The sequence below is a fragment of the Amblyomma americanum genome, chromosome 3 (genome assembly GCF_052857255.1).
Source record: "Amblyomma americanum isolate KBUSLIRL-KWMA chromosome 3, ASM5285725v1, whole genome shotgun sequence".
Lineage (NCBI taxonomy): Eukaryota > Metazoa > Arthropoda > Arachnida > Ixodida > Ixodidae > Amblyomma > Amblyomma americanum.
Genome location: NC_135499.1, coordinates 159,644,101 through 159,788,279, shown reverse-complemented (window position 1 = coordinate 159,788,279; position 144,179 = coordinate 159,644,101). Strand labels below are relative to the sequence as shown.

Below are 144,179 nucleotides of genomic sequence, written 5' to 3'. Positions count from 1 at the left end.
AATTCGAACACTTAGGCTTCTTTAATATTCTCTGGCATCGCAAAGCATACGAGTGGCTTTGCATTTTGCCTTCATTTAAATGCGGCTGACTCCGCCGAGATTCGATCCCGCGACCTTCGGATCGCCAACCTAACGCCACAGTCATTGAGTCACCGAAGGAGAAGTAGGCAAATGGAGGCTTGCCATGCTGAGAGGATCACGCCCTTCCAGGAAACGACCGAAACAGTATAAATAAGTAGAGTGGAGTTGAGTACTTGGTTACTTAATATTTTTCGCTTATTATCGCATCCCAGACAAGACGAGGTAATAAAGAAGAAAATATGCATTCAGCACCATGTGTGTGTTTCCTATGTCGTTGTCTTTTCCGTGCACTGCGCAAATAATCTTCATTGTGGTATAAAACAACCCATTTTCTTATTCTCTCTCCCTGTCCTGATACCGGGCATATTTCTGCCGATTCCTCCTTTATAATATTTTCATTAATTCTCTGCGTACGATTGATTATTGCTTTTATCTATACCCATGTTTTGGGCCTCATGTGCTTAGCTTTAAGATTGGGACAAGGAAGTGGAAAAAGACATAAGTAACGGCGTAGTAAACGCTTGGCGTAGTTTTCTAGAAAGCAGAATAGATTAAAAAGATTGCTATTCGCACACTCAGCTTTATGACGTCCTCAGTTTCAGAAATACATGGACCAAATTAACCAGCACTAAGGTAGTTTTCAACAGCGCCTTTATATAATTCTAAGTAAAATGGCACTTGGAACTTTTGCTATTTTGTGGACAGTTCAAGAGAAATATGAAGCGTAACTTTTGTTGTGAAGAAAAGTTTAGTTTCTTCAGAAATTAAAATATGGTTGGCCGACGCCGTCTAGATTTGTACGAAGAAATGCTAGTCTTTCTTGAGAATTTTAATATACCCACTTTGGAGGCTACACCTGTAGGGGCTTCTTTGTTTGCTTTTGTCCTAGCTTGAAAGTACAGAAAAAGATATAAAAAAATTATGTGAATTCTCAGATAATGTGACTGCATTTTTGCACTGAACCACAATGATTGCAATCAACAAGATATACCGACTGTTTTCTTGTGAACACGCATTAGGATATAAGCGTTGACCTAATATTTCATGGAGCAACTAATAATCTCTTTTTGTTTTCCTGTGGTGTTCATCTAGAGCTGTGAAATATTCAATTTTAGATTCTAGGCACCAGCAGAGACAGCTCATGCAGTAGTAAGAACAGCGGAATGACAGCCTAACGCTGACTACGTGAATATCAAGCAAACCAAACAGAAAAAACGGACGGCAGAGCACGACACCTTAAGGAGCCAAAACAGAACAAAAAAAGGAGGCTGACAAGGTTGAAATTCCTGATGAGTCTTCCGCTGTAACTGCACTTTCACTGAAAAGGTTGGAACAAAGCTCAAGCAGCCAGTGTGGGTGATTGTCATTGTTATTCCCACGTGGCGACATCGTTTATCAAGTGACCCGTTGGAAAGGTGAGGCAGACCGACCCGCTAATGCCGTGGCGACAGACGCAACCCTGGCTACAATCACTTTATATAATGTTTATTTCGTCCATTCTGCGCTCTTTTAGAAGCGACGAGGTTTCTCTTTTCTTCCGACGGCTCAGGAGCCGTGAGGATACGCCTCCTCCTCATCGGGCAAGTGAGACGCATCGCTAATGTCCTCTCCTCTTGATTGGCTTTGTGTCGAACGGTGAGTGTGCTTGCTGAGAGTGTTTGCGCTCCGTTGCTAACGACCTAAAGCTGCCTTTGGCTTAAAACCTGCTGGTGATCAAGTGAATATTGTTGCTGTAAGTATATCGCTCGCCTTTTGAAATTGTCTGATGCTGTCGAGAGATTTATTGAAGTGAGCCTTTCGAGCACAAGGGCCTGACACCCTCCAAAAGAAAGCACTGCTATGGTAGCACACGCCACCTTTTCGCCGAATGACATCATGCTAGGAAAGGAGAAATAAATCTAGGGCTTTGTTCGCTTCCAGCCTCGGGACTAACGCTCTAAGCAGGCAAGCTATAATTGCCTTATTGTCAGGATAACGAGGAAAGTGCAGCCTTCCGCTGCTTAAATACATTGTTAGCCTCTTAGCGTGGATGAAATGCAAATACCCCTTACGGCGCGCTGGGTGAAACAGGGGATTTTCTCACCAATGTCATTTGTTCATTCAGTTTTTTTTATTCCGCTGACGAAATTCTTAGCCCATGTTTAGGTTTTGGGGCAGTATTGCATTATCCTAAGAGTGCCAAAGACTGGCTGATAGATTTTCAACGGGAAGGGTTGAACTAAAAGGCTCGCAGACGCAGAGGGTTTCGTGCGTAAAGAAGAGCATGGTCAAGCGACGCCCTCGAGCCTTAGTATGAGCTTTTAGACATGTGCTGCACTTAGTGCATTCGATACTTTATTTTTAGCTTTTATTCTTGCATTATGTGTAAAAAAAAGCGCACTGAGGTCCATAGGCATCATTATCACGGACCATGTGTCATTTAAAGTTTTATTCGCTGCCTCGGAACATACTTCTGCTTCCTGTGCCTGGTTAAAGCCCACAGTCTGGAAGTATTCGAATTTCTGATTTTATTTCTGAATCATATCTAAGGATCACTGCTAAGTTTTTTTATAGAATGGCTATAAATTGCATGCATTATATAGAGTGAAGCTTTTGCGTGTTCATGGCGCCCACATGTCATCAAACGCGATGCCATAGTTTTAAAAAATTAAATGAATCCATTCGCGCACCTCGAGGCGACGCCCGGCGCCTGTCTGTGGCAAAAAGTGTTGCTTCGAGCGCTATAAGGCTCGGGTGACATACGTCACGACAGGCTCTTTTTGTCTAGCCAAAAAGTGCTTCGACATTCGTAGACAAAGTAGGCAAAGGTGGCGGGGTCGTGTTGTGCACCGCGGGCTGGAGAATGCAACGCGTGGCTCCCTTCCACTCCACCATGCATTGATGAGCGAGCGGCAAAAAAAAAAATCATGCTGAAACCACCGGCTTCCATGTCCCGATTAATTATCCGTGAATGGCCACGGGTCACTGAAATCGGCGGCGTTCTTTCAGTTCAGTGAAAACAGGCTTTGGTGGCATTTTCCAGAGCTTTTCATCTACTACGGCGGACGGCAACGCAACACTCCTTCGTACCGCTGCTGCAACCGCACTCGACAAGTTACAAAATCATCCCCTCTCACTCGCCGTCCAACCACGGGATATCGGGCACTCCTTCGACTCGTTCCCCATCGAGATGCTTCCCTGCCAGACGCTCTTTCTTACCTCTGGTTACCTCATTCGGTCAGATAAAGAAGAATGTTAGGGTAGAAAAAAGAAAGCTATTTGCTTAAGACAAAAAAAAATGGAAACAACTGAGTCGGGTGACGCATTCGTGGGCGGAGCATAGTCGCAGCCTATAATCCTTTTTTTTAATCCTAGTTGACGCCGGTGCATGAGTTGACAGGCAAAAGGCGAAGGTAGGAATAAATGGAGCTGGGTCGAGATAAGCTAAACGGAATAATTTTCTCGGGGGATGACAGGTGGTTCAGTTTCTAAAAATCTTTGGCTTTCTTTTCCTTCCATGCACAGCGTAGCAGCGACAATTTACACTGTGGATGTGTGATTATGCACGACCTAGAACGAAAAGCTTGTTCGAATTTTATGCCCTTTTTTAAGCTGCAACCAAGAGTAGGAGAAGAACTCCTCCTGAAAAGTTAAAGCCGGAAAAAAATCTACCCCCGCCCCCCCCCCCCCTTCCACTGTGCCCTCTTCAATCTTTTCAAAGCACAGGAAAAAAAAGTTAGAAGAGAGCTGGGAAAGACTGGGCTGCGGCGACCACTCGCGCCGATGGCTGCGTCATTGTGCAGGCTTACTATCGCTGCGCGAAGTCATCCAGCTTAGACCAGGTAGTGTTATACGCATAATGCTCACCAGGCGTTCTCTCTATGAATGGTGAAGTGGTGCCGCAATTCTAAGCTGAGGAAGTGAAATGTTGCCTCGCGCCATTTGCACCGAAAGAGCGTCCTTGCACTGATCGCATGGAGGACGGCCACAGTGGAAACAATGTTCGGTGCTTCTCATTATTAAGCTGCAGGTCTAACGGCAAGCGTCACGCGGTCACGCAAATTTTTTTCCGAGGAAAAAAAAACCACTAAAGCAGCTCAGCGCCCTTGACCAACTCTAGACTGTGCCTTGTTTTCACCTCAACGTATACGCGCTACACATCCTTCGAAACGTCTGGACAAACACCCTCAGGGCTTCTATAGGTATCTACCAGTGTCACTTCCATTCATACACCTCATAGCCCTAAGGTCACCCTTTCGGCTAATAAGGAACATTTTATCTTATCCTGGCCCTCGCTATTCACCCTGCCTTTTTCCAGGCACCTGTCCAGTGGGACGATCAACTAAACGGCAGTTTCTGCAACTGTCATCTATCTTATCCTTCCTGAAAACTTTTTCCACTATACCACTAATTCTACTAATCCAACTCTGCTTTCAATAAAGTGTCCTCCTATTCACAGTAACGGGGGGGATAATAGGTGAGTGTGAGATATAGTATCCAATTGCATGCAACACCCCATAAGTACCCGCATTGCATCTGTATATAATGCGCAAGGAGAGGGAAGCTGAAGAAAGCACCGAGTTACGTAAAACTTTCGAGCATATGCCATGTATGAAGCCCTGTTATGACGACGTCTAACCTTTTAAACTGGGCATCAAAATTGAGACACCTACTTGGCACTAAATGTTGCTGTCACCTTTGCCAGTGCGATCGTGAAGAGCTTTGGGAAAGTTGCAGTTCCAGGTAAAACAAACGTAATTTACTTAGCAGCTATCGCCAGGCGTAACCCCTCCATATCTAAACTAAAGAGCGATGGCTGACACTTTCTTTCAGATGGTTTTCAATGGTCATTGTCCTTCTGGCGGATGAACAACGAATGGTCTTAGTTTGATCACAAATAAAGTCTTCCTTCTCCTTCTTTTTCTACTTATTTTCTGACTTATTATATCTACTGGTAACCAGTACTAAACAGAAACTCTGCACTTTTTCGCTGAACCTTCCTCTTATCGAGTGACTCTTGGCTTCATGTTTGTGGCGGTATATTGTTTTCGTATTTATTCGTCAGCGTATTCAACGTGGCAGGTCGGAGTGCCAGCACAAAATGATGGTTGATTTACGTAGTTAGGCCAAATGCTTAATACGTGCGCTAGCGTAGTATGGACATTGTTTTGCATTGTTTATCGTCCATCTGCCACCTAGGTCACATTGCCGTGTGACATTATCTCAACCTTCCAGGTTTATATGCATATATGTATGTATACTTCTGCAGGTTGCCCACAACCCAGTGGGCAGGTGGGCAGCCTGCCACAAAGCGGGCTTAAGACAAAAAAAAAAACAAGCAAGCACACAACAGCTGAATGCGGGGAATGATCACGATAGGGGCTAGCGTACTAAACAGGCACTAAATTTCGAATTGAAAAGGTAATCTATCTTGTAGGTAGTCATGTGTCATCGTGTAATCATGAGCTAGGTCTGTCGGACAGACTAATGCGTCTCGAAGTGAAGGCTTCTTTTCAGGCGCAGTGATAGTTTTAAGTGATGCAGTTTCGACCTTAACTTGCTTCTTTAGCATTAGCTACTGTGTATCAACAGAAATGCTCGTATTATATGCCGAAGTGAATCGGAGAGGCCTCTGGCGTGATGTATCGCTGATCTTGTTACTTGCTGTTCTGTTTTGAGAACTGACCTGAAGTAGGCAGCATGCCTTGTTCAGCCGTGCCTTTTGCTTGAAACACATCAGGCTGCAAAAAGGAAAGTAAAAAGAAGATAGAATAAAATGCCGTTTCAAATCCTCTGAGCCTGTTCCTTGTCTCCTGCCTTATTGAGATAAATCGCGGCACTGCCCCGACATCAGCATGAACCTACCTCTGTTCATGTAAGTTCGATGTTTGTTTTTTTTGTTTGCACTTGTTCGAGGCAGCCACGTTCGGTCCATGCCCTGGTCATTTGTTTTGTTTTATTTTCACATGAGCGAAGTTCACTCCTTGTGCTTTCTACTGCATTTTTTTAATGAACCAGTGCTTTCGTCATATGGCTGTGAAGGTGAATGCCCCCCTCTTCTCTCCCCCCACGTTTCGTTAGCCAGGTTCCTTTTCCCTAGGTCTAATAACGACTTTAATAGAGAACAGACAGCCATCTGGCGCAATTCCGCGTCTGGTGAAATCCGCAGATTGCTCTTGGGCTAGGGAATTGCGTAGCGGCATTGTCAATGCGAACCAAGGGTCAGTGCTTCGACTGAATGCAGTACGGGGCCATTAAAATAATGTAAAGTAAACGTTCACTTGTGATCGGCGGTAAAAGAATGAGACGTGCCTAATATAAATTTACAAAACACGGAACTAGAACGACCTCTTTAAGTATGATTACTGAAAGCTCGCAGATAACGCTGTTTGAGTGCCTGTTGCCGCTGAATCACTGCGTTGCGAAACGATGCTAATCATCTTGATTAACCTCAACGTACAAACTGAAAATGTTCTCTTGACTTTTGCTGCGTCTAATGGAAGGTTTTTGAAGTTCGCGGCCATATTTCACGTCATAAGACGGGTGAAGGAGTCTGTTTCCAAAGACCCACGTCAAACCAAAAACGTTCGTTTTCCGTGTACAACTGTCATAGTCGCGATACTACTAACACCCTGTTCGTTCTCCTCCACTAATTTTTCTTACGATTCTGTTTCATGTGTTTCGCAAGAAAATGATAAATTTGAATCACACAGTCGAGTGAATTTGTTATGTTGGCCACAACTTAGCCAAGAATACCTCCAAGAGTTTTAAGAAAGTTTTAGGTTGAATTTGATAGTGCAGGCCAGAATTTAACGACGAATACCCCCAAGAGGTTTAAGAACAGTTTAAGGCTATACCCATGCTAACCTGAAAGTGTAGGAACACCATAACGTCAGTGCGGAACTATAAATGTCCGATATTTGTACAGGCAGGTGTAGAGACAACTGACCGGTATCGTGGTGCTCTCAGTGCATACGCAGTCCTTCCGCCATGGCTTTGATGCCTTCTGTCGTCACCGGTCTTCCGGTCACCTTAAGCTTAAGGAAACCCTGAGATTAGAACTTAGCCACATTATGTTGGTAAGAGTTCTGCCTGTTGGTGGCTACCTTAGCCCAATCAGTCAAAAAAAATGAAAACTACAGATTTTAAATATACCGCTTTTCTCCTCTGAGTCATGGCAAATGACGCCAGATGTAGTGCTTTAAAATTTCAGGCGTCTTCAGATATGCATTTGTCATTCCAAACAAACTGACTTTGAGACAATTCGGACCGCACAAATCTCCATTTCGGAGCCTGTTTGTGTGCATTGCCAAATATTATTCAATATGCATAAGCGCCTCCCAAAAGTTCGTAGCGGCCGCCACGGTGGCTCAATGGTTATGGCGCTCGGCTGCTGACCCGAAAGACGCGGGTTCGATCCCGGCTGCAGCTATCGGGGCGAAATTCTACAGATTCTTATACTGTGTGATGTCAGCGCACGTTAAAGAACCCCAGGAGGTCGAAAATTTCAGACCCCTTCACTACGGCGTCCCTCATAGCCTTAGTTGCTTAAACTATACACCATCAAAGTTCGTAGCTGCCATGGATCATGTGCTAAGAGCCACCGCTATAACCAATCTTCGAGTTATTGGTGACCTGAAAAAACTTTCGGTGATATCGGCCTCTTGTCGAACCAAGTAAACAGTTCGAAGTAAAGCAACATAAACAGTGCGAAATCAGCTCAAAAATGCAAGGTACACTAAGAAATTCACTATGCCGTGTTTTCGGTCAAAATATTTCTGATGCGCCACTGCATATCTGTGCGCAAAGTGTAACCTTTGTCCGTAAAGTTTCGAGACTGATTTATTCTCTTCTCTAGAAATAATTCCCCAAAATAAATGTTGGCGCGTATGTGTTGCGCCTTCTTTTGGGCTAACCTGAACTATTTAAGCTATTTGCTGTGGCAGCCGTTAGATGGCTCTACATGTAGAAAAATATACGTTCTCACTAGTCGCCTGCGCATTCTACGGTTAGTGAATGTGGAGAGATGAACGTCCACCTCGAACAGCGTGTAAACATAAAATTCTGTGCGAAGCTTGACAAGACAGCCACACAGACGTATGAGCTCCTTGATGACACTTACTGCAATGAGACATTATCACGGGCACGAGTTTTCGAGTGGCATAAGAGGTTCGTTTCGGGGAGAACGTCGATGGAAGGCGACACAAGGCAGGGGCACCCTTCAACCTCACGTAATCAAAACAACGTGGCTCGGATCAGGGAAATCGTATAGTAAGACCGCACCATTACAGTCCGCATGCTGTAAGGTGCTCTCGATATTAGTAAGGCAACATGCCACCAAATTTTGCCAGAGAACTTGGGGAAACGCAAGCTGAAGGCCAGACTTCTGCCGCACTCCCTCACACAGGACCAGAAGGACACGCGGGCATCATTGAGCGGTGATTTACTCTCCGAGGCAGAGAAGGATGCTGCATTCGTCGACAGCATCATTGCTGAAAACGAAACACAAGTTTCGTCTTCAGCAATGATGCTGATTCACAAAAGCGGTGCATGTTTCCTGCAAGTAGGCGACGCCAGCCTTAACCATTTTTTTTCTCCACTTCAGGTGGGAAGGTACGATTGATATTTTTGGGAGGGAAAGTCCGTTGAAAACGAAAGCGTATGTTCTAAGAACCATTTGGAAGTCAATGATTTTAGTCAATAGCGGCAGGGAAAATTTTCGGCATTACGTGCTTTTTATTTACGACGAGGAGACGTGGCAAATTACGTGTTCTAATTGAAGTAAATCCTGTAATTTTCACAACGGTTCTGCTCGTTACCGCAGACGTTGCGCTAGACACTTTGATGTGTCGACAGTGTCGTCAAGAACATACAAAGTATTGCGCTGTCTTTTGCCTGTTGGCTGCTATTTATAGATATAGAAGTAGCATGTTCGCCTTAACCCTTTCGCTTTTACCCCGAGCGCCGTTGCGCAACCTTTTATTTCAAAGCGATAGCTGTTATCCGCCCATTCCTTGGTTTCGCGTTGTCGTAGTTGTAGCAGCGGTAGTAGTAGTAATATGGGTCGTAGTCGTCAGCTGAACCGATGGGTGCATTGCCACAGCAATTACCTAGAGGGTAGTTACTCCGGAAGCAGGAGGAGGGCTGCCTTGGCACTAAGAGATTATGGTGAAAACATAGGTAGACGTAAATGGAGGGCGGTTATGACGAGAACCTTCCGGAAGGTGGTTACTATGGTAGGAGGAGGATGTGGCGAGAGCAGAGGAATCGCCGAAGGGTGGAAGGTTACCTTGGAAGAAGGAGGGTACAGCGAGAGCCGAAGAAAGCTAAACGGGAGTGGCTACCGCGGAAGGAGGAATGTATGGCAAGAGCGTAAGGCGCAAGCGGATGGTGGTTGCCACAAGAACCACCTGTAGGGTTAGCCTGAAAGGAGGTGGACGATTACCGTTGAAGGAGTAGGCTATGGGGAGACTATAGGGATGCTTAAGCGAAGGGTGGTTGCCACAGGAACCATCTAGAGGCTGGTTAATACAGAAGGCGGAGGAAGAGTGTGCCGTGAGCGGAAGTATATAGCACTGTCCACCTGCGGTGGCTGCTGGGAAATGTACCGCCCGAGGAGAAGGCCAGCGGTGGCGCCGCGCGGCTAGAATGAAGGACTGGTGGGTGGGTTAGTCCTAACGCGTATATGTGTGAAAAACAAAGAACATGTTAGAACTATAGTAATGTAAAGTCTCTCTCATACTTCAGCATACCTCAACATATCGTGAAATGGCAATACCAGTGGCCACACACAGTGGCCACCGTCCTGTCAACTTTTTCTTCCCTTCCATCGCAGTGTTTATATATATGAATTCATGTGCAACGACAAACGCTGTCTGCGTTAGTCGAAGATCGGCCCCAGAGCGTGACGGCTTGCTTTTCCTCGCGCAAGACATGGTCCTGCCAGCTCAGACAGCTGCTTTCGTCCTCGTTAAATCTTCCAGCGTGCGATTGGGGCCTTGCCACTTAATAATTAAACCGAAGATACCCACTGTGTTGAATAAAAGCGTATTGGTCCCACTTGCGGTCATGGACGCAGCGGACGGCGGCACGCAAGTGAAGATCTTGAACCCTTCAGCACAACCAGTGCGTCTTCTGTATGGCTTTAAATCGCGAGATATGATGACTACGTTACCCACATTGTCTCGAATGTTTCCGATTGGCTCCGAACAGCGTCCGAGGCACCGGAATTTTCTGCTCATTTGCGAGAGATGATCAAAAAATTGCTCCCCTGTCCCGAGGGACGTGCATTGCATAACTGTCTCTCTGGTCCAGTGGAGTCCTCAACCGCGCTTTCAGGTACGTGGTCGTAGTGTCCACCTACAAAAACTGTTTTTGGACAATATTTAGTGCTAAGCAATGCGAAACCGACTAAAGTTTTTAAGACGTTCTTAGCACAGCCGACGCCCTCGGCTCCACAAGCAGAGCAATGAAAGGACAAGTTGCGATTGCACTCCCCGCCACGAAAACCTCCAAGGGACCACTTTCAGTCCTTGAACAGTCACGTTGACAACAAGCGTGATGTACACTGAAATTAAGAAAAAATAACGCCTCTCCATGTTCAATCATCATGGCCCAGGCGAGTCTGGTTGCAGCCCCAGTTCGTCGCTTTGAAGACTGCCTGCAGCTGTGAGCACGTGCGTGTGCGTTCCTCTGTGCCTGGGTGGTGCCCATCACCCCTTCCTAAGTGCGCCCTCTGGTGTAGGTGCCGCAGGGCTCGCAAACGCAGTTTCATGCTTTTTCGGGAGCAAACAGACAAACGCGGTAGCGTTCTCTTTCAAACTGCACTAAACTCGATTAGCCCGCCGATGAGCCGTCATTTAGCCAAAGGAGGCATTGAAGAGGTTCAGTTGTAATTAGGTTAGGGCCCCGTCATTGACATAGCCATTGTGGAAGTAATTGAGTTTCGTACTGCTGGAAGCGTTTCACACATGAAAATGTCTAATCATTTCGTTTGACAGCAACGTTCCTAGTGTGAATTTTTCGGCCCCCCTCCCCCCCCCCCTTCTGCAATCTTCCGCAAGGACAGAAGCTGTGTTTCTGTCCTTTTTTCAACAATACGGGCGAATAGTACACAAGTAACTTGCGCCTGCGCTCAATCAGCAACGTGCTTAAATATTGTACATTAACATGTGGCTTGACGAACGTAGTCTTGTTCTTGCAAAATACTAGCTTCACCCAACTTTGAAGGTACTTTCCGTATCAAAAGCACGGGGTTGGCATATTTATATCGTGCTATGAGAAAAAAAAAGATACAACTCATGCACTCCGCTACTCTTCGTAGACGTCAATGAATGCAGGTTGCACAGCAGCGTTTCCTCGTCAGAACAAACGTGCGAGTGTCTCGATAGGCTCACCAAAGGCGTGGGTAGTTTGTATGTCGGCACTTTTGTTTCCGGTGCACTTACACAGACTCATTGAAGCGGATGCTTGAAAATGCACGCATCCTATATTGAGCCTGTACTTAGAGAGGTAATATAAACACACTCGCGACTTTTTTCTGCATGCAAGTCAGCCGGAAGCCTCTCGTACAAGGCACTTTGAAACCATGACTTATCCTAAGATTCTGCTTTCGCTGGCGGCTAAAAATCATTCTTCAGAACCATATTGATGGCAAATGCGAAATCCTTTAACGAGGCAACTGCAACACCAGTTCAAATGGAAATTTTTTGTGGGTAACATCATCACACAGTAGTTGGTTTATCTCGCGTGGAAACGCTTGTCCTGCTTGTTGGGAACAGCCAGTCAATTCGTAATGCATTTTTACTAGTTTCAATTAATGAATCGACATTACTCTACCTTAACTTTTCTAAAATATAGCCCGATGCTCTGCAAATGATCTAAGAGAATATAGTTGAGCCCTCCTCGTTACGCGCCTCTAGTTTCTTTCCAGAGACGACGGTTCTAAGCTTTTCACTAGCATAAGCTGTTTCTCACAGAAAGCACGACCCAGACTCTCTTTGTTTATCTTCTCCACTGCTTCTTTGTACTCAATTCAGCACTTTCTGTGATGTGCACGACAAACAGATGCCTCTTAGAAGGCTTGGGACATGACAATCATTTTATTGGTTTCAGCTACTGAGTGGTAGGCCAATCACCCACGCGTCAGGGGCGGCTTGTAAAATTACTTCTTTTTTTTTACAAAATTTGCGCTTTGCTTACGGGCGCAATTATCTCTCCTTGGCTCTTCAGTGGTCTTTAATCTTTTGCGTTGATGCCCGCACACGAGAGAAATGACGCACGAGGTGTACGTTTGTTTAAGTCAAAGAATGTGACCTCCCTTGAGGCACACCCAACCGTCTCGCTTATGCAGAATTTAAGGCTCGCCTTTTACCCGCAGATTTCATGGAAAATATTCCAGGGACATTTCTGGTTGCTATACGAGGAAATGGAGCAGCTAATCGTGTTTCTGCCAACCACGGCTGCACAGAGCACGTCAGTTTCAGAGTTGGGAACGAAACGCGCGCACACTCACGTACACAGAGCAGCTCTAGACGGCCCTAGTCGATAAACCAGGGTTCGCGACCGTACATCCAAGCAAGCAAGTGTCGTGCTGACGGTAGAACGGCGCAGCGCGAACCCACCATCATTAATCATGGCCTCTTAGTTTGCTTTTGAAGAGGCCAACGTCCGCTTCGGTGCGTGCGACGCCTAAACACTAAACCAGGTGCAGCGATCACTGGTGTGCATGTTCGGTGCTAGCGTAGGTGACACAGCTTATGCATTAGGCAGGCGTACTTTAATGCCGCACCGTTAATTGCTACCCGTTTTAAAGGAACACTGGACAAATTCAATGGTGGCGCTTCCGCTGCAAGAACTGTGAACGAAAATCCTCACCGTGTGGGGCAGGGTGTGGTAAGACCGTAGGAGGAAACGTGTGAGCACGTTTCCTGCTATGGTATCCATGCATTCATGCCAGACATGAGGCGAGTCAGACAAGTGTCAGGTTCCTTTATCGAATTTTGTGCTTTTTTACAGAACATATGACATCAACGGTTCATTTCTGACCACTCAAGCAGTGACGAACGGCTTTAACTGCTTTAAAGTGGCATTCTTAACGGACTTTTCTTCTTTCCAGCTGTGACATTCCTTGTGTGTGCTACGAGGTACATTCCTTCTGTGTGCTACGAGGTTCCACGTTCGACGGCGCGGCGTAGAGTGAGACCCAGATGACAGGCATCATCAATTACCCAGCCATGCTCGTTGAGAGTGACAACCAGAACGAAGGGGTTTAAGCACAACCGGACCCAACCGGACCCGCCGCCGCCGCCGCGGGGAAACAGGCTTTATCCTCCCCAATTTGCGTGGCCGTTCCAGGTGCGGCCCTCCCGGGCACATTCCAGGACAAGGGAACTGTCAGCGATCCAGAGCGCGCCGTACCACAGCCGACGCTATGCGCTACCGCGAAGACAACATTCTTTCCCTCGGACTCAACACGTGAGGGGGGCGAGACAATAAGTGCGGTGGTATGTTTGTGCGCCCAAGTGAAAGCCCTAGCCCCCCCTCCTTCCCCTCCGGCGTGGGCGTCCTCACCCTAGGGAGTGTGGAGAAGAGGATATAAAAATCGAGAGGCAGTACGGAAGAGAAGAGGATATAAAAATCGAGAGGCAGTACGGAAGAGGCACGCTCAGGACGACATCGTTCGCCAAGAGGGCCTTCAGCGCCGAAGCCCGACGGCGTGCAGCTTCTGCCAGCAACCGCTCGAGCCCCACTCCGGAGCCACTCCATCGCCCCCATGAAGTCGGCGGCACGTAAGCTCGGACGCCCCAGCCTCTGATGTATAATCTTAATCATGTGTAATTATTGAATATACCTGTTTGTTTAAACTGAGCCATACGGTGTCTCTTTGCCTCTCCGTCCCGTGTGGACCTGCGCATAATGGGGGTCATCACACTGGTGTCAGAAGTGGGGTCTCAAAAGCAAATGTCCTCTGAATGCTGCGACATTCATGACTTCAAAATTGTAATCAAAAGGGAATCACGGGACTGATTGTGGGACTTTTACCCCCATTTGAGAGGCTTGAGGCACCGGAGGGCTTGAAAAAAAAATGTCTTTATCTGAGGGAGCTCCCACTCCACAGCCGTCGCTCGGAGCAAGCATGCTGGCATTAGGAAGCGTCATTCCGACGTTTACGGGAGATAAGACAGGGGTTCCAATCTGCGATTTCTTTTCCATGCTAGAAGAGATTGGGAAAATGGGGGGATGGTCCGATGCTCAAATGCTGGGAATGGCGAGGTGTAAGATGGCAGGAGCTGCTCATGATTTTGCATGGCGAGACGGAAAAGTAAAATCCACAAAATCATTTGCGGAATTTAAGAAGCTCGCGTTTGAGCATTTCGACACTGAACCACGTCACGTGCGGGTACAGAGGTTCCGTGACGCCGGACAGATGGTAGGGGAGGACGTGCGAACGTTTGCGTCGCAGCTTCAGCGCTTAGCGCGCGATACGTTAAGCAGGGAGGAGGAAGGAGGCCAGCTAAAGAAGAAATACGCGGAGGATATACTTAAAGAGGAAATGACCGCTTTGTTCGTGGCTGGTCTGCAAGACCCCGTGCGCCGGTTCGTGCTCTCGCGCAAGCCGAGCAATTTCGACCAAGCCGTGGAGGCCGCATTGGATGAGGAACGAAATGAGGCGTTAACGACAGCCGCAGCGAGAGTACGCGTCATAGAGAGAGAGCGGTGCTCAACCCTGAGGTTGCTCTCTTGACAGAGCGGTTAGATCGCTTAGAAAAGCTGCTATCTTAGCAGGTGGAACGCCAGGTTGAAGCGCGCGCTCAACAGCGCCCATTCGCTGGAAACCGGAGACCGCCACAAAGCTACAGGCGCGGTATGCGAGATTTTGAAGAAATCGTATGCTTCGCTTGCCAGGGTCGCGGACACATCGCCAGGTTCTGCCAAAACGTGCGCCGTGGGGAGCCACAAAGAGAAGCAGGCGAGACACGCCCTAAGCAAGCCTACAGCGGGGCTCCAGATACCGAGACAAAAAACTAGATAGTCCTCCCCAGCCTGAGGAGCGTGGGGAGGGAGCAGTAGATGATGAGGTGGTGGTAGTTTGTGTGGCCGACGAGGCATGCCCTGTTGTGCGTTGCAAGTTAAATGGTTGTTGTATGGAATTGTTGATAGATACGGGGTCAAAGGTGACATTGCTTAAGGAGAGCAGTTTTAACACGCTTCAAAGGAAGGGGGGCCGCGAGGTGTTGGAAGCGTCTGGTGGTATGACAACCAAATTTGTAGGCATAACGGGGGATCCTCTTGGCATAAGTGGACTCTACCGGTTACACTTCTCGCTCGGCGGAATTGCATTGGAGCACCCCTGCTACGTATGCCCGGACACGGTGTCTCTGCCAAACGGAGTGTCAGGTATATTAGGGCAGGATTTTTTGAGAAAAGGGAAGGTAGTAGTCTCATTCTCTGACGAAGAGGTTAATGCGGGCGGATCAAAAGTTCTGTTTTTGAACAGGAGAGGGGCTGAGATTCGCATTACCGATATTGACACCCGTCAAACAGTGGGATCATTGGAGAAGGTATATTCGCGGGTTGCCGTCAGGCTGGTCGATGAGGCGGTCGTCCTTCCTTGGTCGGAGCACATTTTGTACGCGTTTGTGCCTTCAGATGTAGAGAGCGGCGCCGTGGGAGTGCTTGAGCCGGTCGACTCTCTCAGCAATGGCCTGAAGGCAGCCGCGTGCCTCGTGACAGTTAATGACGCCCACAGAGTGCCCCTACGGGTGGTTAACTGTAGCCAGCAGCCACTGAGCCTTCCCAAGAACAAAACATTGGCTTTCTTCACCTCTGCGATAGAGAAACGTGAGCCCACCGATACGGTACTCGCAACTGTAGAGCATGCTAGTCCTTCGGCTGCTCCAAAGGTGTCGTTCGATCTTTCTCACGTAAAATCCAGGGAGAGGGAGGCTCTGGCTGGTTTGCTGAACGACTACTCGGAGGTATTCGCCGCGTCCAACCTGGATTTGGGCTGCTGTGGCGTTGTAAAGCACAGGATAGAAACCGGCACTTCATCGCCCGTTTACCAGCGTGCGTACAGGATTCCTTACTCCCAACGTGAGGAGATGGAGCGGCAGGTGCAGGACCTGATTGATCGCGGCATTGTCGAACACTCAAAGTCACCCTGGGGAGCACCAGCACTATTGGTGGAAAAGCCAGATGGCTCGTATCGATTGGTAGTGGACTACCGCAAACTAAATGCCGTAACTCGCATCGATCCATACCCCATCCCCAATATACAGGAGACGCTTTCTCAGCTGGGCTCTGCCAGGTACTTCACGGTAGTGGACATGGCGGCGGGATTCTGGCAGATAGCAATGGATCCGGCAGATGCCGAGAAAACGGCATTCAACACGCCCTCAGGGCACTATGAATGGAAAAGAATGCCGATGGGTCTGGCCAACAGCCCTGCTGTCTGGCAGAGAACCGCTGATGTTATCCTGGCAGGTCTTCTGGGGAGGCTGTGCTTCGTGTATATGGATGACATTATCATATACAGTGACAGTTTTGAGAACCATTTGCGCGATATTGAGCAGGTTTTGGTGCGACTAAGAGGAGCGGGTCTCAAGCTGAAGCCCTCTAAGTGCCAATTCCTCAAAAACGAGGTGAAATACCTCGGGCACGTTGTTTCAGCTGACGGCGTGCGACCGGACCCTGAGAAACTAAGGTGTGTCTCGGATTTTTCATCCCCGACTAGCGTCCGCCAGGTCCGGCAGTTTCTCGGCCTGATCGGTTACTACCGAAGGCACATAGAGGAGTTCGCCAAGCTCGCTAAGCCGCTCACCGCCTTAACAGCAAAAAATGTCGCCTTTCGCTGGGACGAAAACGCGGAGAATGCTTTTGGGGCCCTGAAAAGGAAGCTAATGAGTGCACCGCTGTTGCGCCACCCGGATTTTAATTTGCCCTTCGTTATGGCCACAGATGCGTCAAAGTTCGCAGTTGGTGCCGTGCTCTCTCAGGTTATCGAGGGCAAAGAACATCCCGTTGCTTTTGCTAGCCGACAGCTGAGCCCCACAGAGCAAAAGTACGGAGCTACGGAAAGGGAGTGCCTCGCCGTTGTCTGGGCAGTAAAGCACTTCAGATGCTACCTTTACGGCCGCAAATTCAAGCTAGTCACAGACTGCCATCCTCTGAAATGGGTGATGAGTGTCAGGGACCCTAGCTCGCGACTCGCTAGATGGAATCTACACCTGCAGGAATACTGCTTTGAAGTTCAGCACAAGTCAGGAAAGACGCATCTGAATGCTGATGCACTCAGCCGCACAGCTGCCGTGGCAGCTATAGATGAGTTTGTCCCCGTAGTCGACCCCGCCGAATTACGCACATAGCAGTGCAAAGATCCTGACCTGAAGCGAATAATCGAAAGCTTAGAGGGCGCACCGTCTCACCCCGAACAGCTAGGTTATTTCATTGGCAAAGACGGCACCCTGTGTCGGCGCACGAGGCCAACCAGGAAAGGGAGACCAGAGAAAACCGCTTGGGAGAGAGTCGTCATACCTCGGTCGTGGACAGAAAGGGTTCTTCGCGCGTTTCACGATGCGCCATGCGCCGGTCATTTTGGCGTAGCGAAGACACGCAGGCGTGTGGAGCGTTTGTACTTTTGGAGTGGCATGCGACAGGATGTTAGAGACTACTGTGCGAAGTGTCATTCCTGTCTCGAAAGAAAAACACCCAAGGGACGAAGACCAGCTCCAATTCAGCCGTTCCCTGAGGTTTCGGCTCCCTTCGAGCGGACAGGTATGGACATAATGGGCCCATTGCCCACGACCACTTCCGGAAACAAGTACATTTTAGTATTTGTCGATCACCTTTCAAAATACGCGGAAGCGGTAGCACTCCCAGATCAGAAGGCAGACACGGTTGCAAGAGCATTTGTCGAACAGATCGTGCTCCGACATGGACCCCCGAGGCAACTCTTGACAGATCGGGGAACGAACTTCGTGTCGCAGCTAATGAGGAGAGTTTGCGAGCTGCTTAAGATCGCTAAGAAGCAGACAACACCGTACCATCCGGCTTGCAACGGCGCGGTGGAGCGACTGAACCAAACCGTGGCCGGGTTCCTGTCGCATTTTGTTTCGCGCGACCAGCGGGACTGGGACTTGTGGCTCCCGTATGCAATGTTTGCCTACAATTCCGCAGCACACGAGAGCACGGGCGAATCGCCATTCTTTCTTCTCTACGGCCGAGACCCGGAACAGCCTAGTGAAGTGCCAGAGGGCCCCCGTCGTGTCCCATACGCTTCACTGGACGACTATAAGGTGGAGCTAGAATCGCGCTTGCAAGTGGCGAGGGACATCGCAAAGGAGGCCTTAAAGAAAGCGGCGAAGCGCAGGAAGGAGGTGCACGATCGCAGTGCTAGAGACGCGCCGTTTAATGTGGGGGACAGCGTGTACATTGAAAACTGCCAAAGGCAGATTGGGCTAGCTCGTAAGTTCCAGACGAAGTGGAGAGGACCGTGCGAGGTTGTCGAGAAGCTTTCTCCGGTAAACTTCAGAGTCCGAGACGTGAACCGGCGCTTGATAAGGATACACGCAAATCGCCTCAAGTCGGCACCGGTTCAGTATTCACGAAATGAGGAAAGGGAAAGCGCGGATTTTGATGGGGACAGAAGTGAAGCGGAGCGCGCAGATAGTTCGCAAGAAACGCCCTCTCCTGCATTTGTTCGGCAGGCGCCAGAGGTGACGGCCGGAATGCCACCGGATTTACTTCATGCATTGCTAGAAGAAGAAGCGCGCGAGGTTGCCGCGCAGATAACGCCAGGAGAGGCTCCTGCCACGAGCCCTCGCGAGTCCCAAAGCAGACAAAGGGTCACAGACTTACTTAGTATGACTCATGAAGGCCGATATCCGCTGCGAAATCGGAAAGCTAAGTCGGACTAATGGTGTAAACAGAGCTGAGTTGTGAACTGGTCAGATTTGTGTAATGCCGCAGCTCATAACATTTCTATATGCGTATGTGTTAAGTTATCGGAGTTAGTAGTTAAACCTTTCTGTCATTAAGTAACACCTTCACAGGAGAGCATGCGGAGCGCATGCAGAACCTGCCCTACTTCCTTTCGTTATCTATATTTTTGTCTGTGCCGTGATCGTGCTAGAAGTGGGAGCTCCTTTGTAACTGTGGTAAATTTACTTCGTCCAGTTTGGACTAGAAAGGAGAGGCTTGGGTGCTGAGTTTCATGTTTATCTGTAAAAGAAGATCAGTGCTGCCCCTGGAGACGCCAGTTATGACAGCGGAGGCATATGGTGTTGTGCAGTGGTGTTGAGTGCAGCGAAAAGTGTTTTGTCGGACGCACTGTGCGAGGCGATTCAGAAAGACAAGGGGAGCTGCAGGGACTCAAATGTTCGGAGAACATTCTTCTGGAGGGTGAGCGAGTGTGACATTCCTTGTGTGTGCTACGAGGTACATTCCTTGTGTGTGCTACGAGGTTCCACGTTCGACGGCGCGGCGTAGACGGAGACCCAGATGACAGGCATCATCAATTACCCAGCCATGCTCGTTGAGAGTGACAACCAGAACGAAGGGGTTTAAGCCCAACCGGACCCAACCGGACCCGCCGCCGCCGCCGCGGGGAAACAGGCTTTATCCTCCCCAATTTGCGTGGCCGTTCCAGGTGCGGCCCTCCCGGGAACATTCCAGGACAAGGGAACTGTCAGCGATCCAGAGCGCGCCGTACCACAGCCGACGCTATGCGCTACCGCGAAGACAACATTCTTTCCCTCGGACTCAACACGTGAGGGGGGCGAGACAATAAGTGCGGTGGTATGTTTGTGCGCCCAAGTGAAAGCCCTAGCCCCCCCTCCTTCCCCTCCGGCGTGGGCGTCCTCACCCTAGGGAGTGTGGAGAAGAGGATATAAAAATCGAGAGGCAGTACGGAAGAGGCACGCTCAGGACGACATCGTTCGCCAAGAGGGCCTTCAGCGCCGAAGCCCGACGGCGTGCAGCTTCTGCCAGCAACCGCTCGAGCCCCACTCCGGAGCCACTCCATCGCCCCCATGAAGTCGTCGGCACGTAAGCTCGGACGCCCCAGCCTCTGATGTATAATCTTAATCATGTGTAATTATTGAATATACCTGTTTGTTTAAACTGAGCCATACGGTGTCTCTTTGCCTCTCCGTCCCGTGTGGACCTGCGCATTATGGGGGTCATCACACAGCCAAACCAAAATAAAGGTTGATTAATCATCAAAAATTTCATGAATAACAGTTTTATAAGAAATGATTAAATTCAATAGCCATGCTGCATGTTTCATTGTTTCCGTTTTCTCAATGAAAATTGCCTTCTGGTTAGACCACATAGGGAGACCAAGGGATGTTCCATTCGGGCAGGCCACAGCGATGTGGGTACTTTGTTCGACTCAGGCATGAATCCATCGCACGTGGGCACTCCTTGTACATGCAGTGCAATACAAAGAAGCCTAAATATCGTTCCTTGATGAACCGGACAAATGGGCCCCTTCCAAGAACGTCTGTTGTCCGCCGGATTCGAGTGGGATCCATTTCTTGATGGTTTGGTCGACCTCATCCACTGAAGCTCACCATGTTTCGACTGATTGCGCGTAGAGTGCCTTGCACTTGTATTTGTCAAAGCATGCGTAATCCCCAGGGCGTAAAGACAAACGCGTATATACAGACACAGAAGAGTAACGGGCTTGCTAAGTTCCACCAGAAAGGTAACATATATTTGCGAAACATTCATTCTATGACTAAGGTTTCATTCAAGTTATTTATTAGTCCAATTCACTGGGACATTCTCCAAGGGTTTGTTTGTCGAATGAAGCAATAATACAGTTGCAACTTGCAGTCCTGCTCACAGAAGGTGGATACGCAAGATCAGTTGAAACTCAACCGCGAACATTGCTGAAAGCGTTAGAACATTCCTTTCAAGGCACAAGGCTGCGCTGAAGAGGAGGTTAATTGTAACTATTTCTTCGCGGCGATACATTATTGAGGAAGACGGAAATGTGCGTACACGAAACTTACCAAGAAAAAAAAGTCAATTTACGCAGTTAGGCCGAATTTGAATCAGGTAGGCACGTTAGCACGGTGTGGCCATTTTTTTGCATTGTTTATCTTGGTTTATGGAACGTGCAAAAAATGCTTTTGAGATCTCATCAGGCTGGCTACCACACGTTGCATATTGATTAAATTTGCGTTCCTTGATTCAAACGCAGACGCAGTTAACTCCTTTGGGACATAGATGATGTTTACGTGACTCCCGTGACGATAACACATGCAGCGACGTCATTATATTAGCAACTAAAGCGGAAAAGCCGACTTGACGAGCTGCCAAGCACGTATATTCTGCGCTCAGTATTTTGAAGCACGGTTCTGACTCATAAACTTTATAAACTTTGTTACCCTTCAATGTCGAAGGCCTTCAATTCTTCAATATAATCTTGTGTGCTAGACTAAAAAGTAAAAAGTTTATCGGTTAATTTTATTTATTCACTCGTCTTTTCGTTAAACTGTTTACGTAAATAATGCCCACTATTCTGTATAATCAACCTTAACCGACCAAAGAGCCGTATCTTTCACGGATTTTCAAAGAAAAAACGGTACTGAATAGTTTGAACCACCCTGTATAAATACCCGGCCTCGGGTAGACCACCTGCGAGAAGGATCAGAAGGACAAACGGGTTTTTCCGTGAACGTGCGCTCGAGTATTAGCGCAAAGAAAGGATGGGGGAACTAAGTGAAAGTGCCTTCGAAAAGGTGGCTGGTCATTCCACGAGTAGAGCACTTCTCGTGAATCAATATTAATTGATCTGAGCGGGATTGTGATCTAAAGAAACCTCCGATGATGCCCCACCACCCTCCCCATGTCAGCATGTGAGTTGGGGACATGCGAGAAAAAGTGGAGCGAGAGGGACGGCACTTGTGAGGTCGACTTCTCAAAGTTAGGTCTGGCCTATATATTGCAGGTCACCCTCAGAGATATTCGTATCTGTAAGCTAGATATCCGCGAGATATCTGTCTCAGGTCAGCCTGCGAGATTTTGCCATCCCACGTGTGCATATCAGCAGCTTGCCAAATTCACGCTATTGCGAGCGACAGGATATAGGTCTCCGCAACGCGAGAAACGGCAATCTTTAATGTGCGGAACCGTGCAGGGTAAGCCGAAGTAACAGGAGGGTAATACCGGTCCGCATCGCTAGCACGCTTCCACTTGGTTTGAACAATATTTTGGGCACCTTCCGGATTCCATTAGCTTGTCCTTCTAGCGTGATGTTAAACCTGACAAGAGAAGCATACAAGCAAGAGCACTATTACATTTTGATTTATGTCAGCGATGCAACAACACTTGGAAGTAAAGTAAGTCAGGAGTGAGTGCACGCATGTGCATTACCTTTATGAGGTCTATGGGACATTCATAAGTTGCGACCACTCCTGCACTAGCCGGAATTTTCAGTACGGCTGCTTCCTCACATATTTCCAAGGTAGTTATTTCCTTCTAGTTTCTCCGTGCCCTTTATGATAGTATTTTTATTACTGCGCTCTACGTGGATTTGTGGTGTTATCCTGATCTTTCTAGTGATCGTATATTCCGCAGTGCGTATTTTTACGTTTTCAATGTGCCACACATTCATTTGTTTTTACTTCAGAATGTACTAACTAGCCATGCTTAATTCTTTTTATTCTCATGGCTTCATATTGTTATGATCACGCTTTACAGCACTGCAGTCAGGCGTTCTTATACATGTACGTTATGAAATCTAGGGGCTAAGATTGTTGTAGTTGCTTTAGGAGTCTGAGGAATATTCGATCTGAGTAGACAGAAAGACTAAGTACCAGGAAAGCAAGAATAGATGGGCGAACGGTTCCTTAAAACGTAATAACGAAGCTCTTAGCGTGTGCTGCAATGCCCTTCGTAAGGCAGGAACGACTAGTGTCCCGGGAGGCCATAAATCTAATCGCCAAAGACTCCATTGTGCTTCTCCTAAGCCAGGGTGGAAGCTTACAGCCCACCAACAGCGCGCTCGCCGAAAAGCTCGAAAGTCGTGATGGGAGGCAATATATATTCCTGAAACATTAGCAGGCTCTGCTTGAGCGCCAAAGTAGGCATGCCGCTGTTTCTTTAAAGTCCTTTTCCGGCCCGTTCAATTTTCACTGTTTTTGCGCTTCCTGCAACGGCGGGGGAGTGTATAGCGGATCCGACCGTAATGTTAGTTGAAGTGAGACGGCAGAAGAGGGGGTGGGGATGCCTTTCTCAGATTGTTTTTCAAGGAGTGCGTCAATCGCTTTTGTCTCCCTTTCAGTGCAGCAGCTCTAAGTACCAAGTTCACGTTTCACAAAGGCAGTTTCGACGTGCTCCCAGTCGGGTCCCCGTCTAGACGCTTTCAATTTCGCTCTATCGTTCTCAAAAGATTTTGGTTATATGCACTCACTTCTTGGTGCCTCCGTCTTGCTTCGAGTATCAAGTTCGCGCTTCTTTGGACAACGACCCCTCATTGCTTAGTTTGCTTTGTTGCGAGAGGTTTGAAGCAGTCTGAAGTTTTATTTCTTTCCTCTAGACCGTGAATATGAAGAACGGAAGGCTTTCATTGTGACAGCGGTTGACTTTCCTTATATTCCCGGACCGCCATTTTGTTATTTGCATAGCAAAGCGGAGCTGCTGCAGCGGCTTCTCCCGTTATTATGTAAAGTTCACCGACTACTCTGAGTTAAGCCTCGTTATTAACTCGCAGCCCTTCAAATCAGCTATCTATTAGGACTTTGAAGTTTGTATTTTACTGCAATAGCAGTAGCAGGGCCATGCCGAAAAATGCCAGCATCGGCGTGTAACGGCAAGCGTGTAAAACGCGTCGGCATGTGGATAGAAGCTGAACTACTGGGCTCGCAATAAGCTTTATAGTCATAGCCGTCCACTGTTAAATTAACTTTTGTTTTGAGATAGGTCGAAAAATTTAACGTCTCAGGCATGTAAAGAAAGCTGCGTTAATGGCTGTCCTAGTAAGCAATATGTCAAACTACATCAAATTTCATGCCCTAATCTGCAAAATGTATGTCTGTACTTTTTACCGAAAGAAAACAGATACCATCAAAGGTTGAACTTCTTAACTTATCCAAAGAGCTTCCGTTAATGTCAAGACTAATGAAGCAACACTAAGGCAAGTTGTTGAAATATTCAATCAAGTGCTGGAATTAAAAAAAAAATACGGAAACTTTGCAAGGTTCTTACCTATTTAGCTTCTGTTTTCTGTTGTGTAATCTTTGAGTTTTAGCGAACCCTGGTTTATATCATCGAGCCCTAACCCATTTTCTTGCCGCAGAAAATAAGCCCAAAAGGATGCAACAGCATTGACAGGAGAAAAAAGGCAGTAATTGCTGACGTTCTCTCTGCTGACTGACCACGTCGCGTGAGTATGAAGCGCCCATTGCTTAATAGGCTGCCTCAAAGGAATGCAATGTCCTCCATACGATTTCGACTTACAGAGAAACGGTAACTAACGAAGAAATCTAATACTTCTGGTTAAATAGAAAGAGCAGGCTAAGGAGAAAAGCCGCTGTTGGAAAATCTTTTTTTTTTTTCACGTCAGCGCTACAGAAAGTGAAGGAAGGAAAAACAAACATGAGCGGTCCATCCATGATCCCTTTGTGCCAGGGAAGAAACAAGATAGCCACTCTGGGTTCAGAAGCTTGACTACCGTACCGAACAACGGAAAGAAAAGGCGGACATAAAAGGCGCTTTCGCCAAAGAACGACAGGGTAACATGAATCCACTGAAAGGCCTGGAAAAAATACGTTTATGCTCGAGGCAATCTTTCGTAAACTTGTTGTAATGTATGTAAATACATTTTGCGCAGGGCGATTTTTCTTTTCACGTGTTCTCCCCTGTCTATTCAGATCTACGAGCCTGCTTGGTGCATATACAAGCCTTTTCTGGCATTCGCTTACGTTAGGCAATCATAGAATTCTCTTAACGATTAAATCTTCTTTTGGAGAAGAGAAGTTTCTGATGCCTATCGATGCCTCAGTTAATTTCTTGCCTTGAAAACCAGACTGGCAGTGAAATAGGGATATTTTTCTAAGATGATGATAATCAGCAAATAATAGCACACTCCGAAATTCTACGTATACTAAGTGGTGCGAACATCAATTAGCAGTTAGCAGTGCTCACCTGTGCTTGCTAATTAGGGAGCACTAATTCATACTACATTTTAGTGATCAGATAAAATAACTATTAAACACTGCATTAAACTTTTATCATAAAATATAATGCCGCGAATATTTGCAGTGTTTATTCGTTTTTCAAATCTGCCGCGACACCACCTTATCACTTTGTTTGCGACGCAAGACGCGACTAGATTTATCTCGATTGATCACAGCCAGGCAAAGCTGATTCTACGTTGTTCCGGAATGTTCTAGTAACTTTGCGCCCTTTATCTCGAATGTTCGCTATCAGCTTTAAATTGAGCACGGCCGACAGCGGCGGGCATTCTGTTCGACGACCGCCGAGCACGCTTGTCGCTTCGCCGCCGCCGAGTGATTCAGTCCATTTTGGGTGCAAGTCAGCCCAATAAACAGTTCTTTTAGAAGATCCTTTCGTCCGTATTCATCGCTGCTTCGACTGCCGTCACCACTACGTGACATCTGGTGGAGGTGCGGGGTAGCCTTCCATGTTCCGGACGCCCCCTTCAAGTCGTGAAGCCAGCCCTGAGCGCTTCGCACCCGAGGACGAGCCAGCAGCTCAGCGAGCCAGCCGACGTCTCCAGGGAGAGGAGCCTGAGTTCGGGAAACTGCCGGACCGCACAAGACAGCGAAAAGACGCGGCTACGAGCACCGCAATCTCGCCGAAGATGTCGACACCGATTATACTGCAGCAGCCGCGGGTGCCGCCAACTTTCAATGGATCCCTAGGCGAAGACCCTGAAGAATGGTTGGATCAATTTGAGCGCGTGGCGTCATTCAACAAGTGGGATGATGCGGCAAAGATTGGACACGTTTTTTTCTCATTGGATGGCTCCGCACGCACGTGGTACGAAAACTACGAGTCGTCCCTTACGACATGGGAGCTATTCAAGAGAGAACTATTGAAGGTATTTACCAGTGTCGTGAGGAAAGAAAGAGCCGAACGACTCCTCGAGTCCAGGATCCAGCTTCCGAATGAGCCCGTCCGCAGCTACGTCGAGGAGATGAAGCGCCTATTTCGCCGCGCCGATCCCGGGATGACCGAGGAAAAGAAAGTTCAGTTCTTAATGCGCGGCGTAAAAGAACAACTCTTTGGCAGCCTCGTCCGTCAGCCGCCAAAAACGGTCGAGGAATTCATGCAGGAAGCCTGCACGATTGAGAAGACCCTCGACGTCCGAGCTCGGCAGTACAACCGCCCTTCCTCTGCCTATGCAATTTGTTCGGACACGCCGGCCACCAACAGCGACAGCTTGCGGGACGTTACCCGTGAAATCGTCCGAGAGGAGCTACGCCGATTACTGCCATCCTCCCCCCATCCTCCCCCCGATTACTGCCAACGACAACCCCCACGTCCTCCTCGAAATGAGCCACTCGGTCCACAACGCCGCCTCCCAGCCCCCGCCCGCCCAGCCTATGACCGACCCTCAAGCCCCAGGAAATGCGACGCCTGGAGGACTTCCGACAACCGGCCGTTGTGCTTCCATTGCGGTGAGGCCGGCCATATTCTTCGTCACTGCCCGTACCGACGTATCGGTCTTCGAGGATTTGCCGTTAACGCCCCACGACCACGCTTCGGACAACGTCCGCACGAAATCGACGAGTACCTGCGTCGAGAAGAGTACACGCCGAACCGCTTTTCGCGCTCACCATCGCCGTCAACCTCGCGCTTTGCGTCGCCACGCCGCAGCTACGCAGCCGCGGTACGAGGAAGGTCGCCCAGCCCCCGTAGGGGAAACTAAAGGCAGCAACCTCTGGAGGTGAGGTTGCTCACGAGCTAAACGCCGAAGATCCTCCACCGACCACGCCCCATGAAGACGCTGCACCCGCGACGCCACATGAAGAACCGACACTCGCTGCACCGACGCCGCACACAATGAGAACCTCGACCACGACGCAAGCTACCTTGAAATCGACGCCGCCACCCAGAGGAGCTTCGACCACACGCCCAACCCGTGACTCGCATACGCGACGAAGCCGTGACCCGACGCCGAGAGCGACATGCAATGCAAGAGCCAGGACCTCCGACCTAGAAGTGACTATCGACGGCCGGAAAGTTACCGCTCTAGTCGACACAGGAGCCGATTACTCGGTGATGAATGGAACATTCGCTGCGCAGCTCAGAAAAGTTACAACGGCTTGGGACGGCCCACAAATTCGCACCGCTGGGGGCCACCTCATTACGCCATCAGGACAATGCACAGCGCGAGTGACTGTCAAAGGACATACCTATCCTGCGACCTTTGTTGTGCTACCGCAATGCTCCCGCGAAGTGATCTTGGGTATGGATTTCCTTAATGAGCATCAGGCGATCATCGACCTGCGATCCAAGCTGATCACGCTTTCGACGGACGAAGCCATCGCTTCGATGAAAACTCGGGAAAATCACGTTGCCCTAAGTGTCCTGGAAGAAGTGAGCGTCCCACCCCGTTCAAGCGTTATCGTGACCGTAGGCGCCACGAAAGCCATAAACACTGAAGCCATCATCGAGGGGAACATGCAGTTGCTACTAGACCGAGGAATAAGCATCGCAAGAGGCATCGCACATTTCCGCAATGGCCAGGCCGAAGTACTGCTGACTAACTTCAGCGAAGAATACCGGCATATTAACAGAGGAACGACGATTGCATTCTACGACGAAATATCTGACGTACGTGATTCTTTCGCCCTCTCCGACCCCTCCGCAGAAGATCCGCCTGACCAAGAGAACTCGCCCACTTTCGACATCAACCCAGCCCTGCACCGGAACAGACAAGACCAGATCCGCAATCTGCTTCAAAGCTACAGTGAGTGCTTTTCGACATCGCCGAAGGTGCGACAGACGCCAATTGCCAAGCATCGCATTATAACGGATCAACACGTCCGACCTCTCCGTCAAAGCCCCTACCGTGTGTCTCCGCGAGAACGACAAGCCATCCGGGACCAAGTCGAAGAAATGCTTCGCGACGACGTCATCCAGCCTTCAAACAGCCCATGGGCGGCACCGGTTGTTCTAGTGAGAAAGAAAGACGGCGCACTTCGATTCTGCGTGGATTACCGCCGCTTGAACAACATAACAAAGAAGGACGTCTACCCCCTCCCCCGCATCGACGACACACTGGACCGCATCTGCAACGCCAAATATTTCTCATCGATGGACCTCAAGAGCGGCTACTGGCAAATTGAGGTCGACGAAAGAGATCGCGAGAAGACAGCATTCATAACTCCGGATGGGCTGTTTGAGTTCAAGGTGATGCCATTTGGTCTCTGTTCCGCACCAGCGACGTTTCAGCGAGTAATGGATACAGTGCTGGCAGGCCTGAAGTGGCAGATTTGTCTGGTATATTTAGATGACGTCGTTGTCTTCGCCTCGAACTTTGAAGAGCACCTCAAAAGACTTCGAACAGTACTAGACGCAATCAAGTCGTCTGGCCTAACCTTGAAAGCAGAGAAATGCCACTTTGCCTACGAAGAGCTGCTGTTTCTAGGCCACATCGTTAGCAAGGAAGGAGTACGCCCAGACCCGCAGAAAACAGCCGCTATTGAACAGTTTCAACCGCCGGCCGATAAGAAAGCAGTGCGCAGATTTCTCGGACTATGCGCATATTACCGACGATTTGTGAAAACCTTTTCGCGCATCGCCGAGCCCCTGACCCAACTGACGAAGGCAGACGTGCCGTTTAAATGGGAAGCGCCGCAAGCAGAAGCCTTCAAGGAACTTCAGCGTCGTTTACAGTCCCCACCGATTCTTGCGCATTTTGATGAAAACGCCGATACTGAAGTTCATACCGACGCAAGCAGCGTGGGACTAGGCGCCGTTCTCGTTCAAAAAAGTGACGGGCTGGAGAAGGTCATCGCATACGCTAGCCGTTCCCTTTCCAAGGCCGAGGCTAACTATTCGACCACTGAGAAGGAGTGCCTTGCCATCATCTGGGCTACGTCGAAATTCCGCCCCTACCTCTACGGACGGCCGTTCAAGGTGGTCAGCGACCACCACGCGCTCTGCTGGCTTGCCAATTTGAAGGATCCCTCTGGCCGACTCGCTCGATGGAGTCTGCGTCTCCAGGAGTTTGACGTCACCGTCGTTTACAAGTCCGGACGCAAGCACACTGACGCCGATTGCCTCTCACGAGCCCCTGTAGATGCACCGCCGCTGGACGACGATGAGGACGCCTTCCTGGGACCCATCAGCGCAAGCTCTTTTGCTCAGCAGCAACGCTCGGACCCCAACCTAAAAGGCCTCATCCAGTACCTGGAAGGCAAGGTTTCTTCACCCCCCGCTTCATTCAAGCGAGGACTGTCTTCTTTCTGTGTGCAGAATGAGGTCCTTGTGAAGAAGAACTTTACAGCGAACAAAACAGCCTACCTCCTTGTTGTACCTACTTGTCTCCGCGAAGAAGTTCTACAGGCTTCACACGACGAGCCGACAGCTGGACATCTCGGGTTTACTCGCACCCTCCGCCGCATTCAAGACAAGTATTACTGGCCCCGACTGTCTGCCGATGTCACACACTATGTGAAAACATGCCGAGATTGTCAGCGACGAAAGACTCCTCCCACACGACCAGCAGGATTTCTGAACCCCATTGAACCTCCCTCAAGACCCTTTCAGCAGATTGGCATGGACTTGCTTGGCCCTTTTCCAACGTCAACATCTGGAAATAAGTGGATCATCATAGCGACCGACTACCTGACCCGCTACGCCGAGGCGAAAGCCCTACCGAACGGAACAGCAGCAGAAGTGGCCAAATTTTTCGTGGAGTGCATTCTTCTTCGACACGGCGCCCCCGATGTGCTCATCACGGACAGAGGAACAGCATTTACGGCGGAACTCACGCAAGCCATCCTGCGCTACAGCCAAACCAGCCACCGGAGGACAACTGCATACCATCCGCAGACCAACGGACTGACTGAGCGCCTGAACAAAACCATCGCCGATATGCTCGCTATGTATGTCGATGCCGAACATAAAACCTGGGATGTCATCCTGCCTTACGTCGTCTTCGCCTACAACACCGCAGTGCAGGAGACCACCCAGATGACGCCTTTTAGGCTCGTCTATGGCAGGGATGCCACGACCACGCTAGACGCCATGCTGCCCAACGTTACAGAAGAAGAGAACGTCGACGTTGCCGCCTACCTTCAACGCGCAGAAGAAGCTCGAAGGCTTGCCTGATTACGGATCAAAGATCAGCAGCGGTCCGACGCTAGACGCTACAACCTACGAAGACGCAACGCGGAATACAAGCCAGGAGACCAAGTCTGGGTGTGGACGCCCATTCGCCGCCGTGGATTGAGTGAAAAGCTTTTGCGCCGCTATTTCGGCCCGTACAAGGTTCTTCGTCGGCTGGGTGAACTGGATTATGAAGTCATCCCTGACGCAATGACTGCATGCCAGCGACGCCGCGTACGACCAGAAGTTGTCCATGTAGTCCGTCTGAAGCCGTATTATGCGCGCTAAAGGCCGCTGCATTTCCATGCTCTATTTTCGCAAGATCCGTTTTTTTTCCCTTACTAGTCGCATTATTTGTTGTAATGCATCGGGTCGATGCTTCTTTGAGAGGGGAGTAATGCAGCGAATATTTGCAGTGTTTATTCGTTTTTCAAATCTGCCGCGACACCACCTTATCACTTTGTTTGCGACGCAAGACGCGACTAGATTTATCTCGATTGATCGCAGCCAGGCAAAGCTGATTCTACGTTGTTCCGGAATGTTCTAGTAACTTTGCGCCCTTTATCTCGAATGTTCGCTATCAGCTTTAAATTGAGCACGGCCGACAGCGGCGGGCATTCTGTTCGACGACCGCCGAGCACGCTTGTCGCTTCGCCGCCGCCGAGTGATTCAGTCCATTTTGGGTGCAAGTCAGCCCAATAAACAGTTCTTTTAGAAGATCCTTTCGTCCGTATTCATCGCTGCTTCGACTGCCGTCACCACTACGTGACAATATGCATCTATCCCTGTCATATACCTAAATGGCTTATTTTAATTTATTTTGTTCGTTTATTTTCATGTCATACTGTAAATCCAAATTAATAAACTCCACGTGAGATGATACGGTTTGCTCGAGATATCTTGAAAACGTGGTCATTTTATCCTCTTTCCCTGATTATAAGAAGTGTTCTTTGCCGGCCTACGCCAGGAGCCGTTGCCATGTAAAGCCTCCAAATTGGGTCTTGTATTTCCTTTACCTGTAATACCGTTTACTGATTCCCACATCTCATTTCTATTAATGAGAATGGCATATATAGACTTTTATGTAATAGAAGGACACCCACTTTGTTTTGCATTCACAGCGACATTTCAGAATGTTTCGGAGTTGCACAGAGTATATATGCCAGCTTGTTTTGTGCATGGCAATAATGACATGGCCTTGAACAGAACTCCCCATACTTGTTTACGACGCTACATTCTGACCTGTGCAACTGCAACATGAGCTCAAGAAAAAATGCTAAAGGACAACCTGATGGCCCGCTGTCACTGTGCAGGACAAAGCCACGCACTTTAGGCGAGTGATGCACGTGTAAGCCCGTTTGCAGCCGCACATTGCTATTTCAATTTTGCCTATTTTCAGGCAAAAATGCCTGAAAAACCCATCAAAAAAGAAATCAGTATTTCTGCGTTGTCACTGTTCTGGGAAATTTAAAACGGCTTTACAACTGATTTTACGTTTTGATTGGAGGCACCCTTCTATTATATTGAGGCAGAAATAACGGACGGTTTTCAGAACAGTTCTATATAAGCTTGAGTACCGGTAGCGATCGAACGCGGGGGTGTACGCGATCGCGATGTGACTCGTATTTCAGTTTCATGGGGCTGTATGCCGTGTTTGTGCCATAATAAAAAGCGTCGTAATCTGCCGCACCGGCCACACCTGATTGGTCAAACACCGGAAGCGGATGTTGGTTCGGTTGCGGCTTTGACCGGCGGCAGGATGTCACTGCGTGTCGGTTGCCGCAGGGAAACGTCCAGCGGCGCTTTTGCTCTTTGCCGAGAAAAGGAAAGCAACCAATGCGACAGAAGAAACATTCAGCCACAAGTTTGGTTGCGCCTCGGATTCCTCTGTAAAGGTAATAAAGCTGCTTTATTTACCCAAAAGACTTCAGCAAATATAAACAATAGTTCAGATACTCTTTTCCGCACTGTAAAGGTCGGAGGTGTACTGTGTACATAAAGAAGAAAATATTGTACACAACTACGCATGGCTTTGAAGTGGCAAAAGGCGGCCCCTACAGCCGTCGATCGCCGATGGTAAAAAAAGGGCAACTAGCTTGTTCGCACAATGTGGCATTTTACATTTATCTTTTTGCGGAACGTTATGGTTTATGTTACATCATTCAATGTACGCAGAAGAAATAACTCCGGTGAAAGCGGCGCCATCCGGTTTGAATGAAGAGAACAATTTCTGCAACACGCGGGTTCTCGTTAGGCCTAGGAGCTACTGAATCATCGAACGAAATAAAAAAAACAAGCCAAATTTATTGTCCATCGAATTTGTTATAGGCAAGACAAGACGAAGTGAAAGTACCTTACACAGTTTATAGCCAGTTCACGGGACAAAAAACGCAGTAACATCGACGAGTTCACTTCGAAGCGAGAGGCTTCACTTCAGAGCGCGCCGCCATGTTGGCTGTTGAGCATCTGCTGCGTACGCTATGTGTTTGACGTCACCATCCGGTTTCTTCGGCCCTTTTCGCTGCATCCGAACCACCACATCCGCTTCCGGCGTTTCGACAAATCAGGTGTGTCTGCTACGGCAGATTATGACGCTTTTTATTGTGACACAAACTCGGAATACGGACCTTGAATAGAAATGGCCCAAGTAAACATCGTTTCCCATGACATTGCTCCAAATTATCGGCCTCCTCTGCGATGTAGCAAAATTTTGTCGTGAATTGGCTCGCGGCCCCTGGGGTCGGCCGCACCGTGATTCATGTCCATCACAGCCGACTACGATTTTACCATCGACGAAAAATCCCGCAGCTGTAAAAGGCGTGCGCAACGGATGTGTCGAGTATGCCACAATTAATACGCGTAATTTCTACCACGCGATATCCACGTGTTCTGCTACACACGCGTGCCAGTTCCGCCGTGCAGGAGGCACTGCCAGGTGTCATTCGGAACGTTGGAACTGTCCGGATCGCCGCCAAGCTGTAAATTCTTCGTACAACACAGTTTCCGCCCAACGCCCGCTTGCGCACGTAAACATGCGGACCGCACGAGCGTGAATCCGGTCGAAAAACGGTCGCACGTCATCATTTACTGCTTCTTTCTTCCTGATTCGGTCTCTTCCCGCCTCTTCCCCTCCCAACGGCGCTGACTTTCTTCATTCTTGCCTTCCTTCCTTCCTTCCTTCCTTCCTTCCTTCCTTCCTTCCTTCCTTCCTTCCTTCCTTCCTTCCTTCCTTCCTTCCTTCCTTCCTTCCTTCCTTCCTCAATTTCTCTGTTTCATCTTTCGCACTTTTCCTTCCCTCGATTTTTTTCTTGCCCTATCGCTTACCAGTGGTTTGGTGCTAAATTCACTGCTGCCGTTTTGTCCTTGCAAGTCTGCGCTTATCTTGGCTCGTCACATATAAAACGCAGAGAGCGCATACCCGGAACGCTCCTCTGGATTCCTTGGGTGCCCAGATCAGACTGCGCTATCCGAGAAAGGTTGGAAACGTGACCACGGCACGAGCACCAATGCGTCACCTAAGCCACCAATTCTCATGCGGGTCACACCGCCTTCTGACTCTCTTTCTGGCGCTTCACCTCCCTAAGGCGCTCTGCTCTTTGTTACTGCCCTGATTTTTATTCCTTTTTCGACTCTAATTTTTCGGCTTTTATGCCTATTCATCCCATTCCTCCCTTGTATAGTTATCAATAGCTCCACGTTTTGGCGCAGAAAGCCGTAGTTTTCGCTAGCTGTTTTCCTCCTGCCCGAGCAACCTTCCCATGATCCACTCGGAATTGAGCTTTTCACACGAAACCCTTTACTGCGCGAATTCCAGCTGTGTCCGACGTCAAAGCTGACGTTTCTGACCAGCGTCAGCGTTGCTTCTCTAAGCTTCGGCTCTGTGCCCTTGATTTGCTGATTACATTACTGTATATTGAAAGAGAAACTGTTTGTTTTGTTGAACAACAAAATGGCAGAAGGTATAAGCGAATAAAGTGGTACACATTGTTTAGTTTACCTTAAGCATAGTCACATCATCGTTAGTGTTTTAGCAGCTATGGTGAATGTAGACCATATTTGCAATAACGTTACGGAGAATTCAGGACAGCGGTCCAGTCCGTTTGTTTAGTTGCCACCAGGTAGCGCATGCCAAGAAACTAACGGCTGTATTTTTTTCCCGACAAATAAAACGCTCAGCTATAGCTTAGCCTTAACATGCACGTGGACGCATTGACTCAAAGTCCTACGTGAGATGGGGTCGCTATGTGTTGTGAAATTGTCAGTTTTGGACAGTATTTTTTTTTTCAACAAACACGCCACTAAAAAAATACATAAATCACAGCCTCTGCTGTCTTCAAAGCGATTGGAACAAGCGATGTTAGCATTAGATTCTTTAAAATGCTCTTTGTCGCGCCAAAGACATCTAATTTTTGTGGTTTCTATAGATGACTTTTGTTTGAATATTGAATGTTTTTTAAGACACTGGCAAGGAATCAATATGCTGCAGCATGTTCCATTTGCAGGAGATCACCTAGGACACAATCCTGTGAAAATACTCAGTCTGCTATCTTTATTTATATTTACACTAGAAAACGAGACTTCCACCTTTGATTGGGCATAAAAACGCTAAGGCGCTCGTGTACTGTGCGATGTAAGTGCACGTTAAAGATCCCCAGGTGGTCGAAATTATTCCGGAGCCTTCCACTATGGCACCGCTTTCTTCCTTTCTTCTTTCACTCCCTCTTTTATCCCTTCTCTTACGGCGCGGTTCAGGTGTCCAACGATATACGGGACAGATACTGCGCCATTTCCTTTCCCCCAAAACCAATTATTATTACTATTATTGGGCATAGTCTTCAAAGCCTAGCGGTACTAGCTAGCAGCTGACCCAAATTCCCGATATTGTCTGCGTCCATTTCTTCTGATGAATAAACCTATGATAATGTGGGCCAGGTTCCATCTTGTGGGCCAGGTTTCATCTGGTCCATCACACGCACGGCATCATACGAGAACTCACGCGCGTGCGTGTGTGTGCCCCTAAATTTGAACATATGCAAACAAAAAACTTTGCCGTTTTATAGCACGAGCTAAGCTGCATAAATTTATTTCCTCCAATTACAGCTGATATAAAAGAAAGATAAATATTCGCTTCGTCTTAACAAGAAACATTTATTCATTCTCGCACTGCGAGTTAATTGGGAAGAAGACCCTGAATATTTAGAGACCCAAAACAGAATGGCAAAAAAGCTTGAGTGAATTTCACAATGAAAAAATTAAACCGGCCTGCCAAAAGGTACAGTAATATAGAAAAAAAACTTCCACAGGCCGTTGAATGTCTGTCTATCATGCTGAAATCATTTAAATGCTACATTGCATGTCTCCTGTCTGCTTTGTGAATGTATTGTGCATAATTCACGGTATGTCTACTTTCCATCATGTTTCGTAGATTGCTCCCTACTGTAATGCCCAGAAGGGCGTTGTGGAACCGGAATAAAAGTAAGTAATTGATTGAATAAATAAGTAAATCGATTAACAAAAATAAGAAAACAAACTCATTAAAACCAATAATAATGTAGTACAGCGTTCGTCTACTGTACTTAAACAGGATCGTCATTGCTACGTCCCTTATTTCAGCATCACACGAAATGACGATCATAAAGGCAACAAGTATTTTTTTTATTTTGGGCTGTTTAAAGGCTTTACAGAGCACACCAAAAGCTTAGCTTTTTTGGGGCTTTTTTGACATTTTTAGAGCCAGCAACTGAAGAGCATATTTTTTGTCATTTGTCCAAGACGTGTCTTTTTATTGTACTCTAATCTATGGAGAGTTTGAAGTTCCAAAGCCACATGTGGGTCTGAGCGATGTCTCTGTACAGGGATCCGGGTCATACTAATTAGAATGCTCTCCGCGTCCGGGTCGGTGTACGCGACCTTGTCATCGACGGCCGAACGTCAAATTTACTAAGCCACCGCGGCGGGTAAAGGCATCCTGTTTGTTCGATACGTGAGCGTCAACTAACTGCTTAAGGTCGATATCACGCATTTTTTTCAAAGTTCTGGACCCATATTACCATCGAAAAAGATGAAGATCGAGTGTCTGAGCATCCTTCCCATTTTGTGAAATACTGCTTTTATTCCACACCATTTTACCTGGGTATTCAGTGTACAAAATAGGCGAAAGGACTTATTCATACCAGCGCGTTCTCCAGCGGGTGTCAACGCGTCAATGAAAAAAAGGTGACCGGATAATGGAAGTGCAGCACGCCGATAGAGTCCAGGACTAGTGATGCCACTCGAAAAAGTCTCTCAAACACCACTCGTAGTGCCTTCAGTTCGCGGTGAACTCCTTTCGAAACGAGACCACCGCTGCGTGCATGCAGGCAGGTGTCTGTCATGGGTGCGATATTTCAGTGGTCAGCCTTCTTCTCGCATTATCTCTGATCAGTTTTTTATCCGCCGCCTGAGAGACAACTGTTTTGCGAATTCGCCGCCTGTCTTATTCTGCCTCATGAATTGTATGTCCCTTACGTTCGTGAGATCAGTCTGAAGAAGCTGTCTGTTCCCGTCTCTTCTTCAACATCCAGGTTGTTTGCTCATCGTCATTTCTGCTATGCAGCATTCCACTTTTTTTATCTTCTTGTCTTCAGGCACAATAATGGTGGTGACATGCGTGTATTTCAGCCTAGCCGACTGCATTCTGAGTGGAACCGTAGGTAATGAAGAGCATTAAAATCATTTGAAGCGTTGTACTCATGTCCTTTTTACGACTGCCATTTGATTGCATAAGGATAAGTCGCTTTGAAACCATCTCTAACTCAATGTGCAAGTACCAGACGAGCGTTGACTGCATATCATTGCGTCAGAACAGACCTCGCTGGGCACTTCTTGCGTTCTATTTGCAGTTCTGTGCTTTCTCTATTAAGAATAATGTAAGATCCTGCAGCAACTCGGTCTGCTTTGTCTTCACTACGCACTGCGTTTCGCGACTGGCTCGCAGAGGGAAGAAAGCTACGCCTACGAGCCAACATCGACAAGTGTGCTCATCTGAACCATAGGCGAGACGACCACACAGGCCTGGCAACCGTCGTCTTGTGCTCACAGGTTCAGCTCTGTTGCTAAGAAGTTGTGAACAGGAGTGTAGGCACGAGAGTATTAAATTTAAAAGCCGCATTATTGTGGATTTTTTTTGCCTAGAAGGAACAAGCATTGGAACACAGAAGTGGCGACTGTTGCAAACTCTGCCTCGCGGCCGTCGGCCTCTGTTAGAAAACAGCACAGCTATGCCATAACCTTGAAGAATCAAATGAAAGGAAAGCAATAGGAAAGTAATGCGCTTATGTCGTGGAGGCGGTTCATATTTTTCTAAAACAAACCAAAACGGGAGGAGGCCAACGATGGTTGCATCGAGAACGCTTTGAAATTCTGGAGTTTCTCCTGTACGCTGTGCCTTGTCTTGTACTCTCTGCACAACTACAATATGTTAACATGTCTTACTTTATCACGACACAGAGACGATCCATTCGCTGTCCGTTATTTGTACAGTGAGAAAGCGGCCACCTACAAACAGCAACTCAACGCGATATTGCCGAAATCTGAAGTGCGGCAGGTTGCAAAACCCTGGGCCCCAAAAAAAATTTTCAGGCAAAACTTTTCGCAAAATTGTCGTAAATCTTCGTAGAGCGTCTGAGAGCTGCGTTGCAGAGCAAAGAACGAGAAATTAGACTGAAGCTATTGGCTTCAGAGTGAAATTATTGCGTCTGTGTGGACACTATTGACCACAAGCATTGAATTTAAAACTCAACAGCTGCTGAAAAAGAGAGAGTAACTATGAGAGAGTCCAGTGTAGATCTATATTTGTACATTAGCTTATGCCATCAGGCACACTGTCGCAATAAAAGAAAACTATGTTGCAACGTAGACCGAGACACCTAGCTCATCTTGCGTGATGCCATTTGCTTTGCAACAAACGACTATAGCTCTTTACCCATCGTTTACGAGAATTCTACACAATGTAAAGGAATGTAAACATGAAAACTTGAAGTTTTTTTTAATTTCATAAAGTATTTCGTTTGCTAGCCCAGGAGGGCGAAAATATTCAGACTACACTACACCACGCTTTCGGAACATTATGTCCACAATGTACACAGTTTTAATCGCAAAGACTTCGGCTTCTGTTTTGCTGCTCGCCATACCTTTCTTTTATTTTCGCATACTGTACTCAGTTTGTAGTATTGCGCATAAAGTTCATCACTTGTGACTGGAGAGAAAAAAGTGAGCAGTGTTTTCGAAAATGGTTGATACATCCCCCGCAATTTTTTTTCCTCAAATAGAAAGAAAGGGAGAACAAGTATTGGTACACGGGAGCTTAGCGGCAACGCATTAATAAGAGAGAACTGACATGGCATTAGCGGCCGTGTAGGCTGGAATAGTCTTTCTATCACAACCACAATGAACGCAGCCGGATTTTCTCCACAAAGGGACCCTTAAAGCGAACGCTTGAAAAGAAAACTTCCCTGTATCGATGCTTAAAAGGCCATCTATGTAACCACAGAAAGAAACAACCGAAGTAAATAAGTAATAAAAGGAATGCAAAATGAGTGAAGGAAGGTGGCAAGAAGAAAAACAGTAAATATAGTGAGAATGGGAGATACAGCGGAAGTAAAAGGACTGAGAAGTCGCAAGAAAGAATGAACGAAAGGAAGAATGAAATAAACGAAGAAGCACAGGAAGAAAGAAGCGGGCAGCTATCGGCTTGCAAGTCGCGCTGCAACCTGACTATCGCCCGCTTCGCAAACAATCCCGTATCTAGTGGTGTACATGTGCCCTCTGTGGCGCCCATAGCATCACTTTTGGCAATGAAAGGCCCGGCGCTGCAAGCACACCCAGAATGAAGAATCAACACCGGAAACGGAAGCAAAGGGTATTCATAAGGCAAAAATACTGCACGGGTGCTTCTTAAAAGCAAGCTACAGAGCGTTGTCGAGCATGACAACATTGACATCACAGTCAAACTGAAAGGTCATTGTTGTTAATACGAAAGGCACCCTCGTGCCTCATGCGATGAGAAAAACACTCAAGCAAGACCTTAAAACAAGGATGAAAGAAGCTCTTCCCTTGCCATCTTACAGTTGCGTTCTCGTCCAGAGCACATCAGTTGTTACTTATTTGGTCTTCCTCGCACCCGCACTTTTTTGTCGTCCCTCGGATGTTTCCCCTGGGCTCCTCTGACACCCGTGTGCTTGTGCAATCTGCTTGTTCTCCAGAAAAAAGAGGGGCGCATCGCTAGTAGCGTCTGTCGACGTCGCACGCGCGTGTTAATTGCGTCCGGTGCCCGGAGCCGACCATGTATTCTTTTATGAGGCGCCACAGTTGCTGCAGGAACGTTGTTGTTCATATGTTTCCCCTTAGGTTTTGCTCTTCGCTACGTTTGTACATTCCCTGCTTCCTATAGCTGGCGTTTGTCTTGCCCAAAGCACCGACCAAAGAAGGCAGGCAAAATTGCTGCTCCTCAGGCGAGTGCAACCGACATTTCACAGCAGCAACTTGCATAGAGTGCCAAGGTTACTCGATGCCACGTCACAGGGCATTCTCATAGAAGCCGCTTCAGGGGCTTTTCGAGTTGTTAATAAATAACATTTGTTCCACCAGATGCTGGAGTTTATGTCACGTGAAAACTCAGGAAAAGCTTCAGCCGGTGTTAGTGAAGACAATTCGATCCATTCGACCCGCACGCTTCCGTCAACCCTTCGTCACCAGATTTTATAAGGTTCGGCAGCCATAACATTCACTAAAACTCAAGAGAATTTGCTGTTAGGAGATTTGTCGGGCCAAGATTGGCCACCAAAACTCTCGAATATGTGGGAGGAGTGTAAACAAGGCACATTCAGACTACATAATGTGTGCTTCCCCTTCTGGATTCATCATGTTTTTCTACCATATTACTATGCCGTTGTGCGCAGTAATTATTTAATACAATTATAAATTAGAAGAAGGACTTAGTCTTAGACTTACACTTAGACGTAGACTTGGTCACTTCACAGATTATAACAGGACATGTATTTGCCAAACAAAACGCGTTTGCAGGCACATGAGAAGGAAAATAATAGCAAGGAGCAGGATGTGATAGCAGCATTAGGATATCATAGTCCAAAAGAACAGGAACGCTTAAAACGCGATATTCGTTGCTGCAGCTGGGAGTGAAAAACTGGCTCAGTTGGAGCATCACGCAGTCGTCCTAGCTGGACCCTCATGTTTAAAGAAACCATCAATAACAGTTGCGCAAGTATTTGCTGTCGGTTCTGGTCTAGCGTAGGCTTTTATGCTCGTCCGTCCTTAGTCTGCCAACGCTATCTTATATATCACGGTGCGTTTTGGAAATGAGATTCCTCCCACACACCTCCTTACATGGCTCAGCCTTATGCCCAAGTTTTTTCATTCGTCTATCCTCGGACAGATAGCGAATAATTCTCAAGTTCCTTTCTTTATTAGCACCTAAACTTATTGCTGCTGGAGAAGCATTAAGATCAAGGATAAAAATTCATGCTTGAGAACATTCTCTCTACTGCCTTCCGGCGTCATTCCTGAGAAACATTTTGCATAAACACAGCCACCAATACGAGGGCCGCCATAAAACCTTCTCACGAAGCAACGCTTTCAGCTTCTCCCCTCTCAATAAGTGTTGGATACAAAGAAAACGAAGTACTCATCTTTAAGAATAGATGACGGCACGTGGAATGGACAGAAAAATTTGAGAGGTTACAGCTACGCATTGCTGTAACCAAGGAAGCCCCGGGGCAGATTTGTTTTCTTTGACCAAGAAAAGACTCACCATCATTCAATACCAAACTATCACCATCCCTCGCATGGCATACATCTGCTACTTCTCCTTCTTACCTGTTTCAGAGCTCATTTTGATGTTTTATTACCTTTCAGTGGTATCAGCTGCTCGGTTAGCATCGGTTTCTGTGCAGCGGATTTCATTGGTCGCCTCCATGTGGCACGCATAAGTCATTTGTTGGCCTCCCACTTCTAAATAGTACCAATGGCAGTGGCGCAGAGTTATGGTAACTGTGGCAAAGGAAAATTAAAATAAATATGAAAAGTTTTAAGTGTCGCTATTTGCTGATATTCCTGCTTCGTGCGCGATCATAAACTGTACCTTCTTAGAAAATTTCGAAATATTATGCTTTCTCCAATAATGCAGCGATCCGCGGCGGCTCTTGTTTGAGATGTACCTCAGCTCCGTGCTGCCGACAAGTAGAAGATTAAAGAGACTTTACTACTTACGTACATGGCGCACATGAGTTGTAATTAGAACTACGTACTCTACGTACTCACTCATACTTTCCTGCAGTACCCACTCCCTTCCTCAGATAACTATAAATAAGTTCTGATAACATGCTAAAATCTACATAACTTCTATATCACAAGTAATACTGTCGTAACAAAATTTTAAGGCAATGCTATTCACTTTCGAGTAAAATTCATTGTTTATTGGCCTTCCTACAATCCTCCGGTTAAGGGAAGCTCAAATAAAGCACAATAAACTTTTCTCTCTTGCTAGCTGAATGATCAAATGATTGCAGTAGTGTTGAAATCTGGGTCACTTGGTACATGTTCAGGAGTAAAACCAGTCAAAAAACGGGACACAGCGAAGAGACGAGGCACACACACGACGACTGGACTAGCAAGTGTGCTTGTTAGAAGAAAACAGACTCCCAGGAAAAGTGGAAAAGTTTGCGCAGCTCAGTTAACAGCAACCTACATCAAAAGATAAGCTGTAATCTAACACCGTTGCGAAAGGAAGCTAAGTTCCTTCTGCATGAGGTGGATAGAAGGACTGCTGATACAATCATCTCCTTGAATACTAATGAAGAACGCTTCGAGGATTTCGCGCTCAACTTTTCCCTTGCCTCTGCCGACAATACTAACATTGAAAAATAGCGGGTTCACCCTGAGGCAATGGGACAGAGTCCGCGCTCGGCAAGTGATGATGGCAATCGCGCTATTTTCCAATGTTAGTATTGTCGGCAGAGGCAAGGGAAAAGTTGAGCGCGAAATTCTCGAAGCGTTCTTCATTAGTATTCAAGGAGATGATTGTATCAGCAGTCCTTCTATCCACCTCATGCAGAAGGAACTTAGCTTCCTTTCGCAACGGTGTTAGATTACAGCTTATCTTTTGATGTAGGTTGCTGTTAACTGAGCTGCGCAAACTTTGCCATTTCTCCTGGGAGTCTGTTTTCTTCTAACAAGCACAGTTGCTAGTCCAGTCGTCGTGTGTGTGCCTCGTCTCTTCGCTGTGTCCCGTTTTTTGACTGGTTTTACTCCGGATCAAATGGTGCAGCTTAGAAACTCGCAGCTCAACGCACTGCTGCGATGTTCTAAGTCTTCAAGTTTCATCAGCGAAATTGGCGTCACTCAAGGTAGCCGGCAACCACCAAAAATAACCGCTGCTCTAGTTTTTCCTAAGTGCGTACATTAGTTAAGAAGGTTCCAACAAAGCATTACTCTCTTGAAATTTTATCTGAGCAGTCACGCTTACTAGCATCGGGCTTGAAATTTATTCCTCAATTTCATCTTCCTCTCTAAAGCTACGAATAGTACGGGAATGGGCGGGGTTTTTTTCAGTCTTTTATCGAAATAGAATATGAAACAGACAATAAAATCAGATTGCACCGTGAACGGTCGGGCAGGCAGGTTCTTACTGCATCGCGGGCTCTGCTTTCGCCGACACGATCAGTCTACAATGAAGAGCGAGGTTTGATTGACGTTTCGGCAACCATAAACCGGCGGATTAAGTACAGCGAAGGAAAAAAAGAAGAAAAGAAAACCCAACGCGAATTTCCGGAGGAGAAGAGTAGTGAAATTATGCACATGTCAAAAAAGCCCAGAAAAACGCTCTTTCTCTGATTTTTATTGGTGTCTTTTTTTTCTTTGTGATGCGATTAGCAACCGGCTTGCAGCGCGCATGACGTGGCTCTGAGGTGCAGTCTGGGCCGTCGAATTCTCTTGGCGAACTGCAGCTGTCTTGCGAAGATGCGTGCTGCTTGGCTGCATACATTGCGAGAGTTTGCGCAAGCGCGCTTAGCGTAAAAGACGCGCGAAAGGCTTCTTATTTAGACGCCCTCAATTTACGATGGCGTGCATCTTGGTCACGCTCCTTTCAGCCTTGACGCAAGAAGCGGCTTTAGAGTCTTAAACAATGTCTGTTTGGGTGGTTCTTCCCCTCTACACATTGCTGCCCGAAGCGGTCGTTGTATTTGGACCTAAACTCTCTGAACACGCTAATGCCGTCGAAACCTGAGCACAAATCCAAGTTACCTATTTCTGCAACGCTACTTCCTTAGTGCTTGCTATCCGCTATCCTCGTTTGTGCTTAACGAATGTTCATTGCTAACTTCAATTAAGATCGTTCACAGACGAGACCCTTACATTCCTGTACAAACTACAATCACTTTCACATTCTGCACCACCGGACTTTTGGCATTCGTTGGTCTTAGTACGTAGGGCATATTCTGCTTCTGGCTTTTCCTCGCAACAAACAGTAGAGTGGCCCCACTTCCTGTATTGTTTCTATAAAACAGTTCCTGGCACTTTTGAAAAAATTACATAAGAAATGGTAAGAAAAATTTATCACCCGAAGCTGCTAGTTAGCCTCTCTAAGGAAGGTGATTGAAATGTCTGCTTTCAGTGTATACGTGACGTCAAAGAGGGAACAAAAGCCTGATGACTACTACTACGAAGAGACGCTGAGCAGCTTTCAAAAATCACAAAGGTCTGGCCAGTAGCATTCGTTAGGTTGCGTAACGTTGCTTGATGACAAAACATCAAAGCACCTTCTCAATATTGCGTTTCGCTGCGGCATTACCGTATGTACCACCGTATTTCTCAGAATTCGCTGTCGACTGCGAGACCCGGCGTAAACCGACACTTCAGGTCGCTTCTTTTCTCGACAGCGGATGCACGCACACCCAAACACGCACGCACAGAGACACACACGTGAGCGCCCAGTTTCACACACATAAACGTACATATGTGTGCATATTATTTTTAGGGAGCTCAATTTTTCTCGTTTTCCAACCTTCTTCGTCTTTTAATTAAAGAAAAGCAGCTGCGGTACGATCCTGGAAAGCGGCTTACGTTGCAGAGCCGGACATTATTTCACCGTCGGTGGTTCGGAAACATTTTGTGAAGTATGTGTAAGTTATGAAAGCTTACTGTTTGCAGTCTACGCCAACCGACTGCCTCATATTGCGTTAGTAGCTGGTGTGGTGGAGGATACCACCACACCAGTACCACCGCGAACCAATACGCGGACACATGCAAGTGATGTGAAGCCACCCTCACTTTATACCATATTACATGGGAGTGTCAAAACAATTTTTCATTCCATAAACTAAAAGAGCCCAATGCGGAACAGTGGGAGAGCCTGCTCACCAGCAGCGTGCTGGTGGTCCAAAAAGGACTGGTCCAGCATGCGTATGAGGTAGCAAGGCTCAGTGGGGCCCTGGAATAAGGGCACCACCCCTGGAAGACTCGGAACTTCAACATGAAGACACCCGGATCCCACTGAATCTACCAATTTTTGGCGCCAATAAAGTTTCTCTCTCTCTCTCTCTCTCTCTCTCACCGTCGCTGCTTTGTGGCATGCTTGAACGGCCCTCGAGTAGCAAGGGCTCGAAGTGCTGCATTCCATCTCCCTGAGATCGCAGTTTACTCGAGGAAAGACGGGTGTCGACAGTAGAAATAAGAAGCTGTCGCCACAATACGACAACGCTTAGTAGGCGATCCCTGCCTTTTATACCCTGTCCGCAAACAAGAACACATAACTGACACAGCTGCGACTGCCATGGAATGTGGGCTTAGGAAGAGACGGATTCGCCGGGGTCCTAGCAACAACTCCTTGACTCTGACCGCGATACAGAGCGACAGAGAAATCTTTAAGGGCACAGGGTAAGCCCTATACTTCCCATGCATTTTAGGCCATGTTGAGGTACATGTTTCTCACTAACTAATAACAGTAGCCTAATAATACATATATCATTGTTTGCCAAATTTTGTGCTCTTTTTACTGAACTATAATATTTGAAATGTGTTGAAAATTCGATTTTTAATAAAAATTTTTCCGGTAGTACACAAATCTGGCCTTTCTTTGCGCATTTCAAAATTCATAACAGAATAACTGCTCAGTGAAATTGTTTAATTCTAGTTCAGTGGTTGGCAACACTTATGTAGATGATTGCAAAAAAAAAAATCAGCCGTCTGTCTTGAAAGGCATTGGAAATAATGGTACCTTTGTAAGAAAAAACACTGTATTGAGATAATAGAGCGTAAAGAGAAAAAAGATGTGAAAAACCATTTTTTATTCGCAGAAACGCCTCCATTGTAATTGGTTTAATAGCCCCCTGCTTCGTAGTCACTATCGTCGTCATTTTTTCGCTTTTCGGCTTGTCGTTTTGACTGTCGGGCCTCTTTTGTAAGCTGTCGTGTTGCTCGGTCCGCAAAGTACATGCGCTTATGGTCAGCTTCGCTCAGCCACTTGATGGCGTTGCTCCCTGGGTTCAATCCACACGCCTTCAAAACGTTGGCCCGTGCGATGCTACCATCATTAAATGAAAGAACAGCATCCAGTGTTGCCATCCGTAGGGTTCGAAGCCTAACAAACACATTCTTTGGCGCGCGTTCCCAAACAACATGGTTGAACGACTCATTTGCATTTTGAGTTCGCCCATGCAGGCACTTCTCTAGGAGCTCAGCCTTCGATAGCTCCCTATAAATGGGTTTGATAGCCTCCAAGACAGATGCAGGCAAACTCTCCTTGTGGAAAAATGGCTTGCCCTCTGACTGACTTCTGTTGAAGGCACACCACGTATCAGGTCCCTTTGGGCAAAGTCCATGGCATGGGTCATCGTCTGTGGCCGATAAGTGGAAGAAGGTTGCCCAAACGGCCTTTCGCATTTCATCCAGGTTTCCTACATTTCTTCTGATGGCCAAACCATAGTACGTCTGGAGCTTGTCTATTACTGCATCAGTCAGTCGGCCTCGGCCCGAGAGGCTCTTTCCATCAGAGAGTTTTCCTGCTTTGTTTCCTTTTTTTAGCCTTCGTAACCTTGTGCCCATCCTTTTTTGCACGTGCCCTATGCACTCAACCTTGGATATTTCAACGGAATCACCATATGGCATTTGTGCCTTCACAGCCATAAAAGCCTTGCTGTCACCATCCCCAAGGTATTTGACGTATCGAACGCCGTGAAGCTCCTCACTCCTGCCGAAAATTTTCAGTGCTCCTGCGACTTCCATTCCACCGCTGGTGCCTTGGTAGTTGCTTTTGCACACCTCTCTATGAAGGGGGTCACTGTTTGTACCCTTGATGCTGCACTTTGGACAACGTTTAGACAAAACCTCCACATCCAGCACTTTCCCAGAGTCTACATTGGTCGCAGAGCCTATGCCGTTACTGGAAGTATGGCCTCGCTTCTGCCAGCTTCCATCAAGAGCAACTGCGATATCTTTATCCCCCTCATTCAGCTGCACAGCTTCGTCAGCTGCCCTTTTCATCGACTCCTGAGCAGCAGCTTCGATGTGACCTAGAAGCTCTTGATTGTATTTCGCAAACTTTGTCGGCTGCTTAGGAAGGTTTAGCATAGCACAGAGTATATTTCCTGCAGCCATTCCCTTACCAATGGACCTCAAGGCATACACTAACCTGAGGTTGGCTTCATAGAGGCCAGAAGTAGTTTTCTTCGACGTCTCAAATCGTTGTGCGGCACTACACACTTCACAGTTCAAACTGTAAACGCTTGCAACACCTACCCGTTTTGTCACAATTTCGATGAGCTCAACACTTCCACCGCACTCTCTGCACACACAAATCTGTGTAATTGCGGCACAAATGCCGTCCATGTCCATTAAGGCATATTGGCTGCTGCTCTGTAGCACATCCTCTTTCTGGAAGCACAGAGAAAATCTTGAAAGCTTCGATGTCGAGGAGCTGGCGCGTTCGGCGTTCGGGATCTCATTCGGTCGTAGACATCCTTTTGCTTTTTCACGATGAGCGTAGCGGTTGCCGTGAAATTCACGCCTGACGAAGGCCTTCTTTGCCCTGGGCATCTCAACTTATCAGCAGCAACCAACACCGGCACAATTTACAATACTGATCGAAAGGGATAGCACTCGGACGCAGCTGCATGAAGGTTGCAGAAACGTGGAAAAAACGTGCAAAGCGTCTCAGGATTGTCTTGGCTAAAAAAGAGCAGCTGTACAATAGTTGCCAGACAATTTTTTATATGTAGCTGATTTTAGACAAGTTTTGAAATCAGGTGGTGGACTTTTTGGTTGAAAAAATTGACGTTAATCCTGAAAGGGGGCCTGGCCGCTCACTACTTGGTTTCGGAAAAAGCGTTTTTCAGCCGTAAATATGGCTTTCTGAGGAAAGTGCGATCATGGAACATGTGTAGAAAGAATTGAACTTCTAAAATTCCAAAAGAAAAAAAAACTATTTTTTTCTAATTTTACCTTACCCTGTGCCCTTAACACCCATCTCCTGTCCTCGGAATGCACCCATTTTCTCTAGGCCAAGATGCAATTCCCTGCAGTGGAGTAATATCCATGCGCAAGCACGTTTATCGTTGCTTAAGTACTTCCCAAGAAATAGTGGAGACTCCTGTATACAGTGTGCATGAAAACGCTCCCAGTGCATGTAGAAAGTCTCGCAGCATCGTCAGCGCTGCACTAAGCGATGCAGTAAAAGTATGCCGGTTCAGTCTTCGCTGTTCTGTCTTTTTTTTTTTGGGGGGGGGGGGGGGGGGAGGGGGGGAGTGACCAGGTGGCAGGGATGGATTCTGGACACGTCTCTGGTCATCATTTCTCCTATTTCAAGGGATTGGTCTGGATTTAGAACCGAGTGCTGCTGGAACGCTGAGCCCTCTAGCGAAATGTATCGAACGTGCCAATGCGGAAGCGCAGTGCCCTGAAGAAAACTGAGCTGGTAGGTTTTCGTACGCCTATCATTCGCCAATAGACGTGATGACTACAGTGCAGTCTACACTTCAGCCAATGATTTAAATCGACGCTATATGCTTTGTATCTACCTTCAAGCGGCTGCTTTGCTGCTAAACAGGTGTTGGTGTATTTGAAGATCCCAGTCGATTGCTGCTTCTACACCGAGGGCTACTTATATCAGTGATACATAAATTATTAGAATTTGAAACGACCTAGCTAAAGTATTATCAAACCAAGGTGGCGGCAGGTGTAGGATAGAGGTGTGCGGCTCATCTTGTCCAGGGATCACACAGACTAATAACAAAATTGTCTACAAGTCTACCTTTAAGAAAAAAGGGTGCGAGGGGAATGTTTGCGGGACTGCGGGAGCCATAAGAGGAGAGTAGCTAACAAGCTGCTACCGAGTTCTTAATTATAAAACGTAGCTGAAGAAACGGTAGTTGCAAAACAAAATTATATATTTAATGACATCATCAAACACTAATATGGTTATTCATTAAAGTAATATGCATTAGGCTGGTGCTTGGACGGTACCAGCCGCCAGTGGTGCGACGGTGCCAAACAGCGAACGGCACTTTAATTTATTGATAGCCTATCAGGAGGTCTCTAACTTTGCTACCAGTGCACTGTAAGTAGAATAACCTTATTTAAATTAAGTTACAATAAAGTTTCCACAACGAATTAGGCTGCGAAGCATGCGAGGCACGTCAAGTGAAAGCCGCCGTACGCTTGAATAGGCTGGCTTCACCACACTACAGCCATGTGGCGTGAAAAATGAGTATATACTAAGGCCACTTCAAACACACTCCAAGTTCACCCCGTTATGTGGTTTCACAGCGCTAGCGTTGCCATCAAATGCTCAGGGCCGCGTAACCGACCAGTCTCAGAGCGGAAAGTCATCGTGCACAGCCATTAAGAGAAGCCTCCCTAGCAGAGTCGTGGCGTGTTTTTCGATATATCCGATTTTCGGCTGAACGCGAGTTCGATAAATGCGAACAAAAGTACCATACTTTTGCTTAGTATTTTCAAGGAAGTGTTCTGAGTTCTTGATATAAACAATGATTCGCTGCATCCCGGTTCGATATATCCCAGCTCGACAGTATAAATACCATAGTAAATTTAAAGGGTTCCCTCCCTCACCTTTCTTTTCGGAACCCATACTTATATTTTAGTGCACTAGCACTCAACACCGCATTCAGGAGATTCGTAGCTGTCATTCCGATCCTTCTGAAAGGCGGCGAAATGCCCACCGGGTTGTGGGCAGCCATTTCTCCTTCTCGTCCTTTTGCCAGGTGGCATTTCACAGCTTGGCAGCTTGCCACCTGCCCACCGTGATATATATATATATATATATATATATATATATATATATATATATATATATATATATATATATATATATATATATATATATATATATATATGCCAAGTTGAGACACGCTTCATTTAGCCATATTTTTATTTTGAGTCGACGTTTCGGACCGAGCCTGTCCTTTCTTAAGACACAAGATTTTCACAAGTCTTGAGAGAGGACAGGCTCTGTCCTAACGTCGACTCAAATGAAACTATGGTTAAATGAAGCGTTTCTGAACTTTGCATTTTACCTCTAGCAACCAAATACGTTTATCTTTCTATATATATATATATATATATATATATATATATATATATATATATATATATATATATATATATATATATATATATATATATATGTGTGTGTGTGTGTGTGTGTGTGTGTGTGTGTGTGTGTGTGTGTGTGTGTGTGTGTGTGTGTGTGTGTGTGTGTGCGTGTGCGTGTGCGTGTGCGTGTGCGTGTGCGTGTGCGTGTGTGTGTGTGTGTGTGTGTGTGTGTGTGTGTGTGTGTGTGTGTGTGTGTGTGTGTGTGTGTGTGTGTGTGTGTGTGTGTGTGTGTGTGTGTGTGGTGTGCGCGCGCGCGCCGGCGGCATGGTTGTTTTTTCTGCTGCTTGATAAGTAATTTTCTTTAAGCGACAGATTAATCGAAGTATTATGCTCCCATTGGGGGAAAGGGGGGGGGGGGGGGGCTTGGCACTACAAATTAGAAAATAAATAAATAGAAACATTCCCCTATGCACCTTGGTATCGTTGACTGTTGGCTTCCTACATATGTTTGTCAAACGAGCCCTTCATTTCATCTTCCTTGTCTGCTTTGATGCCATAGGTAGCATAAGAGGCTTCTCGCACTGTTTCCGCCCTCGCCGTTAGATGACGTTCCACGTCGCACTAGCGTCATTACAGGACGTGCTACGTCCTCCGCTATGGAGGAGGGTGGCGCTGGGGAACACTCTCAAGGTTCTCTTACACGCCAAAACATAAATACCCACGAAAGCACCAAAGTGGACAGCCCTCACCGTAGCTCAGTGGGTAGAGCACCGGACGCGGTATTCGGAGGTTATGGGTTCGAATCCCACCGGCGGCATGGTTATTTTTTTTGCTGCTTCATAAGTAGTTTTCTTTAAGCGACTGATTAATCGAATATTGTTCTCCCATTGAATGGCACTACAAATTAAAAACTAATAAACAGGAACATTCCCCTATGCACCTTGGTTTCGGTGACTGTTGGCTTCCTTCAAATGTTTGTCAAACAAGCTCTTCATTTCATTTGCCTTGTCTCCTTATATATATATATATATATAGATATATATATATATATATATATATATATATATATATATATATATATATATATATATATATATATATATATATATATATATATATATATATATATATATATATAATGTGTGATTGTGTTAGCGTGTGTGTGTGTGCGTGTGCGTGCGTGCGTGTAATTTGAATCTCGTCACAAAAGAGAGTATGGTCCCCTACGAAGTGGAAAATGGCGTGGATTTAGTGTTTCACACAGAATTTGGGATTTAATGTTTTATGTATCTAAATATGGATCAGAAGTCTTTTTAACCTTTAAGTGCGACAGTGGCTTATATGCATGCATACAACGACTGTGATAAACATTGCGTCATGTATATGCTTTGCTTCATTTACGGCATGCAAACACCCACAACACAGAATACACCTGATATACCGCTTGAATCACAAAGCAATATCATGCATAACAAAGCATAACCACTGTAAAAAATGCAAAACCCAAGCAAACAAAGCAAAACAATGGTCACACAGTACTAGCGCATCTAATGCGCATTTGGCCTTACTGCGCAAATCGACCTTCGTTTTTTTTTAATGACTGTGCAGTTTGAACCCACATTTCAAAATGCAACACGAACAATCTGAACTCTATCACTTTGCTTTGAAAGGCTGTCATATATACCAACTTTCAGCAGCACGCTGTGACCCTTTACCGCATGCGTGTTATGAACTCGGACACAAGCTAAGGATTTGAGTTCCACACCAAGATTCCTGGTTGTATAGCGTGGTGAAATGTGTCTCGTCTTGAGCGAACAGTGCGGAAATCCTGCTGACCGCGCAGTGAAAAATGTTCAGCGCATTAATGCTGCTCGTAATATCTCCAACACCAAAAACCACGCGCACAGTTGCTGCTGTTTTTACATTACAAAACGTTTACAAACGTTATCATTTCCAAGTTGCAAAGAAAAGTTATACATGCACTTCCATAATGCCGTTAAGGTATCCCAATAAAATATCACTTCATGTGAGCTTTCATCTGATAAAGCATCGAATCGCCCTCAGTTTAGAACTGCGTTGCAATCCTCGTGTGTGCAGAGTGCATCGGCGCAAACTGAGTTCAGTCGGACAAACCCAGCGTACTTTGTTAGACTTTTATGTTTAGGTGTCGTAATAAACTTCCTCATGTTACTTAATATCGCACATTGCACCGGTTTGTAATCATTGATACTAAAGGAACTTCGAAGATATGAAGTTCGTTAAATGACAAAGCGGGTCTCTCTGCGAATACCTGTTTTATGCACATATCTGCAAGCCATGTAGTACTAGCATGTTCACTTAGTGTTTTAAGGACGATAGAGGAATGACAACCTAAGGTGTAGAGAGTAGTGACCGGTGGTGATGACGCATGCACATACATTTACTAGTTGGTTCGGTTCTCCTGGCAGTTGGATCGACATGTTCACGTCTCTATGAGCGTGTTCTCATTATGGTCTCACTACAAATCTCGGACGTCCCGAAACACTGAGAACCATACCCGACTATCTGCTGCCTGACAAAGAAGTGCTCACTACGTATTGGAACCACCTCACATGGATGTCTGGAACCAACCGCCCATGTTTATGTTTCTACAAGTAGAGGCACGGGGGAGAGAAAAGGCGCTTGTTCAAAGTGAACATGAATTGCTTCGAGATGCCTTCGCCAAGTGCTCCTTGCTCGTGCATTATTCAGCGAAGCGTGTCTGTAATCGATGAGGCGGCGCGATTTCGCAGCTGCTCCGGCTGCCTGCTTCCGGTTGTCTCAATTCAATTAGCAGCATAAGGCGACGGCAGCATCTCCCGGGGCTTCCTCGACTGGGTTAAACGGCGAGAAACATAATTAGCCCTCTGTCCGTGTTTACGCATGCGTGTAAATGACGCAAACTTTTTCTACTTTCTTTTTCTTTCACAATCGCGTGTCAATTAGATGTCAACGCGAGTCTTCGATGGGACAATTTCTGCAAGGTGCCATCAGGACGTAATTCTTACAATCATCAGCATCCCCAAAACCTGCCTGAACAGCACCCCGCTGTTTCAGCCGCCTCTACGCATAAACTTAAACGGCAAACGATGTCGTCTTCAATGTTCTTCCTTTCCCTGCGGCCCAGGAGCACTTTGGAATTATGCAGGTGTTGCGGGTTGACGCTTGTGACGACATGAAGCTCACTGCAAGGCTCGAGAGTTTGGGCAGCTCTTCCATCAGGAACCAGCTTCTTTGCTTCCTCAAATTTCGACCACCTGGGGTTCTTTAACGTGCACTGACATCGCACATTACACGGGCCTCTAGAATTTTGCCTCCATCGAAATCCAACCGAAGCGGCCGGGATCGAACCCGCGTCTTTCGGGTCAGCAGCCGAGCGCCATTACCAATGAACCACCATGGAGGCTCCCATGCATTATGTATGTGTGAGGTGCACAAAAGATCCTCGCAGGAGGAAAAACGCTAAGGCGCCCGTGTGCTGTGCGATGTCAGTGCATGTTAAAGATCCCCAGGTGGTCGAAATTATTCCGGAGCCCTCCACTACGGCACCTCTCTTCCTTTCTTCTTTCACTCCCTCCTTTACCCATCCCTTACGGCGCGGTTCAGGTGTCCAACGATATATGAGACAGATACTGCGCCATTTCCTTTCCCCCAAAAAAACCAATTATTATTATTAGTGAACGCGGTCCGTCGACAGTGGTGCGTCAGACAGCGGAGCGCTGTGCGTGCCAGACCAGCGTTGCGCGTGTGCGCGTGCGAAGGGTGTGTGCGAGGCGACGGCGATAAAGAGCGTGTCGAGCACGAGGAGCGGTGAGCTGACGTGTCAGGAAGCCGAGGTCTAAAGGAAGACAGCGCAGCGGAGATCGGGTCATTCAAGCGTGGAGGTGGCAGCCGTCGGACTGAGGGGTCCGTGCTGCCGTGACCTCCCTTGGATCACTGACGCAAGCCTCCTGCGTTCCTTGCAAGCGTGGAGGTGGCAGCCGATGGACTGAGGGTCCGTGCGGCCGAAAGGCACTCATCGATAGCCCGCTTGAAGCCTCCGGCGTTTCGTGACGCCGTCGACGAGACCTGACTACGTTTTTCCTGCTGCTGCCAAGTTCTTCGGGCTGTCGACGGGAGACCAGCGGTGTCTCCCTGTGTTCCTCTCCGCTCCTACTACCACCTGGCTCCCTTCCGCCGCTTCCTTCGACGCATCGCCAGCGACGCGTCGCACTACATCGACCCGCGTTCGCCTTGTCTGCAAGACACCCCGCTTCACCTGGGACGCTCAGTACCTGCTGAACTCTTTCCTTTTATTCTGTAGTGTTGTACGCGTGTTGAGTGTGTTTTTCTTGTTTGCGTGTGCGTTTGTTATTGGCTCTTTTCCTTTAAATTATAAATACGGCTTCGTTTTGTTCAGTTTGATCTCTTTGTTCTCTTCTTTTGTTCGAACCTGCACGCGATAGCGTTCCCCTTCGGAAAGTCGGGGACGCGCTACCAATTCGCGACAGCATGAAAGCTTTTTGAAGCGAAAGCTTCACTATACTAGGTTTTCAAGAAGGCAGCGTCAGTGCAGTCACTTGACAGATGTCACATGGTGTCGCCTGGCAGGCAATATGACCTACTGACGTCATCACAATCTGCCCACCGTGGCAGGTGGCAACTGCCCCATCGGGCATTTCATCGACGCTTTGCAGACAATCCGTTCGGCAGTGTGTGTGTGGCGTTAGTGAACGTAGCCATGCAAATGAAGCTTTCGCTTCTCACTAGGGTTAACCAAAGTTTAAACCACAGCTAATATTTCTTTGAAAATGACTAATGTAATCGGTACGTTAAGTGCCCACTTGAAACTGCGACCCATTTACATTGAATTTCTTTTTATAGTCAAATAATATTACTGATTCGGGGGCACGCCTATTCTTTTTCTACAGCATACCACCCAGTTGTCGGCATTTGAGTGGGCTCTGAAAATTGACCACCAATGAGAGTATACTCCGCAGGAAATTATGGATTTGGGGAAGTACGCCTTGAAGAATGGGCTTCAGAACGACAACTACTGAAGGCAAGGCGAGCTGTTCTTACTTAGGACAACAACCGCTAGAAACGCTTTGAACCTCCACTGATAATTATCATTAAACTGCTAACGCGCATCAGTGCGTCAACTTGAAGATGCGTGAATTCTTTATGACACTACAGAGGAGCCAATTTGATGTACTGGCGAACTCGGGACATGTACCATCACCTCCTTTCTTCAGTTTTCCTGAATCCAAAATTACGCACCCAGCCGTAGTCTTTCTGGTCTCAGAGAGTGAATTATTTGTGCCAATTCGTCTATCCGCTCAAGTGCAGCCTTGGACTACACGAACAATTCCCGGTTAGCAGTCTGCTATTCAGCGTAGCTCTCTTTGCAATAAACTACCTTAAACAACAGTTTAAGCTGCACGATGTCGATTCGTGAAGTTAGGGTAAGATGTGATTTCCGGAATCAAGAATTCTGTGTTCTTCGAAATGATATCAAGCTGGAAGGAAACCACGCGAAATGCCCGATATAAAAAAAAAAATCTCTGTGCGCTGGACTCCCAACAATTTGGCTTAGTAGTGTGCGTCATTTCAGGGTGGGGCATTCGAATAAAAAATCAGCGGTTATAAAGTACCGCTGTATGCACATATTTATTCAGTTCGATTTCAACTGTAAAGTTATCGTGATTCAATGATAGTTGTCGCTTCTTTCTTCAGTCTTGCGGAGGTCTGCTAATAAATTTAGTGACTACACTACCCCTGCATGTGATCACAAATCGCAGCTGAACGAAGTACACTCATTCGAGGCTACGGTGGCTACTCACTGAGGACCGATATCAACGCTGGTTTCCGCAGCAGGAGTGTTTCGTTTATTCTGGCACAGTTGTGAAGAAAGTTGTGCACTATATCACGTGGTTCTGCCTTTAAACGGAGGTGAACCGCATAGGCTTTCGCTGCTGAGCACCAGGGTGCACCAGGGTTTGAACTTGACCGTGGGGTAACAGTTATATCTAGGTGAAATATAACAACTAAGTGCTTGTGCACTGAGCTTTTGGTTACGGTAAAGCGCGCAATGAAGTCGAAATTAATGTGGCCTCCACCACGGCGTGCCTCATTATTGCTTTCTCCGCTTTGGCACGAACAATCCTAATAGCTGTAGGACGCCGACAGAAGGTATCTTAGCCACCGCGTATTAGAAGGATGTATGGCGTCGTCCCCGAATAGTTTAGTCAGCAGTCTTTTTCCTATTTGCGTCCCAGCGTGCTTTCCCCAGCGTAGCACAGCCAACTAAATCGTCTTCTGTTTTACCTCCTTTCTTTTTCTTTCACTTTCTTCTTCACTCACTTTCTGCCAAAAAGATATTTTCTCTGGAACGAAGCCGCCTCTCGGCTAGGGAATGCAGCCCTTCATCATTTGCCTTCTTCACCGTATGTTTGCGTCATCAGTAATACTTTGAGCAGGCTGTTTAATGCAAAAGTTATTAGGTATACTGTTGGTTACCAGAGCGGATGAATAGAAGCTTTCAAGACGTGTGGCTCATCAGCGGCAGTGTATCAACGGAAGAGGGACTTGACAAATATACGAGCAGTTGACTGAAAGTTTTATTCAATAGGGAAGTTTTGTCACAGGCAGTAGCCAAACAAACACAAATTTCGTAAGGTACCAAATACTGACCTCTTGTTCCGAACGTAGCAATTGAGATTGATTCTCGGCGACCATTCAGTGTTGCGGGCGGTTAGGTGTGCCTGTGGAAGTCATGATCACAGCAAATTTTTTTCTTTATCACCTTCATTGTACTTACTTCAGTTGAGAACTATTAGTGTAAACTTCACAAGGAGACGTGTCATCTTAATCACTAAGATTGAGGCTTCTGTGCATCAGAAAACGCTTATCATGGCTTTCCAAATTCTGCGCCATGTCAAATATGACGCCTTTCACCTCGCGATTTTCTCAGTTGATTTTTGTAGATATCTGGAACGTATGAACAGCCTACAAAAAAAAAGTAAGCCAGCCTAGGAAAAAAAGACGTGCAATACAATGTTCCCCGTTCGTTACAAGTCAAGTCCCATTACTATATACCTCCAGGCTTCATTTGCTATAGCATTTCCGGCAGCAACTCTTAATGCTTGTGGGGATCTCCGAGATTCGCAGCTTCCTTTCGCGGCGCCGCCAGCAGGCCGCACAAAGACGTCTTAGAAAGCTTAGTGGGCGATGGAAGGTGGTGGTGCTCGGGAGATACGGTATGAGAAATTGCACAGAAGCAGCGCAGCGATGCCAGAACTGGAGATCACTGGACCAGAATTCTCTGGCAATACTCAAGGTGGCTAGCTTTTATACTGGCTCCGAAGATGGCTTCAGTCACACGAAAAACAATGAGCTTCGTCACTCCCTTGCTTCCGCATAGAACAGGTTCTCTGTTTGGAGAAGGAGCGCTTTTCCTGGCTTGTTTTATCCAACACTTTTCCGTAGTAAGTAGAGCCGAGTGTCGATCCAGACAGATAAAAGAGCATTATGCGCTGGCGCCTGTTACTCTTAAGGAAAGGCTTGTCGAGGAGAGCTAGCAAGGCGATAGGCTTAGCTCGGACCAGTCGAGGAATTGCAAAGGGCAGGCTTAGCATGTATGATTGGGTGAGTTGTTGCGACATTATTTCAAAAAAGGCGCCGAAACTAAGCAATAGACAGCGAACACCACACGAGACATACGTATGCGTCAAGTGCGGTTGTCGTTCACATTAACTGTCTGCATGTTACAGCCTTTTTCTCGCGTCAATTCTTTACTTTTTATTTCTTTTCTATGACGCTTCTTTGCACAAAGTAGTTGGTAAAGCCCTTTGATCCAACACATGCTGCGGTCTTTTTCCGCGATGGGCGTAAAAAATAACGTCTCCTCTGGCATGCATGCCTATACACTGTAGACGCCACCATATTCGCAGTGCACCCTTCCGCTAACTACTTCCTACCGCTACGCGTCGCATAAATGCACAAACTAACCACTATAACGCTGGAAACAGCGTTTTCGAAACTTTTTACAGTCTCGATTTACTGAATTATGCTTAATTTGTTCGGAAACAAGAGATCATTTACGGATTCATTTTTTTGCATATATTAGGAACGATTCGCTACTCCACAATGCTAGGTGCGCCTCGGAAGGCTCCGATGAAACCGTTTCTGCTACACACTTAATTCGCAACGTAGACGCCCGATAGAGAAGTACGCTCCTGCGACCAATCAGGAACCCTTAAATAATGGACTCAGGTAGCTAAAGCGTCGCCCACACACTACAAGCAATACCTTTAATAAACTTCAGGCAGTTTTACCGAACCGAGGCTTCGCATGCAACCATTAGCCGAACTCACTGACCCGTTGCCACGTAAGAACGGTCTTCAAACTTGCAGTCGCTTTGACTCTTCCACTGCCGTTGTTGCGAGGAAGCTACACACAACAGCTTCGAATACCAGCGCCGACTGACCCCTTGAGTCGACTACCACAAAACCCCAAGAAAGGCAGCGATATAGAAGCCAGCTCTCGAGTGGTCGCCTTTGTTCAAAGTCTCCTCATGAGGTAGCTAAATGATGCTTTTATGCAATGCGAATCCTTCTTTTCGAAACGTTTCACTTTCGTGTAATACTTCTATTTTTAAGGAGGATGACTACGTAGAGGGCTTCCAGAGCTATCAGCAACCACATTACGAAATTACTTCAAACCTTGAAGGGTGAAAAGTTGTACGAGCTAGCATAAGCAACAGCGTGGACAAGTGGTGAAGCCACAGTGAGGGCTGCAGCTGATACTCCTAGATTGTATTATTTTACTGAACGCTAAAATGCAGCTATTTCTCAACCATTAGAGCACTGTGCAAGGCTCTTGAAGCAGCGGTAACTTTCGGCTTCATGGGCAAGCGTGTTTGTTCACCATAGGAGTTGTTGATTGGGTGATTCTCGCAATCAAAGAGCCAGTGCGCCGACCAGTCGAAGGCCGTTCTTACGTGTCAGCGCTTCTGAATTCAGCTTACAGTTGAATGGGAAGTGCAGGTTCGACAAGGCTGCGTTGAGTACAGTTGCTGCAAAGTGGGAACACACTTGGCTTTGTTCCGGGGCTTATTTATGGGCATTCTTAATAATGAGTTCATATTTTTTCTGTGCAAGACATAAGCGTACGTACCTCGCTCTCAACCAGGATGACCTTAGTTTGTTATGGCCTTTCTTTCACACACGAATTACACTCCCAGTCATTCTCGCTGTCTGCGTACGATGGCATAACCAGCATAAAATGTTGAGACAACGACGCTCTATGGAAGCTTTTAGTGCAAAGGGTGCAAGACTATTTTCTTCCAGGCGGACAGCTCTAAATCGGATTGTTTAAAAAATATATCTAAGCGTTATTCGGCAAGTGTTAGCACTCCGTATTGAGAGCTCTTTTGTGGCCCCAAAAGGTATTTCGCTCCCAACCTTGAACTGCATGAATGCGACAATTCTGCGGCTACTGCTGAAGTTGGGCAAAATGCAATCGTGAGTGCTTGCCTGTCTGGCGCTAATCACTTTTGAGGGCGCTAGTCGTGTTTCGACACAACAATGCTTGTGCGCAGGCCCAGCTGGTGTTGTGTAGTCTTTGTGATGTATGATATAGCACATTTAGCGCGAGTGTGTTTCGCAATCCTATGCACTTATTCCCGGGCAGTAATGAGCGCGAGAATCTCTGAGAAGCGCGGTCGATTCCGCCCGCTACCTTGTCCTTAGGCGCAGTTATCATGCAGCAATGGAGCTCATTAACCCAGGTCACTGTACACTCGCGTTAAATTATTACACTGCGTTTCGAAGAATTAGGGGCTTTGCTTCGCCCTCTTTCTTTAGTAGAGAGAAATCCTTAATGCGTAGAGAGAAGCCTTCCATGAAATAGTTTAATCGGGTTAGTTCTTTCTGTGTAGACGCTTGCCCACTCCCTGTAAGACTCCGAGCACAAACAACCTACTTGTGGGTAAACAAGAATCAACAAGGAGCGTTGGCGAATCGTGACGATTGCGAGCATTTATTTCTGCCGCTGTGTTAAATAATGAATGCACGGTCTTACCACACACGAACGAAGTGTACCCTTTGCTCTTCTTTCTTTGATCGTATTCGGGTATGACAAACTGAGCGCAAACACTTCGTCGCAGACCCTCTTTCTAAGCCAAATTAATAAGTAGTAATATTTCATCCATCGATGCGCATTTTTCATCCTGCTCGCAACTGCTTAGATGTTTGAACTGCTGAGAATTTTCAGTTTTCCTGCTCTTTTTGTTTTTTGGGAGGTTATTCGAAAAATATCTTCCACACCGATTCATGGAATGCAACACATCTGAAAAGGGGCCTAAGTTTGGCCTTGTGATTAAGTTTTTTGGTTCGGAATAACAGCGGCTTTGTCTTCATTCTCCTGCGAGCTCAAATAATTCCATACATCTTATCGAACATTTCCTTGTACTCGAGGTTGGATTGCATGCATTGTATGGCATTAAAGAAGCTTGGCCCATAACAAAAAGAAGCTTACACACTCGTTAATTTCAACAGCGTTAGCATGCACTGGTACACTCGGCAGATTCGGAATGCATTGTGCCTAAGTATTCTGCGCCTTCCTTTTGGTGTTACCATTACAATTTACGACTGGTGGCACCAAACTCTTAGACAAATTAAACTCACCTGCGAAAAAGTTTCCCCAATTCACTGCCTTATTTTTTTCGGCTAACCCGCTTCTCCGCTGAAATTCGTGTATTTTCCTGTTTGGGACTTACCGGTTCTTGTGTAACCAGTAAGGAACCAGTAACGATGAGTTAACCCCGAATCCCTAACGATAGATGCTTTTATGTCGGCCGTCGCGAATAAATCAATCGCTTTCGAAAGGCCACTGGATGATGTGTGCCTGTGTTCATTGCAATCGAGAGAAAAATAAAGAAAATGGCAGCGACGAAAAAACTACGTGTTCCAGAGTCTCCGCTCGCCTCCATTACACAGGATAGTCCGGAGCGCTGTGGCTAAATGAGCAGGATGACCATGGGTTCACTAGTTTGAATGGTACTGCCACATCGTGAAGTTAGCTTCACCACCTGAGCAAGAATTCAGGCTCAACCGAATTTGAATTTCTGACCTCCAGGTTATATTGCTGTGGGTAAGGAGGCTGGTGAAGGATGATTAAAAGAACATACGTTCCGTGGTGGTAGCCTAGTGGTTAGAACATACGCATCACATGCTGATTCGGAGCTCCAACCACAGTGCCGCTAAGTACCCACCAGCTTTCATATGGGTCAATAATGGCTGCATTTGGGCGAGTTGGTTTTCCATTCTGAACGTAAAAGCGCAAAAAACACAAGGACACAGACAAGGACTTGCCTTAGTCTGTGTCCTTGTGTTTTTTGCGCTTTTACGTTCAGAATTTCATATGGGTACAAATATTCACCCGGCCTGATACTTGGCGCCGCGTGGGCGGAACACTCTGCTCAGGTGTAGGTTTTCCTCCAAGCAGTCAAGGAATAAAGGAACGAGAAGAGGAGGAAGGAAAGGAAAGATGCGATGTGGATGAGGAGGGCGAAAGGAGGAGAGAATGAAGAGAAACAAGCGTTAAGAAATACAAAAGGAATGAAAGAAAGATGATTGCGAAAACAAATTCGCTGGAGGCAATTAGATATCTGTTAACGGCGGGAAGGCGAAAGCTGTTTGCGACTCATTGCAGTGATTTGAATTTGCCGCCCTTGAATTAATTTCACGGCAGAGGAGAAGAGCAGCTGGCGCGAGCATGGCAAAGAGATCACGTGACCTGATGTCATGTGAACCTTGTGATGTCAGTGACCTAAAATGTAACGAGCGGACGTGAGTATGAGCTGTTAAAGGCTATCGCCTTAAAACATGAGAGGAAAGAAGATTAGGAATGAAGGTGCTGGAAAGGAGGACGTAAGTGGAAAGAGAAAGAGTGGATGTGGACGGAAAGAATGGCAGGTGGAGAAAGGAAGTGAAAGGTGATTCTGCAATGAAAGAAGGAGCGAAAGAAAGAAGGACGTTAAACAACCATAAACCAAACCATTTATATATATATATATATATATATATATATATATATATATATATATATATATATATATATATATATATATATATATATATATATATAATTGATTACAAGCATGGTATTGAGGAGTATTAAGAGTGCTTGATATGGAGAAAATCCAAAGCAATGTTAAATGAACACAGGGGACGTAGAGAAGATGGCCTACATTGATTTTTTTTTCATTCGTAGCACACCCAAGGTGTCCACCCAGTGTGAGATAGCTACAGTGTCCTTTACTACTAATGACCGAAACGCGGAAGGGCACTCCGTACCTCGAGCGTTCCTCGCTGCTTTGGGAGAACGGACGCAGCCTCCGCAGAGAAAGGATGCTCGTGCCTCGATCTTCATTAACTGGTGGCGTCGCAGCACCACTCTGGGGCCTCCTCAGTGTTGCTCCCTTCGATCGCTAGGCTGCTGAGTTGAAAGCTGTCGTCGGATTAGGAAGTTTCATTGCCGGGGAGCACTGACGTGTCAGCCCAGTCTCGCAGTCGCCATATGTGGGTGAAGCTCGCGTCAGTCGCATGGAGGAATGATGTCGCGCGGATGTTCGGACAAAAGAAGCGGTACCTGTATGAGCGTACGGCGTTCAAGCGGAAACAGCTGCAAGCGGAGCAAGGAACCTCGGTCCGCGAACGCGTTCTTGGCCCGAGCAATGGGCCGAGGCCAAGCGTAAAGTGCGGGCGCCCCCCCTATTTTCTGACGTGCCGGCGCGCGAGCTCCATGCTGCCCATGAAAGACAGCACGATCCTCAAGTACCGGCTAGCCGAGTAAGCAAACCGATTAAAGACGCTAGGGTCCTCAAATTCATCTGCTGGTGGTAGCAATACGTACATCACAACCGAGCCCGATGGAATACGTAATCCATAAATCCCGAAGGTATAAACAACGAAATAATTATTCCCAAAACTAGAAAGTAAAAGCAGTTGCCACTTATCCGCATTACCACGTGTCATCGCGACCTCCCCCCCCCCCCCCCCCCCCCCATCCTGCGCCCTGTGTTGTGGCACCTCGCACTGTGTCCCGTATCAAGGCGTTTTCTCGACATGTTCTGTAACCTTCCACTGGTAGCCGAATTATTGACCGTTTTCTATCTCTTTTTTCTGTACATTCGTTTCTATATTAAGCATTCTGGCACTGAACAACTGTAAGGTAGCATTCCTCTAGCCACCGTTAATCTTACAGTACAAAGTCAACACGCAATAATAAATCAGCACTTGCTTCAGTTTCAGAGGAATAAAAAAGGAACTAAAAGAGGCTATGATAGAATCCAGGTAAAACGTAGCTGATCTCAATGCAATGTGTCAGCATTTTAGGCAATTCCAGCAGCGCTGATGTGCGCCATCAATTCATAGGTATTTGTGGAGCTGTTTCTCGCGATGTACCATAAAGACACCTTTGTTTTCAATCCATTCCTTCAGTGATTAGAATTCCCCTGAGCCATTAGACAGTTTTAGCATAGCGTACGCAAAACCTTTGCGTACATAATAAAATAGCGTATGTAGAATGCGCATGCGCAGAACGCTAAAGGAAGCTTAGCGTTTAGCGTACGCCCGCAATTTTCTGGAAATAGCGTATCGTCTTAGCGGGGCTTTGCGGAGGCAACATGGCGGCACCCTGCTTGCCCGCTTCGGTTCTAAAATACCTCGTCATTGCGTTATTCTGCGCTCAACTGGCTGTAAATGGTTGCATTCGCTTCCGCTTCTTGCTATCTCACTCGGACACAATGTTATATGTGATAAGTTGTCGGTAATTTTCAGATAGCAGTCTACTTTCAAGCCTGCAAGCCTAACAACACTGTTTACATTGTTGCCAAGGCAATGGCCGTTATGGTCATTTTTGTATGGCTATTTTCTCAGAAGTTTCAGTTTCGCACACGTGTGAGAGCCATGACCGCCAGCCGAGCGCGTTTTTCGGAGGCGGATGACATAGAGCTCCTGCACGAGGTTCGCAAATGCAACCCATTCGCGAATCCGCTCAAGTAGGCCGAAATGGCAAGAACTCTCAGCGAGTATCCGGCGAAGGCGTTCACAGTTCGCGCTGTGCGCGAACGAGCTGAGCTGCTGCTGGGCGTAATCTCGATTTCAAGAAAAGATAGTCGAAAAGTGTAGAGTGTAGTGTAGAGACGAAGGGTGAGGCAGACTGCTTCGCGGCCGGGCACCTTGTCGTTCTGGCCACTAGTAAGTGTTCGGCACCAACAGAGCACACAGCAGTTCGGTAATGTCGTTTTTTTCAAATCAAAACTCCTGCTTGAATAGGGAGCTCTTGATGTTATTTATGTCCAGCAGTCCGTGGGGGGAACGGTATCGTAGTAGCTCCGATTGGCGCCGCATTTTATACTCCAAGTAGTCTAATAAAATATCTCCTTTCAGGAACTATCGCTCCGCATGCGGCAACATGAGGTCGTCGATTTCCACCCATGTGAGCGCAGAGGGGAGGCGATGATCGCACAGGATGCTTGAGGACATGGCGTGAAGCTGGAAGAACCATCCGCCAAAGAAATAGCAGACGGCAAAAAGCGCCCGCTTTGCCCTGGCTTGGTTTGGATCAAATCGGCGTCAGAGTTTTTTTTTTTCTGACGTGTTGTGGCGCTAGGTACTTACCCAAACGTGGCTGAACCTGGGTGCTGTTTGCCCACTGAGCGCCTGTTGCGGAACGGTCCGCAGACGCTCATCTAAAAGCGTCGTTCGCGCTTTGTATTTAGCGTGTGCAACCGTCTTGCGTGTTGCGTACGCAAAAAACGCACTCTATACTAAAACTGTCTATTAACGGTCTAGAACTCATGAAGAGAATAGTCAATGAATTTTACGTCAATAGAATTCTGGACGAGGGAAGACCACCCAGTGCCCAAGTCACCATTCCCTAATCCCCTTCTGTTTTGGAAATAAAGCTTGATTCATTCATTCAATCTGCATAAAATGGCAGCGCCAACTTCGGTAATGGGAATATAAGCTACACAGCCAGAAATGAAATGAGTCAAGAATGATATCCCAAGTCGAGGAGCGATAGACAAGTGGGATGAGACAGTGGCGCACACATAATGCCACCAATGCCCTGCTTGGACACAAGCAAGAAAACTTATGGTAACACCTGGCACTTTCGCTCATGAGACGCCAGATGTATCAGCGCTATTTCTCTGCGCGCTGGTTCCGGATCCAATTGTACGATATCTTTAGGACATTCTTCACTGAAAAAAAAACCTATCTTGATGTAACCTTGATGTGCCGCTGCCTCACTTCTTTCTATTCGCCACTTTGTGTAGCTTTTTCTTTTCTTTTTTCCTTCATTTCTTTAATTTCCTCTTGATTCATTTCTTTCTTCCTTCCCCTCCCTCTCTCTCTCCTTCTCACCCTCCCCTCATTATTTTGAACTTCGCGTTCCTCTCTTTCCTTTTTTTTTTCCTTTACTACCAACATTTTGCCGTTCTTCAGCATTTTTCTCTTTCATTTCCATCCTTGATTCCTTCCTTCCTTTGTCTCCTTCCCTTTCTTCCTCCCTAGTTTTCTTCCTTCCTTCCTTACTTCCTTCCTTTTATTTTCACTGCTAATAAATACCCTCACAGTCATACAGTATTCATAATCGTTTCTGTGTTCAGGTGCTGATAAAAGTGCTGCGCGAATTTTATTGTACACGTATATTCGCCGCCTCGGCACCGAGCTGTCCTAACTGTCGCTGCTCAACCACAAGCAAAACAAATCGGTGGCGCACAAACGATCAGCAATAAGGGGCGGCGTATTAGGCAAGTTTGCGCATAGAGGAAACGATCCATCACGTGCTGCGGGCATATTACAGCTCGAAGCGGTGTGCGAAAATACATCACGGCAATATTCCGAATCAGCCTGAACTTGTGCATCAACCTTCATTAAAGATGGGCCCATGAGTTTTTGCTAGACTTGCGGTGCTCGGCGCCTGCTTTTTTTTTTGTGCGCCATTCGAATTTTCTCTTGTTTCTTGCTGCATTCCTTATCCCTTTCTTTTTTTCTGTAGTTCAATGTTTCTTGTTTTTGTTGGCTCTTCATTCCCTCTTTTTGTTCTCTTTTCTCTTTTGACCTTCTCTTGGCGAAAGAACTTGCTTGTGGGCTACAATCATCCTTATAATCTCTGTTAAGCCTACTGCGTTCAGTTAGGCCTTGTTTTTGCTTTCTCTTTACGTGCGTCGTGCACACGCTGGTGCTCTAGCGGGAACAGGAAAGAGTGCTCCTCACCCTTTCCAAGTGACGCGCCGTGTTATTCTCTTCATTTTGGCTTACAACAAATGCTTATCCTTTTGATCGAGCACTTGTGCCTAATACGCATCTCTTCTATTTTATTTTTACACTGTATTCTTTTTGTCGCCTTAAATTAAATTTTTCCCTTATTCGGTGACAGGAAGAACCTTCTCTTTTAATAAGAAGGCGCTCAACCGTCTCGAACAAAAGTTATTATGCAACGAGCGTTCTGATCACAGGAGAATTGCTTGGTGCAGTGTCGTTTTTGTCAAGAAATAAAGAATAAAAAAGAACGAGTAACAAAAACAGCGCACATAAAGCCTTCCGACACCATTCCAAGTAAGACTGCAATTGCTCTCGACGCCTTGACGGTATTCCACCTCGTCCGGAAGCCTGGCTGAGCATATATGAAATTCGCGGGTCACTGACCGAGTCCAGAAGGGAGAAATGACGTTTTGGGGCACGTTACCATTCTTTTGTTCACACTGAGAAAAGCGACTGAAAACTTCAACGAGTGAGGCTCTGCAATTTCGTAGTCGCACCTACCTACCGTGGGCTAGCGGTCGTAGTGCTCCCAAAATGTAGTTTATTCTTTGTAGACGTGGTCAGTGACCCGTGATTTATATTTATTCACAGCTGCGCTTGAAGTCAGCGATGCAAAAATAAAGCTCTGATTCGAAAGACCTAATAAGCGACGAAGCAAAGCTTGCCCTCTATACTGAAGTTGGTAATTTAATATGAAAAAAAAAACATTTAAGCGCGTGTGACGTGTTCCTTTACTTTGCTGTGATGCGCGCAGAAATGTCTTAGCTACATCGACAGTAAGCTCAGAAGCTGGCACGCGCTTTTGATAAGCACAATAAAACTGGTTCCATTGCAGGATACGCCGGTCATAATTCAGCAGAGCGAAAAGCAAGAACTCTCGTAGATGCATGTCTAGGTCCATAATCGGAAAACTCACTTCTGATCACAACCGTGTACCTACGCAGCCCATGTGTAGCTTAGGCTGAGCAGAACATATTATTTTAACAGGCTGAGCTTTGGCATCCGGATGAGGGTAAAAAATGGTTTGGGGAAAATAAAGTCGCGGTAACCTCTCCACTTCTCGGTAGACACCTCAGTCGCGCCGCGAGGGAAGGTAAGAAAGTCGGAGTGGAGGAAGGAAGAGAGAAAGAGGTATCACAGCACAGCGCTCCGGAATAATTTCGACTACCTGGGAATCTTTAATGTGCACTGACATTGTCCCGCAAAGGGTTGTCTTTTATTGATCACCTCCTTCTTAACGCGGCTGTTGCATCCGGGTTCGAGCGCTTCGAGCAGCTTTGATGCTAGAATCAAGAGGGTTAGAAAAGCCGAACTCTGGTGAAAAAAAACTGGACCCGAAAAGGGGAAAATGGAAGGAGAAAAAAAAATAAACATTGACTTTCCGGTCATTAGTGCTTGGTTATCAGGACGGTTGTGGGTCATTTACGAAATTTGTTTTTCTGATCAGTTAGAGTATTCCTCATGATAACTTCTCCAATTTTATATCATGACACACTTTGAGGGCCTTTCAGTCGTCAGTAGAAGCCTCTGGATGAAGCAGGTCTCGTGTTTTTGAATTTCATTCAATATTTTTATAGCAATACTTTAATCTTTAAGTAGTTAGGGGACCACTAATAGTGAGAAAGCGCACGGTATAAATCTTCTGTGTTGCAATGAAACGGGACACATAAATAGCAATGAAAGGTCACAGTTTTACTGTCCACTCGCACCACTGAGATATAATGATTATATATATCCTAGTGGGTGACTAAATAATTACTGCACTAAAATGCAAATGATGACTAAGCCTTCTTCAATGTAAGGCACGAAGTCGCATTGAAATTTAAAACAAATCGAGTTTCAATCGACCAATAGAGACAAAAAATGTACGCTTTTGTTCGCGCAGTTCGTTATTTGCAATTTTTTTTTGCCAATTCCGAGATCATGAGTAATGCGAAACCCTAACACAGAATGAAGCATCAATGAGACGAAATTCTAACGTAAGTTCATTTTTCTGCCAAATTAGATATCAAAGAATAGTGACCAGTCTCTACAAGTCTTATTCACCAACATGCTTAACGGTGCCCCGTCGAAGCATGCTCGGACACAGTTTGTGTGGGCTTTGGATGGAGCGTGGGCGGCAGCAAGCTTCTATCGAGGAGTAGCCGTTGATGCAGTAAGGACCCCACAAGTCTGAAAAACAAGAATTACACAAAACACAAAATCGGAACATAAGAATTTCATTTTTTACACCTAAGGAAGCTAGCTCGAAACATTTCTAATTCCGGCAACGTCGAAGAAATTTTATATTCTCATTTACACGGCCTGTTCTTCATAATATTTACAGACCAGGCAAGGAGCGTCCACTGACTAGTATATTGTATTGTCGTTATTCGGTCAAAACACCACAAAAGAAAACAGGTTTATTTCGCAGTTCACGGGCACACGGTGTTACGGTGTTGCATACCGACAAAAAAAAACGTATATTTTTGTTCTGAATGCAGTCACCAGATCTATAGTTCTTGAATTGGATGCCGACATGGCACAGGAAAGGGTAACTGGTGTGGCACGTGACAATCCGCCACTCAATGCTTAAAGATAATCTGACTCCAATGTACGGCAAGATAGAATTTATAATGCCCTCATGGATACATTCTCCGTTGTGCTAAGACATCTCTCGGTAGACACCATATTCAAACGCTTAACCTAAGACCAAATTCTAAGACCACTGGAGCAAAAGGAACACCGCCCAAGTTCTCTTCTCCATCTATGAGCAATACCAAACGGAGCCACCGACGCGAAGCCTGTGGGTGTGTCCTGCACCTCTGCGAACCTTTCAGAAAGTTTTCCAAGATAAGCGCTTCATAAATCGCGCTCTTTCTGTCTTTCAAGTGGCACTTGACGTTCAAGGTGGCATCCAAGACATGCCCTTGCACCGCTGTTTTCCTTAAGCTGTCTGTTTCTCTCGCTGTGCGGGATATACGCTAAAATGGTTTTTTCTTGGATTTTGTAGCAGATTCTCTGAAACTTTGAGAAATATCTGTACCGAGAGAGCTGCAGGCGAAATGAACATAAATTTCTCCTCCTATGCGACTGAAAAAAAAAAAGAAAATTCTCTTTACTGAAGTCGTTTGTTCTTACCGTTGACTCCTATTTTTCCTTTCGTGCTATTTTTGCAGTTCGCATTCGCATGACAGAAGGAGGGAAACCATAGCAATATTATAGCAGTGGGATCCCTTTTTTATACCTTGGCAGATACGAACCGTCCTTTTTTTTTCCTGCGTTTCGGTTCGAGGTCTCTTACGGGAAGAACTTTCTGCGACTCTTTCCGCGAGCAAAAAAGGAATCCCAATCACTTCTGTACAGCTGCCGCATCTCCCGGGGACGTCCTCACGACCAGGCTCATGTTTGCTGCTCCACTTTATTTGCTTCTCTTCAAATTGCCCCATCTGGCGCACCTTATCAGAACGCTTGAAAGCTTTTGACTCGGGGCAACGTGGTGCTAGTGCCGTACTTTCTCATTTCTGCCGCAAAGGTGTGTTGTTAGCTTACATGTTGGAGAGGGCTAGAAAAAGAAGTAAATCAAAAGTTCCCTGTCCGCGCCGCCTTGTTGTTAGGCACATCAGAATCCCGAACGAACATTCTTCTGTAAGCCACCAAATCTTCCGGAAAGAAAAAGTAAGTAATCAGACAGCTAATAAAGTTAGAGGCAAATGCACATTATATTCTTAACACGGTTTTAAAATGTGATTAGGTATTAAGTAAAGCGTCCTGGCACCCCCGTCCTGTCACGCAGCGATGCTCTACTGCATTGACACCTGCACCTTTCTTCGTGTGCATACTGCTTCGGGAAATATTTCCCGGGTGGCAGATTATTTGCCGGACTCATCAAGAATGACGCCGTAGAATTATTTATCCCTCATAATGGTGGGCTCCAGGGATGGGCGGTTCACCGACGTTACGAAACATAATTCTTATCCGACTCACTTGGGGCTTACATGATCAATCAGTCCTGAATATTACCTCCACCTCTGTGTCGTTAGTTGCGTTTGAGCTTTCTGCGAGTTTAACCATGCGCAGCAAAGTCGCCAACAGCTGTGGACACCAAAAGACACCACCTGACCCATTATTTTCAGTTTGCTTTAAACCTACGCAAATAAATCCGGATGCTTAAGATTCGCTGGTTCACAACCCATGAGTGCTCAATGGGGAACTTGCGCTGAAGTTTGCGGTGCCGATTGCCGCGCCATAACACACTGCCTAGCGAGAAGAGCAAGCAGTTTTGGGTAGTAATCTTAGTACTTTTCCGCGCCACCTTCAGGCGCTTATTGGCGTGAGCCTCCGCGCTCTGTCGAAGGCGCACGTGCCGTGCGTCAGCTATCTGGGCTACGCCGAGAAAAGCGAGGCAATGATTGCTGTCAGCCAAACGCGGGTATCTAACTGCGCAGAATGTGTTCTCGCGTTTGCAGCGGCCCAAGCGGCTGACAAAAGCAGTGTTCAGTCACCGAATGGAACAAATGCAGTGCCACCTTGGCAGCGCAGGTTCCCCATAGGTTCTGCTTTTCTTGCCCAGGCTGGCCAACAGGGCACTGTAACATTCGTGTAATTCACTAGATTGCTCCCAAGACATGTGTATATCCTGCCCACATGTCGCAAGACGGTTGGTTATGGCGTTTTTTTTTAAGCTTCTCTGACCATCCCCTGCCCAAAAATTCGCTCTGCTCCAATGGTCGCGAGGCATCGTCCATGGAATGCATGTCCGAAAAAATTATCGTAAAAGACGCATTAGCAGCAGGGCTATATGGAACCTCCGCTGAAGTTTGCCCTGTCGATTGCAGCGCCGTAACGCACAGCCTAGCGAAAGCAGCAAGCACTTTTTTGGAGCACTCGTAGTTCTTTTCCACTTCACCTTCGTGCGCTTATTGGGGCGGGCTTCTGCGGTCTGTCGAAGCCACACCTGGCGTGCGTCAGCTATCTGGACAACGTCGAAAGACGCTATGCGAGGAATGTTATCAGCCAAACGCGGGCTTCCAGTCGTTCAGAGCGTGCTCTCGGGTTTGCAGCAGACCAAGGCGCTGACGGCAGCAGTTGCTTGCTTTCTTGCTGTTGTCAGGAAGAATGAAAAGGAAAGTGCACAGGCCTGTCCACTGGCTCAAGCTGAGCCACAATCGCTACCACGTGCTGAAAGTAGCATAGTTAGAAAGATAGGATAGAAAGATAGGATAGAAAAGACGCGTGGTATAATGCCCCAGGTTGATCCCGGAGGCAGTGCAATACCGGGCCAACCTGTAGCGGAGGGGAAGCAAGCTTCAAACACTCCGCGGTATTTCCAAAAATAAGTTTAATATATTGAGTCCAAATGGGACACGTATCAGATATTAAATCAGATATCAGCTATCGGATACGGCAGCAGTTTTCAATCGCTTAAAGGAACAATTGCTGTACCACCTTGTCAGCGCAGGTTCCTTATAGCCGTAGAAATCGAACCATTTCTCCTCTCTTAACAGTGTCATGTCCTCTGTAGGTGCCTCTCGCCTTTCTAGGCGCCGAGTCATCGCAAAAACAAAAAATTATCCTCTTTTTTCAGTGGGGAGCGCAGAATACGTCAGACGTCAGCGTCATAACCCCGCCTGGTAAGTTTTTTTTTTCTTGCTTTTTGCTTCGCAGTGTGTGTACGGCCGCGCTTCAGTGAGTTTGCCGGCGCGCGCCTGTTGTCACGAGACAGCTCATTATCGTGCGTCGCGCTGTGCGTGAGGCGCGGTTTTCGCTATTGGTGCACAGAAACGTGCGAGCTGCTTCATTCACAGACGGTGCGCTCGCGAGTGTGGTAAAATAGCGAGAAACCAAAGAGGGCGCACGACAGGCATGGCGCACTACCTATACCAGAGATGTCAACAGAGCAGAAGAAGAGAACAAAATGTATATTTGTTTTTCCTACCAAAACGTGCTGTGACACATGGTCTCCACTAAGTGGCTGGGTACCGCATTCCCGCTTTCTGAAGCAGGCGCCAGTGAAGCCAGCGGAAGTTGGACGCCATGTCCCAAAAGTCCGGTGTCTGCGTTTCTTTCGCCCTTCCGTTCTTCTTTTTTTTCGTTGTTTTCGTGTAATGTCTGCGGTTATATGAAAGGAATTAGCTAGCTGAACGAAAAAATGTAAGCATTGTTTGGAGAACCCTGTGATTTCAAACAAACCGAAGAAAACAGGCATGCAGTCCTCCCGAAAGAAAGGAAAAACAACAAGAAAGAAAGAAAGGAAAGGGGACGACAAAGGGCTTCGAGATCATTTCTCAGCGCTTGCGGAGAGCGTTGCATATTTTTTTTTCTGTTTTGAAGACGTCCGGAATAGCGGGACAAAGCCGTCACTCGAAGGTCGCTCTGAATTTTGTGGACTCTACTCGCAGGAATTAGAGCGTGTAATTCAATAAGCACTTTGCATCTTTGCGGCTCTTTGTAATGTTTTATACGCGTCCTACATATTTCTCATGACGCCATCAGCCTTAGGAAAAATGCAAGGCAGTGGTGGACATCTAGCGTAGATTAATTTTCTTTGCTTCTCGTGACCTGACCTTTCTAGACCGGAAGCTCTGAAGGAATTTTGGCCCTCCATTAAAGCATTGAAAGGATTTTGCGGTAAAATTTTCTGTGACTTACTCTTCACTCTTGAACTCTACACATGTGATTTTGAGATGAACAAAATATGCGCTGGATGTTGTTAGGACTTTATAAGCTGAAAGAATCACTCGAGTGCATTCTACCACTGTGAATATGAATTTTCTCTACAAAAGGGTTCTCATCAACCACCTTCCGACCATTAAATGTCATGCAAATAACTGTGTCAGAAAGGTTCAAGTAACTATGCAGACGATCTGGTACCGTTGCAAGTTACGATATCAGCGCGCCGTCAAGGGGTAGGCTTTGTCTTGTAGCAATGCAGCAATGCTAATAGCTGAGAAAAATTTGCAACAACATTGAGACGACAGCATTTATTACAGGTGATATAAGATTTTCTACAAAATAACTCTGTCGGCAGAAGTTTTCTGTGTACTTGAGAATACTGCAGGTCTGCCGGCTGCTTGGTTTCCTTACATAGGAGGCAATCAGGAAGCCGCCTCTGACATCTTTTCCTGAACACCTGGTCTCTGAACAGAAGGGACACACACACACACACACACACACACACACACACACACGCACGCGCACGCGCACGCGCACGCACACGCGCACGCACACGCGCACGCGCACGCGCACGCGCACACGCACGCACGCACGCACGCACGCGCACGCGCACACGCACACGCACACGCACACGCACACGCGCGCACACACGCGCGCACACGCACACGCACACGCACGCGCACACGCGCACACACACGCACGAAACCTCTCAGAATCTCGCTGAGAACGCAAACAATCTGCACAAATATCATAAACTGCATGTAAGCTGCTGCAGGGGCCTACTGCAGAGAACCCTGACCGCGATCTCATGTAAAGCTTAAGCCAGTCAGTCAGTGCACGTTAAAAAACACGAGATGGCCGAAATATCCGGAGCCCTCCACTCGAGTGCAATTAGAGAGATAGTAGAGTGCAATTTTGGACGCCGGCAACATCTCTGCCTTCTCTTTTTTCTTCATTTAATAAAACACTTTTATACTACAGCTACATATTGAAACGCAACATCTGCGTTGCTGTAGGAATGGCTGCATTCGCCTTTTGCGTTTAATATGGTGCGCCGCCGGGAACTTGATGAACTACGAGACTCGGCTGCTCCCTATATCCCAGTCGATTTCGTTCCTAATGCTCAATAAGCAGCTTAGCAATGCCGGATGAACGTTAGTGGCAGGCGCATGCGTCAGATGGCGGCAGCTGTCAAGCAGACTTGCCACTCCGCAGGCACAGCTGGCTCCTCGTGGAACCAGATCGCGCCTGCGTCTCCCACGTGCGTCTGATTTCAACCGCTAGCAGACGAATCTCCGCTACTCGCCAGAGGGCACCGCATCTTGTGAAAAGAAACGGATTGGGCTAGTAAAGCTTTTGCCTTAATAAAGGGGTCCACACCGATATATACGCGCGCATCAGAGCTATCATTTCAAAGTACACTTGCACACAGGCAGACATGCTTGGTATCAATCGACAAAAGTCAGGGAAAAATTCCTGCGTTACAGCGAAAAATGAACGCATAAAAAAGCTGACCGAATAAATTTACGTCAAAAATTTTTGCACCGTAAACGATCTCAAGAGTTGTAACTTAGGAGTACCTCCATGGGAAAAAGCGTTCCCACTGCATCCTTCTCAGTATTGAATTTTTTAATTTCCTGGCATTCTATTTCGGATGTTCTGCATCACTTGCCCCTCAGTTCCTGTTTCCCTTTCTCCCACTTATCGTCCCCCCTCCTACCACTATTCTGTGCTCCTTTTCTTTCAGCGCACACCCTCCGCAACCTTAAATTTAATGCTGCGCGAACAAAAAGACAAACATGAACAAGAAAAAATGATTTGTGCAAACTGCAAAAGAAGAAGTTACTTGTTTTCATTTCCTTCTAGCGCATGATAAGTAAGTGCACAGGCCGCTACCGGGAGCGAAGGAAATGATCAGAAGCATACGAGCGATTGGCAAGTAATGCATGCAAATGTGTCTCGGGAGGGCACGCTTCTTCGAACAGAATACTGCAAATAGTTTTCCAGTAATGCGTCTTCGTTCGGAAGGCACAAAACGGAAAAAAATATCAATCGAGTTCTTATTTCTCGCTTAAACTATATGTATTTTCTTCAGCAAAGATTCTCCGTTTATGCTCGTGGCGGTGCTCATGTTTTCCATGAAAAGCTGCCGAAACGCACGAAGGAAAAAAACAACATGAACCAGTGCGCATGGGAGGCACTCACTATTAAGACACGTGCCGTATTTGCCTTGGCAGAAGGCAAGAGCATTTGAGGACGCTGGATTTATCGCGTGGATCGGCTTTGCAAATAAAGGACTTGAATCTGTGCTCTTTAACGCAAACTGTATATTATCGGAAAATACTGCACGCTAATAGTGTTGGTGCGAGTGCCTTGGTGCGGGTTTTCGATATTGTACAAAATGCGCCTGTGAAATTTTTTATACTTACTTTAATTTTCAAATATTGCTACCCAGTGTCAAGCGATAGTACAACAGATGGAGCCCTTTTTCTTGTTGCTTGAAGCGAAACAAAAAAAGAAGATCTAGAGCATGCTTACGAATTTCTAAAAAAAAAAGCTATTTGCAATGCTGTGGTCAGCACAGAGTGGTCAACACAGAGTTAAACTGAAAATCGAGAAGAAAGCATACAAGAGGACAGAAAATCTATAAAAGGCGGTATTATAAGCGCTTTAGTTACCTAGTAACGCGCTCTGAACAGCTACTGAAGGAGAAGGAAAACCGGCTAAATCTGCCACTTGGCAGTCTTGTCAAGTACAATGTGCTCACTCTTAAAAGGGTATTGGAAAATAGGCGTGAGCTTCAGAGGGTGAATGAGCGCACAGGGTTCTCTGCCTACATTCGAGTAGTGAAGGAATAAAGAAAATAGAAGAAAGGACGTTGCCGATAGGACCTTTCTGCTTTTGTTTGTTCATGCTGAAATCATGTTTTTGCAGGAGTAAGGAAGTATCAGTCAATTTTCATTTTCGAAAACATGTTTGCCGCTCTTTTCATTATTTTTCTTCGAGGGCTATCAGAAACGGGTGTAAAATATAAATGAGGCAGTAGTTAAACATTTTTTCATTGCCCTTTAATATGACAAATATTTTGCCCATTTCGATTGTTTTAGTATCTATGATGAAATCTATAGATTAAAAATATGATCTACAAAAGGGCCCTGCAAATTTTATACGTGCTATCTGCAAGCCATAGCAACCAGAACTGGATGGTCATATAAGGGTGCGATGCAGTAAGAAACAATTTATTGGCATCTGTGTTCTGCACGGCGATTTATCCACTCACTGCGCTTGAAGCAAAGCTTAGAGCTTTGCTGGGGAATACAGGTGGAATCAGTGTTGTAAAAAAAGCATTAAGCTTCTCAGCAAGGCAAATGCACGATACAGGCTCTTCATAAGTCGCTATTTCTCTTAAGCTCAAGTATCTTCTTTTTTATTTGAGAAATGTATCATTTGGAGGTTTCCAAAACATTTCGAAATAATGTGGCCGTATCTACCAGATGAGCAATCCTGAAACGGCAGCTCTGCTGTTTGGAGTTCTTTATTTTTTAGCCAGTCTCCTGTTTTGCCTATTACGATACGATTTGAATACTTTCAAACCTAGCGGATCATGACTAGACATAAAGGGATTGAAACTTATTGAAACGTTTTATTTTACACTCTTCATTCTTATATTGATATGTGTTACCCAAAGGTTGTCGGTGTATTAATTTAGAGAAGTGTGTTTTTCTGCGGAAAACACTTGATGCTTATGTCCCTGGCGATGTCTATAAATAACTCATATGCTGTGCCGGGATTCTCAGATGTGAGAACGAGAGACCAATCAGTGACAAGTACAAATCCACGAAAGTGACGAAGTGACTAGTTCATAATTGACTGCTGGGGAAAATCTCACAATCAGGACTGAAATTTAACAGACTGTACTGAGTGTCCAGTTGGTCAGTCATTACGCTCAACAAAAACATAGCGTTTTGACAGGACGGGTTGCTACTAACGGATAGCACCCGTCCTTTCCTCGCCTTTCTTTGTCCTGTCGAAACATTTTTTTGTTTATTAGAACTGCCAACAGTTACGCATGACAAGGATACAAATAGTGCATGACGGTCGAAGGTATCGCGTGCAATATTTCCAGGAAAATTCGCTCAAGAGGCAACATCAACAATTAAAATAATATTTAATGCTATTATATGGAGAGTAAATCCTTGTAGCCTGGTAACCCAATTCCTGAAACCGTGGAACTAACGCTCGGTGCGCCAGAAATGTTAATATTTAAGTCTCCTTCGACAGGAGTACAACGAATCTAGAAGATATATTTTAAATACCAAGAAATTTGCTTCTGTTTCCTGGTGGCGGCTGTAAATGACCAATCTGACATTATTTTTGCGGTAAGAGTTTCGTTATTGCCTAAAATGACAAACAATCTGGCCGACAATAAACATTAAGATCATATTGCGCATAAAGGCTCATGTCACCGTATCGCGACGGTCGATATCGGCAAAAACGTTCATTAGGTCTGTATTATAAACAGCGTAGATTTCTGTGATTAAAGCAACAATAAAACTACGCTGAATGTTTTTTTCTTAAAATGCATATACAGGCTTTTACGCCTGGTGTAAATTATTTCTCTCAAGAAGATGGTAAAATATCCACTGAGCCCAAATACGACGTAGCATGAATTGGGCTGAAGCACGGATACGCAAGTTTTCGAAGCCAAAAAACAGGTATTAATCATTTCTGCACGGGAGCCGTCAAAGGACGGTATCAATCAAAACAGCAACAAAGGGGCGGAATCGCGTACAGTGATATAGGCGCATTGTCCATGCTTTAGTTTTGTTTAATTCAATTAGTATCCGTGTACCCAGCGATGACTACGGAAAAATCTTATTACATGAAATTTCATCTCCCTCGCCGTTTCTTTTAGGGGCAGGGGCTTGAGCCGGACCCATTACAGCACTCTTTCCGCTAGGCGCGCTGGCATTTGTACCTTCCAGTATTTTTTTTTTTCGTGGTCACACGTATTTCGCATATCATCTACATGCTCCCTACCTTATTCTCCCCTCCTCTCCTACTTCATCACAGTTCCAAAGCACAGGGCTAGTTTGTTGGATCACAAAACACTATAGCTCTGGATGCTTTTGAAGACTCGTTTATCACACGAGCGCATATTGCTGTCTCTGATCGACCCTGCCGACTACACGAGTTATTTTCAACTCAGGACAGTCACAGTTACCTTATGTGGCCAGCAAATTTCATTTAGTTTACTGCAATAACCAGCGCAGACCATCCGATTTACTTCCATTACTTTTTGCCATAAAGTGAAAACAAAAGTTTGAAGACGTGAAAAGTGCTCAACGCTTGCACGTTTATATATGCTGCGCACATCCGGAGTCTGTACCATTCGTCAGATATAACCCCGCGCTTTCTTTGCATCGCAGTCACCGCTGCCTGGCCTAAGCGCCCGATATAAGCGCAGTGCTGCAGACTGAGAGAGAGAGAAATGGAATCTATCTCATAGTCAGGCAATAACCGGTGCCTGAGAAGGGAAATCGGAAAAGTGAAGATGGAAAGAAGGGGATTCAAAACCTTGTGTTTGATCTGCGCCACAATTTTTTAATTCTCTAGTTTCTCCTAGCACCCTCACTGCAGATTAGTTTCGGCCTTCCTTCTTTTTCTGCCCTTAACTTATTCCGTATCTTTTTTCCTCCCCTGTACGTACAAATTTCATAGAAAATGGCACTAGAGGTACCACTTGTGGCTGCATTTTTTCAATGAAACTTTTATTTCGTGCTTTTAACGTCGCTCCGTCTGTATGTCTCTTTTTTATGTTTCTTGTTTCTTCGTCTAAGAATGTTCTCTTCTAAGGAAACACAGCTACGTAGACGTGCGTTGGGCAGAGCGTCGAGCTTTCAATTTTCGGCTCATCCTGGGAATGCGTTCGACAACTTGATGGAGCGCGATTTTGTCGAGGATAAGACAATTATCCTGGACCAATCAGAGATGGCTTCAAATATACTGAAAGAAAAAATAATGCTCCTTTCGCAATTCTTGCTTGTATTTTTATTTTTATTTTTTCGCTACGACAGGGAAACGGAGGTGGAATAACTGTGGTTAATCTGCGGGAATATGCTTCCAGTATTGCACAGTACCTTGCGAAAATGGCTGATCGGGCTAGTGCGTCGTTCTTGTCTAAAAGTTGCGCTCAGTTGTTTCCCAACAGTTGCGCACAGTAGCAGCGGCTTCCCTACACGGGGTAGGCAAGTTAAAATGAACAAAAGTTTCGACCATTCCCAATAAGAAAATAGATGTGAGTGTATGAAGAAACTGCAATTGGAGCGGATTTCTTTCTTTTTCCTTACGGTACCGACTTGTGTCTCATAACTAGGAGAAAAGTTCCCTAGGGATTGATTTATCTCAAGATTTTTTCTATAACTTCTGAGATCATTTCGTGGTGAATCTCAGTCGAAAAGACACAATACACGGGATTGGCGAAAAGATAAATTGCATAGGACCTGCCGTTGATATTGGTTGACTACATCATAGCCACTCCTGCTCACATTTCAAGCAAACAATGCGATATTCTTGACATAGCTTCAGTTATGTTCAACGCCTTTTATTCCTCAAGCACTGTGTTCGCGAAATTTTAGTTTAGTTAGAAGGAAGCAATGGCGAGGAAAAAATGGAAGTTGTGGAATGTGCACGTAAAGAATAGAGCACACTTTTAACGGGAAGGAGTAAAAATGCAGCACGCTCCCCTCTAGCACAAAAGGGACTGCGCCAGAGGACAGCGAGCTTCCTTGTTTACTCCTAATAGATGTATTAGGGTTGAGAGCGCAGTTATGAGAAATAGCGTAAATTATTGGTCAGCAAGAGAAGCGAAACATAGCCGAGGGCATACGAAAGTAAGGTGCAGCACTGAGGAAAGGAAATTAGCCATAGTAGGCACGCCCCGACACGTGCAAAATAGAAGCAATTACTAACCTGCGATGAAGCCCGTTTGTCCTCTGATGGACTTAACCAGGCCGGTGGCGGTTCCCGGGAAGTTATCACATTTGGACAAAAGTCTTTCGTTTCCCATTAAGCTACTTTCTTCCGAGAACTCCGTCATTATAGGCGTTTCCATGAAAGATAGTAAATTTCCTGCTTCTCGGCCTCGGTTAATTTCCCCAGGCTCAGGCTAGCCCAAAAGTTTCATTTGTATTAGAACAGAGGCAAATTCAAACATTGCATGCTGCACAGGCACTAAACTGTCGCCTTTGCCTGTGCATTGCAAGTGCACCAAGGACAGGTAAGTATCTGGCGTACTGCTGCGCACAGCGCATACCTGATTGTTTCTTTGCACAGGCTGTACGTAGCCGACGTTATATCCGAGAGCCGTGCTTATAACGTTCGCTCAGAGATAATGCAGCAACCCACACTTTCGAACGCGGATGATCGCGTTAGGTTGTAATTCATGACTGTCTTTTCTCTCGTCCTTGTCAAAAATTCGCGCAGGCTTAAGATCACTTACCAAGGGAGCAATGCAGGATACTATTCCGGCTACATTGAGCTGAACGTACAGCTCACTTTCAAATTCGACCAACGTATAGCACAAACAGTTGGAAGGAGAGCTGTACGTCCAACGTAAAGGAATCTGCATGGGATCCAGTATTGCGCCCTTGCTAAGTGACCTTATGCTAGCCAGCGCTGAGAGAACATTGATCGAGGCCCTTCCTGGGTGCAATGTTGCGTGGGATTATTTCTGATGCATTACTTTTAATGCGATAAAACCAGCTGTGAGTGCACCGGTGTCGTGAGGCAACCTTTTTATCCGCTGCGCTACTCGTGCTCAGTGGATAGATTAGCTGGCGAGACGAAAAGAAGGGAATACTCATCTGGTTAAAAGCGGAAGCAGGGCATGCGCGTGCTTCGTCGCAGCTGCTGAGTGAAGGCACGTGTGGTCGTCTTAACGACCCAAGTCTTTCTTTCTTCGGTCTGTTCTCGTCATGTTTACAATAAGGCACCGACCTTTCTTAAGGTTGCTATATTGGTCGCGTGTTGAATACCCAGCTAGAATACCTATCTACGTGGCGTGCTATGCGTACGTAATCGACCTCGCTCTAATTTGGGAAAGAGGCGACGATGCGTTCAAGGTGAAGAGGGCCCCTGGGGGGACCTTTGTTTTTCCTGCCTTCTTGACAATTCCAAAGAGAGTGGTTTTACTTTTACAAGCTAGGGCTGGGCGAGTGAGGATCAACGCACCGTTACCGGGAAAACTTGACATCGCGGTTGTCGTTTGGTTTTGTGGCGTGCAAGACAGAGAAACGATATGATGTATTCTGATCAAGTATAAGGCCCTGCAACCCCCAGTGCACTTTGCAGCCGCAGGAATCCTCGAAACACTAGGGTTTCGCAATAGCCAAGACATGTTCAATTTTCAAAAAGTAGAAATAAGAGAAGCCTAGAGTATTCGGGAGCCTAAATAGAAGCCTAGTGGGTTCAGCGCAATTGTGTGTCCTCTCTGCGTCCTCATCTGCAAGCGCTGTGATTTCACTATGTCTGAAGGTCAAGAGAGTGGTATAAATACGAGAAAAAGATAATTGGCAGCTCATGCGGAGATATTGGGCACGCGAGGTGATATTTTTAACAACCTCAATTAAAAGGGATGCTGGAAATTGTCTACTTCAGACCATGGATGTCAACTCTAGAGGACATGCGGCTTCTGGAGATTGTTAAAAAGAGAATTTCAGGGCTCAAGGATAGTTTAAACAGTCGGTTGCGTGGTAAGAGGTATGATTGTCCCTTTTTCAATAACACAGCAGCGGTTGCCGTCATGCGGCCCTTCTTATGCATTTTAGTACATTGTTGTGGCCAAAATCTACGGTTCCGCATAGCTGAGGGCCGGACATTATTTCCATCTTTTGATCATTATGCAAATGTTTTCACGTGGAAAAGAATGAGTTGTCTGGAGATCTCGCACCTGGCGCACGATAATATACATGCATACCTTGCGCCGAAAGGGACCAAGTTTGGCTTAGTAATTTGTGCGAACAGTATAACCATTGTCTGAACTCTGACTGACGCTCCTCCCCCATATATGGGTGTATATATGGCAATATATGGGTTTAAGAGAGAGCCTCTTCACCAATACTGTGGTGAAACAGGAGCATATACGGCATTTTATGCGGTTAGTTAATCCAAGCTTAGCGCGAATTAGCCTGCGAGCTTTCTGATACACACATAATTTATTCACGTTAGGAAAGCCTCTTGCTGTTGTTCTTACAGACACCTTTTCAGAAGCTTAAAGATTTATAAATGAAGCTTGATAAAGACGGAAGTTTAACTCTCGTCTAATTACAGGTATTACTTTATTCATGCTGGCAAACCACCGATATTGGTTCCTGTTAAAAGTCAACTACGCAATGTCTGCCTTGAATCCAAGACAAAGTGAAAATTTTGCTGTGTCTATCTCTCTATAGTTGGGATGCGAATTACCACGAAACAATAACATCGCTTTAACCTCTTAGCATCAGGAGTACCAACTGTTTCATTTGCTGTGCGCGATATAACTTCCCTTACTCAGCATCATCGTAGAGGGCGCTTTTTCGATCTATTTTTCTGAACACAGATATATGAAAATGTATTGTAACTAAATTTAGAAGGAATCAATGACACTGGAAATGCGCGTCGAAAGTAAGTTTGTGCGCTGTCGATCCAGTAGCAAGAACTGTTTATACACGCCTTCTTGCGCGAAGGACAATTCGGAGCGAGGCCAATGCTGCTCCTAAGAAACTAAACCCATTGTGCCAACCGCGGGACGTACTATAATGACGTGCGAATTTCTCAGCACTGCAAGCAAGCAAGCACTGCGTTTCCCGGTTTCAGGCGTCGGCGTAACACGAAGGAGCACGAGAAGAATATAAGGAGGAAAGAGGAATGGCGCTGGGCCTAACTTCTACTCCGCTTCACCGATAGATGGCGCTGTCTGTGTCAAGCGGGAAGAACTAACGCTACGGCCGTCGGCCGCGTCACTTATTTGTGGCGCCTTCTAAGAGCATCGGCACGCACTAGTACTTGTGAACCGGTAAGAAGTCATTTTGTAGAATCTCGGCCGCCATGAAGACCAGGTAGGCCTTTGTGCGGACGCAGTTCTTCCGAATGAGAGGATATCAAAACGATCAGAAAGATCAGAAACAGTACAACTGTCGATATTATTTCCTTCTTTCCTGGAATGGCAATAAATCTGAGATCTAGTTTACTGTTCCAGAACTGTAGACTGCATGGAGTATGTACAGAAGCGCGAATCATAGCCAAGAGTTGAAAACGTGTTCTAGCGCAAAGAAAGGCATGTTGAGAGTGTGCGACACTACAATTGAACTTATGTTTCTTTCAAAGTGGGGTGCTGGCGGTGGAGGTAATATTGGTGCGCCGAATAGTTTCAGGAGGGAACACAGTTGCGACTTCACCCATACATTTATTTTCTTATGAAGCAGTTCCGATGTCTAGCCAAAGTGAGAGAGCTACCATGCCTTTCATTCTGACCTTCTCCTGCAGGAAAACATAGGCGGCGTTGAAATCAGACCACTTGCAATCTCATCCAGAAAGAGTGGTCAGGAGTACGCCATGAAAGCAACTTCTCAAATACGTTTTTTTTTTTAACAGTCTTCCATGCGTGATGTTTCTTTGCTTACACTTTAAGTTAGTCTAACTACAATTGTAGCAATCGGCATTTTCTTCAAATCCATCTGTGAAAAGAAGTCATCTATGAAAGCGGGATTCAGGTTAAGTGGGGTAAAAAAAATTTCTTGTAATAACGATAGTCATAATGATCTGGTATAACACTCCTTGCTTCGTATGCCCGTCTTTAAACATATACCCAATAAGTGGAATAGCTGATTTACTGCATGAACTCTAGAGTCCGAAGGAAAATGTATGCCTCTAGGCTCTTATTTCTTTCTTCTTCAGTTGTTTGTGTTTTTCCAAGACAGCAACTGCAAATGAGCTCTCTTACAGAAAAGCGCCCGCTCTACAGCGTCTAACCTTTCGCGAAAATAAAAAAGTAAAATATGGAATGATGTTTATAGCTAAAACAAGGAAGTTTAGATGGAAAAAAAGAATCAAAAGACAAAACACTACAAAATAAATCAAATACATATGCCCACTCATCGGGACGCATGCATGGGCAATTAACGCCCAATATGCACACCGTGACACGAGTTCTGAAGCGAAGCCCGCCCGCAGGCGCCAGCCTTGCAGACAGCACCAAGAGGGACCCGCTCAGAAAAACGCGTTCCCCCCTCATTGAATTTCCGCGTCCTCTCCGAGGCTTCGGCAGCGGAGGACACGCATTTACTGGTGCTGACTAGATGCCGACGCAATTAGCGTGGCGCTTGTTGAGAAAAAAGAGCACAAACCAAGTTTTCTGAGCAAATAGAAGCGAGAAGAGGGCGCTTCGAGCGTGCTGGAGGGCATCTGCATTGATAACGCCAATAAAGAAGGGCATGAAAGACGCGGATCGCATTTTATTAGGTTGATTTATGAAGAAATAAATGGTTCAGCACCCGCGATTATTAGATCGCGTCGCTTCTGGTCTGCTCTTCATTCATTTTAGTCCATAGCGTTGACGCTCATCAGTGCGCACTTTAAGATAATGAAATGTTCCAAAAGAAAGAAGCATCAATACTATTAGCCTTCTAAAGGAGAATAATACGCCTGAGGGATTATTGGCAGCAGCCAAAGCGCGTGAATGAGGGTTTAGGTCTGTCATTAATACAAGTCTATCTAGCGTAGATGCCATATTACTGACGAAAATTTTAGCGGCTGCGTCGACGCTCGATAGTCGTGTTACAAAGCTTGAGCATCAGTGAGAGAGGCAGATATTTTTTCGTGGCTACGGTGTATTTAAGAAAAAGTTTCGATCTAACAATAACCACGCCTTTCTAATTTTATGGCTTCCTTACATTTTCAGTATGCGTTGTTACGTTCATCGAGAATAGACGGCCTGAAAGGCTGCGAACACATGACCAGAGCACACTAAAATGCTGTGGTTGTTTGCATATTTGTGTTGAATGATATCTGCCTTGGTTGAGACCCAAAGTGCAAACAGCGAAGCATCTGCAGTGAACAGCAGGATTCATTGGTGGACCCCAAGTTTCACCTCACGAAGGTTTCGGTCTATCAGCTCATGTTTGGCATAAACCAGCTCGCCAAGGTTCACGCAAAGAATGTGTCACACGGACATTGTGTGTGATACATGACTGCCTGAGCATTTTCTAAAGCTACCTTTGCTTCTATGTATAATGACATGCCCCAGCTGGCAACACTCTCCATATTCTTTTAACCGAGAGCTTCAGAGTACCCTGTCGTGAAAAAAGTGGTGTCGTCGGCGTTGACCGGAGGAAAGCATCTCCGCGCAAAAAGCCCCTGATTGGTCCACTGGCTTGGCAACGTGCAGCAACAGTTTTTTGCGGTGGCGCCAACAAGCAGCGGCCGCCAGAACTGACGCACCCCCTGCGCCAAAGCTTTATCAGCGCCAACGCTGGCGGCAACGCAGTGGAAAACGAGACAAAGCCGCTGCTCGCCGAAGTCCGTGTTCGCGCCGAGCTCGCGTAGTAACTATGACTGAACGAACGAGTTTTCTCTCCTGGCAGCGTCATAGTCAGTCGCAGCCTGTGTTTTCCGCGCATTCTTTGCGTTCGCCTCGCAGTATTTTGAGTAATATTATTTCATGTTTTAGGTCTGCGTTTTACTCATGTTCTTAATTACACCATGTAACCATGACGCCCGCTATATCTACAAAGCTATCACATCATGCCCTTAAAACTGAGCATAAGTATCCTTAAAATTTTTCAGCTCTCTACGCCTTCACTTGATATAATCTTCACGTTATATAATCTTATTTTCCGACCCGCAGCGCCGCGCCACCTTCATGGAGCGCTGTATGTACGCTGTAAAGGGGTGGTCAAAAGTGGCCACAGGGTCTGCTTTTCATCGGTATATCCTAGCACTTAAGAATATCTATAAATCTAGCAAGGTTACAGAGGTTAGAACGATACTTCTTTCTCTCTACAGATATATTGAGCTTCGAGGGTATCGCAGTTTCCGACTATACTACACAAAAATAGACCATGTGGCCTGGGGAGTTTTGACCGACCCTGTACCTGCTTTGCAGAAAGACGTCAAACCCGTGTACTGTGACGCAACCATCCACACAATCCACCGCGGAGGGTCTCTCGCTTATCACATCGTGTGTCTTGGCCGCACTGAAGCCATCCTAGTCACGGCGCTCATTGCTGAAGGAATGGACACTGAGAACATCAAGTTGCGCGCCTTTGCTTGAAACATAGAAGAGGTTTTAAGAGCCGCTACCGCTTCGATGCTTCAGGTGTTCACAGACTCACAGACCGCCTTTCTCCGAGCATGCAAGTCGAGCCACTTACTCTTGTCCGCTGTCTTGACAAGCCTTGCGAAGCTTGTCTGTCACTCTGGTGAAACTATAGGTCAGGGTATGACAATCAATTGGGTGCTCGGACATGTGGCATCTAGGGAAACAAGAGGGCTTGTGAGGCAGCGCGAGAGCTTCCATCCACCTATGCTGGCTCGGAAGCCTATCTCCGCAGCCGCTACGACCCATTCCGGGCAATACACGTGGGAGCAGCAAACCGAAGCAGGGAGACGAGACGGATGATTCTGACTCACTACAATTTGACATAGAGAGAGCACGCAGGAGAGGTTTTGCGGTACCGACGTGGCGCACCGTCATTCAAAAATGGCGATGGTACAGGCCCAGAACTACAGGCCGTACACATTCTACCAACAATTCCCATCAACGCTCGTCTATTGATAGCGTGATTTACCTGGTGTCATCAGTTCAGCATCAGAAGCATCTGAAGCGCTTGATTGCGGCGTTGTTTCTGGATGTTAAAGGGGCGTATGATAACGTCACTCATCAAGCTATTTTGGACTCTCTGGAAGCTGCAGAACTTGGTGGTCGCATGTTCTGCGGGATACACAGTTATCTATCCAACCTATAACTATTTATGCAGACTGAGGACGGACGAACATCTTCACATTACACTTCCCTTGGAGTCCCACAGGGTGGAGTACTTAGCCCAACGCTTTTCAATCTTGCGCTTGTCGGCCTTGTCGATGTACTACCACAGTCGGCGAGAGTCTCAGTCTATGCAGACGATATTTGTATATGGGCATCAGGAGTTACGCGATTACAAGTTCGAGAAAGGCTTCAAAAGGCAGCAAGCATTCTTGCGGCCTATCTCCGCCTGCAAGGCCTTGAGATTTCTACTGGAAAATGTTCCGTTGTTGCCTTTACACGCAAGATCATGTCCCATTACCCCGTACGCATAAATGGGCCAACAATACCCTACGAAAGAAGCCATCGCTTCCTTGGAGTCATCATCGATCGTAATCTAACATGGAGCCCGCATGTCTCGTACATGAAAAGGCGACTGGCATCGATCGTTCACGTTCTCTCCTTTCTTGGAGGGAAGTCGTGGGTGGTGGTGGTGAAAAGCCTTTATTTAATGAAAGAGGTGAGGCTCTTTAAAGAGCCCCGCAATGGGTGGAGTCCTTATTCCGGGACCTCATTGGTCGAAGCCGCCAGCTTAGCCCTCTTGACCAAAGCCTTTTGGGACTGAAGGTCCGAACAGCCAAACAGGGCCGCCTCCCGTTCCTCTCTGGTAGGGTTGTGGTGGGGGGAGAGAGCTGAATTGCGCTGGCAAGCCCAAACCATGTGGTAGGTGTCAGCCACCTCCCCACAGTGTTTGCACCTGCCAGTGAATGCGGGATCGAAGTGTTTTAGTACTGCCGGGCACAGCATTGTGTTCGTGAATAATCGCAGTAAAACGCGTTCGTTTGCTTTTCCCAGTCCCTTTGCAGGGGGCGGGTAAAGGCGATGCCTATCCTTATAATAGGATGTGATAGCTTTGAAGGAGAGTAAGTAGCTACCTTCAGGTTCCAGGTGCTCAGGAGCCAATGGGAACGGCCGGTGAATGAGTGCTCGGGCCGCCGCGTCTGCAGCTTCGTTTCCTGCTAGGCCCTGATGGCCTGGAGTCCAAACCAGGCAGCGGGGTTTAGTATCGGTATCCCGGCTGCAGTTCCTTAGTATTCGTTCAGCTAGTGGAGTTATCCAGCCAGCCTCATAATTGCGACATGCCGAACGCGAGTCTGTTATTATGTGTTTGGATTTTGAATCAGAAGCAGCTAGGGCGATGGCAACCTCTTCAGCTTGGGTTGTGCCTTGGGCTCGAAAGGAAAGCCCATCCACCGGTATTTCTTGATGTATGACCGCGGCCGTGTACCACCCACCGTGGGTAGGCCCAGCTACATCTACGTAAAAGACACCATGTTTGTTACCATAGTGGTGCGCTAAGGCTTCCGCCCTAGCCTGACGACGACCGCTATGATCCTCCTTGTCCATCTTAGTGGGGAGGGGTCGAACTCTGACAGCGCGTCTCCAAAGTTCGGGCACTCGGACCCGCTCCTGAATGTGAAAATCATGTTGGATGTGAAGGCGGGCTAGCAAGTGCCGACCCGACTTCGTTTGGGCTAGCCTCATGTATTTATTTGTGAGAAGGGCTTCCTTGAGTTCCTGAAAAGTGTTCACCACTCCCAATGCAAGAAGTCTCACATTGGAGGTGGACACAGGAAGGTCAAGTGCCATCTTCTTCATTTTTCGGAGTATTACCTCAACTTTGTCTTCGTCTTGCTTCCGCAAGAGTAGATAAGGGACTGAATAGAGAATTCGGTTGATTACGAAAGCATGGGCCAGCCGCATGGCATCCCTGCTTCGCAAACTCCCTCTCTTGTTGGAGACGCGACGGACCATACGGCCTACTTGGTCTCCAACTTTGCGGAGTTTGTGCAATGTTGTGTCTACTCTTCTTTGGTTATGGATGAAGAGCCCGAGTATTCGAATCTCTTTGGCCTCGTGTATGGGGCCACTTGTTAAGAAGAGATGTATTTGGGTAGTGTCCTTAGGTGATGCCCTAAGGTGCAAAATTCAGACTTGTTGGGTGCGCATTGGAGACCACAGTGCCCCTCGTAGCCATCCACTACGTGAGCGGCTGTTTGCAGGCATTCCTCCATGCGCCCTAAGTTTCCCTCCGTGGCCCAGATCGTGATATCATCGGCATACAGCGCATGCCGTATGCCTTCGATACCATTCAACTTGTCTGGGAGATGGAGCATCGCCAAATTAAAGAGTAGGGGGGATAGCACCGCGCATTGTGGTGTCCCCCGCGCACCCATTTGATACGGACCAAATTCTTCCTCTTGGATTCTGATTAGTGCGGCTCGATCGGTCAGGAAGTCTTTGATATAGTTGAAATTGTTGCGGCCACAGTTGGTTTCATTGTGGTGCGTCAGTATGACGCTGTGTTTGATGTTGTCGAAGGCTCCTTTCACGTCCAAGGCCAGGACGACCTTGTCATTGTGTGGGTGTTCGACTAGTTGTGTTATCATTTCTGGTAGAAAAAACAGCGCAAAAGGGACGGAAGACAAAGAAGAAGGAAACCACACGGACGAGCGTTGACCGTGTGGTTTCCTTTTTCTTTGTCTTCCGTCTCTTTCGCGCTGTTTTTTCCGCCCAAAATGAACGCATACCAACTCGCCCAACTTTCCATTCTACTAGTTGTGTTATGTCTCTGTTGAGCTGGAGGAGTACGTCCTGTGCCGACTTATGTGGGCGAAAGCCAAACATAGTGTCTGGAAATGTGTTTCGTTGCTCCAAGTATTCGGAGAGCCTATCCCGCACCATGGTTTCCATCAGCTTGCCCACACACGAGGTGAGCGAGATAGGCCTCAAGTTGTCTGTGTTGATTTCCTTTCCCGCCTTGGGGATGAAGGTTACTAGGGCTGTTTTCCAATCAAGGGGGAGCGGGTTCTCGCCCTTCCATATAGTGTTGATGTATTTCAGAAGGGCCTCATACGCCTGGTCAGGGAGATTGGCCAGCAGTTTAACTGTGACCTTGTCCCGTCCAGGCGCAGTGCCTCTCCTCATTTTGGCCAGGGCTGCCTTGACATCAAATAATTGGAACGGTTGGTCCAACTCAGGATTATCTTTGCCTGCGTAAAGATACTCCTGACCGCGAGAGTCCTGTTTGCAGCAGAGATACTTGTCCCTGAGTGTCTCTGCAAGTTGGGTTTTGCTGCCCTCGAAATTATGGAGTGCTCGTTGTAATTGGCGCTGTGTTTCGCCCGGGTCTGCGCGGGGTCTATAAGGCTGCGGAAAAGCCTCCAAGTGTTCTTGCTGGACATCTGTCTGGCAGCCGTATTACAGCGATCTATCCAGTTGGCGTCAGCAAGCTGCGAGGCATACTGAGCTGCTTTGTGAGTGAGATCTAGGATGCGCTTCTTGAGTATTCTGTTATGTTTCTGTCTTTTCCAACGTTTGGTTAGGCTGCGGCGGGCTTCCCAGATATGTAATAGATGGTTGTCCACTGCCGGGCAGTCTTCCGTGGTCTGTATTTGTGTATCGTGTTGCTTGAGTGTTGTCATAAGTGTTTGAACCCACTCATCGTATCCATCTCTAATCAGGTTGGCTGAGGGCAGGGACTTTCTGAAAGCCTGCCAGTCTGGGAGTCGAGCTTGTGTGAGGGGCTTTTTCAGGGGCCTCGTGTGAATAAGTGTGTTAATGATGCAGTGGTCACTGCCTAGTGTCTTTTCCGTGTTGTTCCATTCCACGTGTTGGATGTGTTTGGAAAGTGTGAGATCAGGACACGTGTCCCAAGTCACAGAGCTTCCCAATCGTGTGGGATGCGCTGGGTCGGTCTGGAGGGTGATGCCTAGCGTAGAGATAAGCTCCGCTAGCTTTCTACCTCGCGCCTCCCCTTTTTGTAGCCCCATAATTGGCTGGGGGCATTGAAATCTCCCACAATCAAAAATGGGTCCCGACCCGCTATCTTCAGAGCCCGGCTGAAGATATCTGAGAAAGTAATATGTTTGAGCTTGGGCGGACAGTATATGTTCAATATGTGTACAGGGGGGTCAGAGCGTCGCAGAGGTAACACGGTGACCATAGTGTAAAAGTATGTTATCTCTATGTCGAGGTCTACCTCGTGTGCTGTGTACGACTTATGTACAAGAATACAGGTGGATGGGTGCCGCTGAAAAGTGTTGTATCCAGAAATTTTGGCCGATGCCCCAGGTTCTTGAAGCGCGACTATGGCGGCATGAAAGTCCAATGTCTCAAAGTAAAGGCGTAGGTGTGCTCGTTTCGCGCGGTTGCGAAAGCCTCTACAATTCCATTGTATTATGCCCAAAGGTTCCTGATTTATTTTACGAGGTGTCCTCTTAGTGCCCTGAGCCATTATGAAGGCTAGAGGCTAGCTGGCTCACCCCACCCACTGCGCTGGTGCCCTGCATGGTAGCGAGGAGGTTATCTTGATTTTCTTCCTCAATAGTTTCGCGGAAAATTTTAGATGGACGGCCTACTTCCCTTACGGGTCCTGCCCGCCTAATAATTTTGGGTTAGCCTGTATACAGGCTTTAATGTTTTGTGTGACTTGCTGCGTAACGTACACAGTCACTTGCTGAGTAATGGTTGTTACCAGCTGCTGCATTTGTGTTTGAATGACTTGTGTAATAATCACTGGCAGTTGGGTCATGTGATCAGCCACATTTTGCTCAATATCCGTCATGCGGCTTTCCAGATTTGCAGTGAGCGGAGCACCTGACAACGGAGCGACGCTCGAGCACTCAGACGCCGATTCATCAGCGTCCTCCATTGTTTCCGATGGAGGTGGCTTTGCCCTAGCGTTTTTTAGTGCGTTATATTCGGATTCTTACTCCGCGCTCTGGTTTTTGAGAAACGCTAGCTCTTTTCTCAGCTCAAGTTTGAGGGGGCGATGGGAGGGAGAGGAAATAGAGGCGACGCCCGCCCAAGTCGTGGGGAGCATCAGTGCAGTCGATGCTCCAGCTGTACACCGCATTATTCATGGGATCCCTTCGGTACAGTATCCCTGCACTAGGAAACTTGGATTCCCGCACACCATCTTGCCAGTCTTCCTGCTAACCGGCCGAGTGCATCGTTTGCGAAAATTATTGATGCCCATCGCGACTTCCTACCAACCCAGTTTACACCAGCCTCTAGACCGTCTTATCCATTATGGAGTCTGCACCAACCTCATGTGCTTCTTTCCATACCGGCATCAAAAAGAAGGCTGATTTATCGTCGACGTACAGCACTAAACCGACCACTGTAGAATATTTGCATGAGAAACACGGACACCGACTGCACACATACACCAATGGCTCAGTGACCCCTTCCAGTTCCTCGGGCTCCGTAGTCATCCCTTTAAAGACCATAGTTAAGAAAGTGAAAACATCACACCGGACTTCATCGATTGGTGCAGAACTTACTGCTATTCGTGTCGCCATTGAGCATATCAGTGAAGAAACACCCCAGCAATGGTCTGTTTTCACGTATTCAAAGGCAGCCCTCCAAGCGTTACAATCTGCTCTTCGTCATAGGTTCCATGAACAACTTGCCGCGGAAATCTGAGAGCTCCACCACACAGCCGTCAACAAAGGGCACGATACTGTTTACCAATGGCTGCCAGGACACAGCGGCATCGCAGGCAACCACCGCGCGGACGAGGGCGCGAACTGCTCACTGTGAGGGCGATTGTGTGTCCATCCACATCTCGAGAGCCGAAGCAGCGGGTAGGCTTAGAGCACTGTCGCGGGACATCCCGCTTGCCGCGTGGAATTCAGGCCAATTCTCGCATTCACGTTTAAAAACCTTGGACCCAGATCTGAAGCTTTGGCTTCCATCCGGCCTATCACGACGTGAAGCAACTTTGTTGTGCCGCCTGTGGCTTCGTGTAGCTTTCACCAAACACTACTCCTTCTTAATAGGTATGGCTGACAGCCCTGCATGTGCCATCTGCGGGTGTGATGATACTATAGCCCACATTATTTGTGAATGCCCTGCCTACAGCGCCGAAAGACAGTCTCTCCGCCGTGCACTGGAGCATCTAGACCGGCGCCCACTGATGGAAACGAAGATTCTCGGCCACTGGCCGCGGCGGTCGTCGGCGGTGAAGGCCTCCAAGGCACTGCTCCGCTTCTTCAGGACTTCTGGCCTGCACGATAGGCTGTCACTTTACCGAACGCTGTGACTTTGTATAATGACTTTAATTTCCTGCAACATGTCTATTCTCCTTCATCTTTTTCTCCCCTCACCCCTTTCCCTCGTGCAGAGTAGCAAACCGGCTATTCGTCTGGTTAGCCCCCCTGCCTTTTCTCCCCCTCCTCCTTGATTACCATCAACCGGACCTTCACACACTGCTCCGGATCCCATTCCATCTGTGAATGCCGGACACATGCCGGACAACGAGAGTGCCACCTTGACTGGGCTCGGCTGGCTTTTGCGAGGACTGGACCCGGCCGCCTGGCGGGTCGTTAAAACCCAAACGGGCGGTGATTGACTAGCTCCTAGCTTTCGCCAAAGAACTGAGCGTCTTGCGCCGCCGATACCAAGCGAATAAATCTATTACTCCTTATAGTTTAGGCCTTAGAGCTACCGGAGCCAATAATCATCTGTGAACTCACTCACTTTGTTTTCCGTATTAGAGCAATGAATGCCTACAGGGTCCTTTCCCCCGGGGTCCTTGGTGACAGAGACACAAGATGAGCCGAAAGCATCGTCAAAGAAAGAAGTCAAAAACAACACGGGATTTAAAGGGGGAGCTTTTATGCCCAATCAAGCACCCTGCTTTTTTTTTCACCATACCATATAGGTTGCTCCGAGAAGTTTGTTCGGAAGCTAAAGACAAAGCTGCGAGGAAGTCACACGAACCCAGTGTGAGAACACGAAACACGCTGCCTCAACTGTAGACTATATACAAAGAACGAAATGTCTTGAAGGCAACGAAGAAGTTCTAGTCTGGGTTTTCAGACAGTCTGATAGTGTTTTTCTTTCTGGTAAACGCTCTCTCGCATCAGAGGCAAAATAAAAAATTGAGGGTTTCTAATAGTGCCCAGCCAGAAGCAAAATGGCTCAGAGGGTATTCAACACGTACGGCCCCCACCCGTTATTACTTGCACTCACAAACAAACACTGCGAGATATATTTGTCTGATTTGCTATAAACTGTTTTATTCAAAGGCAGCAGTACTGCTTGCGCATTTCCTTTCTTCGTGTCTTAATGGATAATTTACGCGATTCATATCGCCTGAATATGAAAGCATTAACTGTTTCTGTGATTGGTCGTCACTTGTCTTCAGAAATCGTATTCCTTTTCATCAGACTGCTCAGATCACGAAAGACAATTTCTCTAGTTTGCAACTGAAAGCACAGATGGGAATCGTTTCGCTGAAATGGACAAAATTTAGCACAATTTTCAGAATGGTTACAAATTGTAACAGCGAAACAAGTATTTGTCTAATTATTACTAGACTAATTAGGGGACCTATTGTGTTTATTTTTAAGATGCACTTGACGGTAGAAATACGATAACAAGTTATTAAGGGTGTCAAAATCTGCCTGCTTGAAAATGGCGGAGAACAGGACACCATGTGCACTGTTTCCAGAAATATTGTATAGCGCGTTCGCTGACATAAAAAGCACGATATTTGGGATGTAAAGAGTGGCAAATACATCTGGAACAAAGAAATAAATGTTAGGTATTGCACACTCGTAGAAAATAAAATTGTACGGGACACTCAGTCTCCGCCTTAAGGATCTGACACGGCACCTTAGTTAGTTATAACTAATGATGTGCGAATATTGAAATTTTCGAATACGAATCGAATACGAATATGAAGAAAAAATTGCTTCGAATATCGAATCGAAAATTGAATATCTGTTTAGTACAAAAAATTTTAGAAAACAATGAGCAAGCAAACGTTGTTGCCCGTATTGTTTTTTTCAAAATAGTGTATGGTCTTTGCAACTAAAATAAACAAAACTAGACTGCCTCAGTACCATTTAAAAAACATGATGTCCACAGAAATGTATACTACTTGATTAGACAGCATAGCAGTATCCAAACTATAAGAGGTCATGCAAAACAAAATCCATAAAATGACAAGACTGGCAACAAAAAAAAATAACATGATGACTATTAAACCTCATTCATTCGGAGTTCAAGGGACCGGAAGAAATGCCCGGTTCATCCGAAGGCCTCTGTTAAAAAAATTGCCAGCCCCCCCCCCCCCCCCCCCCCCGAAAAAAAAATGCTGCCGAAAATGCTGAAGACGCAGTAAGGCCTTATGAGACGGCTCCATCACGCTAACACCTGTAAGTCCGTAACGAGCAACCCGTTTTGGAGTGCTGGATGAACAACACAAATGCAAGCAAGGGGCCGGGGAACACACGCTGACGTCGGAGCGGCGAGGCGGTTTATAAAAAGGAAAAAGAATTGAGCCGCGCAGAGCTGGGATTGGACTATCGGCGAATGCGCGGGCTGACATTTGAAGTTGGCGCGGGGCAGCGGTGAAGCTCAGAAACCGAAACTACGCAGCCAGGCCATTTTTTTTGCCCTAGCGACAGAGGCCTTCCGAAAGTTGCCACTCCTGCCGTTACACCCGCTAAAGAGGTGTGCAGGTACAATGCACCATGTAATAGGCGAGATTTCAACAGGATCGCTTGCCCTATTGTGACTACTCGACGCGCCCCTTCAGGAGGCATTCCGCAAGTCGGCTTTCTCGCATAGCATAGTTAACAAAACGGGATGGCAGAAGTCACGCATGGAGAGTTATGAAGGCGACGGGACGCATTCTTCGGATGTGGGCATTAAATATGCAACGTATTACCGAAAAACTAAAAAAAGGCGCGATTTCGCGTTGCGATTGCTCGAAGCGGGCCGTCGGCCATCTTGTTCGCAGCACAGGGGATATGCGGAAAAGCCCACTTGGGGAAATATTCACGAGGTGAAGCCTTGCGGCGTCGGGGTGCGGTCGGTCCGCGTGATAAACAGAGGAGAAGGAAGGGGATAGGACCTCTGTATTATTTTCCTAGAATTTTTAACTCGATTATCAGCTAATTTGTCCAGATATTGTGGTGCTGCCACGTTCGAATTTATGAAAGTATGCGCAGTATACGATCGCTGGCGAGTGTTCGGGAATTTTCGAATATTCGGAAATTCAAGAATATCAATTTTCCAATACGAATACGAATCGAATATCAAAGATATTCGATTCGTATTCGAAATTTTGAATATTCGCACACCCCTAGTTATAGCCTATATAAGCAGAATTGGTTGTCCTCTACTCAATGGGAGTCTTCATGCCACTCCTTCCGCAATGGTGCAGTGGTTATGGGATTCACCACGGTCCTGCGATGGAAGGCGCTGCCAGCGGCGGGAATTGTGAGTCCGAGGTTGCTTTTGCGGATCAACCTCTAGCAACCAATTATATATTTAGGTGCACCTGCTACGGTGGGCACGTTTTGATGACGCCGCAAGGTTACGTGACCCAGGTGGCCCACCTGCCGCCTAAGTTGCTTTTGTGGGGATTGTTATAGATTTCTCGATCACGGTCAAGGACGCTGACGACGCCAGCGCCAGATAATCTGTGACACAAGCTCCTTAACGCTGTCGCGTTAAAATGAGGGGTGCACGAACAGCACTTTTTTCAAAGCCGAATCCGAAACGAATGAACTTTTTTTGCGAGCTCTATTCCCATACATAACGACTAATCTTTCGAAATACCAGAGAACTAGCGGTAGCACTCAGGTAAGGCACTATAACTGCTAGAGTTACATCTATAGCTGTCAAAGGACGCCACACTGATCACCACTAAGGGGTACGAGACATGAAGCTACTATGTTAAATGTCTCGGCGTCATGTTATATGTATAAGATTAGATTTTTCTACTTACGATGAAGGAAAATAATGTAGCGCCACATTTTAACAGATGAGAGAGTGAAAGCTACACATGAGCCATGCCGTTACAGATCGGGTATTAAATCGGAGTTTCCTTAAAGCACTCCTGTCCTGCAGCGTCACGAAATCTTGAAGGCCTTGTATAGACAATATGAGTGCCGGAAACAAAATGGACTGCGACGCGGCGCTCCATCAGGCGCAGACCAATCGCGGCCGCATGTTTGCGACGTTCGGAGGACCGCGGTTTTGAAACAGTCGAGGATGGAAGCTTGAAAAGCATTCAGTAATTTCACAACAAATTCAGTTATTTTCCAATAAATTTCAAGACACACTGTTTGGTTCGTTGAACGATTCGGATATGAGGATATTAGATCAGATATGTGAAAATTTCGAATATTTGCACACCGCTAAGAAAGCACTCCGAATTCCCAACGTACACAATTTTGGACAAAGCGCCTTGTCTTAAAGTGTTAATATACGCCCGCTGGAAAAACTGTCAACAGACTGCGTGCTTGAACAAAGCTTATTTGCATGTTTGCTACAAGTTAACTATAAGAGCTTATGACAAGTACGACTTAATTTACCAAAGAGCAAGAGCTTTACCAGCACTCTGTATTTTGCTTGAGCAACAACCACAAGAGTCATAACCGGTTTGTTATTCGTGGCAGGAGGGCATTGTGTAACCACCACCTGCCTTCAGGGAGACGGCCAAAGACAAGCCGATTCAAGACGGCAAATATCGTATGTTCTAGAGAGACTTCCATAATGTTTAACGCTCGCCGAGCAATAGCAGTGACCCGAGGGTCAAAAATAATGTGTTGGCAGGAAGTGCACTTCTTGAATTTTTCGTGTAGTCGAAACTTTGCTGCTGTTGGCTAAAAGTGCACTGTAACCCCTTTATGCGCCAGCCCTCCTGTGAACGCATTTGAAGAGTGGCATAGCTTTGTTTTTTTTTTTAAGAGTAAAATGCGCGAGCGCATCATCAAGATGTCATTTTTTCCCGACAGGCATGAACAAATTTAGGTGGTGGGGAGGGTGGAAAGTCGTCCGGTTGGAAAGAGCAACCCCGATCACTAAGAGTGTCTAGCCGAAAGCGCAACTCGAATGCTAGAATATAAACTTCATGGACTTGCTGAGCTTTGCAGGTGATCACAACCAATCCATATCATATCCCGGTAAATTGTCGGAGAAGTAGCGGCCCACGGCCGCCAGCGCTGTCCCTGATATGGGTGCTCTGTCTTGATGCAGCCGATCGGAAAATCCTGGCGTGCTGTATTTTGTGTAATTTTGCAGGGCCGACACCGCTCGCTTCTCTCTACGGCTTGCATAAGGAGGAGGGGACAGACAGTTTGAGGACGAGAGGAATGGTGGCCACTGTCGTTATATATGCACACGCGCTGGGTTCATTCTGAAGCCGAGGCACGGGAGCACGACGGCGGGACATTGTTAGTCGGTGCGTGAATCTCGTTTGCGGTAGAGCCATCGTCGACCCGAAGATGAGGCGTCGTTGTCTGAGGGGATACGCCGATGAATGAAAGGGAGAGGAACGTGCGATTACGCAGTCCTCGCGCTAAGCTGCGCCCGTGTGTCCTATGATTGGCGGGCTGCCCAGTCGACCGCAAATGCAGGACGCGTGATCGAGGAACGGCGTGAGTTAGGTCATTGAACATGCACTGTATGCGAGATCGATATGCGTAATGTACCGCACCTAGCCTTGTTTAAGTCCATCTATAAGGTTCCCTTTGATATCAAAGGTAATGGAATGACCAATGACAGACGTGAAAACAAGCATTGCAATAGCCGAGATCAAAACTTGCAGCCGAGTGTCATAAAAGGAAGGGTAGAGGCATGATGTATGCCTTCAGGTATAAACGTTACTAAGCAAATAATTATGACCAAAGCCAGCGAAAAGGTAAATACAGTACGTCACCTTCATCAATATGAAAGCTGATAATCAGGGTAGTCATAGAAAAAACCGCAAAAAAATGCTTGATCGTTTTTTGGTGTGCTTCTTTTCGTAAAAAGAAACAGAACAGTAACCAAAACTTAAGATAGAGGGAGGATACGAGGAAAGTCTTAGGACAACAGCGCTTAAAAAAGGAGCATAATAGAAAACTAGTCTTTTCGCATGGTCCACTTTGTACGATGGAACGAGTTGAAGTAGCTGAAAATAGAAGGAAGCAGGAAACTGTAGCAGCAAATATACGCCTACCCACGAGAAAGCGTCTCATTGAATTTTGTGTTGATGGGAAACCAAGACCATCAGAAATGTCATGAGTGCCTTTTCAACCCGACGTAGTGCTGTTCCACAAGACCAACCACCAAAATCGGGTCACATGACGTCCATCGATCACTTGCCGGAAATTTTTGATATTGTAGTTTTTGCCATTTTACAGGGCTTCTTAAACGGATTAGTCCAGCACTGCCTAAATAAGGCAAAAAAGTATTCCAGACCACAAAAGTTATTCCAGTGGCTTGAAACAAAAAATTCTCCCCTCCATGACGCTCGAAATTAGAGTAGAAAACAACTCTCTTATTGAGGATAGTAGCCTAGAACAAATCAGTACTGCATCTCACGTAAACTCAGCAGAAGCTTGCACTACGGGCCCAATCTGTGTATATAGCCCATTTACGAGGTGGAATCTCAGGATCATACCTATTACACATAACCGGTTTCTATTTCCTCCTAACGTTCCTCGGATTATGCCTCGCGTCAGCCTTGCCTACGCACGCCCAATGCACAGAGTTGCCGAAGTAGTAAGCTATCCTTGGCATTCGAACTACTTTCAAGTCGAGAAACACAGAGCAATAGTGTTCGCGGAGAAATAATGGGAATAAAACCTGATGATAAACCATATCGAGTAACGTGCTTGATATTTGAAGAAGATATACTCGAATAATTCTTGAAACAAGGCTCACTACACGATATAAATGACTGCCAGGGAATGCACTCAGCTGCTGGAGGGTGACACGGGAGTGCCACGAAGAGCCTCCTGGGAAATCGGCAACGAGCCGGAAGATTAAGCGATCACCCACATTTTCAACCGCGCAGACACGCGTTCGAAGTCATTTCTTATGACATAAATAATGCTTCCAGCAGAAATGCGCTGCAAAAAAAGAGGAGTGCTACGAAAATTGCAGCCGTCCACATGAGGCATCAAAGGCAAAATAAAAGAAAATGAACAGAAAAAGCTAAGCACTGCAGAAGAGACGGAAGAGCGCGACAGTTGCTGGGCGCCCGTATCTGTTTCCTTCCCACCACTGATGTGCGTCCGCTGCTTCGATCTTTGGTGGAGCTTTATTGAGTTTAGGGATCCGTGTACTTGCTACTTCGCACGGGCCCCTTGTCATTGAAATTGTTCCATCTGGAGGATCGATTTTCTTGTGAAAGCCCCTGCGCGTCTTTTGCTTATAGAGTGCCAGCCCGGTGAAGGCGCTGGCATAGGTAACGAGTCCCGCAGCTCTAGAAAACGTGGGCAATTGTAGAAAGTTTTTGCGGACTACTTGGTTCATTTGGAAAAAAAGGTAGGATTGCGCGAATCACACTGGACAGGAGACATAGAACGAAAACTACACCACGTGCGCAGGCATCCAACTGTTTATTCATGAGTGAAAGCACATGGAGTATAAGCGCGGAACTGAAGCGCGCAACTAAGTTTGTCATTTGCACAGGCACTCATAAAAGATGGCACACAGTGATCATGCTCTTCTTTGCTTGGGTAAAAACAAAACTACATCATTGCGGGAGGCCAGGTTAAGCAAGTGGGCAATCGGACATTGTGTCGCTAGGAGCTTCATGTAAAAGAAAAGATTTAAAAAAGCAAGAGTCGAAACTATCAATCAAGGCGATAAAAGGCAAGGGGATAAATGAAGTCCGGAGTGACTTTGTGAATGGCAGAATGGAAAAAAGTAACAAAAAATGTAAGCGATGGTTATAGAATAAAAGCATGGTATGAAGTATGAAAAAGCAAGCATGGCAGAATGAAAATAACAGGAAACAGGTGTATAGCTGGACACTGAAACCAAACAAGAGAATACATTTTCGGTACTAAAAAACAATTTACAGCCAAGCATAGAACATGAAAGACAGAGAATTGTAAGTGGACTTCTAAAAAATAGATTTCACTCTGTGTAAGCGAACTAGATGCAGTGTCAAAAATGTGTCAGCACTGCATCTATTTCGCTCCCACAGCAAAATGTTTTGGCATATCGTGGCAGCGATATGTAAAAAACTTGACTTCAATGTGCTAAATGGTTTCCTTGAAGAATATTTGCTCCACTGTTCGAGCCACGTCGTTTTTTTCACAGATGTATCTCAACATGGCGAAAAAGCAGCAGTAGTTGTTTATTCCCACGCACTAGATTGTTGTTATTCTACCCGGGCCCCAGATTATACGCAAATTTTCGCTGCTGAATTTCTGGCTGTTGGTTTGGCTCTTCAAAAACTTGCCCGCTACATTTATCATGTCATCATTCTCTCGAACAGTTTCTCAGTCTTGGCAGCGCTTGAATGCTCGAGGACTAGTCTCTTGTGCCGATCCCTAATGTTCTTTGGGCCCCTTCATGAGCAAGAAGTGTGATTTCAGTAGATTCCAGGGCACTGTGACATTACTTCAAATTCAATGGTTAATTTCTTAGCGAAATAAGCCACCAATCTGCCTGTTGCCCGCGTGGTTCCAAATTTTACCCTGCTGACAGTGTTCCATTTTAAACTTTTTCAGCTACATCAAAACCTCAGCCCTGGGCCCATCCTTGCAACATTAGACTAAGAACACTTAAAATTCTCACGAAACCTTCGTTCATATGCTTCAAGGCAATGTGAGGCTTCCATGACGCTATCGTGCTGCAGGTTTATTGGTCTCAATTTTAATCTATGACGTTCTGGTTTCACGCCGTCGAATCTTTGTGCGTCATGAGGGAACGTTGAATCCTCGTATCATTTCATCCTCTCTTGCCGGCGGTTTGCGCGACTTATAATTAAGTATTTGCCAATTCCCCTCGCTGATTATGGCTCCCGTTTACTCTTCCCGTCCTCCTCTCCTTCGGTGCAACCGTCCAAGGGCATGCACTTAAGCGGGTGTGTGAGCTTCTTCGCAGGTGTGTTATCGAGACCGGGAGACTTTTGTATCAACACTTCTTTTCCGTTGCTTGTCTCTGAAAATTTATTTATTTATGATTATTACTTTTAAATTATTTATTTTAATCCTCACTTCTTTGGTTCACCATTTTTCAGTTCAATCTCCTGAAAACTTCTCAAAATTCGTTATTCTCTGTCCAAGATTCCTCAGTTTTTATTCACTGGATGAGTTTTTCTCTTTGGGTCTGCAATAAACTCAGTTCTATCCCCACCCCCGGTGGGTATGCGACATTGCTTCAGAGGCAACAACACCGCCAGGCATGATCGGCTACTGCGATAATATGGTGCTCTTGTACAGCGGCCAGCGAAGCTGACCTGTTCGCGCCGACGCCGGTTCGTATCCCTGTCACAGCAAAATTTATTTTATTTATTTATTCAAGCTCAAGGCTTCAGCAATGGCCCAGCTTTTGCAGTTTCGGTCGCGAAGTAGAGCTTTGGATCTAAACACCGGAAGTGGGCGAAGAAAACATTAACAAGGAGTTGCTATGTCCCGTCTTGTTCGTGGGCTGAGAACGGCAATGCCTTAAAGACAGGGGAGCAGTGGCGCTCACAGAGAGTACGTACAAAACAGCAAAGCCGGAAACACTTCAGTGACTGTCCTCGTCTTTTGCGGTCTTCCCGCCGTGCTCGATCAGCCGGCTAAGCGCCTGTGCTGAAGGGTGCAAGGAGCCTGCTGAAATGGTGCGCGCCATACACACAGAGGGTTTCTCTGCGGATGTTAAAAGCTGTAGGAGCCAGGACGCCTCGCTGTACGTGACTGATATCTGCACAATCCCTCCTCGACCTGGTGAGCCCGCGACGCCTGTAAATCAAATGGCGCCTCGGGAAAGTGCACCACTGCGCGCAGTTCAGTTTCCTTTACTTACCCGAGCTTGTTAGAGTTCACTTACGTAAGTCGCGACGCCTTTAGTGAAATGCAAAGAAGCTGCGAGGCTTTGCCTGCGTTTCAAAAGTAAAAGGAAAAATGTTGCGAGAGATTGCGTCCAGAACCCGCGTTTTGCTGCCCTTGTTTCTCTTCTACGTATCTGTCATATAACGCACCTAACTTAGCTCAGCGGTTGTTGAGAAGCTCTAACTATATAACTCGATATTTCTTATTCTGGTTTGCCTGCCTTGTATGCGAAGATACCGAAGAGATATTCTCGACGTCATCAGGGAACAGTTGATTACCTGCGCCAGTATGCTGCTGGCTCTTTACTCCAGAAAATAATGGGCGATTAGAGTGATCACTAAGATCACTTCATTTTCCGAGAAAAATGAGAATAGCGTTTGAGAAAAAACAGGTTGCAGAATACGAGAACATTAATAACATACTGATAATAAGGTTCTGGAGCCTTGGGGCCAATGTAGTTGGTTGGAGTACTTTTTGGTAGGATGCAGCACTCAGTATTTTTCAAAGTAATGCGTTCAGGCCGCATGTCCTAGCTTTTCCCAGAGCCGCGCATCCTAACACGTAGCTGATCCTCTCAAGAATTCACCTAACTGCGTACTGAATCTTCGCCGGTGCACGCGAGCAACCTCTCAGCAGGGAAATTATGCCCGTTTCATGCGTCGTGGCGCGTGGCGCCAAAATGGCCGGTCCCTCTCGCCATGCTGCGCCCAAGTCTGCCGACGCATGCACGGGCGAATGCAGGCAGTGGCTGTAGCCGCGTCGTTTAGTTAGACGGGCCCGTGATTAATTGCACCCTATGGGGAACACATTTTTCATGCCTAGGCGGCAACTGATGACGTGGCTGACTTGAGCGGGCTCGTCATCGGCTGGCGCTTGGCGTCATGATGCCGAGAAGGTTATTAACGACCGGAAGGTGCGCGGAAGGGCGTACGAGTGTGGTAAAAATTTGAGGTGTTTTCTCTTGTTTGGTTTTACATTCCAAATATTTAGGCTTGCATGACGAGATTTCAAAGTGACCTTTGAAAGTTGCTTTGCATAAGGTATTATTTCTGAAAAAAAAAACTAGCGCACTGAACTAGGAATCATGCTAGGAAGCAATAGAAATGTGCTTCAAGGAAACAGAAAGCATGAAAGTTGAGCTTGGACACTTATTCAGTCAAAGTGAGAAGAAAAAAAAAGCAGCCACTCGTATCACTCATATAATATCGCCGATCTGAATTCGAAGTACCAGACGACTGTAAAACCTACTAGAGAAGGAAAGAAGAAATAAATGCGCTCCTCATCTTGCTGTTAATTCATGCTTGGTATCGGCAACAAAGGCGGCTTTTTGGAACTTCAAAAACACAAACTCGCTAATGGATACAAACAAGGTTGGTTGTGGCATGCGCTTATATTTTGTCAGGACCAAACTTGAGCAGAAACCCTACTTCCGACTTCATGGCTAACGGGGAATACTTTGCCTGCGTTTATTGCCAAAATATCAGATGAAAAATCATTTGACCAATTCTTAATTCAGCACTTCCGTGATCCTCTAGTGCCTGAGCAACCTTGCTGGTAGAAGTATTTGTAAATAAATAAATTAGTTCAGATGTATGATGTGGCTGGCTAGCACGAATTTGTCGCTGCAAACCTGGAAAGTGTAAAGGAAACAAAACGCTGTTACACGCTGAGCTCAGTCAGTATATTATACACGCAGATCTGTCCAGGACCGGTTCTTGCAGGCTGCAGAAACTTGGCTTAAAAAAAACAATCTGGAAAGCGTGGCGGGGGGTGTTTTGAGGAGCTTAGAGACGATGCCGCAGGCATTACCAGCCCAACAACAGTTGAAACGTAACGCACGATATGACATAGCGCCTTGAGTTTATCAGGTAGCATATAACGTGTGTCGCAGTATTTCGCTAGGGAATGCTGAAGCATGCACAGAAGAGTGGGTAACGTTTTTAGGAGAGCAAAGACAGTTTCACTCATAAAATTCACCTACACACCTACACTAGGGTCACGACATCGCCGACTGTAAGGTTGATATGCACAGAATTAAAACTCTGCGTGGCTTTTAATTTCGGATAGGTGATCGTCGCAGCACAAGGAGATGAAATGGAGGTTTCCACAGTGTACATGTGCCTCAAGGAGCCCTCGGAGAGACTTGCTCATAGAGCACTGCGAAACACGAGGAACGCTTTAGTTCCTCGCTGACAGTGACAGGCCTTTACATTTCTGTGAAGCGAAACTATCTCTGTGAGAAACGTCAGCGCTTATCTAGCTCGCCACTGACTACGGGTTTAAGAATGGGATGCGTTTTTGAAATATGCTCGCCCATGTTTCTCCAAACCCGTGCTCGTTCCGAGAACTTGTTTACACAGATACGGTCCGAACCCCTGTGTGGATCGTGAATTCCATTACAGGTGTGTCGAGCTCCGCAGCCTGGCATTAACTCACGCTGCGCAAAGGAAGTTCAACCAAATTCTCCCAATGCCGCGTTTCCTCGCTTGTATTCGGTATGCAGATGCAAATAGAAAAAAATACGCAAAGAAATAATTATCAAGAAAGAAAACAAAAACAGATAAATGTTACAGCTTCTGAGGACAGGCAATACGCAGCTGGATACTGAAAGCTTTTCAACAGGTTCCATGCAAAGAAAAAAGAAACTGTGAAGTACGTTAAAACAAAGCGCGGCCCTTGTATTGCAAGCATTTTTCTTTCTTTTTTAGAGCGTTTATTTTCAGGCGCTGCTGCCTATGAGCGACTTTCAGACTTATAGCCAGCAAGCAATGCCGCTCGGGGCGCCAGTATCGAAGCCAGGTCTGGAAAATAGCAGAGAAGGAATGGAAAGAAGAAGAAAACGAAAGTCGGCGGAAATACGGCCCCACTGCATGAAAGCGAGAAAGAAAACGACAAAGCATTTACGTTGTAGTCTTTTCTTGTATGTAGCTCACTTAAATAGAGGTCGTTTGCAGGCGTGCCCAAAATGCTCATTCTTGCGTGGAAATCTTCGATTGTAGCGTGAAAGTATAGCACTCTTCAACTAGTTCCATGTTTGTTTGTTTTGATTTTTTTTTTGGGGGGGGGGGGGAGGGGGTCGCGGGAACGAGCTTTTAGTACGAATTTAAAGGAATATAACTGCTGTGAGTACAATTACAGGTTTTCTGCTAAACGTTGAATATATATTATGGTGAATAAAAGATCCTCCTGAGCTTATGAATGCTGCTTGGAGTCGAAATCAAGCAAAGCTGAAAAATGACGCAGTAGCAGCAGCAGAAGAAGAAGGTATAGAAGAAGTTACCATATTTCGTGACGAAAGCACGAGTTTGCGAATACCTCCACAATTATATAACAGCTACCGGCAGATTCTCTTGCTAATTGTTTCCAAGACTTCCGCATTTAAAAGAGCGTTTGGGTATTTACATATATTTAATTCTCAGATATTCTCTTCCGTTATTTTGTTTTTCCTTTTCTTTTTGATTGCACTGAAATTTCACCCAAGGCACAATCATTAGCTTGAAACCAGTTTACCCTATTCTATGGGGTCTCCCCACTGAACCCTGGCCAATCCCCCGTCGTGGGTATGTGCCATGTCACGAAGGCAACAACAACGAAAGCACGAAGACAGTAAGCGTGACAAGATCAATGGCGGTGAAGACCTTAAAGAATATACGGCACAATGCTGTGAAGAAGCATACAGTGCCTAGACCTTGTATTTCGGATGCGGGACGAGTAAAATTTTATATTAACGTCGAATGATAGTTGGTCAAGGTTTGCAGCTAGAGAAGACGCCACAAGTACAAACCAGAGTTATTAACCTTTCGATTCTCATTCCCTGGAACGCTAGACCAAAGCGTAGTTTCCTGAAAGAACAAGTGTGTTGTTTTAATTTTTTCTTATTTCATTCCACCCACATAAAGGTTTAGATCAAGACTTCTGTGTAGCTCGTAGTGTTCTGAAGCAACTCAAGCTTTCGTGAGCAAGTTACTACAGTTTTGTAAGCATAGGTGCTAAAGAATGCTTTTATCTCCGCAGTAACGACAACTGTGCGTAGGCAGTGCGTGTCCTGTATTACAAAACAGGGCGTTTACTGATTTTTTTCTTCTTTGCTAACGGTCACTTACCATGCAAACTTAATTCCGTAATAAAGTTATGGTAAAAGCTGTCGCTTAATGATTCTAACAAGATCAGTTGAGGATAATTTACGAAAGGTTCTTATTTATTATTTTGTTTCCATTGATTCCTTAACAAAGTTGCACTCTTGGTTCGCCAGAGCATACAACAAAGCTCGCCCGGATTACAGTGCCGAAAAAGAACCAAAAGATGCCTATCATTGAAGGTTGAGCAGTTCTCGTTGGCGTTTTAGAGCCTAAATAAGCCATCATGAAGACTCCCTAGGGCAGCATTTATTGAGTAGCATAACAAGAAACCAAGTCTGCCAGTGTAATAGAGCCCTCTCTTAGCCTCCGCAAGCTTCTCTTTTACGAGTGCGGCAAAGCTCGTGGAAATGAAAAAAAAAAACATTTTTGAAAATAAACGAATACACGCGGGCAGTGCCCTTTTTTTCCTTCCTTTGTATCTAGTCTGTGCATCAACCCCATGATGCCCTGGAGAAATGGCTCTAATAAAGGCTTTATTGCACTGTTTTCACTGCTTAATGCACTCTGTTATTAGGGAAGATATAAAAATGAATACATAAAAGAGAGTATCGCGTATACCGTAGAGGATAGAGCAAACGCGGCGTTAGCGTAATTAGCTCGTTGTTTCATTACCATATGAGGAAGTACTCCAATATTCGTGTTGCAACCAAAACAGGTGACGCCATGAAAATCAAAACTGAATCACAAGGAATTTCCTATCGTTCCAAGACTGCTTGAAAAACTGGGGAGAAACTGGGATCATCGCGAAAAGTTACTCCGCATCGTCATCCTATAAGACTAAAACGAGCACTGAAAAGTCGGCATTGCCCTTTAGAAATGCTTGCTGTCCAACCGCAGCAACGCTTTCAGGTCCGTCCCAATGAACCCAGTGCAAAGCAGTGCACCGCCCTTTAATCTCTTTGCGAGCTCTTGGGGCGCTCGCGCAAGCTGACCACTTTAGAAACAGACATGCTAGTGATGACATGGCACACCGTAATAATATGAAATCGCACAGAAAACGCGCTATCAAACTGCACCCGCCAGCTTGTACTGAGAAATGTTACGAAGTCGTTATTACGGAAGGTAGAAGCAGAGAATATGTGATTCTTGTAAACCCTATTAGTTCGAAGGCCGTGTGAAAAGCCTCAGTGCACAGATGATATTTTTGGTCATAGGACGTGTTCACCCGGGCAAACTTGGTAATCTTCTACATAGATTTTATAGTTGGTTCCCTTCCACGACGAAGAATGGCATGGCGGGTTATGAAATAGGTCACTGCCGGATGCGGTGTATGCAACTGCTGAAGCGGATTGACAGAAAGCGGAAGTAATGGCCCTGTTAATCTGAGCGCCTGATCCTTTGCACTCGAATCGTCGCTCTAAGACGTAGTGAACTGCGAATTATTTGAAAAGGAAGAAATGGCCGCGTCTTTCTAGCACGATATACTCCGCTCCGTATTAAAAGTGCGGACCTGTATTTATGTGCTGCTTTAAGTATAGTACGCCAAATAAAAGCGCTTTTCAGCATGTCCCCCTCTATAGGATTGCATTTCATTAGCATTCTTCACGTTAAGTCCCAATACCGGAAATTGCGCGGAAATTTTAGAAGAAATGGTCAATAACTTAGCCAAATTTCATAGCTAGCTGAATAGCTCGAATATTACTCCTAAATGCCACCCCGATTGCATTATTGTACGGTGCCTTAATGTATCCGCCAGATTACAGCTGACTCCGGCTGAAACGCGACGCGAACATTGTGAACACCTCTGCCACCGTAGATACACACAACCGTAACGAAGAAATAAGACGTCTATTCAATGAGCCCTTTAGCGTTTTGTCGTTTGTTTTTCTCTTTGTCTCGTTATGTACGCAATAGTGTAGAATTTTTTCGCACCAAAATCCGCAAACCATTTCTTTATTTTTCAACTGGCACTTTTTTTGTCATTTCTGTGATGAAAGCGATTAAAAGTTTGCGACTACAAGAAAAAAAAAACAATATCGCCTTGTTTGTTCTGTCGTCACCGACTACTTGTCGAGTGCAAGATCAGCCCATGTTTAAAGTTGCTTTGTGTAGATTCCTTCTGATGAACTGCTCTTTAGGAGACTTCACTCACCTGAACACCAGGACTCAGGGTCAAAAACCTCACCAGACAACGCCAAGAAAGTCATGTAGGAATGTTCGGGACCAGCTGAAGACGTTAATCACAAACGACACTTTCCCTTTTTCGTTTTCCAAATGCTGAACACCAGGTTACATTTTCTGAGGCAAGATATTGAGTGTGAATCCACCTCCGATCTCGTCGTCAGCACAACATTGCGGTACACGACATACAACTCAGCTTTCTTATACGCCACAGCTTGATTTCTTCTCTTTATAGTCTGTTTTCGTGCCAACGACACTGTCCATGGTGCTCTCATTAAGCGTACAATCTTTTCCTCTATTAGCTTAAGCCGGGTCCGCTCGCTTGTGATGTCATGATTGAGCTCAAGAAGGAGATCAGAGTTTTCTGTTGACATGAGGGAGGCAGTTTTCGCTAGCATATTTGCCTTTACGACTTACTGCTGCCATGAAAAGCAGTACACAATAAAAATTTGTCATCCATTTCAACAAAAACTGAGCATGCTCAAAGGCGACACCAACGTCCTACTGCTGTTTTTTAATCGAAACAGCGGAGTTTCATCAACAGTGTGTGCAGAAATCCACCGGTTGAGGTGAAGAAGCGTGTGATCGTCGCTGCTTTGAGTTCGGCGCGTTCAAGGAGTCGGTGACTTCCAGTCAGCGTTTGCCGATGGGGAATAAAAAGAAGCACAGTTATTCCGTGCTGTCGGATGCATCCACATCTAATGCGCTGATATCGTAAGAGGCCGACTGTACAGGGGAGGCTTGGATTAAACGCTTCATCAGTCACGAGACGTCAGTGATTCCGCTGTCACTCCTTCCTTCGCCCAGCCTTGGAGTTAGTTTCGCTGATATTAGGCTATTTTTGGCCGTCTGGATCTAACGTTCAAGCACAGCCATATTTGGGCTATAGCCATTGCATCCATATTTATGAAGAAGCCTACCACGGGTGCTTTCTCCGAGCACTGGCAATGACCTCGGAGCTGCGGTGGGAGCGATGGGCAGCAGTAACGTTTTTATGTAAATCCACTTTGTGAGGGACAAAAGCATTCACGAGGCAATCTATCATCTGACCATGAATTATAATTAGGACACATCGCAGCATCGAAATTCGACATTCCCCTATCAATCTAGTTAGGGCGTTCCCTTAAATCATGCTTGAAAGGAACAGATTAACCACTTTTAGCTTATTTTTTTTCTTGCTGCATTATGTCAGTTTCACTATTTAGGATTCTGCATTTTTTCTTTCATGTTCTCAGCGCTGAAGCGCTCTGTTCACTTTTTATCTTAGCTGTTCAGCTCATTAAGACTAACTGCATCTAATAGGGTGTTACTGAAATCATGTCGAGCATGCACCATTCGGTCCTTGGAGAAACAAGGGGCTGCTGACTGTTCACACACACAAAAAAAGTGGTGGCTCTTGTTCATCAATATATATCATAGGTTTCTAGAGATGTCAAACATTCTGTGCCCGCTCGCATGTTCAAGCAACTGTGATCACAACTGCCCTCAGCTTTCCTATTACTCCAGTCTCTTGCTTCAGTTCCCCGAGTTTCCGTAGAGGGTAAGGAGCTCTTTGATTCAAGTTAGTTAGGATGACATCAACGAAGTTAACTTGCACAGGCTTCGTATACAATAAAGAAATACAAATAATTGTATTTCGCACAATCTGACTATGCAATGGCCCGTGTGAAAGGCACTGTCATACATTCTTAAAAACTAATCACGTTTGCTACCGAAATCTGGGCGGCTCGAACATTAGACCACTGCTAACTCCGGTTGATGACGTTCGTTTATTTAGGCGTAAAACTTGTCACAGTGTATAGGCGCTAGCTACAGGACCGCCTATCTGCACACCGCAAGCGTCATTTACTAAAAATGGTCTGTAGTGTACAAAAAGAAAGGTAAAAATTTGAGGCGAAAAAATAATAAAGCTACATTGAAAAACATTTCGCACGAGAGCAATCGCAATCGATGTAGGAAGAAATCGCATCAAACCTGTAAATAAAGAGCAAACGTTAGTAACGCGATTCTGTTTCGTATTTGGTAACGAACTAATCTTAATAGTAGGCATCGGTACGGTGCGGCAGAAACGTCTAGTATAACCTACGTATGTAACGTGTTTATAGGCCTTTAAATATGTGTGCAACCGCATGCATAAAGTTTTAGAGCAAGTAATAAAAGGAAGTAAATACAACCCTCGTGTCCCAGTAGCAGCACCACCCTGAGCAGCAGACACATCGGTGGTGTTAACGGATAAATGGTTAGATGGATGAATTTTGGACCTTACCTCTGAAACAGAGTGGGGCATGTGCCTCCCTTCTCGGAATTTCTATTTCCTTGTATTACTCTAACTCATCAGTAGTTTTACGTTTGAAAAATTTTTAATCCTGAAATTTTATCCTTAGGTTATTGCCGTGGTTTTGAGCCAACAATCTAATCGCTTTTGTAGTGATAGCTATACTACGCCACCTCTTCGAGCCTTCAGCGTGGCCACCGTGGCCACCCCTGGGCACGTGGTTGGTCACGTGGTGCGAAGCAGCTGCGGCTGCCAGGGGCGCGGCGCGCCGGCGAAACCAAGCTGCAACAGCTGTGTGCATGCGCCATGCCAAGTGGGCGGGGGGCGGGGGAAGGGGGGGGGGGTGAGAGAGTGAATTTACGTCCAAGGACGAAGATGAAGAAGGAACGCCAGGCGCAACTGACTTTGCAATTCGACAGAGCGAGCCCCACCCGGCCAGATGTAGCTATCACGTCACTCCAGGTTTAACTAGAGCTAAACAACCGCCATTTTTTTACTAACGTATACAGCCTGCATCGAGATCTGGATGGCTACTGTCACACTGTAATAAATATTTCCAATTTGTTTTTATGAATTTACCACACACTGCACATGTGTCATCTCATTGATTAAATATTTTTGTAGCTTTGCCATCTAGGAGACCCTGACTTCATAGCGAGAAGCAAGGCGCAGCCTCTTGAGTTATCATAGAACGATTCCTTCCTGCTTTGCCCTTTCTATTTCCTCTACAGATCTAGGGTATAGGGGTTTGATTTAATGATTCCAGTCCTTACCCTATGCGTCTTTTATTTCGCTTTACAAGGTCTTTATTTCTTCGTCCTGGTTTCCTGCATACTTACTTATTAGTTTTCTAGTGCTTTTCCTCACAGGGAGTCAGCGCTCTTTCTGTACAAGTATTAAAATGCCTCAGCTTCGAACCTCTTATAGGTCAATTTATGTTGTCAGGTGTTCGTTATGCAATATATTTCATTTGTGCTTCAGCTCTTCAAACAATGACCAGCCACAGTTCCTCTGTACAGCCACATTTGTGGTTCTTTCTTGGGGCCCCTAGTGCTAATCCGTCAACAATTCTATGACTTATTTCTTGCGCCGACTCAACCTCTGCCCCTAAGCACAAAACCGCATTCCCAAAAGTAAGTCCTGGCACCATTATTGCTTTCCAAATATCTATGAGTACTGCCTACTTGTTGTGACTCCATATTGCTGTGTGATTCATTATCTCGGAATCTCTTTCACCATAACAGTCTTTTTTTTTTGCTCTTCCGTGTATACATGCTATTCGTGCACCCATATCTCAAGATAGTTGTAATCTGCCAGCCTGGGTATCTCATGGTCTTGTATTGCAAGCACCAGATCAGCGGACTCGTTGAATATCATCCAACCTGACTTAATTTCGCTAAAAGTAACAGAATCTTCGTCTCCGCAAGCATGAATCAAATGTACGATCTTCTTGGTTCTCAGCTAATAGGACAGTATCACCAGCATGCATTAACCCTGACAGCCGATGCTCTACGACCATTGCGCTTAATTTGTAAGATATATTGTAACATATATTACTTTCTTGTAACTTCATATTTTATCGTATAAATCACGAACAGCAGCGGTGATAACGGACAACCCTTTCTTAATCTGACATCTAAGATAGCAGCGCCATCGTTTCTGTCGAGGCACAATCGAGCGCAAATGAAAGGAATGGCATCGCCAAGTAGCAGCATCTTATAGTAATAGGTGTCTTCCAGGAGTTTCAGGCCTTGCGCTAGCGCGTTCTAACCGTGATGTCGTACGCGACTGCGAACCTGAACCGGAATCTGAACGACTCTGAACCTGAACGAAAGAAACGGGCAAGCAAATTGATGCCGCCCTTTCTTCCTCCATTGTGCTTTGCTTCGGGAGCGTCTTGCTAATCAAGTCGTTCGGCGGAAAAAACTAAACACACTGACACCAGAGGAAGCGCGCCTTCTTTGCTCCTGCGTTTCGAGGCGGCTTCATTTCCCACCTACGCCTCATCTCCATATTGTCGTACAAATCTTTTTGCTTGCTTTTTTAGCCCCACACCGCCTTCAAGGCGTGTGCTTTAGGGTAGGCCGGGTGCGTCTCAAATCTCGAACTTAATTCAGCGCAGCCTCGGTCTTGAAAAGCGAAATGCATAATGAAATAACGACCTCCCTGGTAGGACCTCTTCGTTATGCATTCTACATTGTCTTTATTTCACCGTTTAATCAAATCATGCCTAAAAGAGAAGACAACTTCACCCTAACCTTTGCTTGGGCGGAATTTTAAGAATGGGCGCATTTTTCCAACGTTATCAAATTCGGAGCTTCATGCAGAATAATTAAAAGCGCATCGTTAAACGCTTTTAATTTATAATGTATCTTTCAGGGGAGGTTAGATACCACGTTTGTAGAATGCGTACACCTCAGCTAGCTTCTGCAATACTTTGGGCGCCCAATTCAAACGCGTGTTAGAAATTTGAAACCTATAATTAATGTATACAGCGCATTAAGCTTTAAAACCGCCAAAACTACGTCAGGCCACACTGCCGACATTGTCTATGTGATAAAATGTATGCGGTCTTAATAAAACCGGCACCACGTTTATTAAAACAACTCCTACAACTAGGAAATATCGTAGGCGGCACAAGGCCTAAAGCACTTGATGCTAGACCAGCTGGTGTTTTCCTTAATATAACGCTACGAGTGGAAGAGCATAACCAAAGTAACCAAGAGCACGACAGAAGAATGCTGCCTTCGCCTAGGTGTACTTCTTTTAAAGGTAGTGTTTTCTGCTAGACGTAGAGAAAAGGTTTCAAACGCAACAAGGGAAGTGTCTGGCATAATATTTACCGTTCACAATTCTAAAAAAAATAATAATAATGGCGATGGCATGTGGTTTTTAGCTTCCCGAGCTCCACGTGGGCTATAGAGGAACTCCAGGGTAGAGGACGTTGGGTTAATTTAGTCCACGTGCGGTTTATTAAAGCATAATGAAAACGCGCAGCACATGAACTATTCATAAAGTTCGGTAATCCAGGCGTAGCACGAATTAACCTTCTAGCTTTTCTTTTTCGTTCAGTAGATTCGCGTAACTCTTAAAGCCTCAAAGTGTTAGAATTCTTGAATCTTGCGGCCTGTGGTGGTTGCAGATGGCTTCGATTTCCTGCTATCTTAGAATATATTTAAGGTAACGAGGTGGACGTTGAATAAAATTGCAGAGCCTGTCCAGAAACGTGACACACGCAAAAGTTTCCCCTAAAATAGTAGTGGCATTCCCTAAGCAAAACAGCAACCAAAGTACAGTCAATAAATAAGCCATGAGCGATTATGACCAGCCAAATATAAAACGAGACCTCAAGACTGCATTCATTTATGAAAGAGGTGCAAAAGTAAGGTGACGAAGGCAGTAAGGTGCAATGAAAATGATACGGTACAGGCAGAAAAAGATATCTTCTTCGCCGCATTGAAAGTTTCTTTCACTCGTTAACAATAAAACACACAATCACAAACAATGCAAAACAAAAATAAAACACTACAACAGAAGAAAACAAAAAAACGCAAAGACAAAATCAAAACAAAAGTAAAAACACAGTGTAGCCCCCTACTTAGGTAGAGGTAATCGAAACCAACTATGATAGGCTTATAATGAGCTCTGCTAGACATCATTTAACAAGGAAACATTTGTAGCATTAACTGTGCAACAAAAGCGAATAGAATAGTAATATTTTGTTAGCAGTTGCAGCATTATTTTGTTGTTGCTGTTGCTATTCACATGTAGTGTCACGAGTAAGTGAGCACTGGAATTAAAATTAGACTAGTTATTAAATGCTCGTCTTACAATGCTACTAAATACCCGGCTTCCATACTAGAGTTCACCGGAAAATGTGGAAAACGTGGTCACTTCCTACGTGCGCCCATAAGCCGTACTCGTATGTTTTCGCACCCTCATCATCCAACCTCTAGTCTTTTTAAGTGCACTCATTCACATATTGTAAACGGGTGTTCGCGAATCGATTTTATGAGCTGGATACCGCATTCAACTCCGGATTTCTATCCCATAGACGTTAGCCCATTCGAGCAGCGCCAAAGCCACGGCGCTACCTCGGCTGGTAAGGAGCGTATTCATGGAGGCGTCCTATATGTCTGTCCGTATAGCTATCGCGGTGGCGGCTTCGGCGCTGCGCGAGTGTGACTCGAAAGAACATGTCGCACCTCCCACAATCGTTAGCAGCGAAGCGCTATGCGACATACAGCTAAGAACGAAAGGTGGAGGAGAAAGTCAAGTCTATGCTCTTTTGTTCACAGAGAAGCACCGATGCACTTCCAAGCATACATGATGCGCCTTTGTGGGATAGTGACGAACCCTTGACCCCTGATCTTGACCCATGACCTTTATTTGGCCTTTGTCCTTCGACACTGGGTGACCTTTGGGTGACATTTCGTTTAACTCTAGTGAAACGGAATGTACCGAGAAAGTAAGAACTGCATAGAAAATATACCCTACTTTATTTCATGCGGTAGATAATGCAAGCATGGCACTAATTTGCATGCAACACTTTTTTTTATGAAATACGGCTGTAATGAAGGAAGTGTTCTTTCCAGTTTTTACAGCGCTTTTCGAGCTGCACTTTAGAGCTTGGAAGGTTTGGTTCTTATCACGCGCACACCTCCTATTTGCATGCAAATATGATTTTAACCTGGTTACGTTTCACGAGTGTGCAGAATTTATTCGTGGCGAGCAAAAGTAGGAAATCTCTTCGTAGCTGAGGAAAGCGGTTTTCACGATTCAGGTTAGCAAACCGTTGTTAGAACAGGATGGAAACCTGGGCTTGTTGGTAGTTAAATGTCTTCGTAGACCGCGCAACAAAGAGAAGACGAAGATATGCTGCCGCATTCAGTGATGGCCTCTGGTATTCCAATGCACATGTTTCTTATTTTACCAAGCGCGCAATAGGAAGCATTTTGCTTCTATGATGCTTTTGTTTCCTCACCAATATTAAGAGGGAAATTTTGGACCGCAGCGCGATAGCATCTGTCAGCATTTTTAGCAGAGCCCTTCTAGTCACATCGTTAAGTTAATGCTACTTAGATTAAACTGAGCAAGGGCATGCTAGTGCACCTATCTTTGTTTATCTTTTTATAAGCATGAAAATTCAAGTCCACACAAATGTCTTTGAAGTCGTCCCTCGGCTGTCCTATTTTGATAAGGCGCCTGAGCCGATCTTGCGATTTGTGCCGCCGTTCTCTTGTTCGGCGGCCCTTTAAACCACTTCTACACGCCTCTCTACTGCGCGTTGCTCCGGCAACTTAATCATTCGCCTCTTCTTTATCGCTCTTCTTCGCGTTTATCGCTCTTCATAAATTTCCGTGTCCCGTTCAGCAAGGTTATAGTGCCGGTGCCGCCCTGCTTCTGCTTCCTGTCTCGCTGTATTCACTGAATCATTCACTCTCCCTTGCACTTTCTTCTTTCGCGTTGCTGCTCGGCTATCCGTGCATGTCGTACGGCTTCGGAATCAGTCGAAGGACCGGCACTATTCGTTCCTTAGGGCACTTAATCCTTCATCTCTTCTTTCTGGATTCCGCATGCGCATGCAACCGCATTTCTCGCTCTACATAGTCACACTCTCTAAACACTCGGTAAGGTAGTCCCACATAGCAGTACGCGTTGTCCATACAGTGCGCAGGATAAATGCGACTACATCGCATGTCATGATGTATTCGCGCGTCCTCAGGACACATCCGAAAACAACCTGGTGCTTTTTACAAGCAATAACGCAAAGGCAGTTCAACAATCACAATTGAATACACGTCTACCTTTCACGTGCTTTGGATAGGATGCAGCTTTGGATTTCTCCATTCATCTTTTTTTTTATATTAAGACTGCCGTTCTCTTATCTTGGTGTTGTAATGACCGGCTGTTACTTTTTCTTTGAGCATTGGAGCTATCCACAGCGGTCCGCAGCCTCACGCCTAGCAATTATGCACACAGGCGTAAACAAAGACACCTACAGGACAAAGGATCGTGATTACCACTTCCTGCGACACAACACGGCTTTTTGCTTGCGATAAATTTCATGCGCAAACAAAGGAAGCTTGATTACTTATCATTAATCTAAGGTGCTTTCGAAGCGCATGTTGAAAGGCGTCTGGGCCTCCCCAAGAACAGCGTAAGAGGAGGCAGGCGCTTCGCTTCCCTCCGGAAACGCTTCTACACTGCACCTAGGTGTCAGTTGCAGGCGTCTGGCGGGACAGCAGTTTTGGCTGGCCCTTTTCGAGGCAACACATACACGACAAAGGCACCGTGGAAAAAAGGCAAATTTCTGCAAGTGTCTTGAGGAGCCCCGTTTACCTCGAAACAAAGTGCACCAGCGACATACACGCCTGCAGCGCCGGTGGCAAAGTTGTCTCTCCATTTCTTTGGCTCCCGGCGTCGAACACTATTAGCAGGCGCCCAGTACATACAGCGAGGCTAATCAAGAGCAGATGCTATTAGCCATGCGTCTCCCCCAAGCGAGGCAGAAGCCGAGTTCGTTGTTCCACCGATGTCATAGACGCCTAGGGGGGAAGCGATAACCAAAAAAGAGTAGCACACTCAGAGGGAACACAAACTTAATGAGAGGAGGAAAGAAGAGCAGGGTGGGTGAGTGGGAGTTAACAGCGGGGCGCTTTCTTTTGTCACTGTGTTAGTCTTGCCTAAGCTAAGCTTTTGTGTCCCGTATTTGATCAGCAGCACTCGCCCCTGGGAATCGACAGCGACGACTTCGTAGAACGGCCCTGACAGCTCTGCTGCCGTGCTCGAGAAGCCAATATGAGGCACTCATTGAAAGTTATTCTGGGTCGTCTACTTTCTTTAGCGTGTTGCTACCCTATTGCCCTCTCGCAGACTCTGATTGATTATTTTCTTGTGGGGCTTTGCAAGCCCCGTTTTTTTTTTTTTTTTTCAAAGGAAAACTATCGATAGTATAACCAGCATCGCACAACACGCAAATGCATCACAGCGAAGGGTGACAGCCAAGCTGGCTTGAAACAAACAGCTGCCTATATGGGCGATTGTGTTTACAGTCAAGCATAGTCTTGAGGACCAAAAAAGATAGATTGAGTTTTACTACTAAATTTATATATGAAATGAATGAAACACATAAAAGCCCTCTCATCACAAAGACACTTGGGAGATTCCAGTGAGACTAGTGGGATTTGAAAGAAGTACACTGCGGACATCATACGGACGTCAGAACTCGCCAATATGCGTTAATGCGGAAAAACTGACTCGCTTCCGTGCTGAACACACGGTAAGCATGGAATATGGCTCTTAGAAAACGTTGCCAAGAGAAACGTTGTGCCTTCGCGTGGCACGTGCATATTTGGAAATTCTCACGGCATAAGTATCTACGTGTTCATCGATATCTCTTTAATTCTAGCGGCCGTGATTGCACTTCGTAATTACAAGAAATCTTCCTTTTGAACGCACTAAGAGTGATGCGCTATTATGAAAATGTATCGGCGTCAGTCGTAATTTTGAGTTTATATATTCAAGCACGAAAAGAAGTTGCTTGAGATGGTACAGCATTCACGTGCTTACAAGAAGCCCTCGCACACTCTTTGAATACCCAAGCAATCTTAACACCCATTTCCCCCTTCGTGGTAGCTTCTAGTCCAGGTCGAATGCCTCATATCGAGCGGTACAGAACGCTTTCTACTTACTAAGCGAGCTATCTGTGCTTCTCCACTGAAATACAACAGTTCCATACAGGCTCTGCGAAGTTCTGTACATTGAATCTCATGCATGAAACAGATGTAAGGCTAAAATATTGCATGGCGGTTTGTGGATGCAAAGGGAAGGCTTCCCAAGTTGTCGACGCCACCGCTAGTGGTATCTTGCAGGCGCCGCCCCTCCCCACTCCCCCCAGGTTAATTACCGCGGTACGGGTTTTACTGACGTCTTACCCGCTGCCTAATTACGAGTGTCTCATACAGTGAAGAGTATAAAATTAAACAGTGTAAACGCCAAGGTGCGCGGAACTTTTGTGCGGTAAAGCGGATGCTTTTACAAAAGAAAATGCTGGAAGCAGCGCAATATTTATTCGTGCAGAAAAAACTGAAATTAAGTGTACTTTCAGAGGTCCGATGGACTACAGCAACAATTTTTCTGCCCAATATCCTCCGATTCGCTTAACGAGAACCGTAGGTCAACTGATGCAAAAAGTACCTTTGCAAGTCTCATCACATTAAAATATCGATTCTTTTCACAACGAAAACGCAAAGCCCTTCACTTGCAAAAGCTTTTACATAGGCTTTTGCTTAACGATGAAGCAGTGAGGTCTCAATGGAAGAGCGAAGCTCCCGCTCAAGTTTTAGCGCCACGACGTCATTTACTATTTACGTACGGTTTCAAGCTAAAAATCAATGTTCTCATTTTACACGTTCGGCATATACGCAGAAACTTTTGACTGCGCAGCAAAGCCGTTAACCCGTAAAGGATAAAACCCAGCTCCTGCTGAGCTAGTTTTCAAAAGCACACCTATTTTTCTTCTGAATAGCTTTATTATAGAGATTAAGTGCCCTGCGTCGCCAGGCGACGCGTTATAAAAAGATCTATTATATCGGGTCTTAATGGCAGTGGCAGCTGCCGCAGTACGCACTGCTTGAATAAAGTGACGCTTCAAGTACACGAGAAAACTTGATCCTCGCTCTAGAAAGTCATTGTTTTTACATACAGAGTGTAGACAGCTATAAACTGAAAGTTGCTGACTGCCGGGATACAATGCAGTAGAGCTAAATAAAAAAGTGGTCGAATAATGGGGGAAAAAAGTCCGTGACAGGAGGTTCAGAATCTCGAGACATGGGGCGAGGCCGAGCCGCTACGGGAAGTAAAACAAGACATACAAAAACTGAAGTACCCTTCAATAATGAAGCTATAAAGAAAATGAAGTTTTGGGTTGACTAGATGGCTTCGGGAAATGTGAACTTGGTACTTAGAAAGAGAGCGCGCTGAAAGCGAGACATCGGCGATTGACGTCTTTGAAAACAACCCGGGGGATATATTATGCTTCCCTCTGGGTTTGTTTCACATGAACAGATATTATGGTCTCCGAATGGAGTTAGGAGAATTCCCTGGCTCCTGTGGAGAGGGTGGTGGCACTCTTAGGAGGCAGCAAGAAAAATTGCGAATTTTAGGGGCATCACACAATGCACAGGAAGAGGAAGCACGGCATCAAAAGGAAGCCTAATAGGGGATGAATTAGTGCTTGGGTCTTGGTGTGTAATGTTGCCTAGTTTCCTCTACTCAGTGTTCTCACGAATGTCCTGTATCCAGTGTATCTGGAATCTCCTGAGTTATACATCAATAGTGTCTTTGTCACTCATTCAAGTTGTTTTATGGCGGCTAAGTAGTCTGTATGCATATGGGGCTCTGTTATATACTCAATTTTAATACTGTCCTCCATGGCATCGCCGACTGCATTAATATCCATCACAAGCGGGTCCGGGTGGTCTGACACGTATTCTTTATGTACCTTTAGTTCTCTGCCAGACTAGTGACGGCTGTTCTAGAGCACTTTACTATAGTCGACGCATCCGTATCTGCAATACATATTCCTGCGCGTACATCAACCAGAGGTCGAGTTCTCGGCTTCTCTTTCACGACGAAGCCTAGTCGTCTTGTTCACCGTAATAATCGCAAATTCTCATCGAGGGGGATTGCAGGTGTTTTCACTGTTACCGCATTGTAAGGTTTGCTATGGGCGTTACCTGCTTGCACTTCATATTTATTGCTGCCTCACACTGTTGAGTTAGTTATGTCAGAGTGATCAGCTCTGGAAATTCCTGGAGAATCGGAATGCGAGCAAGTTTTGGTAAGGCCGTGATGGTGCGCATTAAGTTTCTATTGTTTCAAACTCCGCCAGTTGTCGCCGATTGTACAAGACGTCTTACCATCTCCGTTCTGGCTCCTCCTCCCCTAGACGAAATGCATTTTATCAAGTTTGATCAACTGCTTTTTTCATCCTATGGAGCCATTTTGTTCCTTTGCCAGATTTATTAGTGCCTAGACCAAGGACTCTCAACACGTCTACCTCTTATAAAGACTGATTTCCAATCTTCAGTGCGTCTAGTTTATCTGCAAATTATTTCCTCTCATTCTTGTTTGTCACATGAATGTAGCTTCACTTTTGTGCTAGCAGTTCCGAGCCTGCATGATGGACGTACTCATCTAATGTATTAAGGCCTCTTGCAGATAAAAATTATATGTTTCAAGCTGTTTATGAGCAGATCAAACCGTGAAATGAAGTAGAGATGAAGCGCTAAAGAGGACCTTCGTACGAAATAAAATGGAAACGACCTGAAGTGAACATTCTTACTCCTGTGCACAAGCAGGAGAGTTCGTGTTCCTTATGTGCATGTGTTATTCTTATCTCCTAGGTGAAGCACTGAGATCAATGTGCACCGCTATTCAGTTTAGACTATGGCTTTCGTCCAGCCATCGGCCAGTCCACAATGGAGTTTTAGGAGATCGCATTTGGTGACCAGCTCTCTCGTCTCGCTTCTCCAACAAGGGCCTTAACTAAATGCTGAAGGCACAATTGTAACATTGTTTCGGCAAACTGTTCTGTCTGTTATGGTCGCTCGCGTATTTATACGTTCCTTGTTCCTGAAAGATTGTTTACGATGCAAGACTCTTATATTTGAAATTTGGTCGACCTCATTCAGTGATCAGGAGCATTTACTCACTTTATATTTCAGTCATTCGCTGCATTCTTAATGTTAACTCTATAACGCATATTGTGAAAACAGTATCTGTGGTTGCAAGCTGATTAACAGTGATGATCATGGCTTAAGCACAGGTAGTTGAGCTCTTATACCTTACAGTGAAAACACTGTGCACAAACCAGAAACAAAGCGTGTGCGAGCAACATCCTAACGAGAAGTCATTATTAAAGGATTTTACATCAGTCCGCCGTTCTTCTTTATTTACTTATCGCTAGCGCTATTCCAATTAAAGGAGTCTTTGGGTAGGCATCTATGTAGTATTACATGAATTTTCGGTGCGCAGAGAGGAAGGTGGTTATGCAATCCCTACCACGAGAGCAGCGCGAATTCCTAGGTTTTGTTGATTTCCATGCAGTCAGATGCAGCTGTGAAAAGAATAAGGTATTCTTATAAGGTATTTCATCAAAGTAAACATCTTAATGCATGTTTTTGTGCGGGAAAGGCGTCAGAGTGCAGGTGCACTCTGGCACAATACCTTATCGTAAATTCTAATCACGGTCTCCTTCTGCTACGAGGTTTTTAAGAACCTGTATACTTAACCATGAAGCCCGTTTGCCAACAGTCACTGGCAATTATTCTGACTATTGAGCTCCGTAATGAGCGTTAGCGCGTGCTCTGCATTGGCGTTTGAAATTTCACTCGAGGTTACACAGTTACGTTATTGGAATGATCATGGTCACTGACCGTGATCATGACCACGATCATGATCATAAATATTTCATATCATAGTCACTGACCATAATAAAAAATGACATTGCGGTGGCGCTGCGGCTTTTATTCACAATTCTTACCATAGTTCCTCTCGTTTCATCCCTATACTTAAGTCAGCATGTGTGCCAGCTTAGTCGTCAATTTTTGTCAAAAACAAGAAAAGCATTTTCTTTTTTGCGATACCGGTGTTCCTGTGTGATGCTGCAATCAGGTGGAGTGTTTTATTACGGTGCATAATAAGTAATGGCGTTATAATAGCGACTATGCTCTTGCGGCCTCAAAACCTGAGTAGCCACACCTCGACGATTTGTTAGCTCTCCTTGTGAACTCTTATTTTAGGATATTCCAGGAGCACACAATTTATAGGTCTATCGCATATCCATACCCTTCTCTGCGGCTACCGAAAAACAAAATGATGGGACAATTCGCGCAGAGGAACACGCATCTCTCCTTTCCCTATCTCCTATTTTCTTCTTTCAATCATCGTGTCGGTCTTTCAGTACTTTTTCGTTCCTTGCTCTTCTGTTCCTCTTTCGTTTTTTAATTCCACATTTTCCTCGTTTATTTCGTTGTTTCCTTTTGTGTATTTATTTATTTCATCTTTTCTCGCGTTCTCTTTCTTTCCGTTTATTTTGTCTCTCCCTGGAGCACCTTATCGCTTTTTAAATACTTCCCTCTCGGAAAACGTGAACAGCTGGAGACAACGCCTTGAGCTGCAACCATGGACCACTCCCCGCGTAGCGAGGTTTTCAACGACAAGCCGAGGCCTGTCTGCCACGGTCTGTCTTGTGTTTGGCGAAGATGTCTTGGTGACGTCATAATGGAGGTCCTGTTTTTATACGAATTAGTTTCGTTGACCCTTGTAGCTACACGCTGTATTTGCTGTAACATATTACATGATGTTGTAATGCTATGTGACGAGACCATGTTTGCGAAGAACAATTTGCATGCAATATGGCCGCTTCTCAAGAAATCGGCATGGTGAAGTTGTCTTACATAAGTGTTCATGTTTGTTTTTCGAGTTGATTTCACCGTCTAGACAATGCAACTTTTATCTGCTTTTGTCACATGAAACACGTCCTCACCGTTGCGAGTGTCATTTGATACATGGTGTTAGGCAGGTGAGCACTATATTGCTGGCTCTTTATCACCACCCTTTCATCACCGTCATCGGCGCATGTACCACAAGTGCAGCACAAAGACCGCTTCCTTTTGCCAATCATTAACCACGTACTACTCAAACTGCAACCATTTTAAACCCGCAAACCGCCTAGTTCCATTGGCAGCTCCCTGGGTGTTCATTTTCTGTCGAAATTTACTCACTTGCTCTAAGAAAATTCCAAAGTCCACTCACTGAGATTTCGGTTCCCGTAAGAAAAACAATGCTTCTGCAAATTATTCCGGAGCCCTCCACTACGCTCTGCTTTAATACTCAATATCGTTTAGCTTTTCCTGTTCAAAGCTCTTGAGTCCACTCTCACCTCCAGTGTCATTATTCATTCTTATGTTTAAGTCGAGAGTTGAACGAAAACTCGTCTGGTCGGGGACGATCATAATAAAACTTAAAAGGAGGACGCCGACCAAAAGTAAAAAACAAAAAACAACAAAATGACGTTTCGGCTCCCGTACGGGAGCCTTGTTCACGGGAGCCGAAACGTCATTTTGTTGTTTTTTGTTTTTTACTTTTGGTCGGCGTCCTCTTTTAAGTTTTATCAGTCTTATGTTTGTATACCACCGGTGTATTTACCAACCATATGAAGCGCTGCCCCTGCCCTCGGAACTTGCAAATCTTGAATGCATGTAGACCCCACCATGACGTAGACAAAGGCACCCCAGGCGCTAACTTAAATTGTATTGTAGAAAGCAAGAGGGTACAGCACCGATAGCCAGCCATCTCGAAACCCCAAGGAGCAGTTTCATTCCAATCTCCTCAAGCCGTCTCGGAGCCCGAGCTCTGTGATGATGGTAATGTCATCAGGCTTAATGACACATACCCACGTCGGGGGTTTGGTCAGTCACGCAGATCGTGTCTTTTCCTTCTTCTCTTGGCTCGCTGATGCCAAGACGATGACGAAAGCGTGTCGCTGCTACAGTGTAGCACGCCATCACAAGTGTGTAAAGAGGCGCTCAGGTGTGCATATTTGAAGTAACACATCAAAAATGGAAGAACCGTGTCGTATCGAAGAAAATAACTGAACTTGAAATGGCTTGTAAACAAAACCACAGAACTAATGGTCTGAAAGTGGATACCATTCCGTTTCGCCACAGAGCCGTGCACTAAGGTTTTCCACGACGAGCTCGACATTCATGGTCGTGCTATACCTGCTGGCTTTAAATGGCAGCGCTTTAGTCAGTGGTTGTACTTGTGATGGCTTCTAAGCGTCACTACTGTGTTGGCCTGGCAATGTTTGAACAAATGACTGCAATAAAACAAATGCCCCGAGGTGCCACACCTGCGCGGAACGCACACAGGCTTGGCGACACTCAGCTAGCTGCAACATTCCCATGAAGCAATAATTCTAAATTTGAAGAATCCAGAGCTGACTAATTCAGCAACCATTTTAATACACAGGTGATGCCATGGGTAATTGCTATCAAAATCTTCTCTAATACAGACTTTAAAAAAAGTTTATGTAAGCACGCGCTTTTCCTTTCTGCGTATCGTTGACTACGCGCCTACGTTTCGCCAAATTTTTTTTGTGGCTCCACAGAAAGCAGACAAAAAGCAATACCACTGTTTCAGTCATAAAGGCCCTCGATTCTAAACTGTGGCCTCCATACTGAGTGCATCGTGATCTAACGCCGCGTCTATCGCAATTAGAGTAAAAGACTCGGGAGGGGAGAAAGAGGGAGTTTGAGGCTGTAGTCAAGGCATTAAGAGAATTAAAATTTTCCGGCAGACCACACTTTCAAATTACGACGCGCCTCGGGGTATAGCTTGAGAGCTGAGCTTCTTTCCGTGTAACTGAGATACGACTGTACGATATCGCGCAGAACCCCTGAGGCAACCTGTTATGCTCGGCGTCTGTGCACTCCACCGGAGCTCGTGCACGCACTTCCAGCACCCAACCACGCAGTAAGGCGTCGCGTACAAACGGGCTTTGGAGGCGAAGCAACCGCTGCTCCCCGCGCGCTGTACGCTTAGAAGGGGCCCTAATTGACGAGGGTGGTCTGAGGTGCGCGCGCCTAATGCATTAGCGATGTCGCTTGCGCTGCTCCGACCACGCAGCGACGTGGTCGACGTGACACGTTTATTTCCTAAACATATCGCGCTTCCAATGGATGGCCTGGAGTGTGACACAGACCATAATTAACGACGAAAAAATGAGGGGCCCACGTCTGAGTTCACTGCATCGCTTCCACACACAAATAGATGCTTTTACTACCGAACAACTCTGGTTGCTGTTCTCGCTTCATTTTCGGCTGCACACAGAGGCTTGTAACATTTAGCGTTTGCTTAGGAATCGAACGCTGGATCTGCCGTGTGTCTGAGTGGCTATGGTGTTGTGGTTCCTGCTTTCTAATAGCTGTCATGCAGAACCCGTTTCTTCTTCCGGGAAACTTTGTCCACCGTACCGGAAATTGAGACCTGTGCTTCCGACGTGCCTCGTTTTCGCCATCATGCACGAATTACTTCGGCACAGCCAAAGAAATACGCGTATGCACAAAACTTTCCTTCTTAACCTACAACAAAACAGACAAGTTTAAGCTAAGGAGTAAGCAAAGCATCATCAACTTTAAAAATACCCCGACGCCCCACGCCCGCACGATATAACTAATGTAACTAATAACTAATTTTAGTCTAAGCGTCCACGCAGCTGGTGGCAGCTCGGCCATATCAGATTCCTACCGCTGGGAAATGTTCGCCCTTGGCGCCCAATAGCTTCGACAGAGCACGGGCTGCTCTGTGATGTTGTCCGCACGAACTTAGTCATCCGATGAAACATCTGGCCAGCTATGCATCATCGACGCGTTGCAGCAAATCTACATGCGCCTGATCACATGTATTTTGGACAGCTTCATCTATCCTTCCTGGGCACATGCAGCGACTGCAGTAGCGCAGCGCTAGTGGCACAGAATGTATCAGCTGCACTTTGGGCTGTCTGAGGCTGGCTGCACGTGGTTGCTGCACAAAGAATGGAGCCGACAGGGCAGGCGACGCATACCATGTGACAAGCATGGCCAACAAGGCATCATCATCATCAGCCTCACTACGCCCACTGCAGAGTGAAGGCCTCTCTCATACCTCTCCAATTAACCCTGTCATTTGCCAGATGTGGCCACAGTATCCACGCAAACTTCTTAATCTCATCCGCCAACCTAGCTTTCTGCCGCCCCCTGCTAGGCTTGCCTCCTCTTGGAATCCACTCCGTTACCCTTAAGGACCAGCGGTTATCTTCCTTTCGCAATACATGCCCTGCCCAAGCCCACTTCTTCGTCTTGATTCCGACTAGGACGTCATTATTCCGCGTTTTTTCCCTCACCCACTCTGTCCACCGGTTACGTAAGGTTAAACCTATCATTTTTATTTCCATAGCTCGCCGCACCATGCTTAGCTTAAGCTGAACCCCTTTCGTTAGCTTAACGTTATTTTCTGATGACCTTTCTTTCCAGCTTGTTCTGTTGAAGAAAGAGCTGGGAAGTTGGGATGGGCATCGGAAAAGCCGCCAGCAATAACCAGCCATTTAGTGGGGACATGACAGTCAAAATCTCTATATTTGTCTCGAAACGCTGCTGACCTTCAACATAAAACATGACAAAGCGCCGAAAGCAATTTGGCAACACACCCTGCCGACAAAATGAGATAATTATCCATCCCTTCTAGTCCCTACAATGCAATTGATCGACTGTTGAGAGTGAAGGTAACATGTCAACAATGAGGGTACGTCCGAAAGCTGCAGAAGACCCTGTTCAGAGACTGAACACGAAGTTATGGAAGATTCTTTATCTCTACTCCTTCCTATCATCTTCGAGTATCCAAATTAGACTCCGCAGCATATAGAAAGCACCGACACCACAAGTTGCCTTTTCTGTTCCTGCCCCTTGTGAACAAGCAGCCCACGCATTCTGGGCCATAAAGATACACGCAGACGCGCAGAGAGTAAATAATAATTAATAATAATTGTTTTTTTGGGGGAAAAGGAAATGGCGCAGTATCTGTCTCATATATCGTTAGACACCTGAACCGCGCTGTAAGGGAAGGGATAAAGGAGGGAGTGAAAGACGAAAGGAAGAAAGGTGCCGTAGTGGAGGGCTCCGGAATAATTTCGACCACCTGGGGATCTTTAACGTCCACTGACATCGCACAGCACACGAGCGACTTAGCGTTTTTCCTCCATAAAAACGCAGCCACCGTGGTCGGGTTCGAACCCGGGAACTCCGGATCAGTAGTCGAGCGCCCTAACTACTGAGCCACCGCGGCGGGGCAAACGCAGAGAGTGAAAGCCTTTGTTTTATAAACAAAAAATTAGTTTTTCTTTACAACAAAGAGAAACAAAGTTGAACAGCAATTTAAACAAAGTAAAATTTAAACAAAGGGAAAATACAGTAAAAAATTGCCGGAGCACGGTTTAGCTCTGGTTAACCTTCGTCGAAAGCGAACAGCGGCATCTGCCTGGCTGCGTTTGTGGGCGAGCGACTGGCGGTTTCCACAGATAGCCATACTGACGCACACACACAGTAGTAGCCATTTTTAACGCGACAGCGTTAAGGAGCTCGTGTCACAGAAAAGCCGGTGTCGTGACAGCGGCGTCTTTGGCCGTTAGCGAAAAATGGCGCATCTCGGTGGACACCTGAACCGCGCCGTAAGGGAAGAAATTTTAGCGCGACAGCGTTAAGGATTCATTGATTGATTGATTAATTGATTTATTTATTTATTTATTTATTGATTGATTGATTGATTGATTGATTGATTGATTGATTGATTGATTGATTGATTGATTGATTGATTGATTGATTGATTGATTGATTGATTTTTCCTTCCCTTACGGTGCGATTCTGGTGCCGGCGAAGATATGTGAGACAGGCGTCCTTTTCTTAAATTGTCCCTATTACTAGGGGCCTAACCCTGTTTTGAAGGTCAAGAGTCTGCAGCGATTAAGACGAAGACCGAACGCTAAACCCTTAATGCACCAAACGAAGTTTTTCTCTTTCTCCTTAAATTGTCCAACGGGCTACGTGTCGCGCCTAACGGGCGATGGCGTTCCGTGTACTCCTCGGCAACGCTGCGGCACGCTGTCGCGTCTCACTCTTAAAGACGATGCATATGCGTCCTCGAATTTTTTTTTATTTCTTAAACATCTTGCTTTCTTGGAAACTACATTAAAAGAGGTCACACAAGACACTATATATATAGCTTGGGTGACATTTACAACTGTATTGATCGTTGTATGCGGAGAAATGGAACCAAATCCTCTTCCAAACAACGCGCAAACCCTGCCGACAATTTCAGAAAGACAAATTGAAAAAGAAATTGGTTTTTCGGGGAAGGAAATGGCGCAATGTAATACAGGCGTCATTTCCTTTTCTTAAAACCAATTTTTTCAATTTCCTTTTCACCCGCCGCGGCGGCTCAGTGGTTAGGGCGCTAGACTATTGATCCGGAGTTCCCGGGTTCGAACCCAACCGCGGCGGCTGCGTTTTTATGGAGGCAAAACGCTAAGGCGCCCGTGTGCTGTGCGATGTGAGTGCACGTTAAAGATCCCCAGGTGGTGGAAATTATGCCGGAGCCCTCCACTACGGCATGGATGGATGGATGGAAAAACTTTATTTTCGTCAGAGAGCATGTGTGGACGACTCCGTGTCAGATGGCCATCAACCCATGGCTGACGGCGACCTGGGTGGCCCAATCCACGGCCCTGGTCTGGACGACCGGGTCTGAGCTGGCCAACACGGCCTCCCACTGCTCGAGGGAAGGATCACGCATAATGTCCGCCGGTGGCGGTGCTATGCTACAGCTCCATAATATGTGGTCATAGGTTGCCAATTCGTGACACCATTTGCACTCCGGCTGAATGTCCGGGTAGATTTTGCTCAATACGTATGGGTTGAAGAAACATCTAGTGTGCAATCGTCGCCAGACGCATTCCTGCGCCTTCACCAATTGCTTGTCCGGGGGTGGGTAAATCCTCCGCTCAAGTCTGAAATGATTAGTAATGTCATGAAAGGATACCAGCCCATCTCTCGTGGACCTTCCCGGGACGTCCAGCTCACCTACTCGGCTGACGAAACCTCGAGCATTCATGTGAGCCGTCTCGTTCCCAGGGTTCCCAGAGTGTGCAGGTACCCAGAAAATTTCCGTCTCCGTAATCCCTCGCTCCGTGGCCCGATTCAGCAACCGCGCCGCTGTGACAGATATTCTGCCCCTCGCCAAATTTCGGATGGCTGTTTTTGAATCGCTGAAGATCAGGTCAGCATTACTACTAGTCATAGCTAGTGCTATAGCCGCTTCCTCTGCAGTTTCTGGGGAGCGGGTTTTGACTGATCCAGAGGCGATCAAGCGTCCTCGCCCGTCCACCACCGCAATTGCAAATGCATACTTGTCCTTATACTCGGCGACATCTACATAGACTGCCCCGTTGTACTTCCCGTACTTAGCATGTAAAGCTTTGGCTCTTGCATTCCTGCGGTCCTCATGATGTATTGGATGCATGTTCTTGGGCAAAGGTTTTATGTACAAGCCCTTGTGCATTTCCCGCCTCATCTGAATTTTCGTGTCACCGGCTGGAACGTCAACTCCAATGCCGATCCTTTCCAATATGTCCCTTCCTGCTTTTGTTTTTGAAAGCCTACCGAACTGCATCACCAAGTGCGCCTCCCGTAGTTCTTCTAGGGTGTTGTGCACCCCTAATCCCAGCAGCCTTTCGGTAGACGCATTTTGAGGCAACCCAAGGGCCGCTTTATACGCCTGCCTAATCATAGCCTCCACCTTTCCTTTTTCCGCCGCGTCCAACTTCAAATAAGGCGTCGCATACACTATTCTACTGAGCACAAATGCCTGCACTAGCTTACACAAGTCTTTTTCCTTAACACCTCTCTTACGATTGGCGATTCTTCTGATTAGCCGCACGGTAGCATTGACCGTATTTTTAAGCCTTTGCAAGGACTCGCTATTCTTCCTGTTAGTCTGCAGATACGTACCCAGGATCCTGATCGTTTGGACCTCAGCGACCGATACTCCCCCCACTTTCACCTCTAAAGGTGGTGGCGGCGTATAGTGCCTCGCATGTATCCCTCTTGGTTTATCCCTCAGAACAAAAAGCTCGGACTTGGGCTGAGAGCACGAGAGTCCTGCTTCCCCTGCTAGCTCCTCCACAATATCCACCTCCTGTTGTAGAGTTTCTTCTAACTGTGCGTCACTGCCTCTTGTTACCCATAGAGTAATGTCATCCGCATAAAATGTATGTTTAAGTCCCGATATCTCTTGCAGCCTGGGTGGTATCTTGATAAAGGAGAGATTAAATAGGAAGGGCGATAATACCGACCCTTGCGGTGTCCCCCTGCCCCCCAATGGGAAGGGATCCGATTTCATTTCTCCGACTACAATCTCCGCAGTCCTACCCTCCAGAAACGATCTGATGTACCGGAAGGTTCTACCCCCCGGTCCTATGTCTGATAGGTTCCTCAATATTGCCTCATGGGTAACATTGTCAAAGGCCTTAGTGAGGTCGAGCCCCAAGATAGCCTTGGTGCCCGTGCCGTACCCAGGATCAACCACGTCTTTTTTGAGCTGTAACATGACGTCCTGCGTCGATAAATTAGCCCTGAAGCCAATCATTGTTTCAGGTATCAACTCATTGTCCTCTACATAACCCTGAAGCCTGTTCAAGACCACATGCTCCATCAATTTGGCCAAGCACGACGTTAGCGAGATGGGACGCAGATTCTCAATGCAGAGCTTCTTCCCTGGTTTAGGAATAAATGTAATCCTAGCATGTTTCCACTCTGGCGGAATCTCCCCGGCCGCCCAATATTTATTCACCAAATTCGTGAGTGCCCCCACTGACTTGAAATCCAGGTTCCTCAGCATTTTATTAGTAACCCCGTCCGGACCCGCTGCTGACGTGGTACGAAGCTGGCCCATTGCAAACTCCACTTCCGCCACAGTAAAGTCTGCATCCCATTCAAGGTTTTCCTCTCCCGAGTAATCCGGCAAGCAACCGCCCGCCTCTCTGTTTATGTAACGACTTCGGAGTTCATGTATAAATTCCCCAATCGTGCCTTGATACCGATGCACTAACCTAGCCATTTGCCCCTTTTGCGCAGATTTGGTTGCGGCCGGGTCTAAAAGGTGCCTCAACAACTGCCATGTTTTTTTGCATCCGAATTGCCCATTCATCCGGTCACAAATCTGCCCCCACTGTTGACACTGCAACTGCAATGTGTAGGCTTCGATTTCTCGTTCTAGCTTGGCCATCTTCCTACGGAAGACACCATTATGCCTTTGTTTCCTCCACCTCCGAAGGAGACTCGCATGTGCTTCCCACATGTGTAACAATCTAGAGTCAGCCGTAAAGCCCTCCTCCTCCGTCGGAACCTCTGCTGTGGTACTCTTCACGGCCTGCTTGAGCGTGTCAATCCAGGCTCCTAAGTCCTCGATTTCCCCGTTCACTATGTCATTCCTGTATTGCCGAAATCGGTCCCAGTCCGTCACTCGAGTTCCTTTCACCGTGTCTTTGTGCTTAGCAGCACTAAATATCGTGGAAAGGATATAGTGATCACTTCCCAGTGGCTGTCCCGTGTTTACCCACTGTGCATCCCTGATACCATTCACAAATGTGAGGTCTGGAGAGGTGTCTATGCTTACGCTGTTGCCTATCCTGGTATGATCTAGCGGGTTGTTTAAGATCGTCCATCGCAGGTCCTGGGCAACCTGCCAAAGCTTATTTCCCTTCGGGCTGGCTCGGATGTAGCCCCACTCCGGATGAGGCGCATTGAAATCTCCCACCACGATGAGTTGAGACCTAGCCGCTAGCCGTTGCGTCTTTATCAGAAGGTCTGGCAGGCCCACCCCCTTATCTTTTGGAGAAGAGTATACATTAAGAACAAATAGACTCTTATCGTCCTTTCTTTTGGGCAAAATCTCCAGCAGGACGTAGTCCTCCCTGCTGCTATCTATGGTATGCTGAATCACTGTGGTGTTGCGATGGACTAACACGGCCGTGAAGACGCTCAATACGCCCCCTCGATCAATCTCTGGTGGTGTAAATGTCTTAAATCCCGGTAATTTCACCGAGCCGCTAGCCTCCTGCAAAGCTATAATGTCCGGCTTACTATCCAGATTTTGTATGTGCAACTGCAGGTTCCCCCGCTTGCGACGGAAGCCCCTGCAGTTCCACTGCCAAACCTCAATTTGCTGGCGAGGGGCCATGGTGAAGCCCTAGGTTCACTAACATCGGTTCTTGGCCGACTACGGGAGGCAATCTAACCTCTAGCATAGCATTTAGCTGTTTAAACATGTCCATTACCTGGGTCTGGAAACCCCGCATGTCATTGGTGAAGGCGTCAAGGCGCTCCTCAATGTTGCCTGGTCTAGCTTCTATCCTGTCGACCCGGCGATCCAGCCTATCCTGTCTTTCTTCCAGCTTTCCTACTCTCTCTGCAAGGGTAAGCATGTCTCTCTTAAGACAAGTGACTGTAAATACTGGCTGCGGCGTGTCCGCCGCCGAAGTTTCTGCTACTCTCTTTGCACGAGCTCCCTCATCTCCCGGAGGTGGCCTTTTGACCGTCCCCCGATTCTCCACTTTCTCCACTTCCATAGCTGTGTTATCTTCCACGCGAGAAGCGTTCGCCTGCGCCGCTTGCTGTGGGGCTTGGGCCAACGGCGTCTGTACCCTGTCTACTCTGCCGGTTTTAAGCGCGCGTTCCATCTCTGCTATCCTAGCTTCCATCTTTTTGATAGTTTCGGCTTGCTGCAGCACCTGCCTTTGTAGCTCCTTCTCTCGAGCAGTCTCATTTTGGGAGCCCGCGTTGGGCCAGCTCACCTTTTTCCTCGTGGCACTTGGGCTTCTTCCATGACCGGAACCTTGCCCTCCTCCTTTGCCAGGCTCGGGTCCGGGCAGTGGCGGGAAGGAAGCTGACCGGTCCCTGCTCTTGCTATCGCCTCTCGCACCGCTAGATGACCGCTTCCTGGGCCTCGAACGCCGCTCCTCCTTGCCCGTTTGGCTCTTGTCCTCGTTGTTCTGCTGCAGACCCGTCGGCTGCTGACGGGCTAGGCGAAACTTGCAGTTCCGACTTCCCGTGCTGTGCGCCCCATGACACGATGCAGTCCGGCGTGCAGGACAGCGACTCTCCCTCCGGTGGTGCAGGATGTTCTTTCCCGCAGCGGCGACACAAATTAGTCTTCGGACGATAGCAAACGTCCGCCCGATGTCCCACTCGTCTGCAGTTATAGCAGGTCTCGACTAACTCTCTATATGGGATCACAGCGTACAGACAGTTCCAATAGATGACTTGCCGGGGAACGCGCTTCCCCCCGAACGTGATCTGAATCGCCTTTGACTTGCCCAAAGGTCTGGCATCCAAAATTTCCATGTCTTCATTCCTCTTCAAGAATCCTGCGCGAATTTCTGCCAGTGGGCATCCGTTGTACGCATTGTAAATTACTCCGCGCACAGAATTCTCCGGCGCCGCCACGTACGCCGAAACCGCAAGGTCACGACCGCCCAGCTTGAGCGTCTTGACATTCGCATATGCCCCACTACGATTCATACACGGCGTGCTCACCGTCATCGTGTTGTTTCTCTCATTGACCCGCACCAGGTCTTCTTCCACCGCAGTCGCGTTCGTCAGCTTCGCTGCCGCTCTCAGGGCACATCCGAGCTCTCTCGGCGTCACTATGCTCAAGTCCCAATTCTTGGGCCGGCACACAACCTTGAAATCCTTGGCTGGCATCTGAAGAAACGGTCCCCGTTTCTTCCACACCGGCGCTTTCCCCCGCTTGACTTGGGCTGCTCCGTGCGTCTGGCGCCCGTCGCTGCCCGCCTGTTTCTCGGTAGGCCTACTCTCGGTGTGGTCCCCGTACACAGTCTTCTTGAAGCGATCTTGCGCCTTCAAAACCCAGGCCCATTCTCCCGCCTCAAATTCTTCGGGCGTTATAGATTCTCCCTCAACGGAGTACTCCATCATCTTTAGCCTCGCAAAGGCCCACTGCCACAAGGCACGGCCCTGGAGCCCGGCGCCGTAGGCGTCGGCTCGGCCTATAGATTAGGCCTAATTTTGCCGCACCGTGGTCGAGTACAAATCGTGAAGAAAACCCCTAAAAGGGGGAACACTTGCCAAAATATGGTGTCCACAGGTACAGGGCAACTTCCTGCAGACGATTCCACAAAAAGCAAGACCAAGGCACAGCGCGTTCCACCGAAAAACGGTCTCAAGGCGGGAGCTCATGCGGAACACGTCCGCTCAGCGTCCGCTCCTCGCCGGTTCTCCACTACGGCACCTATTTCTCTTTCCTCTTTCACTCCCTCCTTCATCCCTTCCCTTACGGCGCGGTTCAGGTGTCCAACGATATATGAGACAGATACTGCGCCATTTCCTTTCCCCAAAAACCAATTATTCCCTTCGCTTAAGGCGTGGTTCGGGTGTGCACCTATAGGTACGTGAGAAAAGCGTAATTTCGTTTCCTTAAAACCAACTATATTTCATTTTCTCTCCCTTACGAGCACGGTTCGGGTGCCCACCGAGATATGTGAGACAGGCGTAATTTTCTTTCCTTAAAACAAATTTACATCTCATTTTCCTTCCCTTAAGGGCGCTGTTCAGATGTCGGTCTTCATGGCAGGCGTTGCATCGATCACACCTAGCTTTCCGCTAAACGCATCTATAAGAGCACCGGCGTTTTATGCAGAACACACTTTCATGACCTGCGTATGCGATGCCGGAAGACGCTTTCCCGCTTGATAGGAGGCTAAGGTCAAGGACAAAGTCAAAGTCAAGGCCAAGGTCAAAGTTCAAAATCGAGATAGTTGGTGTAGCAGCCGCTGGTGTCGCTGCTGTAGCTGACGTCATGCGTCGAACCTGACTACTACCAGTTATGCTCCTGGTTTGACCTCTATCTACATTCCAGGTGAAACTTGCGGCAACCTTGACCTCTACCTACATTCAAGGTAAAACTTGCGGCCCCGCTGATGGCTCGAAAAGCTGGCGTAGTGAAGCTTTTCCCTTCAAAATAAAGAAAACCTCAAATAGAAACACGACACTTCATACAGAGGAATAGAGTTGGGGAAAGAAAGGTCAAGTTGAAATAATTAGATAACAGCCACGGGTTTAAATACACAGACGGAAAAAAATTACGTAAGGTAAGTTAGTCCGCAAAACTCTGTAGTTAAGCTGAACACAGTTTCAATGAAACACGCCAAATTTTCACATGTAAATCGCATTTACCATCCACAGTCCAGAACCTCGCCCTCTAGGGCACAATCGAAGCGCTGTTGTTATCTTGTGGACATCTAGGTACTAGCGACATCAAATGAAATGCGTACAGTAGAGAGCCTGGCGAAAGGTCCACTTTAATACGTTTGCTTTTCTCCAACATACCCGCCGCGGTGGCTCAGTGGTTAAGCCGCTCGGCTACTGATCCGGAGTTCCCGAGTTCGAACCCGACCGCGGTGGCTGCGTTTTTATTGAGGAAAAACGCTAAGGCGCCCGTGTGCTGTGCGATGTCAGTGCATGTTAAAGATCTCCAGGGGGTCGAAATTATTCCGGAGCCTACGGCACCTCATTCTTACCCGCCGCGGTGGCTCAGTGGTTAGGGCGCTCGACTACTGATCCGGAGTTCCCGGGTTCGAACCCGACCGCGGCGGATGCGTTTTTATGAAGGCAAAACGCTAAGGCGCCCGTGTGCTGTGCGATGTCAGTGCACGTTAAAGATCCCCAGGTGGTCGAAATTATGCCGGAGCCCTTCACTACGGCACCTATTTCTCTTTCTTCTTTCACTCCCTCCTTCATCCCTTCCCTTACGGAGCGGTTCAGGTGTCCAACGATATATGAGACATATACTGCGCCATTTCCTTCCCCCCCCCAAAAAAAAACAATTATTATTATTACCTCATTCTTCCTTTCTTCTTTCACTCCCTCCTTTATCCCTTCCCTTACGGCGCGGTTCAGGTGTCCGCCGATATGTGATACAGATACTGCGCCATTTCTTTTTCCCAAAAACCAATTATTATTAGTATTATTATTATTATTATTTCTCCAACAGAGATAGGCGCGCTCATCCGGTTTGCGATAGTTTTGATTTAGTTTTTTTACGTTCATTTTCTCGCTTTGCCGCTGGAGCGCAGCATTCGCTCTTTCCACCCATCTCAACTTGATCAGGGCGGTTTCGCTGGCGACGCCGGCTGTGGCCCGCATAGGGGAAGCGAGCGGTCCTTGCTCCTTGGCCTGCAGCGCTTTGATTTCGCTTCCGTCATCGTCGTGTTATCAGTGTCTGGTTCCAATGCGAGCAGTGAAAAAGGCCTATTCGGTTGCGGTAGACAGTTCTCGAATCACTTTTTAGTAGTGTGCCCAACTTCATCGCCACCAGGAGAGCTGGAATGCCCTAGAATCGAACATTCACGCGTCAGCGAGCAGCCTGTAAAGCGAGCGCGAATCGTTTCTCTGTGCCGTCACTGTGTGCAGCAGCGCTATGGAAAAGCGTCATTGAAAAGGAAACAGGTCGTCCGATGTTTACGATTACTAAAATTTTCCAGGCAACCTGTGGGGAGTGAAGGCTCGGAAACTTGCCCCGTGGGCTCAGACAGCGGAATACCGGAAAGGATTACAAACTACCTAATTATTGCGGCCGTTGCAGCAGACACGCCCAGCATTGCGTCTCACTATTTGAAGGACATTTTTTCAGTTGTGTGCCGGCACACATCAACCATTAGACGTCCTCTGCACGAGGCTGCTCCGCGAAGCCTCGTACCGTCGCAAAACCCAGCAGTCTCAGAAGCAACGAAGAAAATTGGAAAGCAATGCTTGTGTTTGCGCGAGACCATCCATCATGGACTAGGAGAAGTGGCGCTGCGTGACGTTCTCTAACGAACTGACGTTTTCAACTCCCTTGGACCAGCGTCAGCGAATTTGGAGAGCCGACAACACCAGGTGTGTCTTTCCTGCCATATGTACATGTCGACGAGCCACATTTGAAGTAGGATTGCTTTAGCGCAATTACCATCATGTTGAGTAGAAGAGGCCTTTGTTCTTTTCTTAATTCACGTAACGAGCTGATGTTATTTGTTCACAGCGCAACCAGACGCTGATAACACGCCGAGGATTGAAGCTAAATCAAAGCCCTGCAGGCCAGGGAGCTAAGAGCACTCGCTTCAAACGCAAGCGGCCCATAGCCGTGGCCGCCAGAGGTATAGCATACCGCTGTGCGCAAGTTGCGATCGGTAGACAGGATGCACGGGGCGCTCCAGTGACAAAGCGAGAAAATGAACGTCGAGGAAAACAAGCAGAGCTACTACAAACCGGATGCAAGCGCCTATCTCTGATGAAGACAGGCAGACTGCCTAAAATGGACCTTGCGCCATGCGCTCCGCTGTTCGCATTTCATTTTACCTTTATAGTACAGTCTTTGCCGAAAGTAACCAGGCTGCATAGTTTGCTTCTCCCTCATATAGTCGAGCCCCTGTGGCTTCCGTAAAAGCCAAAAGATATTTGAAGGTGAGGAAAAGGGTTCTCGTTACCTCACAGCTATTTATAGCTTGATGGGCGCGATACGTGTTCCGCTATGCGACAGAGAAGAAAACCGGGCAGCCTGATTACTTTTGGCAAAGACGGTGCATAAGTTCATTTGAGAAAGCCGAGCACACTACATTCGAGACTTGCCGAGTTTGTGCCGTTTTTCGAGGTGTTTCTGTTTTAAGGCGAGAGCCTTACTAGCGCCATTACGAGAAAAGCCGGCGGCGTGTGTTAGTGGGTTAGTGTATTAGTGTTTGTACTCGCAGATGGTACAGAAAATCTCTGCGATGGCAAGAAAAGAAATTGGACGATGCTTAAGCTCTGCCTTTAAGAGTGGTACACGACAGCTTGTTGCAGGACTGCCAGGGAGTGCACGGAACGCCATCGCCCATTCGGTGCGACGCCTTGCCCATTAGACAAATCGCTCGTAGTCTCTAGGAGGCCTCTCAAAACAGCCCATCCGCTGCCCGAAGGCCCGCCGTGGTGGCTCAGTGGTTAGCCATTGGGTCGCTTTCTGATTGTCAACCTCACGTAACATGCATTCCGAAACGCTGCTCATTGTGAGATGACTTAACGTGAGTACCAACTGCGGGGATACGATGTAGCGAGTGGTTTTGAGTTGAGTTTAGGCATTTTTTTTCTCAAAGCTGGAGCGCTACGCATTCATACTAAAATCACGCAGAGCATGATATTTCCGCGATATCCATTTACTCTAAGTGCTTATATGCCAAAGGTCATCATTCACATTGCGCTACACCGCTAAAAGCTGCCGCGTGCAATTTTATTATTATTATTATTATTATTATTATTATTATTATTATTATTATTATTATTATTATTATTATTATTATTATTATTATTATTATTATTATTATTATTATTATTATTATTATTATTATTATTATTATTATTATTATTATTATTATTATTATTATTCTATGCAGAAAGTGCTTGTCGTGGGTGTTTCCAAGTCGAAAGCGGGGAATGAGTTCCTAAATTTCTGTTTTGAGCCGGTGGAAGTGTAAATTGAGACGTCAGATCAGGTCAGCACACACACACACACACACACACACACACACACACACACACACACACACACACACACACACACACACACACACACACACACACACACACACACACACACACACACACACACACACACACACACACACACACACACACACACACACACGCGCGCGCACGCGCACGCGCACGCGCACACGCACACGCACACGCACACGCACACGCACACACACACACACACACATATATATATATATATAAACTATTGATTGGCATGATTGGCATTAGAAATTTAAAAAAAAGAAAACATTCCTCTATGCACCTTGGTTTCGGTGACTGTTGGCTTCCTTAATATGTTTGTCAAACGAGCCCCTCATTTCATTTGCCTTGTCTGCTATATATATATATATATATATATATATATATATATATATATATATATATATATAACGTCAAAATTTCTATAATTTTCCTGGAACCACATCTTTTCGCTCACACGAATATTCGTGGACATTAATGGACAGCGCTTTTCGTATGGCAAAAATGGATTTCCAGAAGTCCTAGTGTTGGCATTCGCGTTTCAACACGCTGGGGTGTGATGTTTGTCTTTTGCGTGCCTCAGTCAGACAGGCTTTATCGCAGCTTCGCAGGAGCAGATTCTCTACATGTCAGTATTTTACTATCAATAAACACTATAGATGTGAGCACGGCCCTAAAGGGCCGTTCGGGGTTGTCGCCCAGAGTTCACATCGATTGTGTCCAGTGGGGCGTCAGCGCGGTTGGTTAAGCCTTCGAATGCCAGCACCTCAAACTGCAACCGAAAAATTACTGCAACTAAAAAGAAAATGAACCGTGCGGCTAAGTAAAGAACACAAACAGATCATTTGAAAGAAAGGGTTAGTGAAAAAAAAAAAAGCTAACAATCCACTCCCTCAGAGCTGAAACACGGATACTTCCTCCTCGCAGGCAAGAGCTTATGCGGTAGCCGCGCGAACGAAATCTATGGAGGCTGGTGCAAATGGCAGCGGCGCACACAATGCTTCCGCGTTGCAGATCCTGCGGTGCACGTTGTGATAAGGGGAACCTGAGAGGAAACAAAAAAAAATCGATGACCCAGTTGTGTCGTTTCTCACGTCTGGGCCTTTTTTTTTTCCACAAGATCACTTGCAGCCCCGGAAGCACCGTTTCTCGGCAAAATGTCTACAGAGGCAGCCGCCATTGACATTTCTGTCGATGTTGCGGTCTATCAACGCGATATTGTGTTCCTGTCAGCCGCCGCCTAGAAAGATCGTGGATACATTGTACCCCGTGCTACGATGAAACCGTTTTCTTTGTGGTAACGCTACGGCTTTAATTTATTTATAATTCATGAAAATATTCTCAACCTTTGCAGGTTTCTAGAATTTACACACACTCGAACATAGACTAAGCCTACATCATTTTTTTAAATAAGCAGAATCGCAGTGCAGAAAACAAGGACGGTTAAAAACACTGCACGGGCGGTCATTCGCAACTGTCATTTTATTTGTTAATAAGGACATGGGGCGTATTTGACTGCTGTCATCGTGTTTTTGTTTTGCTCTTTCCCGTATTCCCCATAGTTCGAAAATGTATCCAGGAGAACTCGGTTAATTTCTTCGCCTGCGACAGATTTATATATAACGTGTATCCAAAGTGTCTATTCTTTTCTACTTGCTACTTTTTAGTTTGAGCATCTTCCGTCGTGGTAAGCAGCTATTGTCTTTACTCCCACCACCCCCAAACTTTTCATAAATCATATGCAATCTTCAGTGTGGCCTATACGGAAAGAACAACTTGATTATCACCTTGTTTGTCTACGAGAAGTAAACTGAACGTGCCAAGAACGAAAGTTGATCAACAGGTCTACATAATATTTTGTTCTAGTTTGTTTGTTTTTAAAGTATGGCGTGGATAGCAGTTCATAAATGCGCAGTCTAAAACGCACAACTTTTTCTCCACGAAGGCCTGCCTAGGATTTTATTCATAAGAGCGCAATCTGCCAACACCTTCATTATTCCTCTCTCTTTGTTTTATGCCTGCCGCTTTTCTCCATAATAAAGAACTGGAAGCTTGGAATTAGGTTGGCGTAAAGGCACAGCTTCGAGTGCGTGCTTAGGGCCTTAATAAAGACATGCCTCTAGCCCAGTCTCTTGTAGAGTTTGAGAGCACAGAATGAGGGTGTAGGAATGCGTAGAAATAAGTGCTCTAGCTTTTTGCACCATTCCTGCTTCTCTTCATCATTTTCATGAATAAAGGGGAAAGAAACTGGTTGGGGAACACGCTTCTGCGCGCGAACTTGGCTTCCTGCCGCTCACTCCCTGGTAATATAGGCGATGGTAACAGGACTTTTTGCTTCGTCATTTTCGTATTATTGTTCCGAACGTGCTTCCTGTTATTTCACTGGATTTTATTTACTCATACTAAAGCATTAACACTGTATTTCGAACAACCAGTTCTTCAGAAATTTTTCCTGTGGACTCGCCTATGTGCGCAGTAAGGACTGTAAAGAGGGGACAAGAAAATGGAAAGAGCAGCAGAAAATGACAGGGCAGGCCAAGACGCCGCGCTCAAAGGCACATATAACTGTTGCACACGTTTGCTTTGCACTCATAACCATAGTTTAAAAGGTACTCTATCAGTGTTCAAAAAGAAAGAAAAAAGAGAAAAGTGCCGTTGCATGTTTCTAGGCTATGCCGTCTAATGAGCCGACGTCGCCGTGATAGCTCCAAACATAGCCATCAGCCGGGAACTTCCCGCACATTGCCACGCTGCCAGCTGCGTACTGGGTGTGCTTAAATCGCGTACCCCTCTTTCGATGTTTCTTCAGCCTACTACAGTGGTTAGTGGAGCGACCTCGGAAGTAACGACACCAGACCGTTTCGCAACGAGCAGCGGCAGACAGGACTAGTCTGTTGTGCGCCCGCACTTGGCAGGCTTTAGAGACACAGGCCCGAAAACCATTGAGGCGCTAACTGGAGAAAACAGTGGTTCAGGCAGATGCCCAAGAGTCACATTTACGCAGGCTTGCTTACTCCGCTACATGCGCCGCGAACCGAACATGCGCGGTAACTTAACATGTTAACTTAACATGTTAACATGCTGACATGTTTAACATGTTGTACAGTCTAAAGCCATCGCGAGAAGCGACAAAGCCATCGGCTCGGCCTCTTCCAAGCAGCCGCTGCCACGCCGCGCCGCGACATGGCGTCGTTGTCAGGGCCGCTTCCCACAAGATGGCGCCGCTTTCCCCACTGTAGCGCCCGCTCGACAGATCGGGTTCTCGTTACCGCACTCCTTTCACCATTTCCTCGTTTTCATGTTAATTCTCTGCTACCTTGAGCCATTTCAGTACAACCTGCTTTTATTGGTTTAGCAGAGATTTCTTTTGATGTTGCTCGCGGGCTGACGGGAAATAAAACAGCGCTCCACCGTTTGCTCCGGATGACACAACAAAGTACTATCGGGCTGTCACAGACCGCGAGCAGAAGTTTTGCCAGTAAAGCAAAGCCATGTTTCACGGATGGCCCGTAGAGATGAGGGAGAAGGGTACCTTTTGTGCTCACGTATGCTTATGTGAACATGACAAGGTTGGTATACAGGCTTTGATGGCGGCATAGCGTCCACGACATTTGATGCACGATTCTCTCAGTTCTCACAAGTTCCGAGCGTTGCCACTCAGGCCAATGTTTTCTTTGGAAGGCTGTAAAATTTTACTTCGCTTTTATTATATATAAAGGTTGTGACGGATTCACTTTGAAATTTGAATCCTTGCAGCGCATGTCTACACTTATATGCTCAATGCTTCTCAGTTTTGATTTCGGAACTCTTGCAAAGAGAATTAACCTACGCATTCTATAAACGGACATTCTCATACCTTGCGCTACGAAAATACATAACACTTCTGTAAATACACTGAAGAAGGATGGAAAGTTGGGCTAGTTGGTAAGACACAGCGCTTGTCTGTGTCTTCTCTTCTGTCTATCGTCTGTTCGCGCTGTTCCACCCACCATGAACTTCTGTAAATAATGCCCGCAGGTTGTGATGCTTAGTGGATTAACTGAAATTTTTGCTCTGAAAGTAAGATGTGTTTTTTTATTTTGTTTTCACGGTTTCTCTCGGACAGTGCTTTTCACGAACATCTTGAACGAAGCAATGGAGTCAGAGAGGGCTGCGCACGCGGTAATTAGGTATTTTAGAGGCTTTTAATGCATAACATACAACAGTGTGTTTTCTTACGGCTCATGATAGCTTCACAAATGACTTCAAATAATTTGTTATTTGTGTTCCCTGGTTGCGCATCCAGCGAAGAGACGCACAGCAGCATAGCAGTCTCGTTTCCCAGGCCACTAAGGCTTTCCGCTACGTAAGCCAAACCAGTCTATGTCATCCTGCATAGTCGCAACCGTCACTACATTGGTCCAACAGACAAGTTTATAAATTCTCATCTGTGCACCCGCAGCTATCTAATAACAGTGCCAAAAGTTTAAATATTCAAATTTTCTGAACCGGTGTCACGCTATTGCTCGTCAAGGCAAATCAGGATTGCAGAGAACAATAGCGAGCCTTAATTTTTGTAATTTTTGAAAAGTCCATGTCATATACATGGTAAAGAAAGTCAATCATCCGCCCCCAACAGTACGTCTAATATTTCAGC

At 46.4% G+C, this 144,179-nt stretch overlaps 1 pseudogene; it reads right to left on the bottom strand.

Moving 5' to 3' along the window:
* Positions 1 to 71,533: 71,533 nt before the first annotated feature.
* On the bottom strand, positions 71,534 to 71,707 carry LOC144126487 (U2 spliceosomal RNA; annotated as a pseudogene).
* Between the last annotated feature and the right edge of the window lie 72,472 nt (positions 71,708 to 144,179).